The sequence below is a fragment of the Ailuropoda melanoleuca genome, chromosome 1 (assembly GCF_002007445.2).
Source record: "Ailuropoda melanoleuca isolate Jingjing chromosome 1, ASM200744v2, whole genome shotgun sequence".
Lineage (NCBI taxonomy): Eukaryota > Metazoa > Chordata > Mammalia > Carnivora > Ursidae > Ailuropoda > Ailuropoda melanoleuca.
In genome coordinates, this window is record NC_048218.1 from 194,180,861 (window position 1) to 194,318,942 (window position 138,082).

A 138,082-nucleotide genomic window follows, 5' to 3' on the forward strand; every position below is an offset into this window, starting at 1 on the left:
GGCTTTTCCATCATGAAGACTTAACAAAGAAGGTTTCCACATGGACTAACCCTTATTATCTCTGTGACTGTTACAACTGTTGTTACCTCAGTGCTCCTCGGATTGCTCTGTTGCCTGGAATTCTTTGGGTTTGGACTCGCTCATTTGTTGTATCCCCTGAGTCTCTGTCTCTCTCTCAAGGCAGGTGTTGGGTTGTAGAGCTTTAGACTTTCTGACATGATTAAATACTTTGACTTGCCTACAAGTTTTTTCTTAATCTTACTGGCCTGGGATTGCCACACAATCTGGTGGGAGTTTGGGTTCGGTTCCCATACCAGCACGCAACACAGGATCAGAGGCCTGATTTCCCACAGATGTTTCCACCCTCAGTCCAGGCGAGACTCCATGTCCAGGCACAGTTCTTCGGTCTGTGAGCTGAGATTTCCAGACCCACCCCCCCCTTTGCGGCTTCTCACCTTATCAAAGAGCCCAGGGCTTCTGCAACAAGAACACAGGGACTGGCCCCTCTCAGTCCAGAAACCTCAGCCCCCAGAAACGCTCGGACTTCTTGGCATCGATTCCCACTCTTCTGACTTGGAACCTTCACTCCCAGCACCTGGAAATTTTTCTTTCTTCGTTTCTCAGCTTTATGTATGCAAAACAAATTTCTATTATATATTATCTAATGTTTTCTTGTCTTTGGGTGAGGAGAGCTTCCCATCTCTGCTTGATCAGCCATATTGACTGGTGGGACATGTGGAAATCATTTATTTTGGCATTTTTAAATTTTTTATTTTAGCAGTTTTAAAGCAATATTCCTGAAAGCACTGATGGTTGTATACATCCAAAAGCACTTACTTACACCAGGGCTCTCTATGGATGAGCAGTAATAGAAATTTAGATTCTTTAATTCTAGGTCTCTGGACATTCTAATGTTTTAAAGGAAACTTTCAGCATTATTTATGAATAAATTCTGTCAAACAGTGACCTCATCATCCATTCCATTATTTTTTTAAGTTTCTTCTCAGCATTGCACGTTTTATTTTCTTTCTAGCCTTTTAGGAGAATTTTCTCAACCGGAAAGTAATTATCAGTGTGACTTTTAAGAACCTGGAAGGTATTGTATGTGCCAAGATTTACTTTAGTTCTCTTCATAAGCCTGTGTTCATGAGCACCAGGTATATTCCCGGGACGCATCTCCTAGGTGCTGTGGCCTGATTTTATTATGATCAATAATAATTATTACCTTGTTTTCTAAGACATATTTTCATTTTATTTTTTAAAAGAGTTTATTTATTAGAGCACAAGTAGGCAGAATGTCAGGCAGAGTGGCAGGCAGAGGGAGAAGCAGGCTCCCGCCTGAGCAGGGAGCCCAATGCAGGGCTCGATCCCAGGACCCTGAGATCATGACCCGAGCCGAAGGCAGACACTTAACCAACTGAGCCACCCAGGCGCCCCTAAAACATATTTTTAATTATCTTACTCTCAAGTTGAAATGCACAGACTTTAAGGATTTCATTTGCTGTGTTTGGGACAGTCCAGGTACAAAGCATGTCCCTCACTTCAGAAAGTTCCCTTATCCTATTTCATGCCTGTTTTTTAGTAAACTTTGGTTTTTCCTCTACTAGGTATTAAGACCCTTCCACTGAAATCCGAAGAGCCTTCTAACAAGCTCTCCAATTTGAATTCGTGTGATTTCCTGGATTCTACAGACCGAAACTACTTTGTGAAATTATGGGCCAAACTTTCAGCCAAAAAAACCCCAGTGGTAAGGAGGGGGGAGGGGCGGAGCTGCAGCTGAGCCTCACAAGGCTCAGACCAAAAGGGGATTTGGTATTTTGGGACTTAAGTTTTGCCAGAACTCTTCTCTGACTGGTATAAGCTGATGACAAATTTTTAGCCTCTTTCTACGCCTGTAGGAATAGACGCAGGTTCTCCAAAGAATATTCAGTGTAACTTTTGTGAGTAACTTTCCCAGTTACCCTTAGTCAAAACTCAGACACTCGGCTCTTCAGCAAGACTGCAAAAGGACTTAACGGAACTAAGGTGGTAAAATAGGTATTTCAAGAGAAAACTGGCTTTTTTGTTGGCGTAAAACGTTGAGTGTCCTTGTGCTGAGACTTCAAAGCGAGTCCTCCCAGAGGTTCTGTTTTACAACTTTGCAGCACTCAAGCCAGTCCTATAACTTGGTCCCCATTCAGTTCTTGGACCACCCAGAAAAATCAGTCTGCGCGAGAATATTGAGCGCAGAGTTGGCCCTGCATACAGGTTAGCTTGTGCTCGTTTTCCCTTCGTAATGGTTTCGTAGGATGATCTGGGAATACAAAGAGGCCTAACTCACGGCCACGGCCGTTGCCACAGATTCGACAGGGCTTGCCTTTTGGTTGTCAGCTCCCAGTCTGTGTTTCCTTAAGGCGAGGCTGTTGTCAGCACATAATCACGTCATGCTTTAAAGTCAGAACCATAGGCAGTGATCGAAAGAACCAGACTGGTGACTTCAGATGAAAAGCCTTGGGCTGCAGTATATCCAGGCACAGCTCTGCAGTCTACTCGGATCAAGTCCTAGGATGCCAGGATTCAAGGTGCAAGAAACAGATGCCCGTTCAAGTGAGCTTAAGGAAGAGGTGGCTCCATAGAAGAAATGTAACGAGTAGATTCACAGTGCATCACGCACAGGGATGAAGTAGAGAGAGACCCACAGGAACTGCCAGGCACTGCAATGAACGAGTGAGGTGCTAGAGCTTCTCTGCCTTCCAGAGGCATCAAGGTCCTCTCATCTCTGCTCCTAATTCTCGAATGTTCTGTTGTCCTCTCTCCTGGCCAGCCTCCTCCACTCACACAGCCTTCCCTCCCGTATAATTTGAGCTCGTTCTCATGCACGCCAGCCCTGACTCTCCATGGCCTCTTGGCTCTGTGCTCACAATTCCTGGCCACTTCTCTCTGTTTCTGTCACTCATATGGTGGGAGGCAAGAGAATCTAATTGGCCCAGCTGGACTTTTCAAGCCATTGCACAGAGATCATGCGAGACTGCTTGTCCAGGCACCTGTGGAAGGGCAAAAGGCATGGGTACAGATCAGGGCTCAGGAGGAACAGAGGGTGAGTGCTCTGTAAACATTTATAAATAATATGAATTTGTACCATGACACTTAAGCGCAGGAAACATCATATTGATCTATCCAAAATAAATCAATTCTGGAATTGTTGCCATCCACCAGGATCTGTGGGAAGTCAAATATCAGTCATGAGGAGTTGGGCTCACTCCCATTCTTTGGATCAAGTTCAAGAAGATTGGGGGAGAGCCCCTGGCCTCCAGACCACCATGGTTACCATGGAGATGCCCCTAGTCTAAGAGCCTGAGTTCCACTCTGAGCCAGTGGTGCTGGTATTCTTCATATCCTTTGCTACCAGTACCCTTGCCTAGTACCGACCCCTGCGGGGCTCCCTCTCCACGAGGAGCCTCTCAGCCTCTGTCTTTCCATCCTGAGAAACCTCAGTTCTTTACGGGTCAGTCTACCTCTTTCTCTCTATACTTGTTATCCTGTCCTTGGGTAGTATGGCTTTATGCTTGTTTGGGCTTAGACTTGCAAATATAGGTGCTTCTTTACGTCCTCAGGACATGGCATATCCATAGTGTAAACTCCAGAACAAATCCTCAGCCACATTTATTCCTTCATGATGAAGTCTGTGTCCTGACACCCAGAACCCCTCACATCCCACTTGTGCCATCCTGCCGCACAACCTCACACACACATCCCTTTGCCCGTTAGTGGGTATTCATGATTTACTTAAACAAGACCAATCTGAATTTTACCGGTTAGAGAACCTCCAGGCTTAATTAAGGACAGCTTTTGTCTGGTCAAGGGCACTCAGGTATTTATTTATTTATTTATTTATTTATTTATTTATTTATTTAAAGATTTTATTTATTTATTTGAGAGAGATAGAGACAGCCAGCGAGAGAGGGAACACAAGCAGGGGGAGTGGGAGAGGAAGAAGCAGGCTCATAGCCGAGGAGCCTGATGTGGGGCTCGATCCCATAACACCAGGATCACGAAGGGCACTCTGGTATTTAGGAGTGAGAACAAAGGATAAGAGGAACAGAGATGAGGGGGATAAAACCCAGACACACACAATGTGTTCTTCGCTATAATTCATAACCAACATTTCAGTATAAGATTAATGAAAAGTTTGGAGAAACTGGCGAGGGAAGGGTATGATAAAAATGCAGTGCGATAGTATCAGGGGCCACCGTGGTGGTGGTAGACGTGGAAGGGGCGTGGGTATTGCAGACCACTTGTGGTCAAAAAGTAGTCTCATGAATTTTCCCCAGGTCTCTCCTTCCCTGCAGTCACCTCCCTGAGACACTGTTCAGCCCCATGATCCAGGGCATCCATAGCCTTGTTTAGAACGTCTCTTGGGTCCCCTGTTAGAGCATTAGCAGTGACTGATCCCTGGTGGTAACAATGCTCAAACTCCTTGCAGCCTTGAGGTTCTGGTGTCTTCGCGGGTCAGCGCTGGTAGAGCCACAATGTAACAACAGTTGCACAGAGAAGCAGATCAAATCCCCAACAACCAACAGATGCGTTCTTGAGAAACGGGACAAAACACTAAGCTGTGGCTGTCATGTATTGGGGTGGGGTGTGCCTGAGGTTATTTTTAGTGCCTCATTTCCTCTTAAAGATGATGGATTCAGTACTATTTTTAAATTTTAAGTACCTTTTGGATTTTAGGTTATTAATCTTTTGCGTAGCTGTTAACAATGCAAAAATGAGCAACATGAGAGCAGAAGCTTTAGAGAGACGTTATCATGTTATGTTAGAGAACATAAATAGCCTTTACACAGCATTTGTAATTTGGAAAGGGCTTCCATGTAAATTATCTCGTGGACCTTTCGCCGCAGCCCTTTGGAGAAGATGTTATTTTGCTCATTTCACTTTTCCTAACATAAATTTCCATGTATTTTTGAAACCTTTTAGCAGATTGAAGAAAGGAATTGCAACTTCCTCTGTCGAAAGCCTGTATCTTAAATTATTCCCCCCCAAAAAAGTAGAAATTTTTGTGCTTTTTTTGGTGTCTTCACTGTAGACTTAATGTATTTGTGTTTTACCTTTAGAAACTATCAAGAGATCCATTTGACAGTAATGGATAGGTGGAAATTTCCATCGTCTAGGCTTTTTGGGTTGTTTCTCTGGGGCGCCTTCCCACTTAGTTGAAGATGGCATTCTTCCTCTCTGCTCAAATCTACCCCAAACTCCCTGTGCACGTGTGGTCTTTCTGTCTCATCCCTGTAGTCAAATATCCCACCCTTTCCTTGTGCATAGTTTCTAACTACGTATGTCAGGATGTGATTACAAAATTTAAGGTGGATTATCTATACAAATGTGAAAGACAATGCAAGAATCCTTCTAGAAGATAATGTAAAGGAAGACTTTTATGACTTTGAGGCAGGTATAGATTCCTTAAATGTAACACAAAAAGCACTAACTACACAGGAAAAGTTTAAAACATTGAGGAACATTAAAATTAGTAACTTGTGTCAGTTTGAAAAAAAACAGTATTAAAGAAGAAAAAAGATAAGCCACACAGAGGGGGGTTGATATTTGCAATAAATATAAATAACAAAATGCTTTTATTTAGAATATCTAAAGAACTTTTATAAATTATGAAGAAAAAAATAACTCACAGAAAAACCTCTTTACAAAGGATAATATCCAGATGGCCAATAATCACGTGAAGAGATAGTCAACCTCATTATCAGGAAATGCAAATTATAGCCCCAGTGAGATACTGCTGTGCATACACTAGAAGCACTAAAATTCTGAGCTGACCGTTAAGATGTGGAACGGTGGAAATTCTTATAAGACAACTGGTGGGAGGTTCAATTTGTACACTTAGGAAATAGGTGGACGTTATCCATTAAAGTTGAGCATACACATAACTACGCCTCAGCAGGGGGATTCCAATGGAATTGTGTGGCCATGTGCACCAAAAGGAATGTGCAAGAATGTTCGTAGTAGCCTTGTGTATGGTGGTCCTAAACTGGAAACTCAAGTGTCCACTAGCAGCAGACTGGCCAAGTAAAATTTTGAATACTCAACGTAGTGAAATATGTACAGTAATGAAAATGAATAAACTTTGCTCCATGGACGTCTCTCTCAAACATTCTGTTGAACCAAAGAATTCCTGACTCTAAAGAATACACACTATATGATTCTATTAAATATAATTTAAAAATTGGCAATATTAAACCATAGTACTTGGGGATGTGTATTTAGGTGATAAAAGTATAACAAAGAAGTGGTTACCGTATCAGGAGAGTGCTTATCTCGGGAGAGGGAAGGAGGTGGTAAAGGTTGAAAAGGACGCCAGGGTTGCTGGCACTTGGGGGTTTAGGAGGGCCCCTGGTGTAGAGGAATGAGTGCTATTTGTCTCTTCGTTAGCTGGACAAGCCTCCATGAGCTACTTAACCTCTCGGGTTGGGTAGAATTTCCTGCAGCTTGAAAAATCAAGGGCAGTCTCTAGGGTTTTAGTCCAAGGGTGATGCTGAAACCAAAACCAGACAAAGGTGCAATTTCATGATCAATCTGAAGGATTTGAAGAGAGCAAGGAATCCAGACCATAGCAGTATACCACATTAGGGTGAGAGCTTGCTGGGGGCTGAGACTTAGCTTCCTGTCCCCCTGGATATAAATCTGGGAAAAGGGAAATAATGAGCTACGGGAGGTGTGGCCGTGTGGGAAAGTAGTGTCCATAGTCTGTGTGATGGTTTGTTAGAGGATGCGTTCATTCTGTCATTGCTAGTTTAGCAATCCTGGGAAGAGTCTTTGCTGTCATAGCCGTCCTGTCCATTCCCATATGCAGAAGGCTCCCCTTCCCTCCCCTTTCCTTCCCTAACTCTTTCCCTTCTTTTCTTCTCACTCATTCATCTTCCCTTCTTCTCACACATCTTGAATTTGTTGGAATTCCTACCATGTATAAGGATTAGATTTGCTTTTCAGTAGATACCAGGTATTTGCTTACTGGACCCTGTTCTGGACACGAGAACGAAGTGGAGCTGATCTCTGCCCTTATTGAATGGAATAGTCTGGTAGAGACATCTCTGGTCTCCTCTCATCAGTGGGTGAGGTCAGTATATCTCCAGCCCTTCTACCGCCGCCTTCTTTCTTTGAGTAGATAATAGGCTAAAGGAGCATAGCGATGTCCTCAGGGTTACCGACGCCTGATATACCGACAGCTGTGTTTTGTTTCTCATCTCTGGGGTCACCGGAAACCACAAGGCTTGTCTCTGTTAGGAAGAAATGTCCAAGGGTATTATTCATTGTTCTTCAAATCTGGAAAAACATCTGTTAACATCACTTTTCTTGCTTGTGACTCTAACAGTTTATTAATATCAAATGCTTTCCATGAATATGACCATAATTTAATATGAGTTTAAATAGTAATAAAATATTCAGTGTATTTCCTCATTCCTTGCTTATACAATCCTTGTTGTTTGACTTCTTCTGTCTTCTTAGCTTAAATGGTACTTACTTTTCTGAACGACTCCCGGAGCTTATTAATTTGAACATCTCTGAAAGATTCCTGGAGAACTGTAAATATAATTTTGATCAGCCTTACCTGTTTGTCAGATATCACTATATTTTATTTTCCCTCACTGATAGCAACCCCCTTTTGCATGGTTGGCTCCCTGGGAGGCATGCATGAAGGCTATGATGGCTTAGTGAAGATTTTCTGCTCTGGAACTATGACTAGATCCTTGCTTTCCAGCAGAAGCTTGATTTTCAACCTTCACTTGAACTTCAGTTGTATCTCTTTCTTCAGCCAGGTCTTCTGGCTTCCTCAGGGGACACCCTCAGTCCTGGGGCTGACAGCTTACTGAAAACCCATCTCCAGAAAAATTGCTGAATGGCCGATTCATTCAAAGCCACTTTAGCGTGTGTGTGTGTGTGTGTGTGTGTGTGTGTGTGTGTGTGTGTGTGTGAGAGAGAGAGAGAGAGAGAGAGAGAGGGAGAGAGAGATTAGGCCAGTCCATTCCCATGAAATACGTGAATGTGTGAAGGCCAGTGAGAAGGTGGATCTGTGGTGACAAAATATTGGGCACCTACATCTTCTAAGCACCACTTCCTTTCAATCCTGTGAGGACGCTCAGCTCAGGGAGCTTGTCCAAGATCGCACAGCTTAGTGATGTCAATTTTGACTCTTAAAGAAAAGTATTTTCTTCTACTTAGATGTATTTTTCAGGGCACAGCCTTCACCGGATTTATTAGCTGGTGTAATACTCTAAAGAGATGCTCTTCTCATCTACCGCCTGGCTACCAAGTGGCACAGATCATATAGAGTCTGCTGTCTAAGTGCTTTTTTCAAGATAATGGTTTCCTATTATTCTCTGACAGTGACCAATGAATTTTTAAATATCATTTATGATCATTATGTTCTTGATTTGTATGTATTGAATGGTATCTACCCACTGCATTTTTGTAACCTTATTGAAACTCAATTGTCCTGCCTTCAGCCAGTGAGAGCCTCTTCAGGGTGGCTCCTGTGTCCTTTAATATGACCCATGTCAACTTGAGTAGCCATCTTGCTCTCTGTCTTTCACACTGAACATCCTGATTCTGCAAGACATGGGAGATGATAGAAGTACAGTGTCACTAAACTCACGTGTTTTATTCAGATCGCGTACAGAAGAGTCTCTGAATAACAGTAACAATACCAGTACGACTAGTGCCCAGTAGAAACACAGAACAATTAAAAATTTTGTTTGTACATGTTTTCCACCCACCCCCAGCCCAGATTATTTGTGGTTGTGTTACTGCCACACTCTCAACCCATAGTCATATGCTCGCTCCCTTTTAACTCTCATTTTGTCTTAGTTCTCAAATATGTACATACTTGATACTCATCATTAGGTCTCAGGCCAACGTCTAGTAGTTTTATTGTCTAGACATATTCTCTACCAGATCCAAGGAGGGCTACAGGGGCAGCATTTCCTGAGTTCTTGCCTGCTGATGACAGTCTGTCATACTTGAGACTCAAATTGCAGTTTTTGTGACCTATCCTGTTTGCTTGTTTTGGTTTCTTAATCAAGGGCTCTGTTGTTTGCCTGTTGGATCTTCTTTGTCCATCTAAAATATCTGTCATTGTCTCTCGAATTTTGTTACCTCTTTATTTCTTTTTGAGTTTAAAAAATTTCCTCCATTCACTTTCTGTTCCCCTGAAGGCATTATTTATTGATTTTATTCACTCTTCTCTTCCTTCTGGCTTAGTTTTCATTTCTGAAGTGACTTTTTCCCCCCTTATATTTCTAATTCTTTCCTGAGTTCTGTCACCTCACATAGGAGTTTTAAAAATTGTAATTTATTGGGGCGCCTGAGTGGTTCAGTTGGTTAAGCATCCAACTCTTGATTTCAGCTCAGGTCATGATTTCAGGGTTATAAGATCAAGCCCCCTGTGGGGCTCTGCACTAGGTGTGGAGCCTGCTTGAGATTCTCTCCATCCCTCTCTGCTCTTCCCCCAACTCACGTGCTCTCTCCCTCTGGAAAAAAAATTTTTTTTAATTTATTTGTTCCTTAATGTTTTGTGCTATTTCCTTGATGTCTTTAGTTAATTTTGAAATAGTAGATGACAGATTTTATCTGTTTTATGAGCACAGTTTTATTGTGTGTAAAGGAGTTGTTCTCCTTTTTTTCTTCTTAAAAAATAATAGCTTTGGGATTTTACTAGGAAATTTCTCATTTTTATGTGAAATTAGTCTTTTCAAACTTTTATAAGGAAGCATGGTTCTTTTGAATTGTATTGAAATATACAGCAGTTTTCTTTTGGGGGTTTCCGGGCTGTTCCCCTCCACCGCTTTGGTCTAGACTTTCTCTTTGTCTCTGTTGACTCTGTCCTAATTAATTTTGATTCCACTTCCAACAGCTTTTCTTTAGTGTGGGGCCCTGTCTTAGAGGAGAGCCACAGTGGGTAAGTTTCATAACTTACTGTGGACCCCTTATTCTTACCCACTATTGGGGTAGGAACAAGTCCCCCTGGATTCCTGTTGGGTGCTTGTGGTGCCCAGTTATGCTGCTTTTCTTCCCAATGAGTACTTTTTAACTATGCTGAGGTTCTCCTGTTCTCAGGTCTGTTAGTCCCCCTGTTGCTTCCTTTGCCTTCCTCTCACATACACACTGGTGCCGTGTGGTGGTGTCACTATTATCACCTGTATTTTGGGATTTGAAGGGATATCTGTTCCTAGTTTTCTTGGTGATGTTTTGATATGTTTTTTATTTTGCTATTTGCTTGCTCGAACTATTTTTGTGTGGGAATTCTGAAAGACCCAGACTGCACTTTCACGATTACTGCCATCTTCCCAGTCATGATATAATTGAAATCAAGGACCAATAGAGAAAAAAATAAAGATGCTTGGTATCATCAGCTTCCTAATTTCGGTCTGTCTGATGGGTGAAAGGGGTTATCTCATCATCAGCTTAAGTTGTCTGTTCCCTGATGAGTAATGCATGTGAGCATCTTCTCATATGTTTCTCGGACATTTGGGTTATTTCTTCTGCAAACTGCTTGTGAACATCCTTTATCCATTTATCAGTTGTCTTTTTTCAACTGACTTATAGCTGCGTGTTATATATTATGTTTACTGATCCTTTGCACCTGTCTTCTCCCAGTATGTCACCTGCGCTTTGTGTGGGGAATATGGCACCCTCATACCTCCTGCAAGTACAGGTACTCTGGAGAGCAATTTGGTCATGTAAGAAACCGAATACACATTAACTCGTTTATTAGCCAGCAGTTCCGTCTCTGGGCTTATAGTCTAAAGAAGCCCCAGCATGTGTGCAATCGGGGATTTGGGCAGCAAACTCAATACAGTTATGTGTAAAAGCAAAGACCTGTAAACAATCGACGTGTCCATCCACAGAGACGAAAATAAATTGATATATTCATGAAGAATTTTTAAATGATGAATTAGACATGCATAAAACCATATAAATGTTTCTCAAATGCTGAATGACAAAACGCAGAGGCAAATGATTAAAAAGAGAAAAGGTGGTATATAGTAAAATCACAATAGAAAATAGATGTACTGCTATCTAGTAATTGAGGAAAAATAACAACACATTACCCTGAGAGTGGATAGGACAGCAGAGTACATCAGTATATAGTAGTTTTGTAGTAATATGAAATAATTTAGGTGTATTTATAGAGTTATTTAAACAGTTTTAAATGATGAGATTTAAATAGAGTTTCTTTCTTCCTTTCTTGTCCCATTACAGACCCCATCCCTCCAGCCTGACATATTTTCTCCTTGTCCTGCTTAGGCAGAATCACAGAGCTAATGGGCAGGAACACGGCTAAATGGTCTTGGCGACCAAATAGACACCCGAGAGCCTGTGTTCAGTGAGTTTACATGTTAGCTTTCATGTGTCATGGTGTCTACAGCACAACTTTGAAAGCTTGACCCAGAATCTCTCAAGCTAGCAACCGTTGACAGCACATTCTATTCCAGGTCATATGTTATTCACGCTTTATATTATCTCCCCAGATTTACACTGTTGTACATTAAAGATTGAGCTCCCTCTCATGGTCAGGTGTGTGTGCTGTGTACAGGGGCACACAGGAGTGACCCAAGGGGCTTCTGGTCTCCAGGATTCCGCTTGTTTCCCAGGGGTGTTCACTGTGCCAACCTTGGTATCACCACAGAGCAGAGCCACTCCTGCGAATTGGTTCTGTAACGCAAAAATGTCTTTAGAATCACATCAACTTAACCTCTAAAAATTGATTCTTGAAAAATTCCCCCGAAACACATGCAACCACTTGAAACTATGCTAGCTCCCAAGGCTAAGACAAGTGGTTGGCTGGGGTTGTGGGCTCACAGCCGTAGCTTCGTGTGTGTTCTTCCCCTGGCATACTTGTTTGTCGTCATTTCTTATGTGGTTTTAACTGAATATCAACTCGTAGACGAGCCTGGTAGTGACATTAAAATCAAAAGAGGTTTATTTCAGATTCAGTTACTGCAAGCAAAGATTGCTGTTTTAATAAATGTTATTATAAATCCCTTTATAAATGAGTCTTTTAGGTAAAAAAAAAAAAAGCACTTGCTGATTTATCTTTTCTGTAAACTGAGAATTTTATCTGTCAGCTTTGCTTAAAGGGAGGAAATGCAGCACTTGGACAGTTGCTAAACAGATGACACTCCGTTACATAACCAGTGTATAGACACACATTGTACTCTTTATAAAGCAGCATGTGCTATCTTGGTTTTTTCTCTGTCTTTTTAAATCCCCTTTTGCCACCAGATTATAAACCTTTCGAAGGCAGTGACTGTGTCTTTTATGTCTTTGTATCCCCATGAAATGTTTACTAAGTATGTAGTGATGGTGACATGCTGGTGAAAAGTGGGAGATATTTCAGGGTTGTACTGAAACGTTGGATATAATCAATCAGTTGACTACTCTGTGTGCAAAGATCTGGGAAGACAAAAAGACAATAATATATATCCTTGAGAGAGAATCTCACTGGAAGGATAAATATATATATAAACATTAATAAGGAATTGCCACATTATTTAGATGTCAAATAAAGTTGACATATTAAATTGTGGTCTTCATAAAAATATTTCATTTATCAAGTTTTTTTTTCTTTCCACTAAATCAATACCAGTAGTTTTTTTAGGCCTTTCCCCCATTTTTCTTTCCACATAGTTAGCAATCTCTAATAAGAAGGTAATGATTATAGCTGCTTTCACCATCTGGCATATTTTTAACATCAATATAATTTTCTGATCACATTTCTTGCCTAGGAAAGAGATTCTATAGAGAGACAATATGAGACAGCCCGGCAGGCCTTGATGGGAAAGATACCTCCTCATCACACACTCCTGTTTCAAAGGTAGTGATAAATCACATTTATTTAAACCCGGGCATCTTTAGATTGATTCTCTAGTATCCAAATGTACCAAATGAATCCTAAATCATCGACGTAAACAGGGGCCTCTGTACTAAAGTGGACCCAGTGACTCAATAGTAAACCTAGTTCTAGAAGTTGTATTTTCCTTTCATTTATGTATATTTTTGAAAGATATAATGTGTTCATAGCATTAGAAACTGGTGGCTTTTTTTTTTTTGCATTCTTTGAAGACTATGAAGAATGATATTTCTGGTGGAATTTGAATATATATATCAGCCTTCACCAAAACTGTTCGTGACTGAAGGTTAACAATATCCTATGGAATATCTTGCTCTTGTCTGTCATGACTCTCAAAACAATAGTAATTAATTATGTGCAAAGTCATTTTTTTAATGCCTCTTTTCCTATTAAACTGTAAATTCCATGAGGGTGGGAATCGTATCATTATTAATCTATGAATTCTCTATTCTTAATATGAAAGGTTTTATTCCTTTTGCATAGTAAAGGTTTCATGATGTTAGTGGCTATAATAATTACTGTACTATTAATTATTACTTATCAAGAGGCACATTTAGGCTTTAATATTTACTCAAGATGAACAAGTAGGTCATACGATAGCTATAGAATGTTTGCATTTTATTTTCTCATTAATGTTACAGGCTTTGATATTCTGAATTCTCTTTCCTATGTCACATTTTAGAAAATTTGAGCAATAAAGTGAAGTCCCTGTTTTCAGAAAGTAAGAACATGACAAGACCTTAATTATAGCATTTTAAAAAGCTTTTTAGAATGCAGTGATTCAAGGAAGCAGAATAAAGAACCCATTTAAATTTTTTTTTCAATTTCAGTTCTTTTTATTGTCTGTAATTTTAAGCTATCTGTTGAAAATCTTCAACCAATTTAAATGAAACCAAGTTTTGTCTGTTACCTATCCAAAAAGTGTGATGAATTTTGTCCATATCGATAGGCTATCTTTGGATAGTCTGATTCAGAAGATAGGCTGTGGTATCCACAGAATTCTACTGAAGGGCCAGGAAGGTGATGGCCAGGAGGTAGGCAGTGTCTTCCACAGCAGCAAACCTGCGGTCTGTGTGACCTCCGACCAGCAGCAGAGCCATGCTTGTTAAAACGCTGGGGACAGAGAAACGAAGCAGTTTTAAATATGAGCTCCAAATGGGTCATACCAGGACAGATAGAGGCTTCGAATTTGCATGCATTTATATGCGATTGGGTGACTTTGCACACAGCAACTCTATTCAGCAAGTCTGGGGTGAATAGCAACAGGATTTTTTTCACTAAAAACGGTTAACGATTCTTCCAAGTCACTCTGGGGAAACAGGCTAGTAGAAATGAAAAAAGAATATTTTACACCGGAGTTCAGTTGAGAGTATAATATTAGAATTTTTAGAATTATTTAATTCTGGTATCATTTCAAAGCATTGGATTAGAAACAAAATTCAAAAATATTTCAATTTTTATAGCGGTGAATATTTTGCTGGACTCACATAACAAATGGACTAGGGTTTATAACAGAACACATAGAATACATACTAATCAGCAGGAAGATAATTTGCCTGTATTAGAGACTTAATGAATAAGGAAGATTCAAAACAATACAAATTTGCCTAATCTACAACTTAAAATGTAATAATGCTAGTGTTTTAAGACAAGCTCTGGAGTAAATGTTTGAGGGGATATATTACATTATTCCAAATAAACTTTATTGGCATTTACATTTATGTGGGTATATTGTTCAGTATTTAGGTATTACCTGTGTATATGCTTGGTATCATTACAAAGCTCTTTGTTTTTTGTTTTTCTGATTTCAGGGGTCCAGTGCCAGCACCTATTATCAGTGGTCTACATAATTTTGCAGCTTTAGAACTACAGAAAAGTTTTGAGCTTTGTGAAGATTATTTTAAAGCTCCCATTGGACTGTACTCTGAGAAGAGGTGAGTTGAGTTTTGTTGACTAAAATCAGTTATTTTCTGCTGATTAGTTAAGATCACGGCACTCCTCCCTAAGCTTCAGAGAAATCCTAAAACTGGGGAACGGGGTCACACCTTCCACCATGGAATTTGAAGGGAGTAGATCTTGGCCCTCTAGGGAGGACACAGGCGTATAGCCTGGGTTCATACAATTGAAGTCTTCTCTCTGGGATTTTGAATCTTGAGGGGGTGACACAAGGACGCAAGGGCAGTTAGAGATTGATCAAGAAACCGGTAGTGGAAGATCAAGAATCCATTGTGGAGTGTAAACAGTGATGATCTCCCAGTCTCTTCCCATATTGAGACTTGGCTGTGTTCTTGGCACCTAGCTTACCTTGGTTCCTGCCCAGTTTTTAGGTCTGATTCTTCAGTTTTCCATTAGTCTATAAACTACACAATAGTTTTTCAGTAACTCCCTTTCAGGTATTAAAATGAGCCAGAGCCGGTGTTTGTAATCTGCAGTTAACATCTCTGATTAGTATAGCGCTGTGTTTCTAAATGTTTACCGTCTGGTGTCTAATATACAAAAGGGCATTTCAGGGTTCCAGTGCTTAATATGTCAAAGTGTGGTTCAAAAGCTGAGTATGTGTTAAGCTGAAGACCACATGTAGCCCACAGCTGGCACTCCACCACTGAATTTAGCGCTTGGCCCTTGCAGGCATTCTACTACATTCCGTTTCTGCTTGCGCTGTGTTTACTTCTACAGTTGACCATCCCTCCATACATAGGTCTTGAATCCAAACTTCCCAAGCAAAGATCTGCCTGGTCGGGTCAGTCACCATCTACTAGGGGTGCCACTCTTGAATAGAGATCTGTAGCCAGAGCCCTCATAGGAAACAGGAAGGTCTATGGACTGGTTGCACCTATATCAAGCACCCATCCTTTATCCAATTATCTGTGGCCAGACCAATGACAGAGAACCAAGTAGAGAATTCTTCAGAAGAGGTTGTGTGGGTTTGGCAGAGTCTCTGCAGTGTCTGAATACATGGCAACGTAATAGACAAGAACTGGGACTGGAATGAAGTACCCTAGAATATTAATAGGGGAGATTTCTCTAGAAATATCAGTTATTTTAATTTTCTCCTTTCTCCTTTTTTTATAACTTCTAAAGTGTCTTCACAGGATAAATATTTTATTTTTATATCCTAAAAAAACCCATTAAGAATCTTTGATGGTTTGATGAAATATTTAATAAATGGAAAAAATTGGCTCATTAGATACAATTAAGCTTCTCACATCACTCTACATGTTAAAGTTATAAGGAGTTAAATACAAACCAATGCCTATAATACAATAATGTGTGGAAATTGCGATACATATGTATATCCAACGTAATTAGGTTTAAAAATACTCATGTGTATGTATTTCTAGAAAAAAATACTGAAAGTACACCAAAATAGTATCAGTTATTCTCTTGTAGTGATGAGATTATGACCAATTTTTATTTCTTTGTTCTTCTCCCATATTTTCAAGGTGAACATTTAATAATTTTTGAAGGGTTAATGTAACTTTAAAAAGTTATTTTTTAAAAGTCTGTCACAGCAAAGGGATATTTTTTGAGGGCATGTGTCATGATAAGAATGAGAGTTTAAAAAATGAGTGATGTTTTCCTTTATTTCTGAGTTTTATTGCTGTAACACTTGGATTTCCTCCATAAACTTGATGATGTAAAATAGCCATCCCTTCCAGGTGGTTCCTTCAAGCCTACACATTTCACTAGCTACTAGAGACCCTAGTACTCTAGCTAATATTCTAATTAGTATTAATATTCAATATTAATTGAAGGAAGAAGAGTAGACACATTCAGACCATAACAGAGAGAGAAAAAGAATGCTTAACCGGCCATACTGTCATCTGTCCCCACGGTGAAAAGGGTGGGTCAGACAGACCCTCAAGTCTTACCATTCGCTGGTGGTAACATAGGAGTGTCTTTCAACTCCACCACTTTTTTATATCTGTTTTTCAAAGCATTTTCATTTAATACTTTCTTTGATAGAAAGGAAGAGCAATTGTTGAAAGCCCTTGCTCTGTAACGCCCCCCCCCCGATTTTTTTGGTGTGTGTTTTAAATGAAGACCTATTTTTTCTTTATGTTATTTTATTTTATTTCATTTTATTTCATATCATTTCATTTCATTTCATTTCATTTCATTTCATTTTGTTTGACAGACAGCACAAGCAGGGGGAGTGGCAGGCAGAGGGAGAAGCAGGTTTCCCGCTGAGCCGGGAGCCTGATGCGGAACTCAGTCTCAGGACCCTGGGATCATGACCTGAGCCAAAGGCAGAGCCTAACAGACTGAGCCACCCAGGCATCCCTAGACCTACTCTTTTTCAAAAATAAGAGAGCAAAACATGTGTTATGGGTTGAGTTGTGTCTGCCTCCCTACTCCACCCCCTGCCAATATCACATGCTGGAGTCCTGTCCCTTCAGAATGTGACCTTATTTGGAAATAAGGTTGTTGCAGATGTTAATTAGTTAAGATAGGTCGTACTGGAGTAAGGTTGTAAGGTAGACCCCTAAACCAACACGATTGGTGTCCACATAAAAAGGGGAAATTTGGACACAGACTCACGCACTGGAAGAGGGCTTGGGGTGACATAGAAGCCAAAGAGGACCAGACTGCCAGCAACCCCAGAAGCTAGAGGAGAGGCCTACAATAGCCTCTCTGTCACAGCCTTCCGAAGGAACCAGCCCTGCTGGCACCTTGATCTCAGACTTGTGGACTCCAGGACTGTGAGACATTAAATTTCAGCCACTCAGTTCACTTTGTTACACCAACCCTAACAAACTATTAAGATATGTATTGAAAACCCAGTGACCTTTTTCTTGCTATTTTCTTTCTGTGCTCCCTTCAACGTACTGTATTGGTATTAATTTAGACATTTGGTCACAGGAGCTATGGATTAGTGTGTTGTTGTTGTTGTTGTTGTTGATGTTGTTTTACTTAAGGAAGAAAACTTTATATATCTATAGTTTGGAATAGAAGATCTGGCCCATTGGGGCGCCTGGGTGGCACAGCGGTTAAAGCGTCTGCCTTCGGCTCAGGGCGTGATCCCGGCGTTGTGGGATCGAGCCCCACAATCAGGCTCCTCTGCTGTGAGCCTGCTTCTTCCTCTCCCACTCCCCCTGCTTGTGTTCCCTCTCTCGCTGGCTGTCTCTATCTCTGTCAAATAAATCATAAAAAATCTTTAAAAAAAAAAAAAAAAAAGAAGATCTGGCCCATAAAACATAAATGCATCTTACGTTGTATTTAGCAGAACAAGAGTCAGTCTAGTATACTTCTGGAGAGAAGCTCCTAAGCGGGGCTGCTAGGGGCACTTGCCCACTGCAAGAGGAAAGAGCTGTTCAGTCACTGAGAAATCCAGAAGTTGGCCGTATTGGTCTCAGTTCTTTAGGAAGTGCTTCTTAGACAAGTTCAGTTACCTTATGTGGGAGTAAGAGTCTTCTAGGATCAAGGTAGTCTCCCTGAAGGGAGGCTAATATTCTGAGAAGGGATTCCAAAAATTGTTGTCTAACAAAAAAAGACAAACCCAAGAACTCAGTCCAACCTGGTAAGAGGGATCCCCCCCTTCCAACGAGCAATTCAGTTTTTCTATCTGTTGATGGTAAGTACTCAAAACTTTTTTAAAAAGATTTTATTTATTTATTTATTTATTTATTTATTTATTTATTTATTTGAGAGAGAGAGAGAGAGAGAGAAAGAGAGCACAAGGCGGGGGAGGGAGCAGCAGACTCCCCGCTGAGCAGGAAGCCTGACACAGGGCTCGATCCCAGGACCCTGGGATCATGACCTTAGCTGAAGGTAGACACTTAACTGACTGAGCCACCCAGGTGCCCCCTACAAGTACTCACATCTTCTAAGCAGAACCCTAGCTCCAGGGAGATTGTTGCATCCTGGACTGTCTCTGCCTGGGAACGTTGGTGCCATCTAGCCCCAGCTGTAGTTGATAGGTTGAGCAGAAGGTAGGTGTCCATGCCCAGTGTGGGAGCTTTCCAGGAGAGCTGATTTTCGATTCCAGCCACAGACTACCAACCAAGTACTGCCGCCTCTGCTTGCCATTCAGACATAACACAGCATGAATGTCCTCACACTGGACGTGTCCCCTCAGTATGCCTACATCACCCACTACATTTCCTCCTGGGTCAAGGACAAGCCCAGATAGCTAATTGGACTGTGTTTCCCAGTAATGGGGCCTTGAACTCCTGGGGACACCTCATTAAAACTTGCTTCTACCCTTTTCATCTCTGCTACAGTCATAATATCATCCTGGTAGACAGAGACACCCTCATTAAATGACAAGCTTAGTCCTGAATAGCCCCAATTTGCATCAGCCTTTGCTACTGCCAAGATATGATCTTAAGGTAAATGTGGAGTGTGAACAAGTGGAGGTCAACCTGAATTTGACATGTGATCCCAGAAATGTACTTCTGTGCTGAGACAGTAGTCATCGTATCGGAACTACAGAGAAGAAAGTATAGTCACGGCCGACCACCAGGCTCTGCGGTAAACAATTACCTCTTAATTTTCAACATTTGAGATTAATCTTTGGCTAAATCATGAAAAGACAACACTCTGATGACAAAACTCACTGTAATTAACACTGGCAGTGAAAAGTAGAGCTCTAATGACACAGTTGACATCATCTGTTGTTGACGGAACAAGAAATACAGGATCGAAATACTATATGTGAAGACATAGATCTGACAGGTGGAGGAACTGGAAACAGTGCTAGAGCTCTTTGAGGGAGAAAACCCAGGGGGAGTGTTACTAAGTGAGCTGAATCCTTTCTGATTATAGCAGACATCCATATCTACCAAACTGAGAAGTCAATAAAAGACAGTACGTATTATTTACAAATACGATTATTGTCAGAATATCTAAAAACAGACGTGGTTAAGGATGGTTGCCTCTCAGGAGAGTGAAAGTGGTTTTGGGAGAGGTAGGGCTTGGTTTGCTGCTTTTTATTATAAGCTCTTCTGTATAATAGAACTTAGTTTTAATTATATGTGTAGACAGTTGACCCTTGAACAACACAGGTTGGAACGGCATGGGTCCATTTATTTATGGGTTATTCGCAGTACAATGTACTACTGTACCATCAATGTATTTTCTCTTCCTTATGATTTTCTTAATAGCCTGTACTCTACGTTCCTTTATTGCAAGAGTAAGAATACAGAATCTAATACATGTAACATACAAGATGTGTGTCAGTCAAGTGTTTACGTTCTCGGTAAGGCTCCCAGTCATCAATAAGCTGGGAGTAGTTAAGTTTTCGTGGAGTCAAAAGTTACATGTGGATTTTTGGCTGCAGGGAGGGTCAGCACGCCTAACCCTCCCTCACATGGTCCAAGGGTCAACCCTAATAAGTTGCTTAAAATGTTAATGAAATATTTTTGGAGAACTAAGAAAAATCACAGAGGGGAAGGTGAGTACATTTTGACTATATAAACATCCTAAGTTTCTCTAGGTCCAAAACAAATGTAAAAGAAAAAACAGCAGGCTATTTAAAATACAGCAAAAGAGTCAACATTCAATATATAAATAGTTCACACAGATTGATAGGGCAAACAGGAAGAGAGACCCTCCAAAGGTAAATGAGGAAAAGACAGTTTACGAATGACAGGAGAAAAGTTAATTAATAAATAAAAAACTTAAAAATTAAGAAGTAATGTTTAATCTTGCTGTGAACAAAGCAACAAAGCTCACTTCCTCCACAGCGCTCTGCAGAATGAGCCTCTCCGCTCCACTCTGTGGAGCTGCCTCCCCTGGGAGGAAGCCGAGAAGCAGGTGAATCCCAAAGGAGAGTAACCTGGTGGCAGGAAGCACACTGGGCCAACCAGAGGGACGTCGGGCACCCTAATCACACCCCAGCCTTATCCTAAAAGGGGAACAAAATCACAGTCCCCAAAACTCTCTCTGGGTATGCCCACTGTGTGGTCCTAACACGCTTTCATATCGTCTGTCTAGAAATAGCAGGAACTGCCATATGTAAATTGCACTCGATTCTCAAGTCCTAGGAATTCGTATCTGTGCCTCACTCATCTCGCGTGCGCTCCAGTATCCATCACGATGCTTTGCTCGTCGTAGGCGTTCAGCTGTGTTTTGTCAGTTGGAGGAGAGGCTTGTGCTCGTAGGTACAGCTTGTACTGTGCCCGGTGCTATGTCACTCCTGCTGCAGAAACCACTGAACTCTTGGGCTCAACAGCGACGTGCCCAAGCCGCTGACCTGACTCTGGAAAGGTGATCCAGTGGAGTCCCAGGCGTAGATTGTATGGCGCTTGGTAGCGTTTCATCTCAACGGTCTCATTCACTTTTCATTTTTCAGTGACAAGGATTCCCACCTTACCAGGAACTATTCTACAGTATTTCATTCTTACCCGTGGTCAAAAGAAATATCCTTTCAGCCTCCAGAGGGCAGCATTTATTCCCGCCCGGGATCAGGAGTCAGTGATGGCGAGGCAGATCGGGCCCTAACAGGTATGTGTCATTTTACATACAGTTCTCTCGTATAAATGTCAATCTTATTATATCTATTTCCCATTGTTTCCTCATTTTGTTTAATTAAATGAACGTTGTAAGTTAGAATCCCTCCTCTGAGGTAGGGTGGGTTTTTTTCGTCTTCCATTGTTTAGAGATGAGAAACAAAGTTCAGAAAGGTCGAGAATGTGCCCCAAGGTCACTTACGTGGGCCCCTTAGAATGGGCTTAGAATAGGCTGCTGTTTTGCCCACTGAGCCACTCTGCCTGCAGGGGTCTTCTGGGGTCCGGCAGGTGCTCTCTGCAGGGGGTCCCTGATGACTTGGGCTCCATTCAGTGAGGGTGAAGGGAAGTGTGCAAGGTTTCAGATTTCTGGCCCATCTTCTGTTCTGGGAGTCTGGCAGAATCCCATTGGTTTTAGATTTAAAGGATCTGGCCCAGCCTCGGCACGTCACCCCCTTTGTGCCCCTTGCTCCTCAACATACAAGTGGATGTGTATCTCCAGGCCCCAACAAGAGGGGCGCTGCATTTTTGTTTCTGGGCATAGTAGCAGTGTTCACAAATGACAGCAAGTAAAGTCCCTGAATGGTGTTGGGGAGACTGAAGGGCTAGAGGTGAAGTGAGAAAGGGAGAAAGTAACCCCGTGTTGGAATAGATGGTGAGGTTCTGTGAGCAATGAATAGAACAATGAGTAACCTGGAGGATTCTGTAGGACCTGCAGGCTAGCAGGGAGCCACCATTTGTAGCCTGCGTAGGTGGCGAAATTCTGCCTGAGCCCAGAGGGGACATGAGGACCCCCTGCATGCTCAGGTGACCGGGGGAACCAGAAAGAGAATCAAGACTTGTTAGTTTGCCAGGGACAAGAGGACACAGTGGTTGGCATGTCCAGAAGGCAGGGTTCCTAAACAGGCAGCTTCTAACCAACTCAAGCGTGGAGGACTCTCTCTTCAGCTGTACTGACGTTCGGGACAGCAGGCCGAGATAAGGTATTTCAAGGATTTTACTTGTGAGGGTGGACACAGACAGTAAGGATTAGAGTCCCAAGACCAAAGTTCCAGGAAGTCATCCCAGATTCTGAAGTAGACACTTTCTTGTCATCTCACAGGTTGTGTTCTAGGAACCCCTTAAAGACTGTGACCTGCCGCTCCGGGACCTGAGGACAAAACTCCAGGAGCCCTGGACCAAATGTCACCAAGGCCCATCATGTTTCTGGTGTCCCATAGGACAGTGTTTCCAGACCTTTCCCATCTTATTCTCTGTCCTTTTGTACCCTTCCTTCAACGGGATACTTAGAGGCAAAAACTGCATTCCAAACAGTCTGATCAGAGAGAAAGTGGGGCTATTACCCATGAAACGAACATTGGATTCGAAATCAGAAGACCCGGTTCTGGCTCTATTTCTACTGTTGTCTGATTGCATAGTGTCGGGCAAATCAGATAATGTCCGAGCCTTGAGAACGACATCTGTCCTATAATAATATAGCAACATCCTAAACCACCATATTATATATTATAATATATATGTATAATACAATATATACGTATATTGTAATGTAATATATGGTACAACAATCTAGAACCAACAGGATGGGCTGTGGTGTAAGAAGAAGTCAGGTGCTAGATGCCTACTAGGTATTACGATTATACATTTGCATACACATAAGCAGAAGATTGTGGTAGTTTTCTGCAGGGATGGTTTCTGGAGATTGATTTTGTTCCTTTGAATGGGCCACGTTTTCCTGTTTTTTTACGTACCACGTGATGTTTTGTTGAAAACGGAGCATTTGAAAAAGCAGCCACGTCTCCAAGTGCGCAGGCCGCCCCAGGTGCCGGGCTTGTCCTGAGCCCTGGATCAGTCCAGTGTGAAGGCTTAAGGTCTTTCCAGTCCTTCTCTGGGCATGTACTTCTCCTGGACCTGTGCGTCCGCTTTTTCCCAATTCCCCAGCATACACAGCTGCTTTTTAAAGTCTTCACTAACATAACAGTCTTACCCCAGCTTCTTCCTGGGGCCTTATGAAGACGTTCATTTGTCCTCTCCAGTTAGTAATGACTTGGCTCTGGGTCCTCGCTAGCCATGCCCACTGCTTCCTGCAGCTTCGGCCGTGTGGGGTCCCTGCTGTGCCACTTGTGGCCCTCTGAAACCCGAGTTAGGGGACACAGACACCTATCCGGCAGCCCCCAGGCAGGTTAGCACATTGCTCTACTCTCTCTAGATGGCAGAGGTGAGGGGAAAAAGCCTTGACATTTCCTACTGTTTTTAATGTGCCTTTTTCTTGATTGGGCATTCGCGTGGTCGCTAGGCTCTTCCGCTGGCTTCCAGAGCTCCTACCAGGTTATTTGAGTTAGTCTCACTGTTCAGTGTTTGCACAGGGGAGCAAGGGCCCGGAGCTTCCTAGGCTGCTGTCTTGCCGGTGTCTCTCAGGGGCGGTTTTCTTAGAAAAGTTCACACGACTGGCTCCGGGTCGGTTAAGCAGACCTGTCTTTTGCACACGAACTGCCAAACCAGGTTCCCGTCATCTAACACATAGGCCCTTGATTTTCTTCTTACATGAAGACAACTTTTATTTTCTTCTTTTTATTATTTTGGTTTCAGCCCCACATTCTAGTTTAATCTGATCATCCTGGGTATTGATTCATCCTCCATATTTACAGTTTTATAAGTTTCTGTAAAACCAGCAAGCATGCTACCTAGGCCTTTGTCATAGTCCCTGCCGAGGATAGGATCCAGGACTTGGCCAAGAGTCGTGTCCTGTGACAAGTCTTTGGAGACTCAGTTCCAGGGAGCGTCTACTTGCCATGTGATTCTTCCTCACATCTCTGTAGTGTCTTTATGTGAGAAACTTTGATGCGTGCCTTGCAGGAATCGAGACAAGACTACAGCGGTAGTGTTTTCTCAGAGGTCGGCAAGTTTTCCGTAAAGGGTTAGACCCTTCTGCAATGACTCAACCCTCCCATTGTGGTGTGAGAGCAGCCACAGACAATATGTAAATTAATGGTCATGGCCTGGGTTCCAATAACTTTATTTACTGAAACATACTGCAGACCATATCTGGCCTATGGGCTATAAATTTGTTGACCCCTGCCCAGGTAAAAGGGAAATGAAGGTAATTTGAAATAACTAATTTGACATAATTTGCGAACCCCTTTCAACACTTATCACTCACTATGATGTTTTATAAATGCATAAACCATTTCTTTCACAAACTTGAATTTGCTAAGTTTGAGGTTAAGTGCACTGGTTTGTAAATCTTTGTTCCCATGTTAAAAACTGCAGTATTATTTGTTTCCGGTACTTTTCTCACCGACAATGGACTCTCCAAGACCAAACTCTGAGAGCACTCCTGTAGTTACTCCGGCACCCCGGCACCCCAGGATACAGCTTGCCTGAGTGTGGAAACTTGAACTGATTTAGAAAGGAGGTCTGCTCTTCCGCTGTCTCCTTTCTTCTTCAGAGCCTTACTTCTCTTAAGATGTTTTCGTTACTCTTTCCAGTTGAAAAAGCATCTCAGTGGTATGGGGGGAAGAAAAGAAGCAACAGCAGCAAACANCCGGTACTTTTCTCACCGACAATGGACTCTCCAAGACCAAACTCTGAGAACACTCCTGTAGTTACTCCGGCACCCCGGCACCCCAGGATACAGCTTGCCTGAGTGTGGAAACTTGAACTGATTTAGAAAGGAGGTCTGCTCTTCCGCTGTCTCCTTTCTTCTTCAGAGCCTTACTTCTCTTAAGATGTTTTCGTTACTCTTTCCAGTTGAAAAAGCATCTCAGTGGTATGGGGGGAAGAAAAGAAGCAACAGCAGCAAACAAGGAGGACCTTTTCCCCTTCGGTCTCTGTCTTGTCTCTCTATCCTCTCTCTCTCTCATTTTTTTTTTTTTTGGTCCTCTGTTAACATATCATCATCTCAGGGGCTGTCCCTCTTGCTCTGAATATACCCTAAAAAGGCCCGTTTTCCCTTCAGTGATTCGGATTGCTTCTGTCTGCCCGATAGATGGCGCCTTCCTGATCTTAGGTATAGGTCACTCTGTTTTTCTCGTTCTCCGTAGACTCCTCTGGCTCGCTTTCTCAATCCCTGCTACACTGCTTCTCCCCAGTGAGAATTCGGCTTCCTCTGTGGCCACCACGCTCTCCCTTCAGTTCCTATCTTTCAAACTCTTCTTGCCTCCCGCAGTCCCCAGTGGAACCTAGCTCCATCGTCCATTCTCGGTGTCTTCATCCTTGGTGAACAGACCGACCTTAGAGCACAGTGGGTGAGGCTTTTCTAGGAAGGACTTTAGGATATATATGGGTGCACGTCTGTGTGTATGTCTGTGCTAAGTCCGCTTAGGTATGGTCCCAGGCATTGTTACAGAGGGTATGAGCAGGGCAGAAAAGTAACATGGGAGTTACTTGGGGTTGCAACCCTCTGGTCATGGGGCAAGTCTAAACAGCCTAAGGCTTATCCAAACCTGCACATGATGTATTTTGAAACTCATCCCCTATTTTTCTTGTTGGGGTGTCTTTTGTTCCATTTAGTTTGTTATGAATTAATTCTAAATGATATTCTGGGGCTTACAGTATTGCAATGTTTATTTTCTTTGTAAACAAAGAAATCTCTTGTGTACCAAGAGGTTAACTCTACGTGCTGTCTTTTTTTTTTCTTAATCTTTTACAGAGCTATGTGAACCGTCACTTCCATGTGACAGAGGGTCTGTCCAACACAGAAGACACGCGGTCTCGGTCATCAGCCACCCAGGTTTCAACACCAAACTCATCCTCCCTCCAATCCCTCAGGGCCGCAAGTAGACCAGTAGTTGACATTTGGTCTTAACACACAAAACTTGTTCTGATCATGTCCCATCCCTTTGTCTTACCTGTTTATGGATCCTGTCTCCCACTCAACCAACTACAAAAGAATGTTCTACATGCCTTAATTCTCTCAATCAATTTCTTTTGTGATTCTCGAATAGTGTCTTTTTTGAATGTAAATTATTCTTAGCTTTTAGAAATGCAATTTCAGTTTTTCTTGTATCTCTTAATGATTTTTCCAGCTGCTTCCTGCTTTGAAATATCAGATGGCAAACTCTCCCAAGATCTCTGCATTGCTGTGTGCATAGTGATTTTTGGATATATCCAACTGGGATTCTGCTTTTGAAATTTCAGTGCATCCATTTATAACATTAGTGTGTACCCTAGGGGATTGAAATATTTTGTTCTTCTGCTTATGAAAAGATTGTAGAGTTCCATTTAACTCGTGACCAGCAGGATCTCAACTGCATCTCTCAAAGGGAATTAATTAATGTATTTTTTCATGGTTTTTGAGTTGCTTTAGCAATATGAAAGAATAGGAATTATCAAATATTTCTTTTAGTTCACCCTTTCCTGACTCTGATTATGTACTGCTTATCATTAGAAATATTTCTAAACAACTTTCTTCATCTTTATAGCTTCACTATCTACTGTTGGCAGAAAAAAACATTGAGTAGTTATAGATAAGGCTGGCATTCAGCTGGTATGTGCCAGTACGACTATCCTGGTTCTTGAAATATTGAGACACATCTCTTTGGATTGGTAGATGGTCTCTTCTCTGAATCCTTTGTGCATGATGATTCATGCGAGCAAGAGCCTTCATGTAGTACTGTACTAATTGTTAAATATTTAAAAAATCAAAACCCTGTAATGACTTCCCTTTTAAAAATATTAAAACCCCCTTTAATAACCCTTTTTCTCGTGATCAAATTTGGATGTTACATGATTTGCTACTGGCTTCTGTCTGCCACCTAGCCCTGTTCTCAACAGAAGCTGCTTAAAGTTCTTTTTCTTGGGGCTGGTGGGAGGGGATGGAAGTGGGGGACCTGAAGAAAAGGACAAGGCTGAGCAGGAAAAGAGAGTCGGTCCTCTCTAGACCAGTGAGGAGGCTGAGAGTGGGATACTTTACCATTCACCAGCATCATCTAATCTTTTAAAAAGTTATTATGAAATATTTTAGAAACACCGGAAGATATAAAAATAAGAGTTCCAATTTCAGACAACATGGAGCAGATGCACTCCTCCCTATTTCTTCCACTAAGTACAGTCAAATCCTAGAAATTGTATCTAAAACAAACATAAGATTGAGAAGTGGAAGGAAGAAGGCAAGCCAGCTGGGGACCTCGGGACCTGAGTAACAACACCGAGGTGAGTTCCCTGAGTTTCTTTTTTAGCTCAAATATCCTAAACTGGGTGCTTGAGAAGCTATAACCCCAAAACATTAACAGTAAAAACCACAGATCTCCAGCAGAAAGCTTGCTCTTTCTAGCTAAAGGACTAGGAAAGGGGCAGCCTCGCAAGACAGAAAACTTTTAGACAATAACTGCCTTACTTTAGTCAAGCACCACAGGTGAAACTGTGGCTCTACCTTTTTTCCCTACACTGTCAGCAAAGACTTTTCTGGCTATGATGAGGTTTCCTTCCTCCTCCCTGCAGGGATAGTGTCAGAGAAGTTCTTGTGGAGTGCCAGGATCTGCAATGCTCCCCGATATTAATGAGAACCCCCTCCCACAGTGTCATTCAAGGCTACATGGGGACCTGGACTTCCATTCCCTACCCGATAGTAATGAGGCACTTCTTTCCCTTCCCATCAGGGTGGTGACAGGGAAGGTCTTGTGGAGATCCAGGACTTTCACCACTGACCTGCCTTCTTGCAGTGTCAGTGGAGGCCATGTGGGGAACAGAAAACTTAAATAAGATCCATATTCTCATAACATACTACCCCAAATGTCCAAGATATAGGTGAAAGAAAGAAAGAGAGAAAGAGAGAAAGAAAAAGAAAGAAAGAAAAAGAGAGAAAGAAAGAGAGAAAGAATGAATTCATCAAGAATCAGGAAAACTTCAATTTGAATAAGAAAAGAAAATCAACATCTGAGCCAAGATGATGTCGGTGAAGGCCTAGTGGGGACCCTAAACTTCTACCCCACCCAGTATCAGTAAGGCATCATTCCACCTTTTCCTACCCTAAGTGTCGAGAGAGGCCAAGTGGAGAGTTTAGATTTCCACCTCTACCTAGCAAGAATGAGTCAGTGCCCCCTTCCCCACTAGCATGGTGTCAGAGAAGGTACGCTAAGAAGATTTAAATAAGACCCAGACTTTCACAATATACTCTCCCAAATGTCCAAGATACAGTTAAAAAAAAAGAAAAACAAAACTCATCAAGAATCAGGAAAACTTCAACTTGAATGAGAAAAGATAATCAACATATGCCAACGCCAAGGTGAAACAGGTGCTGGAGTGATCTGATGGATTTTAAAGCAGCTATCATAAAACTGCTTCAAGAAGCAATTATAAACACAATTGAAAAAAATGAAAAAGGCAGACAATCTCAGCCAAAAAAAAAAGAAAAAGAAAACTTAGCAAATAAATAGAAGATGTAAAGAAGAACCAAATGGAAATTTTATACCTGAGCAAACAGTAACTCACTGGATGGACTCAATAGTAAAATGGATAGGACAGGGGGAAAAGCCAATAAACTTGAAGACAGAGCAACTGAAATTACCCATTCTGAACAACAGAAAGAAAATAGACTGAAAGACAAAATGATCTCTAGGGACATGTAGGACTATATGAAATGTTTATGTCATTAATGATCCAGAAAGCAAAAAAGAGTATGCAACTGAAAAAGTATTCAAACAAATAATGACTGAAAATTCCCCAAATTTGGCAAAAACCAAAAATCTATAAATTCAAGAAGATGATGAAACCCAGACGGGGATAAACACAAAGTTTCAACAAGGCAGATCATAATCAAACTTTTGAAAACTAAGGCCAAAGAAAAATACCCTAAAGCAATGAAAGAGAAAATGCCGTAATTATGGGAAATAACAACTCAACTGGTAGTAGATTTCTTACCAGAAATCATGGTACCACCAGAAACCATGGAACTAGAGCAACATTTTCAAATGCTAAAAAACAAAAACAAAAACAAAAAAACACCTGTCAATCTAGAATTCTGTATTCATTGAAAGTGTCCTTTAGGCAGGAAGGGAAAATCAAGACATTCTCAGGTGGAAGGAAAACAAAGAGACTATGTTGCCAGCAGAACTATATCCTAAAAGAGTGGCTAAGGAACATTTTTGAAACAGAATGAAAATGATAAAAGAAGGAAATTTGGAACAACAGGAAGGAAAAGGAACAATAAAGTAAAAATATGGATTAATATAAAAGAAGTTCCTTTTCATCTTGAGTTTCTTAAATTAGATTTGATGATTGAGGAAAAATGATATCATCTACTGTGATTCTTAATATGTGTAGAAATTACATATAGTTTAAGGCAATTATAAGCAGGAATGAAAGGACTTAAAGGGAGGTAAGCTTTCTACATTTCTCTCGAACTGTTAAAATGTTAACACTGGTAGACTGTGTGATAAATCATATAAGTAATGTAATACCCATATGAGTAATGTAATACTAACAAGGCTACTTTGTGAGATACAGACAAGAAATACTATAGATAAATAAAAATAGAGTTTTAAAAACATTTCAGTGACACATGAGAAGGCAGGAAAAAGAAAACAAAGAACTGAAAAATAAAAAACCAAAATCAGCCTTAAGCCCTTATGTAATAGCAATTAACATTAGAGTAAATGGTCTAAATACACCAATTAAGGCAGATGTTGGCAGAGTAGATTTTAAAACATGACCCAATTATATGCTACCTACAAGAAACTCACTTGAAATTTAACAAGGTAGGCTGGTCAAAAGTAAAAGGGACAGGGACATGTTTGCATGTATCATGCAAATGTTAGTCAAAAGGAAGCAGGAGTGGTGATTAGCATCAGATAAAGTAGGCTTCAGTGCAAAAATTTTTACCAGAGACGGAGAGGTGTATTACATATGATGAGAGACACTTTAACAAATTTAAAAAGATGAAATCATACAATGTATGTTCTCTGACCACAATAGAATCAAACTAGAATAACGAGAAGATAACAGAAAAATCTCTAAACACTTGGAAACAAGCGGCATACTCCTATATAACCCATGGGTCTATGAGAAACTCTCAAGGAAATTTAAAAATACATCAAACTAAATGAAAGTGAAATACACCACATCAATTTGTGAGATGCAGCCAAGTCAGTGTTGAAAGGGAAATGTATAGCACTAACTGCATACGTTAGAAAAGCAGAGGATTTTTAAATCAAGAAGCTCCTACCTCAAGAATCTAGAAAAAGAGCAAAATAAACCCAAAGTAAGCAGGAGGAAATAATGAAGATAAGAACAGAAATCATTGAAAATGAAAACAGAAAAACAATAGAGAAAAATTAAAAAGGTGGTCCTTCAAAAAGATCAGTAAAATTGCCAACCCCTCTCTTGTAAAACTGAAAAAAAAGAGAAGACACAAATTACCAATATTGGAAGTGAAATGGGATGAGACTACAGACATCAAAGGGCAGTAAGAAAATACTACAAACAACTCTACAGACAAAAATTTGACAAATGGACCAATACCACAAAATAAAACACAGCTCACACACTATGGGATAGGTTATCTGAATGACCCCATAAATACATTAAAGAAACTGAAGAATTAAGCTGAATTGAATTGATAATTGAATTTTGAAAAAGAAACCTCCAGGCCCGGATGCTTTCATTGGAGAATTCCACCAAAGGTTTACAGAAGAATTCATACCAATGCTATACAGTCTCTTCCAGAAAAGAGAAAAGGAAGGAAGGTTTCCAGCTTACTTTATGAGGCTAATATTATCCTGATACCAAATCAGACTGGCCATACAAAGAAAGAAAACTGCAAACTAATATCACTTATGAATAGCTGCAAAAATCCTTAACAAAATATTAACAAAATTCAATACATAAAAAGAATTACACACTAGGACCAAGTGGGGTTTATCCCAGGAATGCAAGCTTGGTTCAGTAGTTGAAAGCAGCCAATGTAATCCACTCTAATAACGGGCTAAATAAGAAAAATCAACGATCACATCAGCTGATGCAGAAAAAGTATTTGACAAAGTCCAGCACTCTCATGATAAAAATCTGGGAACAGGGGCGCCTGGGTGGCTCAGTCGTTAAGCGTCTGCCTTCAGATTGGGGCATGATCCTGGAGTTCTGAGATCGAGCCCCACATCAGGCTCTTCCGCTGGGAGCCTGCTTCTTCCTCTCCCACTCACCCTGCTTGTGTTCCCTCTCTTGCTGGCTGTTTCTCTCTCTGTCAAATGAATAAATAAAATCTTTAAAAAAAAAATCTGGGAACAGAAGAGGATTTCCTCAACTTGAGAAAGACTTCTGTACATACGTATTTATCCTGAACAGTATATACTTTTGTTCATGATTTAAACTTCATATTATACTGTATATATGCAGCAATTAGCTTTGTTCTCCACATTATGTGTGTGGAATTAATCCATGTAGATAGTGTTGTTTTAGTTTTAATTTTTTCACTATCATGTAATATCTCACAGTAAGACTATCCACAGTTTAACGATTTCCCTATTGATGAATGCTGAATTTGCTTCCTTTTTTTCTATTACAAAGTATGCAGCTAAAAACATTCTTGTCTAAAAAAAACAAAAAACATTCATGTCTAGGCGTTGAATTGCTGTGTTATAGCATGCAAATCGTTAACTTTACCAGATAGTCCCACGTTGGTTACTCTAATATGCCTTCACCAACATCTAAGAAAGTCCCCATTTTCCTGCATCTTGGGGTTGGAATTGACAATCTTTTTAATTGCTAATCTAATGGCTGCTAATATAAATTCATTTTTGTATTTAATTTGAATTTCTCCAATTATTAGTAAAGTTGAACATTTTTTCTAAGTTTATTGGCCACATATGGCTCTTCTGTGAATTGCCTCTTTATATGTTTTGCCTAGTTTTATGTTGGATTACTGTATTTTTCTTATCAATTTGTGGGATTTATTTCAGAATTCTGGTAGTTAATTCATTGTTAACTATGTGTATTACAGATGTATTTTCCAAGGCTTTGTCTTGTCTTTACACTTTTTATTAAAATAGTATCTTTGAATGAATGAAAGTTTTTAATATGGCTAAATTTGTCAGTTTTTTTTTTTTATGACTGGTACCTTTTATTTTTATGTCTTATGAATTCCCTCCCTATCCCCTAGTCATAAATAAAATCTCCTAGATATTCTTCCAAATTCAAACAAATTTTGTTTTTTAATTTTGCTTTTTTGGATTTTTGTATGTGACACGAGGTAGGAATGAATTTTTTTCCAGTTGTCCCATCCCTTTTTCTCTGTAATCCATAATTCCATTTCTTTCATAAATTGTTTTCATAAATGCTTGGGTCTCTTTCTGGGCTCTTTCCTCTAGCTCACTCTTTTATTTACTATATATTTGTTTTGTTTTTGAGAGAAAAATAATTTTTATTGCTTAACAAATGATCAGCACTGTCAGGATTTGAATCCCGGTCTCTCCATTCCTAATCCAGAGTCTGCTCTCCATTCCATCTGCTCCTTAAAGCGAGGTACGTGTACTTGCCTCGTAACAAGAGCTACCTTGACCATGTGCCCTTTACTTATATTATTGCCAATATTTTTTAAATTTTAATTCAATTAGCCAACATCATTAGTTTTTGATGTGGTGTCCAGTGATTCATTAGTTGCATTTAACATATTTGTAATAAGACAACATAGTAGGACAAGTTGTGTACTTCCATATTCTTTAAAATTATCTTGGCTGTTCTTTGCTTTTTGCTTTTCCAAGTAATTTTAGAATTTGTTTTTCAAACCCTACAAATGCCCTTGCTTGCAGTTGATTAAAATTGCACTGAATTCATAAATTTGAGGAGGCTTGTCTTCTTTATGATATTGGATATCTGTCTATAAACATGCTCCATTTGTGTAGGTTTTCTTTATTTAAGTTGTATAATTTTCTCATAAAGAGCATACGTATCGTTAGCAAGATTGAGATTTATTCTTAGGTACTTTTTTTTTGGTTCTTATAAATGGAATATTCTTTGATTATATTTTCTGTGACTAGAATATAGAAATCATGGTACTTATTCTAATAATATACTTGTAGATTATTTCAGGATTTCCATCCAGGTAATATCAAAAATGCCATTTTTTCCCTTTCTATTCCTGTTATTATTCTCTTTTTTCTTTCTCGTTTTTTTTCTTTCAAAAAACTGCCCTGGAGAGAACCTCCAATATAATGTTGAATAGAAGAAATTGATAGTGGACATTCTAATCTCCTTTCTGATTTTAAAAAAATATGTATAATCCTTTACTCATAGATGTGAGATTTGCTATAGATTTTTGGCATATAAACTTCTTTAGAAAAAAGTGTTTCACTTAATTCCCAGTTTACTATGAATTTTACCATGAGTGAGTACAGCAAAGAAGGGGTTTTCTCTGTAGGGTACAAAAAATTGAGGTATGTATTAATTTAATCATATTAATTATAATATTCAAACAATTTATTTTCTTTTCAGTTTTTTTTTCTACTCACTTATACTGAGATGTTAAAAAAAAAAAAGCCCTCACAGTGATTGAGTTTCTGTTGCTTCCCTTTCTTCCCTCCCTCCTTCCCTTCCTGGATTACCTGCTGATTGTTAAGAAAAAAAAAATTAGTGGAACATAAAAGAAACGCTTACAGAAGGATCAAAAGTAACATCACACAAATAAAAAACACAAGTTGAATATATAATATGATAATCAAAGTAAGAAGTCAGGACAAAAATCATTAAATGATACATAAAACACCCTTTACGTTAAACCAGGTGCATCTCATTACTAAGATATAACAGTCATAAGCCCTTATGAATTGAGTCCTATAACATCAAAGTATGTAAAGCAAAAAGTGTTATAAATGTAAATTATTTTCAATTGAATCAAAGCATTAACATCTGTAAAAGCAGGATGACAACAGGAGCGCCTGTCTGGGATTCTTGCGGTGAGTACATAGGTCATGAATGTGTAGCGAGTAAGAATACCTCAGACCTTAAACTCTTAATTTTAAGCTCAAATCCAAAGTGCAAGAAACTTCATCTTATTCTCAGTCAATTCAGGACAGTCCTAATCAATCCCATCTTTCCTCACTTGCTTTTTCACCTGGGACTGCATCCAACTTCCAGAGGGTTGCAGAGTTTCAAGACATGGGGTTGGGGGTGGAGGGGGGACGCATCTGTTTTCTGCATTAACATGAAGGCCTTCCTTCTTGTGTCTACTGTCCAGGCTCCATGATACAGCTGCTGCTGCGTCCCCAGCATTCTGGCCGCTCCAGGTATGCCGACCCTCTTGTTTATGTAACTTTGGTTCTCTTCATTAAATAAATAATGAGCTAACTTCTCCCCTGTGTCATTCTGGGGCCAGGGGACTATCTGAGCCCCTCTCTGCTTTGACCTCCACACAGTCTTCTTTCCCTGATGAGTTCCCTCCACGTGGGCACATGGGGAACTCCGTGGACTGGCTACCTGGTACAGCTCTGTATGGGAGGCCAAACAGTTGGCCTCAGTGCCCCTGCTCTTAAAAGCCCCACACTCACGTGAGGTTTCTATTGTGCCCCAGACCCTGAAGTTCCATCTCTGTAACTCTAGACTAATGGCTCTCAACATGGTCTGTGCATCAGACCCTCCATAAGCTTGAAAAGTACCCCTGCCCAGGCTCCATCCCAGGTCGGCTAAATAAGGACCTGTGGGTATGGAGGCTCAGACGTTGTGTTTCTTAAAGGCCCCCGAGTGAGTCCAGTGTATATCCAGGTGTCAGAACCACTGCTCCTGGACTGGGGGTTTCTAGAATGATTTTGTCAGAAGTTTTTATTATTTACCTTCATCAGTTTATGAGTGACTCATCACACTCTAATCAGTATAAAGTATAATTTTTTATCACTGCTAATTTGAGAGTTGCAAAGCAATGTTATTATGTTTATTATTGTTCATAGGCTTATTTTTGGTTAACATTTTCTTCTTATGAATTATTAGTTCATGTCTTTGTTACATTTTTATCCTGGAATGTTAGTGTTTTCTCTTACGTTCTTGTGAGAGCTATATCTACTGAGTATTAACTATTTGGTCCCCATTTATTATCATAAATTCTATTTTCCAAAAGTCACATTGTTCATTGGCGCTTTCTATGATGATGGAAATGCATAGAAATATCTACGTTGTCCAGTATGGCGGCCACAAGCTCCCTGTGGCTGTGGTGTGACTAAGATGTGGTTAAAGACTAAAATGTGGCTAGTGTGATTAAGGAACTGAATTTTGAATTTCACTGTTAATTAATTTAGAATAAATAATCACATGTATCTAGTGGTTCTTGTACGGAGCAGTGCAATTCTAAAGGGTTTATCGTCACAGTTTGGAGTTTTATTGGCCTGACAGTTATTTTGAGAGTTTTTTTTTTTTCTTCTAAGTTCTAGTTTCAATGAATTATAATGAAGAAATGAAAATATGTTTTATGTCATTATATTTTGTAAACTTTATTCCTGTTCTTTATGCCCTGGCATGTGCTCAATTTTAAAAAATCATCCATGGAATTGAAAAGGAAGCCTATGGTATGAAATTTTGCTACATTTACTCATTCGATTTTACTAATTACATTATTTAAGCCACCTAGATATAACCTCTTTGTCAACTTGCTCTGTCATAGATGATACTGGCATTTTAGTATGTCACCGTAGTTGGATATCTCTTTCTTCTTATATACTAATTAGTTATTTGCTACGTAAATTTTGAGGTTATGTAAATCAACTCATAGATACTCAGAACTATTTATAATTATGGATTTTGGCTTATTTCAATGTGCAAGGATCCTTTCTGTTTCACTGAATCCTTTTTGTTTTGAACTTTCCTTTGATAATATCCGTGCCACCTCTTGCTTTTATTTGCCTGATTCATTTTATTCTCTTATTTTTTTTTCTGTGTAATTTGATTTTGGCTTCACTGTTGTAAGAAACATAGTTGGATGTTCTTTAACTCAATCAGAGTCTCTGCCGTTTACTTCAATTATGAAGCAAAGTAATTTTCTTTTCAATACCGATGAGTTCGGTCCTACTTATGTCACTTTATTTTATGTTTTATGATGAGTTTGAGACTTTTTTTTTTTCTGTTTCTCTTATTGGCTTTTGTCTTTGGCTACATATTTTGCTCTTTTCATTTTTAGTGATTTGGAAGGTATATTTTTCTCTACTCTGTTATGTAATCCTAGAGTTTAAAATGTTTTTATTCCCCTCCCCCATCCTTTCCCATCTCTGTAATTATAAATTTAATTAGGACTCAGTTTGTCGGAACTTCCCCCTCTTTTTGCCGAATAAATCTTCAAGAGCTGCTTTGGCCTTATAGTAAGTATTTAGGTTCTTTTATTTCTTTCTGGATTTTTCAGGAGTTTCAGTATTTACTACCAATTGTTGTGTGTGATGATTTTCTCATTGTCACGTTCTTAATCTAAAGGCACAAAGGGAAAGTGAGGGAAGGAGAATATTTCAGTTCTGCATAGTAATGGAAGAAATCTGCCTGATTTCTGTATTCCAGTAGAAGAAATGAGAGGTGACAGGTGACTGAACTTGTTAACATTTTTCTAACATTTATTCTATTCCCAGGGTATATTCTCTGTTCTTTTCTTTCTGCTCTCCTAGGATGCTGCGTTCAGTGGATAAGAACAGGACTTGGGCATATGGACTGACATTTAGATTTTATTCCTAGGGCCAATTAACTTTAGTTATTGTTGTTTTGTTTGGATTTTATAAGGGGGGGCGTTGCTCATATGCCATCATATTAACCTACATTTCAATTTCTAGAAGGCATTAAATTTTCAAGAGCTCATGAAGATGTATGTCTGTATCATATACCACTGAGTTCCAAAAAGGTTTGAGGACGTGAAGTTTTGGTACATGCAATTCAATTGCACAGAACATGAAAAAGTAAGGATATTAGGGCAAAAAGAAAAAAGACTGGTTAATATATCAAGGGCAAGCCCTAATTCTAAGAGGTGGCCACAAAAGTAGGCTTCCTGGTTGGTCACAGTAAAGAAGGAAGCATGATCAGTTCCACAATTTCAAGATTCACAATGACCTTAAGATGAAGTCAAATGGTTACCCAGGAACAGTACAGCTTTTCTGTAGAGTGAGACTTCAGAGACTTTTCGTTCCTAGTTCTCCCAAAAGGGGGGGGGCACCATGTAAACGTGGACCACATGCTCTTTACCTTACAGGCATGAAATTGTCTTGAGTTTGACACAGCCATTTCTTGTAACGGCCTCCAGTGTCGACTCTGTAATAGCCAATCACAATGCCTGCACGCCACCCTCCCCCCACAAACAAAAGCAATTTTTTTAGAGGCTCTAAGTAATAGGAAGGCACTATAGCATAGCAATGTGAGACTACGGTCAGAATGCCTGAGTTCAAATTCCGATTCAGCCATTTGCTCGGAGTCTGACCTTAGTCTATATTTTTACTGAATTATAATTAACATACAGTGTTATATTAGTTTCAGGTGTACAATATAATTATTCACCAATTCTGTACATTTCTCAGTGCTCATCATGATAGGTGCACTTTTAATCTCCTTTATTTATTTCACCATCCCCTCACCCAGCTCCGCTCCGGCAACCACCAGTTTGTTCTCTGTATTTGAGTCTGTTTTTTTGTTTGTCTCTTTTTTTCTTTGTTCCTTTGTTTCTTAAATTCCACACGAGGGAAATCATATGGTATTTATCCTTCTCTGACTTATTTCACTTAGCATTATACCCTCTAGATCCATCCATGTTATTGGAGAATTGCATAATCTCATTCTTTTTATAATATTCCATTGGGTATATACACCATATTTTCTTTATCCCTTCATCTACCAACGGACACTTGGGCTGCTTCCGTATCTTGGCTATTGTAAATAATGCTGTAGTAAACACGTTGCATGTATCTTTTTGACTTAGTGTTTTCATTTTCTTTGAGTAAATACCCAGTAGCGGAATTACTAAATCATATGGTGATTCTATTTTTAACTTTTTGAGGAACCTCCATATTGTTTTCCACAGTGGCTGCACCAATTTGCATTCCCACGAACAGTGCATAAGGGTTCCTTTTTCTCCACATCCTCACCAATAATTGTATTTCTTGTTTTTTTGATTCTAGCCTTCCTGGCAGGTGTAAAGCAATATCTCGTTGCAATTTTGATTTGTATTTCCCTGATGATGAGTGATGTTGAGCATCTTTCCATGTGTCTGTTGGCCATCCCTATGTGTTCTTTGGAAAAGTGTCTATTCAGGTCCTCTGCCCATTTTTAAGCAGATTGTCTTTTTGGTGTTGAGTTGTATAAATTCTTTATATATTTTGAATATTTACCCCTTGTCCGATGCATCATTTGAAAATATCTTCTCCCATTCACTAGGTTGCCTTTTTATATTGTTAATTGTTTCCTTCACTGTGCAAAAGCTTTTTATTTTGGTGGAGTCTTAATAGTTTAATTGTGCTTTTGTTTCCCCTGCCTAAGGAGACATTTGTAGAAAAATGTTTCTCTGGCTAATGTCAAAGAGATCACTGCCTATATTTTCTTCTAGGAGTTTAATGGTTTCAGGTCTCATGCTTAGATTGATAATCCATTTTTTAAAAGATTTTATTTATTATTTATTTGAGAGAAAGCATGTGCACAAGCAGGGAGGGGCAGAGGGAGAGGGAGAAGCAGACTCCCTGCTGAGCAGGGAGCCCGATGTGGGACTCAATCCCAGGACCCTGGGATCATGACCTGAGCCAAAGGCATACGCTCAACAGGCTGAGCCACCCAGGCACCCTCTGGAATCATCTTGAGTTTATTTTTGTGTATGGTGTAAGCAAGTGGTCCAGTTTCATTCTTTTGCATGTAGCTGTCCACTTTTCCCAACACCATTTGTTAAAGAGACTGTCTTTTCCCCATTGCATATTCTTGCCTCCGTGGTCGTAGATGAATTGACCATAAAAGCATGGGTTTATTTGTAGACTTTCTGTTCCATTGATCTATGTGTCTGTTTTTGTGCCAGTACCGTACTGTTTTTGATTACTCCAGATTTGTAGGATATCTTGAAATTGGGGATTATGATACCTCCAGCTTTGTTCTCCTTTCTCAAGATTGCTTTGGCTAATTGGTGTCTTTTGTGTTTCCATACAAATTTTACTATTATTTGTTCTAGGTCTGTGAAAAATGTTATTGGTATTTTGGTAGAGATTGCATTAAATCTGTATGTTGCTTTGGGTAGTATGGACATTTTAACAATATTCTTAAAAATCATTAATGTGGAATATCCAATTGTCTGTGTCATTTTCAATTTCTTTCATCAATGTTTTCTAGTTTTGGGAGTATAGGTCTTCCACCTCCTTGTTTATTCTTAGGTATTTTATTATTTTTGGTTCAATTGTAATTGGGATTGTTTTCTTAATTTTTGCTATTTCATTATTACTATATAGAAATGCAGTAGATTTATGTATATTAATTTTGTATCCTACTTCACTGAATTCATTTATTCTAGTAGTTTTTTGGTAAAGTTCTTAGGGTTTTCTACGTATAGTATCATGTCATCTGCAAGTAGTGAAAGGTTCACTTCTTCCTTACCAATCTAGATGACTTCTCTTTTTGTTGTCTGATTGCTGTGGTTAGGACTTCCAGTACTATGCTGAATAAAAGTGGTGAGAGTGCACGTCCTTGTCTTGTTCCTGACCTTAGGGAAAAGCTCTCAGTTTTCACCATGTAATGATGTTAGCTGTGGGTTTGTCATATGTGGCCTTTATTATGTTGAGATATGTTTCCTCTAAGCTACTTTGTTGAGAGTTTCTATCATGAATGGATGTTGTAACTTGTCAACTGTTTTCTCTGCATCTATTGAGATGATCATATGGTTTTTATCCTTTTTCTTGTTAACATGATGTAGCATGCTGATTGATTTGTGAATATTGAACCACCATTGCAACCCTGGAATAAATCCCACTTGATTATGGTGAATTATTTTTTTTAACGTATTGTTGGATTGAGTTCGCTAATATTTTTTTGAGGATTTTTTTATCTATGTTTATCAGAGATATCAGCCTGTAGTTTTCTTTTTTTTGTGGAGTCTTCGTCTGGTTTTGGTATCAGGGTAATACTGGCCTCATAGAATGAATTTGGAAGCTTTCCTACCTTTTCTATTTTTTTTGGAATAATTTGAGAAGAAAAGGTATTAACTCTTCTTTAAACGTTTGGTAGAATTCACCTGTGAAGCCATCCTGACCTTAGGCAGTTTACTCAACTCTCTGTTTCTTCAACTGCCAGGCTCAGTCATGGAGGGACTGGTGGAGATCTCACTTCACAGAACTGGGAGTGGTGTGGGGGCAGGGTGAAGGGATGTAATGAATCAGGCTGTACAATAGCCTGCAGGTCTCCAGCCTCAAGTCCCCAATCCCCTGTGGTGGGTCTTCGAAGAAAATTAGTAATCAGGTGATGGAAAATTGAAGGAAAAAAATATTGATTCCAGGAGGCACATTCTTTGCATTTTAATATCTTTAAATCAAGGCACATTTTAAAATTGATGGCTTGCCATAGTTGAATTGGCAGCATTATTTTTCTTTCTTGGTGGAATATAAAATGATGCTGTATATTACAATTTATAATATCTTAGATTCAATAAAATATGGTAGTGATAATTATTTTAAGAGACCAGCTTTTCCTCAAGAGGCAGGCAAGGTCTGTTTGGGGAGATAGAATGGATCCCTCTACACTTATGGCAATCTAAGAGGGCCCCAACTGTCCAGTTAGGATTCTATCAGAGATAGGGCTCTCCCATTTTATGAAGAAGCCCTGCTAGGGCTAACTCTTGCATTATCCATCTTTTCCAGGTTCCTCATAATGAAGGAATTGCATGTACCAGAAAACTCCTTTTTTCAATAGGAGAAAAGAGTTAAACCACAAATAAACATAAGAATATATGATTAGAGGGGCGCCTGGGTGGCACAGCGGTTAAGCGTCTGCCTTCGGCTCAGGGCGTGATCCCGGCGTTGTGGGATTGAGCCCCACATCAGGCTCCTCTGCTATGAGCCTGCTTCTTCCTCTCCCACTCCTCCTGCTTGTGTTCCCTCTCTCGCTGGCTGTCTCTATCGCTGTCAAATAAATAAAAAATCTTTATAAAAAAAAAAGAATACATGATTAGAGGAAGGTAGAGAGCAAGAGGACAGCATGCCCAGGTCCCCTCTAACGTCATTTCCCTATGGTTATGTTTGGGTTTTTTGTTTTTTGGGGTTTTTTGTGGTTGTTTTGTTTTGTTTTGTTTTGTTTTGTTTTTTGGCCAAACCAGCTAGGGCTATTGAGGAATCCTTGCCAGTAGACCCTCCCTCTGACCTTGCCCTCTGGTGTGGTGGCGCACGATGTGGTAGCATGTAGTTGGCAAGGACATCCGGGCCTACCGTGTTTGCGCACAAAAACCCACCCTGCATGGGAAGGGCAGACTGAATAGCTATACCATCTTGGTTTGGAAAGAGGCTGAGTCTTCCCTCAGGGGAAGTTTGCACTCTGTTCCCTCCGAATTGTCTACATAAAGTATCTGTCAAATGATAAATGTTCTATAAACGTAGCTATTTTCACTTTTATTAGTATTTTTAGCAAAACCATTTTGGAAGATATGAAGGATCTCTTATGGAAAACCAGAAATACTACTCTGTTTCATGGTGCCATGGGATTGCTAGGGTAAGGGAACACCTAAAAATTGGTCCTGTGGGTTAAGTGATCTAGTGTCCCAGTTAGCGTGGGGCTGTCCCACTCTTTGCCTGTTGTCCCAGCAAAATTATAAATGGGCACACTTTCCTTTTCAAAAGCATCCTAGTGTAGATACTAATTTATATAATCACTCTACCTGTGGGTCATGTGGGGTCAATTTTTCCATTTCTATTCACACAATGTACTAAAATAACTTAAATATAGAAGGATATAAAATTGAATTAGTGAGATAATTAAAAGTTTAAGAACAAGAATTTCAAAACCAGGAAATCAAGATTAAATAAAAACTCAAATGGAAAAGAAGAGTAAATTAGAAATACCATAGTGTGGGGCGCCTGGGTGGCACAGCGGTTAAGCGTCTGCCTTCGGCTCAGGGCGTGATCCCGGCGTTATGGGATCAAGCCCCACATCAGGCTCCTCTGCTATGAGCCTGCTTCTTCCTCTCCCACTCTCCCTGCTTGTGTTCCCTCTCTCGCTGGCTGTCTCTATCTCTGTCAAATAAATAAATAAAATATTTAAAAAAAAAATACCATAGTGGACAAATTTCCATATTGGACTTGTTAAATGAAAAGCATTTGAGATATTGAATAATTTTTAAAGTTTTTTTTAAAGAGTATATTTATTCATTTGTCAGAGAGAGAGAGTGAGCAAGAGAGCACAAGCAGGGGGAGCAGCAGGCTCCCTGCTGAGCAAGGAGCCCAATGCAGGACTCGATCCCAGAACCCTGGAACCATGACATGAGCCGAAGGCAGATGCTCAATGACTGAGCTACCCAGGCGTCCCTAAAGATTTTATTTCTTTATTTTAGAGAAAGCGTGCACACATGTGCCAGTGGGAGGAGGGACAGAAGGGGAAGGAGAGGGAGAGGGAAAGAATCTCAAATAGACTCTGCACTTAGTGCAGAGCCTGATGCAGGGCTCAGTCTCACAACCCTGAGATCGTGACCTGAACTGAAGCCAAGAGTTAGATGCTTACATGACTGAGCTACCCAGGCACCCCTAAAAGAATAATTTTTAAATAAAATTTCAAAATAAGTGTTTTTAAAGTGTTACATTAAAGCATGCAGTAATAAATCTTAAAAGGCAAAATATCCAAAGATTAAATAAGTTGTTAAACAGGATAAGAATATAAATAGAAAATAAAATAATAAAAATAGATCTGGAAAAACCCACTAAAACAGGACATATCTCTGTATATAATATATATATTTGTATTTATAATATATTTATACATACACATCATATTTATCTCCTTACTAAAACAACCTGAAGACTAAAAGAGAATGGGGGGAAAAGCGAAAACCAGGGCATGACGGGAAGCCAGTGAATAGCAACAGTTCTGGGTCAGGGCCCTTTCTCACAGTGGAGGGGTAAAGCAGAATCCCTGGTGGGGGAGAAGGCATGTGAGGGTACCTAGGGAGTAATCTGGCTCCTGTAGGGGCCAAGAAAAGGCTACCCCAAGATAGACCACTTTGGCATGAAGAGTATTTTTTAATTAAAAGCAATTAAGCCCCAGCTGATTCAGGAAGAGCTCTTTAGTTCTCCCTCAGCTGCCTAAAAATCATTTAGATAAAGGATCTGCTTCAGAAAGAGAGCTTCAGATAGAGAAGGACATTGTCATATGAACTAGGTGTGGCAGACAGGGAGGGACATAACAAGGCCGGTGTGGTCGAAGTCCTCTATGTCCCATTGTTTCTGAGTGGCCCAGCAAACCTGTGTTTACCAAACATTCTTTATCATCTTCCTGTGTATGTATTGCATTCCTTGCCTTTAAAGTCCCAGATCCCAACCCCTTCTCCTTAGTTCAGGATGCCCTATATACCTCATTCTGCCTGACTGCCTTTGGAATCACATGTCTGTGTGGATTGGCCATACTTAAGAAATTAAATTTGATTTTCACCTATTAATCTGTCTCATGTCAATCTGATTCTTAGTCCAGCTGGAAGGACCTTGAAGGGCAGAGGAAATTCTTCCTCCTCGACAGTTGGCATAGTCAGGATAAAATTCCCTGGCTTGACATGAATCAAACTGTCTACATCCTCTTCTCCCAAACCCCATTAAACACCTTAAAGATTTCTCATAACAGTGTTGGAGAGACACTGCATAGTTGAATATATGCTGCTTTGATCTCCAAATGCATAGGCATTCTATGGTCTTGTTTTCAGACTTTTCTGAAAAGTGGTCATGCATAAAAACCTAAAGTATCTGATTAATGAAAGCACTCTGATCCCAAACTGTTGATAATGAAGTTGTTTACAAAGAAGATGAAATTGACATATACAGAACAACTCCTTAGTATAATAATCAGCCTAGCACCAGACAGAATCTACGGTATCACTGCCTTTTCAAAAAGCATATGCAGCAAGTTTTGTTGAACAGGAACTGTGAAAAATGAGAGCAATTTGATCCACTAATTAGAATGCCTCCATCAAATCACAATGGCTCAGCTAAGGTCACGTACCACTTGCTTCCATTTAAGGAGGAAGAGAAAGGTTTGTGGTTTTATATTTTCTCTTATTTATTAACATGTGAAAAGCTCCCAGTTTTTTATGAACCCAAGCAGTTGTTGGCATGAGAGATTAGTGCAGCAATTTGTTGAGGTGAATTCCACAGCATGTTAAATTAGAATCCTAGACACTAAAGCCCCAAATCTAATTTCACCCTAGTTTGTAAGGTTCTCTTGAAAATTCTATTACCCTAATGCACCTCAAATTCTCTAACTCCTATAGGAAATAGTAGTTCCTACCAAATGCAAAGTCAAAATATCCTCTGTTGCCGCTGTGGAATATTTAAGTTCTTTATTTACTGGATCTTTAAGATTAGGTGTAGAGGTCCAATCTAGCATTTCCTGAGGGGCACCTGGGTGGCTCAGTCAGTTGAGCAACCGACTCTTAGTTTCTACTCGGGTCATGATCTCAGGATCATGAGATTGAGCCCCACATTGGGGTCCAAGCTCAGCATGGAGTCTACTTGTCCCTCTCCCCCTGCTCCTTCTCTCTCTCTGTCAAATAAATAAATAAAATCTCTAATATTCCCTGAAATTGCAGTACTTGTAAATTGTGGCAATTTTTTTCTTTTTTTTTTTTTTTAGATTTTATTTATTTGACAGAAAGAGCACAAGCAGGGGGAGCAGCAGAGGGAGAGTGAGAAGCAGGCTCCCCACTGAGCAGGGAGCCCAATGCAGGGCTCGATCCCAGGACCCTGGGATCATGACCTGAGCCAAAAGCAGATGCTTAACTGACTGAGCCACTCAGGCATCCAATTGTGAGCAAAATTCTTGATCTAACCATAAGTTCTGCTAAATAAAGATTTTGCTTGGGCCACTAATTTTATCTAAATAATAACTCCACTTGCTTGTAATTGGGGCAAGTGCTTAAAATCCCAATCAGTATGTGATTGAGAAAGCCAGATAAAGAAAAAGAACAGCAAAGGCAAGGAAAGGCATTCTGTTTCTCTATAGGTATAGCCAGGAGTGATTTCTGGTCCTAGTATAGACACCTTTTCAGCTTTAAAAGGTCATGCCAAATTATCTTCCAAGTCGGCTACACCAATTTGCAGTTCCTGTTGATAATACCCCTTGTCCACACTTGCTATTTTCTGACTTTCCAGCGTCAGTCAGTAACATGATCTATCAGTCTACTTTTAGGATGTATTACCCTAATTAGGAATGAGATTGGCCATCCTTTCATGTCTAGGGGCCATTGGGTATTTTTAATTCTGTGAAATACAATTCATATCATCTGTTCTTCTTTTCAGTTGTTTGTCTTTTCCGTACTGATTTTAAGAGTTCTTTATAAATGCTGGATATTAATCCATTATCAGTTATATATATTACAAATATGTTCTCCTCATTTGTACCCTACTTCTTCTCCTTTCCTTTTTCCTCCCTCCTTCCCTTCCTTGTTACTTCCCCCCTCAAATATCTTGTTTGGAACAAGAGGCGGGTCTATCCATGTCAGCTCAACCCATCACGTTATACAGAAATTCCCGGTAGACTCTGCCTCTTAAAGTTTCCCATTCCTAGCATTTTGGCAGTTTTTCCTAGATAACTTTTTGGAAAAATAGACAACTCACTTGACACGTGAGTTATTCATTTTCATTTTTAAGTTGTGGAAATAAAATTATTATTTTTTGTTTTTCCCACTGAGTACCATTTGGGATTAAACCAATTTCTAATATTCCTCTATAACCTTAACTGACTGAACACATAATTTATGGGTAATTGCATCATTTATGGGCAACTTGACAGCTGTTATAATGCTTAGAAAATTTTAACATTTGTTAGAATTATTTGCCTAAATTATTTGCAAAAAATTGCCTTTTGCTCTTGGTTTTTCCTTCCCCAGAGCTCTTAATTCTGCATGAAATATAACATTAAATCTACAAAGATTCTTGTTTTCACTTCTCAGGTTATATCTAAACTCTCTTTCAGTGGGTTATGAATTCCCTAAGGAGCGAGACACTGTTGATTTTGCTCACCAGTGTGTTCCTTGTCCTGGGCCACCATGCCTGACACATTGTAGCTTGTTTATAAGATATCTGCTTAATGAATTATGTGAAGTATAGATCCACAAAAATTTGGCCATATATCTTTAAGAATCTAAAACTGTCCACAGGCTGTGGACCCATAAATCTGCTTCGAGGCATGCATTCTAAGAAAGAATTCTGATCTGTGCAGGCGGGTTTATATACAAGGATGTTCATGCAGTCAGTATGGATAAGTAACTTTGGAAACATAAATGCAGAGTGTTTCACAATAATGAATTTGTTCAAATAGTTATGGGACATCCACAGAAGAATGTCATGATGTCATTAAAACTCATGTTTCCAAAGAATATGAAAAACACACACAAAACAGTGTTAAGTAAATAACACAGAACACAGAACTGAATATGCAGTGTGATGCTAATTTTGGTATATGATATGCAGGCATAGAGAACACTGGAAAGAAATATCCCAGTATTTTTCAGTAGCTGTCTTTGGGTGGTGGGAATCACCGGTACGTATGACGACTGCATGAGACTGCAAACACCTTAAAATTAGTACCCAGTTTTTTCTTAGCTTTGTATTGCTGTAGTTTAGCACTGCCCTTGTGAATTGTGGCACTCAACAATTAATTAGAAAATGCACTTAAAAAACAGTAAAAATTCTTAATCCTTGATAGCCCATTATCAACCACTTGTCATTGATCGTGTATTCGAAAATTTCATTTATCCTCCTCTCTTTCTGCTTGCAGACAGGCGGTTGGTGGGCCAGGCCAGCCACATCCGCCGCAGGCATTCTGCGTCCGGGAAATGGCAGAGGCTCTTGGCCAGCCTTTGAACGCCCGCGGGCTGCCACGACAAAGGGTTTTTGCGGAATTTATGCCTTCGTTGTGCGAAATGAACTCTGCATGCAGGGTGTGTGCATCTTTGATTTGAAATAGATGTATTTCCATTCCCTTCCGGTGGGAGGTTGTCAAACACGAGGCACTAAGCATGCCGAGCTCCGCAACGGCTTCCATAAATTATCTACGGTGCTTGTGTTTTGGCTACTTAAGGATGATTTGGAGATTGGGGACATATGTTTTCATTAAGAAATATTCTGATCTTGTCGTATTACGCAGTTGACTGCTGTTGAACATGGAACGCAGCAAGACCAGAAGGCAAACCAAAGAAAGGCTTTTATCTGGGGCCTGAGATTTGCAGCCTGGGAGACACAGAGGAGCAGGAATCAGAAATCTGTTCCAAAAGCAGGGAGAGACGAGGCGGGCTTACAGAGGCAAAGAGGAGACTTCCAGTAAAGCCACGTAAATTGTTTTCAAGAATTGTGATTGGTGTTGACAAGCCGAAGCTATTCTTATCGGCACACGGTTGGTTGCTTAGGGCTATCGCTCAGCAAAAAGTCGGTTTCTAAGTGGAAGAAAAAAGTTCATTTCTTGATGCGGCAGCCTCGCCGCTGGTGCTCCGGGATGCTTGTGGTTTGGCAGCGATCTTTATTTTAAAGTTTATCTTTCAGGTGGGGATGTGCATAAGCTCTGCTTCCTTAATGGCTCCATTTCAAATCGCTCTCTTAGCAATACCGACTCCATTTTGAGGTTTCTTTCGCCCTGCTCCTTCTGATCCTGTGTGGCAGGAGTGTGACTCTCAGTGGCGGCTAGTCGTGGGGTCTGCTTCTTCGTGCCTTCCCGGGCTTTTCAGTTAGAGGTCACAGGTCCCCCTGGCAGAAATGAGGACTTTGGGAAAGTAGGAAAGGTACTCCAGTTTCCTCAACAGAGGGGGATCTGAACGAAGTGTGATGGCTCTCAGAAAGATCTGAAATTCCTATAGCTCCCAGGAAGGAGAAAGCCTCCTTCAGGGGTCAGAGTCAAGTATGGATGTAGCAGCAGAAGCCGAAGGGCCCCCAGACCACGCTGGGCAGCAGCTGCACCCTGCTCTGACCGAAGTGGGGGTCAGGGTGAGTCCTCTTGGGAGTTAGGAGAATACCAGGCACACAGAAGTCTCTGAACCAAGCCCCCACTCCTCCTCCATCCAACGTAGGAGGGGCAAGATCTGCACTCCCACAGCATTGGTCTGCCTCTGCCTTCCCATTCTTTTCCTGCGCTAAAGCCTTTGCGTGGTTTCAGTTACCTGCCCAGGCCCTGTGCGTCCCCACTCGAGGTAAGCCGGGCATTTGGACCAGGGAAATACCGATAGCGACACAGCCAAGGGGAAACCAAGACAGTGTCACCAGGGCACGCTCTGGAGCTGCAGGGTCACCAGGCTTCAGGAACCCCAACACCCAAGGACGAACAGAAATGAGAACCCCCATTCATTCTCTAAACATCACATATGCGTCCTGGGTCTTTGTTCAACTCCAGGGAGATGGGGTAACCATAGCCAACATGGAGAATGAGACCCCCACCAGCCCGACAGGGTGGGGGCTGGGAATCAGTTCCTTAAGTCAGCTTCTTTCTATCACTTCTACATGACATTGCTTTCACAAACCAGTTTGTGGTTTAGAATTCATACCCGTTACACTCACAACTGCTAGAGTTGTAGGGAGTGTGGTTTTTCAGCCCTGATAACCAAATCAGGCCTTCCAAGGATGTCAGGGAGAAAACCCAAATCATATCAACAAATACTTGATCCCAACAAGGCAAGAAGCCTTTTGTCTTCCAGCACATGCCAGCAAAGTGCTGATCTTATCACCGGCAAAATACCTTCTGTCACTGTCAGCTGCCTCTGTTTTCTCTTGCCCCTAAATGCCATCCCTGGTTACATATTCTAGCAAGTCTGCCCCGCTTTACATAATTAACAGCCTTCGGCAGTGGTTAATGGTTGAGGGAAAAGCTAAGGAGTCGATCTTAATTTATCCCACGTCTCCTACAGGAAGACACGTGCTTCTGTGCCAAAAGTAGACATGACATGATGGGGAATTTACACGTGGCCTTTATGGGGTAATTTACTGGCAAACTTGGGTGTATATTATCGTAAACTGCCGCATCCCATCCCGTGTGATTACAAGATTAAGAAAGGAGTGAATTGCTAATCTTGTCAGTCCAACTGTTTTCTTCCTTGATAACATTTGTGTTATTACACTGGGTGATGAAAGATTGTAATTGGCTGTTGACACTGATTGAAGGAAGGAGACGTTTTTTGTTTTGTTTTAAAAGGGGAATTAATTAGCCTGGTGCGGGAGGTAACGCAATTCAGATCTGCGGCTCTCCTCGCAGCTGCAAAACAGAAGTGAACTGTCAAAGAGTGTTTTTTCATCTCTTTCTTCCCCACCTGTTTTTCTCCCTTTGATGACATCTTTTCCTAGATTAACACATTTAAAATGCGCCCTCCAAAGAGAGAGAGTGGGGGGCGGGGGACAGGGAGCTTTCAAGAGAAACAGAGAAAATGTAGCTTTCGGGATTCACACCAGAAACCCTGCAAATGTGTGTGTTCATTTGCATGTGTCTAAGCAGTGTTTGACGAAGATGCCGGAGACAGACGGACGGAGCCAGGCCAACGCTGTCACTCAAGTTGGCCTAGAGCCGTAACCAACACCTGAGACGGGCCTCTTGTGTGGCAACCAGAAGAGAAGCTTCTAGGTAAGCGGACACATCCTGGTTCAGTCTCGACGCGCTGGAGAAGCAACTAAAACTTGAGGGCCTGCAAGATGCCATCTCTGCTGGAACAATGACCTATATACACATGGTCCCTTTTTACATCCAGGGAGAAAACACAGGACCAAGAATTGGGAGAGATGTGAAATAGATTCACACCCTTACCCCTCGCAAAACCCACTTGCAAAACGTTTGTTTGTTGCGTCCCACAACTTTTAAGGGCTGCTGGTCTAAAAGTCTGAGACTCCAAGGGATGCCACAGAGGTTTGGGTGGGGAAGAAGTTGAGACTGTCCGCTGGTCATTTGTGGCTTATGTCACTGGAGCAATAGGCAAAGAAAAGGATTGCTGCCATTGTTCGGGGGAATTTGGATCCTGATTATGAAGGGGAAACAAGGGTCTGGCCATACCAGAAGGAGAAGAAATGTTTGCAAGTCAGGGCATTCCCTCCGAACCTTTCCTGGTGTTAAACGTCCAGAGGTTCAAGTTAATGGAAGACAACCCCACCGGTACAGCAAGAACAGGCTCCCTGCACTTCAGGACTGAAGGTCTGGGTCATTCCACAAGCTAAAGACCTTTGAGAAGCCGGGGAGCAGGCAGAGGGCAGAGGGAACATAGCACGGCAAGCAGAACAAGAAAGCTGGAGACGCCAACTATGTGCTCAGGAACAGCTGCGAAAATGAAGACCGTCACAAGCCTGCCTGTTTCTCTCCTTGCATTGTTAGGAATATATTAGTGCATTAACATTAGCAAATTAATTTTATGATCAGTGACCAACCCCTCCCCCTTTTCATTTTACACAAGACATGTGATGGTTGGCTTAAACTTTAGTTTCAGGTTGCAGGATCTCAAAGGGAATTGCAGTTGACCTGGGTGGTGCATTTGGATGAGACGGCATCATGGTAGGCACAAGCACGTGCTTCACTCCGTTGTTCAGACCTTAAATATTATTCTTTAATAGTCCAGCCACGGGGCTGACTGTGCTGGATTGCCCCTCTAATTCTAATCTCCCCCCTGGAGCAGAGGGTTGGGAAGTCTTGGAATCTATATCCAGAATATTCGCCAGCAGTGTTGGGGGATAGATTCCCCAACGACATGTACTTGGTGTGATGCAGGAGGCAGAAATGAGAGGCTTGTAACCGACTCTCTGGCCACAGTGGGCAGACAGGCACGCTTTTGCAGGTGCACCATTGTACGGCAGGTTCCTTGCTTTCATTGAGGACTTCGAGGGACCGAACTAGCCCCAATGTGCCTAAATAAGCCTTTAGGTTAAGTTTACTGTGGTTTGGGTCTCTATTACACACAGTTAATCCTGATAATATTTGTACAAAAAGGATGATAGTCGGATTTTCATTTTCTGATAAAATTACATGTGCAAACATTTCTGCAGAGACCAATGTTTTCTAGACTCAAAATTTGAGCAATACTATAACATTGATTTCTTGTGTGAAAGGGGGATATTAGACAATCCAGCGGATAATGGATAGCATATTAAACTGCATTTGTGCCAAAGACAGTGAATCATTGAAAATGAAAACACTTGTAATGATCCTTGTATAATGGTTGAAGGTTTATTATCAAAGTATAATTCAGGGATGGCATGTATCCAGGTAGATGAGATAACATAAATGCTTTCTGAGACAGGACTTGGAGAAACTAGAAGAATGGTTAATGCGTACATTAAACATTCTGTAAATTATAGCTACTAAAGCAAATTGTTGATAAAGGCTTTGTGATTTAATTACCTAAGTTTCCATAGTGCACATTTGATATTATTGATTAACCTGAAAGCCATGTGATTCACATACCAGGAATACTGGGTATATTCTGATGTGAACATTTAAGAACCAGAACCATTTCAGAGGCTGTTTTGCTACTAACTGTCTGGTTTTTTTCTTTTTTTTTTTTTTAAAGATTCTATTTATTTATTTGACAGAGAGACAGCCAGCGAGAGAGGGAACACAAGCAGGATGAGTGGGAGAGGAAGAAGCAGGCTCATAGCGGAGAAGCCTGATGTGGGGCTTGATCCCATAACGCCGGGATCACGCCCTGAGCCGAAGACAGACACTTAACGACTGCGCTACCCAGGCGCCCCAGGTTTTTATTTTCTTGCTTGCATTACAGATCATAAGCTCTCAGAGGAAAGGTAGAGAATAAGCTCTGAATTCAAAGACACATGTTCCGACATCATAGCGAGAAAACCAATTCAAGACTAATTGCTGACTTTCAGCATAGAGAGATCTCTTAGTAAGATTTTAGGGTAGGCATAGTGCTGTGATTAAGAGCATCAATTCTGGAATCAGTCTTCATGGGTTCAAATCCCAGCTCCAACACGATTAACTGAGGTATTAGCTCCTCTGTGCCTCAGTTTCCTTATCTGTGAAACTAGGGTAATTTTCTAACTTCAATGATTTGTCATGAGGGTGGGGCGGAGCGAAGTGCCTGACACATGGTAAATATATGTATCCTCAGTACCGTGTCCCTCCATGAAATGCTGGCATGAAGTCCATTCTTGCAACCATGTTAGAGACTCTGGGAAATTGACACAGATGTGTGGCCTTCATGAAAGGGATATGTTCATGCAGTAAACTTCATTTGAAGCTATTACAGGAAATAATAAAACTCCAATAATTATCATCAGAAGCTCCCATAGCTTCAAAACACATCTGTGAGCCAGAGTCGCGTGCAATAATGAAGCCAGATGTGAAATTCTTGACGTGCTGATTAAGAAACAATCAGACATGAACATAACTTAATTTTAATGAAGGGATGATTTTATTAAGTTAATTTGCAGATAAAGAACATCACTGAAAAGCTTTGACTATTCAGAGATACTTGCCTGGCCAGATGGCCTTTCTGTTTTAAGAAGTTTTGACATTAATACACACTCAATTCATTGATCTGTGCTATTTTTGATGGTTGCTCGAACGCCCCACAGAAGACAGGGACAAAGACATTGGATCTTTCCTGACATCCACCTATGTGCTTGAGCCCTTAGGAATGAGAGAAATCTCAGGCCGAGACATGGCTGTGCTCTCTGCCATCGCACTTCGCTGCTGGCCCCGGGATCACACGCTCTGCTGTAGAAGACGGCTCCACGGGTAAGATACACAATTTGCTAAGGCGTTCAACTAAACTAAACCATGATTCTGTCTCCCAGCAGGTTCGTTACTTTCGGTAGGCTTGCAGTTCCTCCCGTTTTAGAATTCCCCATCCTCTATGCCCATATGGCTTGAGCATGAAGGGGCTTCAGAAGCAGCCCAGGCCGGGCCAGCATTGCATCCTAGGCTCGGCCAGTTGGGAACATCAAGCCCCGTCCTTCTGATAACAGTTGTGCTGTGATTTTTAAAGAGACGAATTTTAATCATGCTATATTCAATGCAAAATCTCCCGTTTGTTTTTTCTTTCCGCGTTCTGGAGTGAGGGGCTCCTGAATAACGTTAAAAAATAGATTAGGTATGGCCAGCTGCTTGGAAAGTGGCTTTCAGGTTAAGATTTATTTAAAAGCAACAGATTGCAGCCTTACAAAAATCAATATGTTCCTATTAAAGAGGGTTTGAGAGAGTGGCTGTGGCAACTTACTGCCATGAGCCTCTAGAACCTCCTAAAGTAGACCGATCTTCCTGAAATTTCTAAAGTAGAAACGGACCTGACCTGCGAAGTGGTTTATGACTGATCCAGCTGCTAGGCATTAGGAAGACAGGTTGCTTACGATCGTTTGTAGTCAAATGTACCACTACCACTAGACACGGCAAAAATTGGAGAGCTTATGAAACAGCACACAAGCACTTGAAAGGTAATGGTGATGGGAAACACCTGCAGGAAATTTATCACTTTTATTAAGAAGCAACGTACAAATTCAAGATAAAAAACAAATTCAAGATAAAAAAAAGATAAGTTGTTTCGGAAGGTAGAAAATGACTCTTTATAAGAAATCATGGTAAAAAAGACCCATTCAGTTTGGCAAAACATTTTATTCTACAAAATTTCCCTTTCCTCCCTCTCTGCTCAGATCACTCAGAAGGCTGGAAGCCGGCGTTTGATATTGACAAGCTCAAAACCGGACTATGAACTAATGTCTCTTAGCTGTTTCCCTGCTCCCTGCGGCTGCGCAGCCTCTCCTGCCCCAGCTTCGTTCTTAAGAGCATGAGACTGACTGAGGGGCTGAGAGGCCGGGTAAACCAAATCCCCGCAGTCCCTTCCCACCCCTCCTCTGCGGAAGCGGTTCAGAAATCCCACTTGAAACACCATCCCACGTCTGGGAGGATGGGGCCATTCCCTGGATGGCAGTACCGGCATGGAAGTGGCCCGGGATGGCCAGTGGTGCGTGGACATGTTCCTTGTGCTGTGGAACCATCCTGCTGCTCTCCCTGGTTCAGCAGCACCTTCTCCCATCTCAAAAGACAGAAATAATTCAGTAGGCCGACAAATTAGTACCACCTTTTTTTCTTAAAAGGTATGGATCTTATTTCTTTTAAATGTAGACCAAGCCTGCCCCTCCCCCCAATGTCTGCTACCCTGCAGGCGGCCGTCATTTGTTCAAATTGAGGATATTTGGTAGAATGGTTAGCCGTTTAAGTAGGTAAAGCCCAGGGGAGGTGTCTCCAAATGGTACTGAGAATAGACAAAGAGACAAGGAACTCCAGGCATCAGCCAGTACCAGCTTGGAAGATGTACACTTCACCCCGGGCAGCCTGCTTCAAAAGCTGGAGAATCTTTAATGCTACCCTGAGAGGCCTCTCCTTGCATTGATCGCCAAATGACACAATCCAGAATGCTCTCCCCCCACCCCCCCAGCGCCACCCGCGATCGGAGAGCAATCCCTTGTGCGTGTCCTCCATTCCTCCTTAGAGATGTTAGAAATCTTAAAATGAGTCTCAGAAAGGTTTCCTCTTGGTTGTTTTCTTGCCAACCAGCTAATGAAGAACGGGAACAGGTATCAGGAATCAATAAAAGGTTTCTCGGAAACTTGATGGAATGAGAAACCTTGGCAAGCGTTCACTTATTCCTTTAACACGAGTCAGACAGTGGGCTGGGGCTACAGAAACAACGAAGATGCAATCCCTGGTCCTTCCCTCTCTGCAGTGTCTATTGGCAAGAAGCTGCTGGAAAGAGAGCACACCACAAAGTCTCCACCCTAGCTTGGTATGTACGGAACATACCCCGACGCTTATGACTACTTTTTACTCACAAATATTGTTTATACTTACTTTGAAAAATCACTCAGTAATAATATAGTAACGGATTTTATCTACATTGACAGTTGTTTCAACGCAAGAATGCACGGTCACAGGCAAGATCTCCTGTTTTTCAGAGTAAAGCTATTGAGACCAAAACACTTTGTCTAAGGGCAGAGTTACTCCTAATTCTGTTGACTCCAAGCAGAAGAGAAACAAACGACACCAAATGCAAGGTCTTGATTTCTGATCTCTGTGGTAGGGATCTTCTCACTGGGCATTTGTACTTCTGCCCAGGTCTTTGCCGTGTTCCCCTGCAGGGGCCAAGGGCAGGCCCCGTGATGTACAATGGCATACTCATGCTTTTGAATTGAAGCTACTTGGGGGACCGCAGATACAAGGCCACTCACACCCTCCTCTGTCCTCCTGAAAGCAGAAAATCAATCCCCAAATGAAAGGTACTCTCCCTGCACTAAGAACTAAAAAGACATCCGTATTACCGGAGACAGGGACTTGGAAGCCAAGAAATCTGTAGAAACAAACCTTGTTACTTTTTTACTAACCCACTACCTCAGCCCAAATTCCACTAAGAATTCCCTACTAAAGCTCCCAAGTATCTATTTTCTTTATCCTGTCAATTTCTCACAGATTTATTGTCTCTCTGTTTGAATTGTATAAAAACTGCCTGCCTCGCTCATTTATTTCTCAGTTTCATTATTGGGTCTCTGTGTGCACAAAATAAAATGGTTGTTTTCTCCTGTTAATGTCTCCTATAAATTTCTTAGTCCAGCTAGAAGAATCTTCGACAGAAGAAAATATCTTCCTCCTCTTGAATTGGCATCGTTGGCAGGATAAACTTCCACTGGGCATCTGCCATAAAGATTCTGCAGCATTGAGATCTTAGGACGTCGGACAGCTGGCGAAAGGTAAGATTTCTCACATCAGCCTCCCAGAACCTCGGTCTACAGAGTTCGATGGGATGAAAGTTCTTTCTAAATTTAGCTTAGCAGAAGAAAATATTGACAAACTAGTTTCCTTGGGCTTAGCTACTCTTCATAAAAAATCGGTGGGTACTCTTGGTTTTACTGATCCATTTCCTCTAAGGGATTGTCACTGTTTTCCACAATGGCTGCAACAATTTACATTACCACCAACAGTGCATGAGAGTTCCCTTTTCTCCACATCTTCACTAACACTCTTTATTTCTTTTTTTTTTTTTTAAGATTTTATTTATTTATTTGACAGAGATAGAGACAGCCAGGGAAAGATGGAACACAAGCAGGGGGAGTGGGAGAGGAAGAAGGCAGGCTCATAGCAGAGGAGCCTGATGTGGGGCTCGATCCCATAACGCCGGGATCACGCCCTGAGCCGAAGGCAGACGCTTAACTGCTGTGCCACCCAGGCGCCCCAACACTCTTTATTTCTTGTCTTTTTGATTTTAGCCATTCTGGCAAGTGTAAGGTGATATCTCATTGCAGTTTTGATTTGCAGTTTCCTGATGATTAGTGGTGTCGAGCCTCTTTTCATAGGTCTGTTGGCCATCTGAATGTCTTCTTTGGAAAAATGTCTGTTCAGGTCCTCTGCCTGTTCCTATATCAGATTATTTGGGGAGGGTGTAGTGTTATATAATAAGCTCTTTATATATTTTGGATATTAATCCCTTATCAGGTGTATCATTTGTAAATATCTTCTCCCATTCCAATAGGCTGATTTTGTTTTGTCGATGGTTTCCTTCACTGTACAAAAGCTTTGTATTTTGGTGTAGTCCAATAGTTTAATTTTGCTTTTGTTTCCTTTGCCTGAGGAGAGATATCTAGAAAAATGTTGCTAAATTCAACATCTAAGAGATTACTGCCTATGTTTTAAGTAGTTTTACTGCTTTGGGTCTCATAATTAAGGCTCCAAACCATTTTGAGTTTATTTTTGTGTGTGGTATAAGAAAGTGCTCTGGTTTAATTCTTTTGTATGTACCTGTCCCGTTTTCCCAACACCATTTATTGTAGAGACTGTCATTTCCCCATCGTATAGCCTTGCCTCCTCTGTTCTAATTGACCACATAAGCGTGGGTTTATTTCTGGCCTCTCTATTCTGGTCCAGTGATCTAGGGTTTGCTTTTGTGTCAGCAGCATACTGCGTTGATTACTACAGCTTTGTCGTGTATCTTGGAATCTGGGATTGTGATACCGCCAGCTGTGTTGTTTTTTCTCAAGATTGCCGTGGCTATTCGGGGTTTTGTGTGGTTCCATACAGTTTTTTACTATTTTTTGTTCTAGTTCTGTGAAAAATGCTACTGGTATTTTGATGAGGATTGCATTAAATCAGTATATTGCTTGAGTTAATATGGACATTTTAACAATAGTGGCTCTTCCATTCTATAAGCATGGGATATCTTTCCATTTGTTATATCATCTTTAATTTTTTTCATCAGAGTACCAATCTTTCACCTCCTCAGTTTGGTGTAATCCTAGGTATTTTAGTCCTTTTGGTACAATTATAAATAGGATTGTTTTCTTAATTTCTCTTTCTGCTATTTTTATTAGTGTACAGAAATGAAAGATTTCTGTGTACTGATTTTATATCCTGAGACATTACTGAATTCATTTATCAGTTCTAATAGTTTTTTGGTGGAGTCTTTAGGGTTTTCTGTATATAGTATTATGTCTTCCGCAAATAGCGAAGTTTTACTTCTTCCTTACCAATTTGGATGCCTTTTATGTCTCTTTCTTATCTGATTGCTGTGGCTGACTTCCAGTACTATGCTGAGTAAAAGTGGCTACAGTAGATTGATATCCTTGTCTTGTTTCAGATCGTACAGGAAAAGCTGGTAACTGAAAGTTTTCCTCATTGAGTATGTTAGCTATGTGTTTGTCATGACGGCCTTTGTTATGCTGAGATAGGTTTCCTCTAAACCCACTTTGTTAAATCTTGTCAAATGCTTTTTCTGCATCTCTGGAGATGGTCATATATGGTTTTTATCCATCTTTTTTTAATTTGAGAGAGAGAATGCAAGCAGTGGGAGGGGCAGAGGAAGAGAGAGAGAATCCCCACACAGACTCACTGCTGAGCATGAAGCCCTACACAGTGCTTGATCGCAGGACCCTGATCATGACCTGAGGCAAAGTCAAGAGTTGGGACACTAACCTGACTGAGCCATCCAGGTGCCCCTATCCTTCATTTTGTTGACGTAATGTATCACGTTGGTCGATTTGCAAATACTGAACCATACTTGCATCCCTGGAATAAATCACACATGATAATGAATGCTGCTTTTAAAGAATTGTTGGATTCGGTCTGTTAATATCTTCTTGAGGATTTTTGAATCTGTGTTTATCAGGGACATTAGCCTGTAATTTTCTTACACTGTCTTTGTCTAATTTGGGTATGAGGGTAATGCTGGCCTTGTAAAATGAATTTGGAAGCTTTCCTTCCACTTCTATTTTTTGGAATAGTTTGAGGAAAACAGGAATTAACTCTTCTTTATTTACTTATTTTTTTAGGAGTTATTTATTTGAGAGAGAGAAAGGGAGAGGGAGAGAAGCAGACTCCCCACTGTGGGGTTCGAGGGAAGCCCAATGCAGGGCTTGACCTCACTATCCCAGAGCATGACCTGAGCTGAAACCAAGATCCAAGCCATCCAGGTGTCCCTTAACTCTTCTTTAAATGTTTGGCAGAACTCATCTGAGAAGCATCCCTTCCTAGACTTCTGAGAATTTTTTGATTACCCATTCCATTTCATTACTAGTAACTGCTCTGTTCAGATTTTCAATTTCTTCCTGATCCACCTTTGGAAGACTGTATACTTCTAGGAATTTATCCATTTGTTGGCATATATTTTTTGTAGTCTCTTAAAATGCTTTGTAATTTTGTGATGTCAGTTTATTACTTCTTTGATTTTAATTTGTCTTTTTCTTGATTTATGAATTATGTTTATCTTTTTAAAGAACCAGCTCTTGGTTTCCTTGATCTTTTGTATTTTTTTACTCTCAGTTTTGCTTATTTCCACTCTCTTATTATTTCCTTCATTCTACTAACTTTGGGCTTTGTTAACGTTCTTTTTCTAGTTCCTTTACATATTTTCTCTTTTCTTGAGGTAGGCCTCTAGTGCCATAGACTTCCCTCTTAGAAATGTTTTCATTGTGTCCCAAAGATTTTGGACTATTATGTCTCCATTTTTTTTCATTTTTCATTTTTTCATTGACCCACTGGTTAGTTAGTAACATGTTTAGGCTTCATGTGCTTATGTGGTTTTTTTTTCCATTCTTGTAATTTCTAGTTTTGTACTATTGTGGTCAGAAAAGATGCTTGATAGGATTTCAATCTTAAATTTGTTGAGACTACTTTGGTGGCCTCATGTGGGACCCATTCTGGAGAATGTTTAGGTGTACTTAAAAACAATGTGTCTTCTGTTGTTTTTGGATGGAATGTTCTATATGTACCTGTAAAATCCATCAACGCCTGTTATTTTCTGTCTGGACAATCTATCGATATAAGTGGGATGTTAAAGTCCCTACTATTAATTTCTCCATTAATATCTGCTTTATGGATTTAGGTACTCCAATGGTGGATGAATGGATATTTATAGTTGTTATATCCTCTTATTAGACTGATCCCGTTATCATTATATAATGCCTTTCTTTTAAAGTCTGTTTTATGTCCATATTGCTACCCCAGTTTTTTTTCCCTTTCATTTACATGAAATGTCTTTTTCCATCCCTTCACTTCACTTTCACTCTGTAAGTGGTCTGAAGTCAGTCTCTTGTAGGCAGTGTATAGATGGGTCTGGTGGTTTTATACTGTTACCCCATGTCCTTTAAGATTTTATTTATTTGAGAGAGTGCAAGGGGGAAGGAGAGGGACAAACAGACTCTGCAGACCCTGAGACCATGACCTGAGCTGAAGGCAGATGCTTGAGTGACTGAGCCCCCCAGGTGCCCTCTCTTATTTTTAATTTTTTTTAAAGATTTTCTTTATGAGAGAGGGAGAGGGAACCCTGTGTCTTTTGATTGGAGCATTTACATTTAGGGTAATTACTAATAAGCATGTATTTAGGGCCATTTTGTTCATTCATTTCTGGTTATAGTTTTCTTTCCTTGTAATTGATGATTTTCTTTAGCGTTGTGTGTGGCTTTTTATTTTTGTGTATCTGTTTATAGATTTCTGGTTTGTGCTTACCACGAGGCTCATATATAACATCCTAAGTATGTAAGTCTGTATTGATTGTTGCTTAAGTTCAAACACACTCTAAGAGAACTTCAGTTTTACACCCTCTCCATATTTTATATTTTACATCTTTATTTTTTGAGTCCCTATTTAGCTATAACTATTAGATATCATTGATTTTACTACTTTTGTCTTTGAATCTTATTAGCTTTGAAGTGATTGATATACTTTTACTGTATATTTGCCTTTACTTGTGAATTTTTTTCCTTTTCCACGTAAAGAATTCCTTGTAACATTTCTTGTAAGACCAGTTTAGTGGCGATAAACTCCTTTACCTTTGGTTTGGGAAATTCCTTCTCTCTCCAATTCTGAATGACCGTCTTGCTCAGTAAAGTGCTCTCGGTTGTATGTTTGTTTTCTTTTCAGCACTTTGTGTCATGCCTCTCCTTTCCGGCCTGCAGACTTTCGGCTGAAAAATACTATAGCCTTACAGGGGTTTCCTTGTACATGCCTAACTAGTTGCTTCTCGCTGGCTCCTTTTAAGATTCTCTTGACATTTTAATTATGTGTCTTGTTGTGGACCGCCTTTGGTTCATCTTGTTTGGGGCTCTCTGTACCCCCCAGACCTGGAAGTCTGTTTCCTTCCCCAGTTTAGATAAGTTTTTGCCCCTTTCTCTCTCCTTTCTGGGAGCCCTAAAATGGGAATGTCAGTATGCTTGATGTTGTCCCAGAGAACTCTTAACCCTCGTCGTTAAAAATGTCTTTTGCTCTTCAGGTTCTGTGCTTTCCATCAGCTGGTCTTCCAGGTCACTGATCCACTCCTTCCACTCTGATTGGCTCTTTGTTGAAGTTCTGAGTGAGTTCATCTAGCCTTGTGTCTGTCAGCTAGATTGTTGGTCTCCATCTCATTTGGTTCTTTTCCTGAAGTTTTGGGCTTTTGTTTAGAGCACGTTCTTCATTTTGTTTGTGCTTATTTCTGTGAAGAACAGCTACCTCCTTTCTAGGTCTGAAGACATTGTCTCGTGTAAGGATGGCTGGTGTAGACTGCGGAGCTGGAGCAGGTGTGTGGACTGGGGATCCTAGGGCTCTGCAGAGAGCACTCCAGCAGGACAGCTGGGGGCTCCTGGGGCTTTTTCTGCAAGGGACATAGTGGTGAGACCGCTGGAGCCACAGGAGGCCTGGGCTGAAAGTCCCCCAGCGATACGTACAGGGGCCACCCAGCCAAGTCATCTGGAGTGTCCCGGGAGGCTTTGCCCTGTGTCACTGTGGTGATACAGCTGGAGCTGTGTGCGGGGGGCCCGGGCTCATAGGAGTGGCAGGCCGGCCAGGGAGCCTGGATCCTACCCCTATCTGCATCATCAAGGTGGAGGAGGGTAAACAGGGGCACACTGCCGCCTCTCCGGAGCGGGTTCCAGCAGGCCCCCTACTGCGTGGTAGAGAGCCAGATCCTTAAAAAGCCTTTGTTTAAAAGGGCAATTAGCATTTTATCTGCACCCCAGGGCAGATAGAAATGTTCAGTCCCTCAATTCCAGCCCTCCCACTGCCCTTTACAGTGCTGGGCTGGGGGCTCCCAGTTGTTACCAGGTCTCTTTCGCTGTTCTCTCTGGGGTACCTCCATCCTCTGTGGTGCAGAAGCTGTCCAGTCAGCCCTCAGCTCTTCAGGGGCTGCTTGCTGTCAATGTAGACAGACAGACAGACATTCACTGTGTCCACACAGAAAGGGAGATCAGGGTTTTCCTACTTCACAAACTTACTTAAGAATTCAAATTAAATGGGTCAAAGCTACCCCAACTACAGGAAACAACTCTGTATACAAGGAAAACGCTTTCAGTAAGAGAAAGGTTTGAGGAATGGAAAGACATTTTTGTTGAGGGAAAACGTAGAACAAAACCTGAATGTAAAAAAGTTTTAGGTTTATAGAAAAAAAATTTTCTATATGGTCATTAATGGCTAAGATTAAATTTGTTTTAACATTAGTTTTGTTTATGAAAAGCAAGCCACTAATCTAAGATTCTATGCTTTCATCAGATCTTTGATCATTCAGGAAAACTGAGTCTTCAATATTAAAAGAGCCAAGTTTTGCTCACAATTACATAACCCTCAGTATTTGCCTTTAAAATCTTTGTCACTTTGGTTAAATATTTCCAAATGATCAGTGATCCTATTTAATAAAATGTTCAAACATTTTGAAGTTTATTGACGAACTTTCCAAAATCAAATTCTAAAAAGTCTTTTCATCATAATCTAATATTCCAGAGGGCCCATGGCATAGTTCAAAATATGTCTCCTGATAAAAAGATTACATTAATTAGGCTTGTTAACAAGGGACGCTGTGTCAACTGAGTGATACTGAACCCTCTCAGATTATATTTATGTAGAAATGTCATTAAAAACTGTATGAAACTCTCAGAAATCAGGTATGTCCTAGTAGGTTACCTTGAAGTGGTGTGTGTCTCAGAAATAACCAAATTTCCTTGTCAACTGCACTGTCGTGAACTCTAATCAGATCTTTAACCATGGCCACTTTTAAGTCTTTTGTTGTTTCCCGACAGTTATACTCCGATGCTTTTACAAACCCTCCTGCAAAGGTATTTCGTCTGCACTGAGACTCATGGAAAGAAATCTGAGTACAGGTTTCTGATAATAAGATTATACAACTGAACTCGGTAAGAATTTCCAGAACTAATGCAAGAATTAGATTTAAGCAAAACAAAATGGGACTGAATGAATTGAGGATGATTATAATTTTTATGACTTTCTTTTGTTGAAACATTGTTTTTCCAGATTTAAAGAAATTAAGATAACTGTAACTTACAACAATTTGATAAAATATACCTCTGTGAATAAAACATTTCTACCTGATCCCTTCAGAATTCAAAAAAACTCAGTATTCTTAGATTTTCATAATATATTTACTTGGATAAATTCAACAAGAGTAACAGGACACAACTGGAAACACTGGGTGTGGTACCAAGGCTTTGACTGGAATGTCATATTTGAGGGAGGCCTGCATAAACTCAATTACCAGAGAGCTTAATGAACTAAAGTGGACTATAGGGAACCAATAAAGCCCCTTGGAAAAATAGTCTAATANATAGCCTAATATCTTGTTGACAGCATTCCCAGCAGACTTACCATGTGAAGAGAGAAGGTCACTTCCTGGCAGGTCTANGTCTAATATCTTGTTGACAGCATTCCCAGCAGACTTACCATGTGAAGAGAGAAGGTCACTTCCTGGCAGGTCTAAGAACCTCAGGATACTTTTGGGACCTTGAGAAGGAATTAATCCAAATCTACAGGTGTTACAGGTAAAGTCTGTGGCAAGTATTTGGCCTGGCTTCCAACCTTGAAAGCCCTTATAAAAAGAGTCTGTAAGATCAATCACTATTCTTGCTGCACTTATATAAGGATTCAGATCAAGTTCTAAAAAGCTAGACTTATTTTGCAAACCAATCAGTCTCAATTGGGTTATCTTTGGTAAAAATGAGGGTGATTCTAGAGAGAAAAACTGTTTGAATACTATATTCTAATACATCTCATTATAAACTAGACAAGATCCTGATTTCTTCTGGTTTTCTCCAATGCCTGGCTACAACTCCCCTTACTAGCATTTTTGGTTTTTTCCCCCCATCCTTTTCACTTGGCTCGATAACTAAAAACTGCCCTCTTTCCTGAAGCCCTGCAAACTGCATATAAACAACTTCAGAGAAATCACAACAGCTCATATGTGGACAGTCTCTATGCCCGCTGCTCTACGGGCTACTCCAGAAGACCACCGCAGAAACTCGAATTACAAACCAAGAAAACACATCAGATTGCTACGGCTTGACGTCCAGAAATCCACTTGACTGGCTACCCTCAGAAACTGGTTTATAATTTGATCCGATCATTAACCATTCCTTTTGTTTCCACAGAAATGGCTTATTCATTCCTGATTTGAACCATTGGACTAACTCTGAGAACACATCACCACCTTCTGAAAGGAGTTTAACTCAACTGACCTATCGTCAGAACCCAGACTGGTTCACTGCAATGGAATAATCTGTCATTTTTAATGGGCGGCCCTTCCAGGGAAGTTTCAGAGGAGGGAACTGCAGGGGCCAAGAGCAGGCCATCCAGAATGTACCACAACGGCATACGCATTCTTTTAAATCGAAACTATGTGGGGAACAGCAGGTACAAAGACACTAGGACCCTTCTCCGTCCTCCTGAAAGAAGAAAATTAATCTCCCATGTGAAAGGTACCCTCCCTGCACTAAGAAAACTAGAAAAAAATATTTAAAGCCAAGAAAGCTGTAGAAACAAAGCTTGTTAAATTTTTACTAATCTACCACCACAGCCTGAATTCCTCACTAAAGCTCCCAACAGCTGTTTCCTTTATCCTGTCCATTCCTGACAGGTTTACTGTCTAAAAATGCCTGCTTTGGTCTTTTGTTTAGGTTTCAGTTTCATTACTGGGACTCTGGGTGCACAAAATAAAACTTTGATTTTTTTTTTTCTGTTAATCTGGCTCATGTAAATTTAATTCCTAGTCCAGTTGGTCCACCAGCCCAGAGCTAAATCACTGGCTTTGAATAAAGCAAGCTCAAGGTGGGGTGACAAGAGCAAACAAGAACATTATTTTCCAATTATACAAGGACAGGGTGGTTAAGATTCTCAGCCCCAGTTTCAGGTAACGAAATATATAAACATTTTTACGTTAACCCTCATGTTCATACTTACTTATCTATATGTATATTCACAAATGGGCCAGATCTTCTCACACTCAAGTATTGATGCTTATAACAATGTCTAACAAAATACGTGCTACACAGATATAATACCTTGTAAAAATCCACAAAAACATCTGAGAGGCCCCAGGGAATAGAGGCATAAACAGACAAGATTACAGGTGTGGGAAACTCTACAAATTTTCAGTGGAAAAGTACACAAGTGAACAGAGACTGCAGTGAGGACACAGGAGGTGGGGCTCAGGAGGGAAAAAAAATAGGGCAGAAGGAAGAAAAGGTGCTCGAGAAATGACCCCAAGTTATTAGAATCCTTTAAAAATGTCATGTAATCTTCCCAGAAGAATAAGGTACTATAGCATTTCATAATTGGATCACTGGGCAGGAAGAAGGGGGAAAAACTAGATTGTGCCTAAATACTTTAAAACTTGAGAGACACTTACCAAGTACGTTAACGATTGTTTTAGATGAAAATAAAAAGGATCAAGAAAAAAAATGAAAAAGAGCCTGTATAATGTGACAACAGAATGGTGGTAAAGGCTATGTAAGTATTACATTAATAATTCAAATAGCCACCATTTTCTCCTGTCACTTTATCTAGGACATCAGTCAAGCTGTTAAGTGGGTACACAGGTATGTACACACACAGTACACTTTCTGGCAAGTGTCCTCTGCTATTTGATCTTTGCTCTAAGGGCAGAGTTTTGGCGGTCTTAAATGCCAATCTCTTGTAAACAAAGTCTGTCTCTGGGGTACACAGTTACCTAGTCTTGTCCCAGAGAAACAGAAGCAGCATTTTAATAGACCTTTTCCTTCCGTTGCATGGTTTCGGTCCTCTACAAAACAGTTGATTTATCTCTTTAATAAAAGTTGAAATTTAGTTTCAACCTGGATTGAAAAATCATTTATCCTATGGAACTAAATGGTCCAAAAAAAAAGTTAATGAAAGTACTAGCGTCCATTAGACATATTTTCTTACATCTGGCCACTAGAGAGAAAATCAACTCACAGGGCATTTCAGACATTCTGGTCTCACATAGGTTCGTTTTTTGTTTAAGTGCCATAATCTGTCCATATTTCACCTCGTTAATAAATCCAGCAAAGGTGTCCAGACTGAGAGGAACATGGACTTTCTAAAACCTCACAGACCCAGTTAAATGCTGTGTGTATAACCGACACATTGAAATTACTAAAAACCTCCATCAACATCCAAAGGATGACACTACATTATGTAAGCCTGTTAAGACTCCGGATACACAGCAATCCGACAGCCCCTAGGGACAGGTTCTTCCATTAAGTGATTTAATAAAAAAGTAGCTTTTAAGAGGATATTTAACACACGCTATTTATAGCACCATCAGTCTGAGGAACTCTAGTATGTGAAAGAAAATGCCTTTTGATTCCATGAACGGGTTCACACCAAATTCGGCATCTTTTACGGTAGACCGATTACCGGCTCTGGAAAGCTGTCCATGTCCAGAACAGATGAGTCTGGAAACCCTGCGACGGACGTGGAGAAACAATGAGGCAGCTTAAGTTGCTTCCCCAGAGCGACCCAATGGTTCCCGGACACGTCTGGCAGGCCCCGTGAGAGGACAGCTGCAGGAAGCACGCCACAGAGCGAGCCACGCACAGCTGGAGAACCGCCCACAAGGGGCCCGCAACTGAAGAACACGATCTGTGCCCAAAGAAAAAAGGCAGGCCTCTGTGTGCAGAAGAGGGAAAAGCATGTACTTGTGTGAGGTTAATGAAGGCCCGAGGCTGAGTGAAGCACGAGGAAATAAAACAAACTTTCATGCTCTTTTCGCCTCCAGTATTACCACAGAAACTACACGAATGCGCGTGCACACACCCCTACACGCGCTGGACTGACACTGTTCCTCCTCCTCAAAATTATCCCGGGGAGGCAAAGCCACCCTCCGAAATGATCGGCCAAAGGGGCATCGTGTTTCTACAGAGACACACACACTACCTCCCACCACCTGTAACTACCCACCTAGAACCCCAAGAACGAGAACCACCTTCATTTCCGTTGGGACTGGACCCGATTTGTACACCACACCCACCGCGGACTAGCCTCCACCGCGGCCCAACCGACCAGGACTCTCGGACAGACAGGCAGCTGCATCTCTCCGGCGAAGACACCTTCCAGACACCTCACGCACCCACTAGGAGCCAGCCCCGCGCGCCCGCTGGGCCCAGGGGGATCCCGGCGCTCTGGGCGCCGCCGAGGGCCAGCCGCTCCCGGCCATCCCGCAGCACCATCTCCGCTCCCGGCTAAAGGGCTTCACGTAGAAGACGGAGGGAAAACGTCTCTCCCGATTCATACACCATCTTTCTTATGAACTCTGTGCTACGGAGATGCGCTGAAGGGCTGTTCTAAGCACAGACAGCAGAAGACTTCTGCACAGGAAAACAAAACCAAAGCAAGATGCAGGAAAGGATTCCCACCCGTCATGCTCCAATGAGACAAGGGCTCAGCTCACAGGGACAACCGCAGCTTTTCCAGTCCCAATGTCACCGGGGTCTCAGTTCACAGGGCCACTCAGTTGTTTCCTGATGATGGTGCCTGGAACACCTCACTGGCTGACCATGCTGCTGGGGCGGGGGGGGGGGCGGGNAAAAAAGGGGCGAGACCACAGGATGATAATGACCGTGTGGAAGAGAATCATCAGAAGGGCAAGAAGAGATCAACTTGTCTGAGACCACGGATATAAAACTAGTAGCTGTGGGGACTCAGAATTCAATAAGCAAGTAACAGTACTAAATATTTTGGTAAACAAAACAAGTAACAAACGAATGGGCTGTTCGACAGCAGAGAACAGTTCTTGTTCCTATTTCATGGTTGAGGGGTTTCCATTTAGAGTCCACAAACGTGGGTCTTTATAGCCTTAAGGAATCTGAGACGTCCCCCCTTCTGAGGATTCTCGGGTACGTGGTTGGTTCAATACTTGAGCACTAACGAACGTGAAATGGCGGCCAGACCGTCACCAGACCCTGGCACATTAGGACACTGCTCTCGCTGCTCCAGGCAGACCTCAGTTTTTCTTGTCCTTCTGAAGCTGGCTTTTTGTGCTCCCTAGATTGTTCCATACTTCTGTGTACATCAGGGTCCCAATGAAGACAAACAAGGTACCCAGCCAGTGCCACAGAGTGAAAGGGTTCTGGAAGTACAAGATGGAAAAGATGAGGCTGACAAACTTGCGGAGAGTCACGACGAGGGTGACGGTGAGGGAGGCGCATTCTGTGGTGAGAATGAAGACGCCCCGGATGCACACGTACCTGGAGTGGTGGGGTTAAGGTGGTTTTCGGCAGACTACAGAGAGAACACCAGGGAGAACATTCTGGCAACGCTCTTGGTTTAAATGTTCATATTCTAAGAACCAGAAAACATGGGGGTGGGTTATGGCTGCTCTGAGGCTCTTCCTTAGTAGAAGACCCTGCAGAATGAACGTCCTGCCATTCATTTGTGGACCCTAACTTGAAACCGCCGGCAGGCCTCCCATCACCCTTGTTCTGAATTCTTCACACGGTTTCCGGTGAGGGTTCCCTCCCAAGTAGTGACAGAAGGTAGGTAACACTTGCAAGAAAGGTCAGCAAACCTACTTTACAGGACCCAGGGCTCACCTCCTCGTCTAAAAAGGAACTCTGCGGGCAAGTCTATTAGGTGATACCAGAGGAATGAGACCAATCTCGATCTGTTTCATGGTTTCAAAGCCTTCGGATTTTTATAACGTACTTAAGGTCGTTCGAAAGAAACATTAAAAAAATTAGGTTTTAGTTACTTTGAAATGTCTTGCAGAATTTGGTGGCAGCTTGTGACATAGCCTAGGCTACTGAAAAACTCCAGCAGAAATCACAGAGCATTCGTGTCACATACTTAGTCACCCATTGATTTCTACACCTCCACCCAGAGCAACTCATGCTGCCCAGTGACTTACTGGCCTCCGGCAGCACTAACATCTCTCTGGCCCCCCACGAAGGCACTAACGGGGTGGGCAGCTCTGGCTCCGGAAGCACAGAAGAGATGAAGGCAGAAACAAAACTCGGGGCACCGCACCATTAGGAATGAACGTTCCTATGTCAAAATATCACGCAGCGGACCCCACGGCAGAGGAGTGCAAAGGATACTGAGTGATGACGTTCATGAGGAGGTAGAACCACATGATGGGCACGGCCACACCAACGACTGGGACTTGATATAATGCTGCAAAGATGAAGAGGGGAGACAGTCATGTTTCTGACAGCTTAATGGAGACTGAACATAATTAGAGACCGCAACGTTACTTCCCTTGCAAGTAGATCTGGACCGTACGTACAGCGCTTTACTTGCCTTGATTCCAGGCTGCATCGGTCTCAAGAGTCATTATATTGATCTCTTAAATTATTTATTTAAGCTGTAAACTCTTCACCATCCACCTGAATAGGACCCCACTTTACAAAGAAACACTGAGACACAGACAGAAGTTAAAAATGACATGGTCTTACCTGACAATCGACACAAGAGTAAAGACAACTAAATGCCATTTGGAAATATATTCAATCCCAGTTGAAGAATTCAAAGCTAAACAAGGCTCTACTATTTTATACTCTATGAAAACAGCAATTAAAAACTTAAAAAAATCCTAATCTGGAAACGTGGTAGTGGAATTGGCAGCCACTGGGTTGGTAGTAGTACCAACTGGTGTGTTGTTTTGTTTTTTTAAATCAATTTCATAATGCTTATATTAAGGGGCAATACAAGTATTTCTATTCATTCTAAGGAATTAATCCTCATTAATTCAAAAGAAGAAAAATATTCTCCATTGATGGGAGTACTATTTATAATGAGGAAAAATCGAATCAATCTCAATGGCTAATCTTAGAGCAATGGCTGTGTAAGCAAAGGAATGTTCACTAAATGAGGCAGGACACATTTGATTTAAAACGAATCATGAAGATTATACAGACTCACTTAAAAAAGGCGGCAAGTGAAAAAGTATAAAATTATACAAGGATGACAACTATGTAAGAATATATGTAAACAGTATCTGGAAAGAAACTGGTAAAATGAAATTAGCTGATGTCTAAGGCAATGGAACTGTAACTTTCCTTCCTTTATATACATTCTTATGTTAGTTTTATAAAATGAGGCTTGTATGGTAAATATTAGGGAGGAAATAAAATATTCAAGATCAAAGAGAGTAAGGACACAGAAATCCTCAAAGATCCGTTTTTAAGAATTCCTAAGGTTGTTTGGGGGGTTGAATTATACAGTATAACTTAGGAAATTCTAACAGGACAGTGAGATCTGGTTAGTAAATGAATGTTACTTTTGCAAAAAATAAAAAGCCATATATATAAAGGTAATATAACTGTCTGGACTAGTGGGAAATCCCCATAACCTGGTACTCTATTGTCTACTGTAGTCAGCATGTACAGAAATGAAAAGAAAGTTAACAAGTATTATTACTGTCGAATAACCTCAGATCCATTGTATCAATTTGCTGGGTAAGAGTCAATTAGTAAGACTCAAAATATTCAGGTGGATATTCAATTCTCTTAACAAACTCAAGGAGAACAGGTTCATCTGAGATAACCTCGAGGCAAGCAAGACAAAAAAAAAAAAAAAAAGCATACACTTCACTCAGGGATGATTCTGAAGACGTTGAAGGCAGATTCTAAAAAAGATTTTATATAAATACCCATCTCCGTGACTTTTAGAAGCAGCGTTCTAGTAACTAAATCAAAAATCAGTCCCAAGGGATCTGTTTATGTCAGTAGCCCTTCTCTACGTGGGGGCTCTCAAGAGACCTTAAAAATCTTTGTGTCAAAAATGTGTCAATTGTACCTTCCAAAAAAAAAAAAAAGTCAGAAATGACTGAATAATTCAGAGCCTTAAAAACCTTCCGACACACACGACCTTCACTATACATTTTTGGTGGGTAAATGGGACAGTCCACACTGCAGACTCCAACAGAAAGCATTCACCACTTCCCAGCGTAGGTTCTGACGGCCAGCAGGCTTAGAGGCCGCATACTGCCGTTCCACAAAATACACTCGCCCTTTTAGATATGAGCGACTTAAAGCCTTAATTTTACACGTCTCCTGTTCCTGTGTGTTCGCTGGTCTGTGTAACCACTATGTCTTTTAGTTGATAATTGCATCAGATAAGAAATTCCCTTCAAGTTAATTGGCAATTTTTAGCTAGTTGACTAAACAGCCCCTTTAACAAGTAATTGCTAACTTACCCTGTAAACATCTGAACTATTTTGCTTATTCCTGCTGCCTACCTACCCTGGACACCTTGGAAAAAAGCCCCCTCATGGCTTTTATTTCCCCCTCGCTCCAAGCGAGCTAGGATGGGGCGTGCGAGCGGGGCTGCCTCTCGCACCAGCAGAGGACAAGCCCGAGCAGACAGAGCTGCATGGCTGCCCAGTTTCTCACGGCCCCACCTCTGCAGCGTGGTATTGCTTTTTGCATTCTCCAAACATCCAAATGCTCCACAGGCAAACACAAACACACCAATTCCAAAGCGAAAGAGAAAATTTGAAAGATACTCTCTTACATCGTTTGCAGATAACTGAGAAGCACCTATAAAAGCTTTTGCCGCTGCAAGGGCTGACGGATGGTACTAGATCCCCGGGGTGCGGAACGGGGATTGCTTCTGATAGGACGGTGATTTGGATAAGATCATGAAAAAAGCAGCGGTCAAGTCAACAGCAAAACTGAGAGCTGGCCTCAGAACCTGTCAGGCAATTCCACCGGATAACCCAGACTCACCAGACTTATTGAACAGAACGGCGTGGTCATAGATATCGGAAGCCAGGAAGATGAAGCCAGGAAGTGGAAGGGCATGCTACGGGAAGAAAGATTCCGCGTAAATTTACAGACAGACACATTACAGGATACGTAGAGCAGCTTTACAATGACTTCCAGTTTTACAAGTTGTTCGACAAGCAGGATCAAGAAAAGCAATTCAGACTTGTTAGGTTAAACGTATGCAGGGCTTCGGACCACGTGACACTGTCCAGCGTGCTACCGACCCCACACGGCAGCTCTTGCCCTTACGGAGTGGAGTCCGATGATCACCACACACTGAACAGAAACAATGGAGCCAGCATCCTTCCCTCAACAAAGGGGAAGTTTAAACTCACAGTCATTCGGCCCATGGGATTTGCTACATTTTGCCACTTTTGAAAATGGCTTAGCGAATGTAAAGGACTTAAAAATTACCAAGAAGGCAAAGGCGGATTTCAGGGAGTTTAGGAATTCATGGGAAAAAGAGATCTGAGGACAATACGAGGTCAAGGGTAATGAAACGAAGCCAAGAATGAAAAGAGGATGAAGAGGAAAGGACGGTAAGTGCCGGTGAACGCGCCTGACCACAACCCCCCCCCGCACCACGGGATGGAATCGCAGCTACCGTTACGAGCCAGCTACTCTGGGCCAGCTACTGCTCTAAAAGAAAGGTGTGAACCAGATAAACCGTTCCTTATTTTTTAAAATTCCCAGCCACATACTCCAGCTCTGGTTAAATATCTCAACCCGACCCGATTGTCTGCAACTTCGGTACAAAAAGCCAGCCCTGAAGGCATCTCTGAACACTGAAGCTGAAGGCATCTCTAGCACCTGGAACCTTGAGGGGCTGTGCTTCGGATGTTCTCCCCACGGGAGAAAGGCTGGAGGGAGAGCAGTTAGAGGAGGGGGCTCTGGTCGGCAGTTTCCAAAAAAGCAGAAACACACAGAATTAGCTAATGAAGCTCTCTGTTGGGTATAGAGAGCTCCCCAGAGGGACTGCTCTCACCCCTCATCCCCCCCCCCCCCAAAANCCCCCCCCCCCCGAAAATGCCTGCCTGCCTGCCTGCCGTCCCCCTCGGCATGTTGTTTCTGAAACTTATTTTCCTGTTCCAAGTTTCCATAATGGTTTTAACTTGATTTCATCTATGGGAACAAGGAGGGCGAAGGTCCTCATCCCCAGACGTTGCTCCTGGTTAGCAGACACGCTAGGTTCACACTGACTGTTCGAGAACACCTCATGTAGAGAACTGTGGCTCAGAATACACAGTAGTAGCGTATTAAAAATACTTGGTCCTTCAACTACATCAGAAAACAATGCATATTTCATTTGAAATAACAGATTACAACTTAGTACTTTGTATCTTCCTCAGGTTCAAGAAACTGCTTACATTATAAAACAAAGCCTCCTTGGAGTGTTTCCCAAATTGTTTGTATAGGGTTTCCTGGAAAATACCCATCCTCGCTGACATCAGAAGTGCAAACGTCAGTGCCCCAATACCTAAAAAAAAAAAAAAAAATCAGGTTACAAGATACTAGATTTGCTCATTTCCAGATGTTTTCCTAAAGAACACTGACTGCTCTACATTTAGCACAAGCCAGTTGTAGAACGTGTACAAAATTTTTAAAAGAAATAAAAATCAACCACAGTATCACTACCTACTCCTTGACAGTTTGCTCTCTATATATTTATGTATATATTTTATGCTAAAACAGGATCGTAATGAATATACAATTGTACATCTTGCTTTTTTCATAATCTTTTGCTTGGATTTTCCTTCAAGTCATTCATTAAAATTTCTTCATTCATTAAAATTCATGGCTCCGTGACTCTATCACGTGGCGGGACCATATTAAATATCTTACAACATGAGAATGATTAGATTACTTCCAATTATTTCACCACTAAAATCAATGTACATCCTTGTACATAAATCTTTAAACAAAATGTTGATGATTTCCCTTAGGATTATCCTTAGGATAACTTTCCTAAATGAAATTACGGAGTCAAAAGTTGTAGACATTTTAAAAACTCACTACATAAATTTTTCCAGAAAGGCTGTGTTAATTTCTACCATAAACAGTCTATACAAAAATGGTTGTCTTATGGCACCCTCAGCAGCAATGAGCATAATTGTTTACTATCTTGCCATTTTAAGACTCCAAAAATAAAAAGGTACTGCATTTTGGTTTCAATTTGTATCTCTCTGATTCCAAAAGTACTGAGGCTAAACATACAATAATCAGACACGAATTTTTCTCCATGAATTGTATGTTCATATCCTCTGCAAATTTTTCTTATTGGATAAAGGATTTTCTAACAGCTCATAAAGATTTTTCTATGTGAAGGAGAACCACCTGAAGGGATAAAGTTTCAAAGCCAAGCAGCAGGGAGAACCGAGTTCTTTCATTGCTGTTTCTCTTCCGCTTAGTCTCAATCTGTTACTGCTGCCGCTGACCGCACTTGGAAAGAGTTTCACCTCCATATCCTCCAACGTGAGGCCAAAGCTCTAGAGGAGTTGTCTAATTAATTCCACAAAGAGATACTCATTTTTAAAAATTCCCTAGGAGACTCCGATCATCAGTCAGGTTTGGGAACACTCATTATGGAAGAGCTAACTTACGAAGAAAATGAATCTAAGATTTCAAAATGAGTCCCCTGGAAATTTACTGCTTCTACGCAGGAGACAGATCATGAAGAAATGGAGGACACTCTAAGCACTCGCTCCCAGGGAGAGTGACAGGCAACCGGACGTGCTCGTTTCTACACCAGCAGCAGGCCAAGGAGATCGTGGATCCCTGTTGTAGAAACACCACCCTGAGCAGGGACACTTTCATGTTTTCATGTTCTGAACCCCAAAGTTCAGAGACAGGGGATCCCAGGTGCGTCTCTCCTCTGTGGCATGATCTCTTTACCCAGAGCTTCTTGCCAAGAAACCTGTCCCTCAGGACAAAACTCTGCAAACGGAACTGCAGAGGCAACGAGCTTTCTTGTAATTACTGTACTTGCCTAGTAGCCACCTTAAAAATGCCTGGAATCCGTCATTCTCACCCGAGCTGGACTGGGAAGTCTAGGGAAGAAAGAAAAAGACCAGGTAGAGAGACCAGAACCACAAGCAAGGTGCCTGGGCACAAAGGAACGGTCTGTGTTATCCATTCCCCTGTGCTCTTCTCTTGCAGAGATCCGATCCTTCTATTGCACAAGCCTGTAAACGTACTGCATCAATAAAAAAACCCCAGGCCCCCCATGGCAAGTAGTGAATAGAAATGATTGTGGAAGCGATTCTTACCACCTGCTTTGCTGACATGAAAGTGCAAATAAATATCCCCACGGACACCAGGGCGATGGAGGTGTATTTGAACACGCTGTACCTGCAAAAACAAGCACAAGAGCACCTCAGGAAGGGAAAAGCACAGAAACGAACTTCCACATGCTGTGCGCGGCCGGGTGTTGCGTCAGAGCACAAACCACCAAAATACAGCTGAGGGGGTCACACACGTGGACGTCTGGGCATGAAAAAGCAGCAGGATGCTGCCTGATGACTAAACACACTTTGTGTTGCTTAAAATAGTTTCAGTTAGTTGGTGGACCGAGAGATTGTTTCACCGGAAAGCAAAAACAATAAAAGACATAGACCAGACATGACACTCCATTATGCTCCAGTCCCAGTGAAAGCCAGACACATCTTAACGGCCGCCTGGGGCTCTTCCGGTCTTTAAGGGCCCAAACCTGAGTGTCAGAGACACCCCACACAAGAGGAAGAATGGAGTATCGGGACAAGTAGCAGGATTCAGTGCACACACACACACACACAAAATCATTCAATTGTCCATTGTCAGGAGAGGACTTTTTTTTTTTTTTTTAACACCTCTGAATGACTTAAATGTTTTTAAATGTCGGCACAGTTGGCTATAACAGGACTACTGGCAGTAAGAACAGTGGCGTTTCATATTAACTAAAACAACATCATTAACATCCGTCTCGGGTTCTCACTGATAAAGTGGAAGGCCTCAGGCAAGAGTGAAAAGGAATTAAAATTACAGGATGAACCATCCAAGGTTTTCTAGTCAAATACTTTCTATAGTTCTGGTCACATGACCTCATAAAAGGCCAACAGGACTGGCTAAGCAGCAGATCAGGGGCCAAGAGCATCCTGCCGGCAGAGAGAGGCAGGGTGAGTAACAGGCCCCGCGGAGGCAGATAGAAAAAGTAAGGGAACTCTTCAGTCTGGAAATATCAAGACAGGGAGAGTTTGTAATTCAGGCCTAAAAATTAACAAAGGGCAGGTTAAAGTAAGCATAGACTTGGTCTTCAAATTCCAGAACGAGGAACACACTATGAACCTAAGGGGCTCTACTCAAGATAACACAAAAGGAGATAATAACTTACTAATTCCTGATCTTAGATGGTCACCTTAGGGAAATTTCTGCTCTATGGGTGGTACACACCAAGGAGAGTCAAAAAGGCTTCCTTGGATAGATTCAAGATGACAGACCCAAAACAAGTTCTCCAGGGAAACACAGGTTTTTAAGAAAGGCCCCTGACATTTTGGAGCACTATCAGGAGAATACAGTCCTTTTAAAATACGTTCTTTTGTAGTCCTGTTATGAGCAAAATCAAAGGTTAGAAGGCCTGCAGGTCTGTCCCAACATCAAGTCTACACTACCGAGAAGTGCGGCAGCCACTTCAATATAACAAACCCACCCGTTACATATGAACGTTTACATGGAGAGACCTGGAAAAGAAATCAACTACAGCTGTACTCATCTGGGGAATCCATAAGCCTCCAAAGATAAAGGTTCATGATAAGGAGCCTAGCAGGACAGGACAACTGTCCTTCGGGCACAGCCCTTACTACTTAAAAACTCTAGGTTCACACACTTTTCATTGACAGCACTTTCTAAGCTGGTGTACAGTTCTAACACTGGGGTAGATACTGAATACAGAGAAAAGCTGGCGTGAGCTTGTACGACTGTGATCTTAACGGTGAGGGCACACTTCCCGTGAGAAATGTTCCAGACTGAATGTGCGGACTCTCCCCAGTGCCCTTCCTCCCTGGGGCAAGGAGGGTAAGGCTCGGAAGGAAGGTGGGAGACAAATACTTTGAGAAAGTATCCCAGATATTTCCGGTATTTCCCAACCGTATCCCAGACAGAGGCACTGGTGACAGCCACAGAGAACAGTGCTGAAAGTTTTCATTTCATCTCTTGGCCATTTGGGTCTTTGTTAGGAATTTTCTTTCTAACTATGGGTATCGTTAGTCCATCACGTTGTACCAATAAACACCTTCTATGACAGCGCTGTCCAAGAACCTCCGTGAAGTTGAAAATGTTCCATATCTGGGTTCTCCAACATGGTCGCCACTAGCCACGTGTGGCTACTAAGCACTTAAAATGTGAGAAACTAAATATCTATTTTAAGTAACTGAAATGTAAAGAGTCCCACGTAGCTAGTGGAGACCACATGGGACAGCAAAGTTCTAGACCAACGGGCTTTGGGGGTTACTATGGCAGTAAAGAGCCAATGATGACAAGGGCTACTTTGTTCTACGCAGAGAAAATGCTGCTCCAAAGCCACGGAGGGGGCTGGAGGTGGGGCCCTTACCTGGTCCACTGCCTCGGGATACACACACCGTCACAGACAGAACCCAGAAACCAGCCAGATGATCAAGAACAAACATCACCGCTAGACAAAAGGAGCCCAGCGTGTGGATGGGGCTCAGGAGATCCTTCCTACACATAAAATATCAAAGTGTATCGTTTACCTTTTCTTCAAAATGATAATTCCTAGGATCATGTTGGCAATTAGAGACCCCTGTAAGAGGAGACAACCGAGTTTTAGTGCACAAGCAAATAATCCAAGATAAATAAGAACACGGACAAACAGGAAAAAGAGCCAGAAAGGAGGACGTTACGATGAATAATTAGTAAGTTTCACTTGTTCTTATAACGGCAGAAAGTACAAACTATACAAATCTGTTAAGTAAATTAATAAAACCTTCTGAAGACAACAATGAGAATGAAAATGATCAATTCTCTAAATATTGGTCAGAGCTAAAACTAAAGCTAGCAGAAATTATATTGTAGACTTAATTTTGTTAAATTTTCCATCTAATTTATGAGAGCTTTTGCTAACAAGCAAATTAATTAATGAAAGAAGGCGTGCAGGGATCTTTCTCTTCTCTGGAAAGCTGCTGCTCAATCAGCAAGAGTTTATTGAAAGTCTATTATGTGCTCACTACTTTGAAAGTCATCTTTGTAATTATAATTAGCTCTGAAAAGTCCCTTTGAGGATAGCACTTTAATTTCCCAGAAATCTCAAACTACGCAGAAATGTTATCATTCCAATGGTCTCCAATTCTGCATTCTTCTGCAATACTAACTACATTCCCCTTGAAGTCTTTCCTGCTCTTCAGGGAGCACTCCATTCTTATTTATTTATATACAAACTACATGCAGATCTCCCAGCAAACGTGAGAGGAAGAAAAAAAAACCTCTGCTGCTCTGGGAGAAACCCCACCTTCATCAAGAATTTCCCTTCATTGGGGCGCCTGGGTGGCTCAGTCAGTGAAGTGTCTGCCTTCGACTCAGGTCATGATCTCAGGGTCCTGGGATCGAGTCCCATGTCGGGCTCCCTGCTCCGCAGAGTCTGCTTCTCTCTCTGCTTCTGCCCCCACCCCCCAGCTCATGCTCTCTCTCTTAGATAGAGATAGATAAATGATAAATAATAAATAGATAGATAGATAGATAGATAGATAGATAGATAGATAGATAGATAGATAGATATCTTTAAGAATTTCCCTTTAGAGCGCCTGAGTGGCTCAGTTGGTTAAGCGTCCCACTCTTGGTTTCGGCCCAGGTCATGATCTCAGGATCCTGGGATCGAGTCCCATGTCAGGCTCCCTGCTCCACAGAGTCTGCTTCTCCCTCTGCTTCTGCCCTCACCCCCCAGCTCATGCTCTCTCTCTTAGATAGACAGATAAATGATAAATAATAAATAAATAAATAAATAAATAAATAACTTTAAGAATTTCCCTTTAGAGCGCCTGGGTGGCTCAGTTGGTTAAGCGTCCCACTCTTGGTTTCGGCCCAGGTCATGATCTCAGGGTCATGAGATCAAGCCCTGCATCAGGCTTCACACTCAGCAGGGAGTCTCCTTGAGATTCTCTCCCTCTGCCCCTCACTGAACCTGTGCGTGTGCGTGCTCTAAAATAAATATTTTTAAAAATAAGAATTTTCCTTTACTTAATGGTCTCAAAAGTTTCTTGCTTAAAAAAAAAATCAGAAAGGGAAGTATCAATTTTATGTACTAGCAGTAAATGTAATTTTATGAAAGAAACCAAAAGTGATGAGAAATTAAGTTAAATAACACTCATAGCTAGTCTGAATATAAAATCAACCAGATGAGGGAAATTAAACATAAGATCTGTTTCCCAAGGAAATTTTAGCTCCTTCTATATTGATCAACCATAAGACCTCAGAGGGATGAAAGTCAACCGTCCACACTCTGCCTTACTGCACAGATGAAAGCCAGCCTTTGCTCACGCATCCCGGAGACCTATTCTTCCACACTAGACTTTACTTGTTATAAGACCTTTCTACTGTTGGCAAGTGTTCCATCGACCCACTTAGATTTCCCAGAGGAACATATACACATAAGCCGGCAGCACTTACAGATCTAAATATCATATGCAGGGGCATGGCGATGTTGAGATTCAGGGCATAGTTGTTCACCACGCTGACAGTGAAGAACATGGTGACCATCACAGCGTAGTACCTGAAATGAGAGATGACAGCACATGACACAAAATCCACTATTTCAAGAACATCAAGTACAGGAGGAAATATTTTTGCTTAGAAAAGTATTTTGTTTTAGTTCCTCTAGATTAAAAGAGTATATCACTACTATAACAGAAAGTCAATACTAAGCACATAGAAAAATACATCCAAAGCCAGACTAACGTGGAAAACGTCTGAATTATAGAATATATTTTAAGAAACACTATTTTTTATCTTTTTCCAGTATACTCTTAGTATTTTTCAAGCAATTTAAAAGTAGGCCTCAAAAAACATTATCTGAGGGGGCGCCTGGGTGGCTCAGTCGGTTAAGCGTCTGCCTTCGGCTCAGGCATGAGATCCTGGCGTCTTGGGGTTGAGCCCCATGTCGGACTCCTTGCCAGCAGGGAATCTGCTTCTACCTCTCCCTCTGCTGCTCCCCCTGCTTGTGCACTCGTGCCCATGCTCTCTCTCAAATAAATAAAATCTTTAAAAAAACAATAACAAAAACACAGGAGAGGAAAAGATGGCGGAGGGGTAGGGGACCCCTTTATCAGCTGGTCCCGAGTCAAGCTGGATCTCTACCAGACCATCCTGAACATCCACGGAATCAGCCTGAGACACAGGAAGACACATCTGGATCTCTATAAACGAACATCTCCAGGGCTGGGTATTGAGGTACAAAGCCGGGAGCCGTGAATCTGCGCACAGATATTGGAAGAGAAACGGAAGGGGGAGGGAGCTGCGTGCTTGGGCACCGGAAGCAGTAGCCACCTGCACAGTGGAGTGGGCCGGACTCGGGGTCCACCCTCTAGAGAGCTGACTGAGCCTGGGAGTGCACGCAACCAGACTGAAAACCAGAGCTCTAGAGCACTCACTGGAACCGGGCTGAGACTGGGAGCTCGGGAGCACACACGGGACCAGAAAGAAAACCAGTGCTCTGGAGCGCCCGCGAACCACAGTGAAACAGGGAGCTCGGGGGCGGCTGGTGGTGTTAGAAGCACAAAGGGCAGAGACATGCCAGCCCTGGAAGTGAGGGCTGGGAGACCGGCTGGGGGGAGCACAGCCCGGGATGCTGCAGGGTTTTTGGCAGCACCGACAGAAACAGAGTTAAGGTGATCAAGAGAGCTCGGTGGAGAGCAGACTGCGATCTCAATGTTCTGAGACAGAGGCTAGGATACAGCCACTGCTGCTCTGACTCTCAGAAGAGTCAGAAAACCACCAGGGAAACCCACCAGAGAACAAAAGCCCAGAAATACCAGTTCACATTGTGCCCATCCTCATCCCCCCTCACAGGGAATGGGGTGACTCTACCCAAAACAGGGTTGTCTGAGTTTCAGCGCGGCAGGNTTCAGCGTGGCAGGCCACTCCCCCAGAAGGCAGGCTGAAAAATCAAGAAGCCCACATCCCTATAGTCCCTATAAAACAAGTGCACACTGCCTGGGTCCTGGTCAATAATTCAGGCTCTGGGCAATCCCGCAACCTCTCTTCATCAGAATGAGGAGAAGGAGAAATCTCCCCCAGCAAAGAAAAGATAATGAGTCAGTGGCCTCTGCCACAAAACTGATGGATATGGATATAACCAAATTGTCAGAAGTGGAGTTCAGAGTAACAATGGTCAAGATGATGTGTAGACTTGAAAAAAACATTACTGAAAAAATTANCATTAATGAAAAAATTAACAAGAATATAGAATCTCTAAGGGCAGAAATGAGAGCGAATCTGGCAGAAATTAAAAATGCTATGAATCAAATGCAGTCAAAACTGGATGCTCTGACGGCCAGGGTGAACGAGGCAGAAGAACGAATTACAGAATTGGAGGATGGGATGGTAGAGAGAAATTGAAAACAGAAACTTGGCTCAAAAAAATCCAATCTCAAGAATGTAGAATATGGGAGATTACTGACTCAATAAAATGTTCCAATGTCAGAATCATCGGCATCCCCAAGGGGGTAGAGAAAGAGAGAGGTCTAGAAGAGATATTTNCGAGGCAGAAGAACGAATTAGTGAATTAGAGGATGGGATGGTAGAGAGATTACTGACTCAATAAAACGTTCCAATGTCAGAATCATCGGCATCCCCAAGGGGGTAGAGAAAGAGAGAGGTCTAGAAGAAATATTTGAACAAAATGTAGCTGAGAACTTCCCTAATCTGCCAAAGGAAACAAGCAGTCGTGTCCAAGAGGCAAAGAGGACCCCTCCCAAGGTCAATGAGAACAGACCTACAGCACGTCACGTCATAGTGCAATCTGCAAATATTAGATCCAAGGATACAGTATTGAAAGCAGCCAGTGGGAAGAAAATCCTTACGTACAGTGGGGAAAATATCAGAATAACGTTAGACCTGTCTACAGAGACCTGGCAGGCCGGGAAGGGTTGGCAGAGTATTTTCAAAGCTCTATCCAAGAAGAACATGAAGCCAAGGATCCTTTATCCAGCAAGGCTGTCATTCAGAATGGATGGAGAGATAAGGACCTTCCAGGATCGGCAGAAACTGAAGGAATTCGTAACCACCAAACCAGCCCTACATGAGATATTAAGGGTGGGTTCTATAAAAGTAAAAAGGCCCCAAGAGTGATACAGAACAGAAATTTACAATCTATAGAAACAAAGACTTCACAGGCAACATGACATCATTAAAATCATCTCTCTCAATAATCACTCTCAATGTGAATGGCCTAAATGCTCCCATAAAACGCCACAGGGTTGCAGATTGCATAAAAAGACATGACCCATCCATTTGCTGTCTACAAGAGACTCATTTTGAACCTAAAGATATATCCAGACTGAAAATGAAGGGATGGAAAACCATTTTTCATGCCAATGGACCTCAAAAGAAAGCTGGGGTAGCAAATCTCATATCAGACAGATTAGATTTTAAACTAAAGACCGTTGTTAGAGATACAGAAGGACACTATATTATTCTTAAAGGATGTATCCAACAAGTGGATATGACAATTATAAATATCAATGCCCCCAACAGGGGAGCAGCTAGATACACAAGCCAACTCTGAACCAGAATAAAGAGACATATAGATAATAATACGTTAATAGTAGGGGACCTCAACACTCCGCTCTCAGCAATAGACAGATCACCTAAGCAGAAAATCAACAAAGAAACAAGGGCTTTGAATGACATACTGGACCAGATGGACCTCATAGATATATATATAACACTACATCCCAGAACAACAGAATACTCATTCTTTTTGAATGCACATGGAACTTCCTCCAGAATAGACCATATACTGGGTCACAAAAGAGGTCTCAACTGATACCAAAAGACTGAGATTATTCCCTGCATATTCTCAGACCACAATGCTTTGAAACTGGAACTCAATCACAAGGAAAAATTTGGAAGAAACTCAAATACTTGGAAACTAAGAACCACCCGGCTCAAGAATGATTGGGCAAACCAGGAAATTAAAAATCAATTTAAACAATTTATGGAGACCAACGAGAATGGAAACACATCGGTCCAAAACCTATGGGACACTGCAAAGGAGGTCCTAAGGGAAAATACATGGCCATCCAAGCCTCACTCAAAAGAATAGAAAAATCTAAAATGCAGTTTTTATATTCACACCTCAAGAAGCTGAAGCTGGAACAGAAGAACAAGCCTAACCACGCACGAGAAGGCAGGTGATCAAGATTAGAGCAGAGATCAATGAATTAGAAATCAGGAGCGCAGTAGAGCAGATCAAGAGAACTAGAAGCTGGTTCTTTAAAAGAATAAATAAGATCGATAAGCCACTGGCCAGACTTATTCAAAAGATTAGAGAAAGGACCCAAATTAATAAAATTATGAATGAAAAGGGAGAGATCATGACCAACACCAATGAAATAGGAAGGATTATTAGAAACTTTTATCAACAACTATGCCAATAAATTAAACAAACTGGAAGAAATGGATGCCTTCCTGGAAACCTATAAACTACCAAGACTGAAACAGGAAGAAATTATTTGACAGTTACAGATTTGTATTTAAAATCAGGGCCCCTGTTTTCAACAGTTTATAGGTCTTTAAAATAATAATAAAAGCAAAAACTAAAAAATAAAATTCAGTAATCCTAATAACTTAGAGGAAAGGATAAATATAAATGAACAACTATGAATAAACGAATTAAATAATTTTGCACTTGTATGTCCCATTTTTATCTAGAAAATATTTTAAATGCCTTTCATATATATTAGGTTAATCCTTATAAAACTGCCATTTTTTTGGTAGGTCAAAAGAGTTGAAAAGCAGCAATTTCACATGATTCAACCTAATACATTCAAAAAGAGAAAAATATCTGAAATAAATAGCTAAAGAATGCAGGGCAAAGGAAAATAAGTGGTTCTACAACCTTCAGGAAACGTTGAAAGTCTTTGGGCACAGATCACCACATTTTCACCTTGGCACATCTGAAGAATGACAGCACTGAGATTCCAGTTACCTTTCTTGACAAGAACCCACCTGATATTGCTGGTTGGATATGGACCAATATGCCCTAACCAGCAGCCACGCCGGGGCTAAATTAACACAGTCAGTCAAGTCTGAGGAGCTTCAAACAGGACACAGTATTTCAGACATGCAAAATTGCTATTCCAAAGAAACCCACAGATCCACAACGGTGCCGCTGAGGTTACGGACCCAAGTCAGCAAACCAAGACGTAATTCCTCACCCATGTGCAATTTCAACCAACCTGCCCCCCACCCAGGAATGTCATCTTTAACCAGTCAATATAGAATTTCCTGGTCAATACTAGGGAATTTACTGATGGAATGGGATGTCTGTTTTAAATGGCAAGCAGAAGCCTCCAAAAGGTTCGAAATTCCAGAAGAGTCTCACTAAAAGACTCACGGTAAACAGCTAATGAAAGTGAGAAAAGGTACCTAAAACAAGACTGTAGAACCAGCTTACTGCTGCTGTTCCCCTCGGTCCTTTGCATACACATCCTAGTCAGCCTTTTATGAACGGCCTTTCACTCTCGAGAGATAATTAAACAGTTATTTTTAGAATAAGACCAGTTGAGGCTTCATTCCTTGGTCAAACGCCAAACTGAAGTCCAAAGCTGAATAATTTCTTAAGCCTGGAGAGGATCCTCAGGAGTTTTTGTAAATATGTTACTTCCTGAGCCCAGATGAGAGAGGAAAATAAAACTTCACATTGTCCCCTCCTTTACAAATAATGAAGGCTAGTCGGAAGAAAGGCAGGCAGGGACAAGGCCCCAAGCCCCCTCACTCCCACCCCTGCCCTAAGAGGAAACTACCCTTAAAAGGATTATACGCCACCCTGGAAGGAGCCCTCCACCCTTTCCTAAGGGAACTACCCAATAGGTAGGTGAGCGTGTGGACAAAAACCTGATTGGGTGACAGGCACATGGAGGGTTAATCAGATTAAAGCAACCCGCCAACATTTTCATAAAAACCCCTAGCCTTAGAAACTCTGGCAGCAACCCTCTTGGGTCCACCTCCCTCTTCGGGAGCTTTGTATATCACTTAATAAACAGCTTTGCTGTCCACCACTCTTCGGCTGGTCTACTTCTTCATTCTTTGAAGCAGCAAAACCAAGAGCCATGGGCACTAAAGGAAAAGAAATCCTGCATCACAAATCCAGTCCACATATCCTAAGACTTGGCTTGGCTTTCTGCCTGTCTGGGGTATGCAGGTTGTTGGTTCTTTCTTTGGCGATCATTGGGAGTGACTCTAAATCCTCTGAAGAGCGTATCTTTTACACCCTCTTTGAGGGCACCTCTTGGATCCATTATTTAATACTGCCAGAATTATTTACTGTTTGCCCTGACAAAATATTTGAAAGGATTTTTTATTTGAAAGAATTTAATAATTTTATCATCAGGAATTTTGGTCAAATTGGAAACTGGTATTCAGAGCCTGATAGGAATTTTTTTTAAGGCCTTCTCCCTTAAACTATATGAACCCAGAGAGAAAGAAGACTTTTTTTAAAGTAATCGCTACACCTCACATGGGACTCAAACTCACAACCCCGAGATCAAGAGCTGTATACTCTACCTACCGACTGAGCCAGCCAGGTGCTCTGAAGGAAGACATTCTTAAAGAAATTAAAAATAGCTATCCCTGTCTCACAAATCTAGTCTCTACAGGATCAGAGCTGTAATTCCAAAAACAATTCAAAGACTACCAATCCTTTTTACCAATCCCCCCAACCTCCCCTATCTCAAAAGACTTGTAAGTATAAAAATTCTGACTTTAAGGGCACAAGAGTCCTTCTAGGAGAAGCTTGCATTCTTTCCCTGTGTCTTCAAGACGTAAATGTTCAACATTCCACTGGTCTTTAGAAAGTCCTTTCTAGTCCATCTCTTTAAAATAGAAATTTCAGAGTGGCAATTCTTATCAAGAAAAAACACAAGGGGGAGAGGGCATGGGACCTTGACTTGCCAAGGAAAAATTCAAATCTTAAGTATCTTCACAAATACTAAAAAAGCTTTAACCATCTAGACTGGTAACCTTATTCCATCTACCAGAAAAACAACTGAGATTTAACTTTTATAACTATAACTGGTAAATTCTGTACCTACTTCATGGCAGTAATTTAAAACCTGAAGCTATAAGGGCTCTCTGTCCATATGTTCATGTGGGTCTATATTTATGTGTTGTAGTTCTGTGGTATTTTCTACTTCTGGGTGGTATTGCTACAATTAATTTGTAAAAGAGCTCTAGTTGGTTTGAAGGCAAGCACTTGTAAGGATTAGGCATTCTAAAACTCTCAAAAAGAAACTAACCAAATATTTTTCAAGGTCACATGGTTTGAAAAAAATATTTGATATAAAAGCTAGTTTAAGGTTGACAGCTTAATTAAAACAGACATGTCTTTAGAGTTACCAACACTAAATATAAAACTTCTATTCTACTTTAGTTTACTAGCCCCCAAATAAGTTCATGTTGTCCTTTACAAGATCTGTCAACAAAAATTAATAGCTTAGGATAATGGCTGACTTTGTCTAATGTTTAATACAGTTTTTATAGGTCATCTAAGCACAGTTATTAAGGACAAGTAAATTAGATATAAATAAGATAAAAGTTTATAAATGAACTTTTCAACAATATTTATGTCTACTTAAATAGTTTTCCCAATTTTTTTTTTTAGTAACCTAAAACCTTAAAGTTTTGCTGAGTTAGGTTAAATAATGAATTAAGTTAAATTCATTAAATATCTAGATCATTTCTAGTAGTAGGAGGACCCTAGGCTCACCTCATACTAGATAACTATCAAATCATCCTAAATACCCCAGAAACTGACCTGAGGACTAGCAGAACAAACTCTACAACTAAAGGGAGAGAAGAGGCCACATCGAAGAAGGTAGGAAGTGTGGATGTGTGGTTTGGGAAAGGACTCCAGGAGCTGCTGTTGCAGAGAAGGGTGAGAGACAGACTAATACACGTTGGACCCACAAAGAAAACAAATCCCCATAGCAATTGGCTTGGAAAGTGAGAGGGGCTGAATTTTGTGAGTTCTTGCAATCAGTGGGGCTTAAAGTCTGGAGTTCTGAAGGTCAGTGGGTTTTGTTCAGATAGAGCCCCGAGGCACTGGGGCTGCTCTTGGAGAGAAGGCAGGGCAGACAGTCTGACAACAGACAGCACAGAAACAGTGATTTGAGGAGTGCTTGGGGCACACAGTGAAGAGGTTAGCTGCTCATCTCAGACCTGTACCAGACAGACAGCTCACAGAGAGACCCCTCCAGGAAAAACAAAGGAACTGGCAGAGCCACTTCCCTCCCCTGCTCCTTAGCATAAACACAGAACCACCTCCAGGAACTAGCCCAGCACTGACACCTGCCACCTAAACTGCTTACACTGCTGGAACTGCCCCTCCCAATCATGCTTGCCTCAGACCCAACAAGGCAGGTCCCCTCCCCCAGAAGATCAGCCCAAACCCCTGCCCACAGCACACCTCCCGAACTGGGAGTTTTGCAGGGCCTTGGTTCCAGCGGCAGTGGTGAAAGGTCTCACTTCACAGGCAGACCAGAGCACAGCTTGTTAAAATGGACCACATTTAGGCCAGACACCAAACACTGCCCACACAAGGCAAAGAAAGCCTCTGTAGATGACCGGCCTTAAGGATAAAGTAGCCAGGACACGACAACAGACCACATGCCACATACATCAGATACTCCCTGAAGTGGCAGGGCCTGTGTAACAGGGGACACTACAGGGCACCACAGGACCTCTTCTTCATAAGGCCATTACCCTCAAGAACAGGAGATGTAGCTGACTTTCCTAACACACAGAAACAGGCACAGAGACTTAGATAAAATGAGAAGACAGAGGAATCTGACCCAAATGACAGAACAGAAAAAGGCCATGGACAGAGATCTACGTGAAACAGATAAAAGTAACATGCCTGATAGAGAATTTAAAGTAATGATCATAAAGATACCCACTGGATTTGAGGAAAAGATTGGAGGACATAAGTGAGACCCTTGAAGAGATAACAACACAGCAGAGATAAAGGGCTCAATAAATCAAATGTGAAACATGCTTGATGTAATGAACAGCAGGCTGGAAGAAGCAGAGGAATGAATTAATGATCTAGAGGATAGAGTAATGGAAAGTAATCAAGCTGAATAAAACAAAAAAGAATTATGCAAAATGAGAACAGACTTAGGGAACTCAGTGACTCCATCAAATATAATAACATTTGCATTATAAGAGTTCCACAAAGAGACAGAAAAGGGGGCAGAAAATTTATTTGCAGAGATAATAACTGAAAAGTTCTCTAATCTGAAGAAGGAAACAGATATCCAGATCCAGGAGGCACAGAAATTCCCCAACAACATCAACAAAAGGAGATCCACACCAACACATACTGTAATTAAAATGGCAAAACAATGATAAAGAAAAAATTTTAAAGCAGTAAGACAAGAGAGGACAGTTACATACAAGGGAAACCCCATAAGGCTATCAGAGGACTTTTCAGCAGAAACTTGCAAGCCAGAAAGAAGCAGCATGGTATATTCAAAGTACTGAATGGGAAAAATCTGCAGCCAAGAATACTCTATCCAGTAAGACTATCACTCAGAATAGAAGGAGAGAGAAAGAGTTTCTCAGATGAACAAAAACTAAAGGAGTTTGTGACCACTAAACCAGCACTGCAAAAAAATATTAATGGGTACTCTGAGTGGAAAGGAGAGACCAAAAGTGACTATATGAAGGTAGGAAACACAAAGGCAGTAAAAACTAATATTTTTGTAAAACATCAGTCAAGAAACACAAAATAAAAGGATATGAAATATGACACCATGTACCTAAAATGTGGGGAGGAGAGGACTAAAGAATAACTTCAAATTTAAACAACCATCAACTTAATTAATATGGACTGCTATATGCGGAAAATGTTATATATACAAACCTAATGATAACCACAAATCAAAATCCACTAATAAATACACAAAGAATAAAGAGAAAGAAATCCAAATTATCACTAAAGAAAACCAGCAAACCATGAAATAAAGACAAGGATCAGAGAAAATCTTCAGAAACAACCAGAAAACAAGTAATAAAATAGCAATAAATACATTACTCTGAATTTAAATGGACTAAACACTCCACTCAAAAGACAGGTTGACAAAATGGATAAAAAAACAGACCCATCATTTATGCTACCTACAAGAGGCTCATTTTAGACCTAAAGACATCCACAGATTGAAGTGACGGGATGGAGAAACATTTATGCAAATGGATGTCAAAAGAAAGCTGGAGTAATAACACTTAAATCGCACAAACTAGACTTTAAAACAAAGACTGTAAAAAATAAATAAATAAAAGACTATAACAAAAGACAAAGAAAGACACTAAATAATAATAAATAATAATAGAGACAATCCAACAAGAAGACATAACAACTGTAAATATTTATGCACCCAACATGGGAGAACCCAAATACATAAAACAGTTGATAGCAAACATAAAGGAACTAATTGATAATACAGTAATAGTAGGGGACTTTAACACCCCAGTTACATCAATAGACAAATCATCTAAACAGAAAATCAACAAGGAAACAATGTCTTTCAATGACACACTGGAACAGATGGATTTAACAGATGTATCCAGAACATTCCATCCTAAAACAGCAGGATACATATTCTTTTTAAGTGCCCATGGAACATTCTCCAGAATGGATCACATATTAGGCCACAAAACAAGCCTTAAATTAAAAAAGATTGAAGTCATATCATGCATCTTTTCTTACCATAATGCTATGATACTATAAGTCAACAACAAGGAAAAATCTGTAAAGATCACAAATACATGGCTGTTCAATACCATGCTACTAAACAATGAATGAGTCAATTAGGAAATTAAAGGGTGTCTGGGTGGCTCAATTGGTTAAGCGTCTGCCTTCAGCTCAGGTCATGATCTCAGAGTCCTGGGATTGAGTCCCATGTTAGGCTCCCTGCTCAGCTGGAAGTCTGCTTCTCCTTCTCCCTGCTCATGCTCTCTCTGTTGCATGCCCTCTCTCTCAAATAAATAAAATCTTAAAAAAAAAAAAAAAAGAGAGAGAGAGAGAGAGAGAGAAGGAAACTAAAAAGTACACAAAAACAAATGAAAATGAAAACACAATGGTTTAAAACATTTGGTATGCAACAAAAGCAGTTTCAAGAGGGAAGCTTATAGCAATACAGGCCTGCTTCAAGAAGCAAAAAAAAATCTCAAATGAACAAGCTTCCCTTGCACCTAAAGGAGCTGAAAAAAAAAGAACAAATGAAGTCTAAAGCCAGCAGAAGGAGGGAAACAATAAAGATTAGAGCAGAAACAAATGCTATAGAAACTAAAAAGATGAAAGAACAAATCGATGAAGCCAGAAGCTGGTTCTTTGAAGCAATAAAATTGATAAATCTCTAGCCAGACTTATCAAAAAGAGAAAGAAACCAAATAAATGAAATCACAAATAAGAGGAGAAATAACAATCACCACCACAGAAATACAACTATAAGAGAATATTATGAAAAACTATACACCAACAAATTGGACAACCTAGAAGAAATGGATAAATTTCTAGAAACCTATAAATTACGAAAACTGAAACAGGAATAGAAAAACTTGAACAGACCAGTGTCAGCAAAGAAATTAAATCAGTAATCAAAAAACTCCCAACAAACAAAAAAGTCCAGAACCAGATGGCTTCACGAATTCCACCAAACATTTAAAGAAGAGTTAACACCTATTCTTCCCAAACTATCCAAAAAAACAGAAAAGGAAGGAAAAGTTACAAATGCATTCTATGAGGACAGTATTACCCTGATACCAAAACCAGATAAAGATACCACAAAAAAAAAAAAAAATCACACTCCAAGATCTCTAATGAACACAGATGCAGAAATCCTCAACAAAAACTAGCAGACCAAATCCAACAATAAATTTAAAAAATCATTCACCAGGATCAAGTAGGATTTATTCCTGGGTTGCAAGGGTAGTTCAATATTTGTAAATCAATCGTGACACATCACATCAATAAGAGAAAGGATGAGAACCATATGATCATTTCAATGGATAGAAAAAGCATTTGACAAAGTACAACATGCATTCATAATTAAAAAACCCTCAACAAAGTAGGTTTAGAGGAAACATAGCTCAACATAATAAAGACCATCTATAAAAAACCCACAGCTAACATGATCCTTAACTGGGAAAAACAGAGCTTTTCCCCTAAGGTCAGGAACAAAATAAGAATGTCTACTCTCAGGGCGCCTGGGTGGTGCAGTCGTTAAGCGTCTGCCTTCGGCTCAGGGCGTGATCCTGGCGTTCTGGGATCGAGCCCCACATCAGGCTCCTCTGTTAGGAGCCTGCTTCTTCCTCTCCCACTCCCCCCTGCTTGTGTTCCCTCTCTTGCTGGCTGTCTCTCTCTGTCAAATAAATAAATAAATAAAATCTTTAAAAAAAAAAAAAAAGAATGTCTACTCTCAACACTTTTATTCAACATAGTATTATAAGTCCTAGCCATAGCAATCAGACAACAAAAAGAAATAAAAGGCATCCTAATTGGAAGGAGGAAGTAAAACTTTCATTACTTGCAGGTGACATGATACTATGTATAGAAAACCCTAAAGACTACCACACCCTAAAGACTATCAAAAACCTGCTAGAACTGACATACGAATTCAGTAAAGTCGCAGGATACAAAATCGACGTACAGAAATCTGTTGCATTTCTATACACCAATAATGAAGCAGCAGAAAGAGAAATTAAGAAAACAATTCCATTTAAAATTGCAATAAAAGTAATAAGATACCTAGGAATAAACCTAATTGAAGCAGTGAAAGACCTGTACTGTGAAAACTAGAAAACACTAATGAAAGAAATTTGAAGACGATACAAAGAAATTGAAAGATAGTCCATGCTCGTGGATTGGAAAAACATATATTATTAAAATGTCTGTACTACCCAAAGCAATCTACACCTTCAATGCAATACTTATTAAAATAACATGAACATTTTCAAAAGCTACAACAAACAATCCTGAAATTTTTATGGAACCACAGAAGACCCCAAATAGTCAAGACAAACTTGGGGGTGGGGGTAAAGCTGGAGGCATCACAATTCCAGACTTCAAATTATATTACAAAGCTGTAGTAATCAAAACAGCATTGTACTGGCACAAAAGAGACACACAGATCAATGGAACAGAATAGAAAATCCAGAAATAAACCCACAATTAATATGGCCAATTAATACCTGACAAAGCAGGAAAGACATACAACAGGAAAGACAGTCTCTTCAACAAATGGTGTTGGGAAAACTGGACAGCAACATGCAAAAGAATGAAACTAGACCAATTTCTTAAACCATATGCATAAATAAATTCAAAAAGGATTAAGGACCAAAATGTGCCATATGAAACCTAAAAATCCTAAAAGAGAGCACAGGCAGTAACTTCTCTGACATTGGCTGTAGCAACTTTTTCTAGACAGGTTCCCTGAGGTAAGGGAAACAAAAGCAAAAATAAACTATTGGGACTACATCAAAATAAAAAGCTTCTGCACAGCAAAGGAAACAATCAACAAAACTAAAAGGCAGCCTATGGAATGAGAGAAGATATTAGCAACTGAGATATCTGATAAAGGGTTAGTATTCCAATACATAAAGAACTCATAAAACTCGACACCCAAAAAACAAATAATCCAATTTAAAAATGGGCAGAGGACATGAACATTTTTCCAAAGAAGACATACAGATGGCCAAGAGACAATGAAAAGATGCTCATCATCACTGATCATAGGGAAATGCAAATCAAAACTACAATGAGGTACCACCTCCCACCTGTCAGAATGGCTAAAATCAACAACACAAGAAACAACAGGGGTTGGTGAGCATGTAGAGAAAAAGGAACCCTCTTGCACGGCTGGGGAATGCAAACTGGTGCAGCCACTGTGAAAAACAGTCTGGAGGTTCCTCAAAAAGTTAAAAATAGAATTACCCTATGATCCAGTAATCACATTACTGGGTATTAACCCAAAGAATACAAAAAAACACTAATTCAAACAGTTACATGCACCCTGATGTTTATAGCAGCATTATTTACAATAGCCAAGATATGGAAGCAGCCCAAGTGTCCACTGACTGATGAATGGATAAAGATGTGGTGTATACATATATATACACAACAGAATATTATTCAGCCATAAAGAATGACATCTTGCCATTTGCAATGACATGGATGGAGCTAGAGAGTATAATGCAAAGTGAAGTAAGTCAGAGAAAGAAATACCATATGATTTCACTCATATGTGGAATTTAAGAAACAAAATAAATGAGCAAGGGGAAAAAGAAAAAGAGACAAACCAAGAAACAGACTCTTCACTACAGAGAACAAACTAATGGTTACCAGAGGGGTGGGGGTGGGAGGATGAGTGACCTCAGTGATAGGGCATAAGGAGTACACTTGTCATGATGAGCACAGGATGACGTATCCAAGTGCTGAATCACTATATCACACATGTAAAACTAAAATAACACGGTATGTTAACTAACTGGAAGTAAAATAAAAACTTTAAAAAATCTAGATCATTTCCAAAAAAGACAAGATACTAAAACATTAACTACTAAACCTAAGTTCATCTACTTTTGGCCTCTTATTCCAGAGAAACTAAAAGATACTTGGATATGTTAATACTCATTGACAGGGGCACCTGGGTGGCTCAGTTGTTAAGCATCTGCCTTCGGCTCAGGGCATGATCCTGGCATTCTGGGATCGAGCCCCACATCAGGCTCTTCCACTGGGAGCCTGCTTCTTCCTCTCCCACTCCCCCTGCTTGTGTTCCCTCTCTAGCTGGCTGTCTCTCTGTCAAATAAATAAATAAAATCTTAAAAAAAGAAAATACTCATTGACAAATTTAAAAAGGCATATGCTTTTAAAGTTTTTGAAATTTCCTAAAATTCAAATTCAAAAAAATCCTGGTAAAACCAACAGCTCACAATTGCTTACTTCTTAGTTTTTACTAGAAATTAAGGTTTCTCAGGGTTAAGAACTCAAGTATATCTAATTAAAGCCACTAAAAATAATAAGGAAAAGATCTCCATATGGCAGGAAAGTAGGATGTGTTTTCAGGAGAAAAAGGTGTGAGAAATGGAGATGGTGTAGCCAGGGCACAGGGGCGCAAGAACACCTGGCTCGGGGTGGGGGGTCCCCAAACTGACCACATCTGGCCACTGGCCGCTCACAAAGTCCAACATTAGAGAAAGGAGTGGTGGAGAAACAAGGAATTTATTTCAGTGAGGCCAACACCCAGAAGACAGAGGACTAGCATCTGGGAGACCCAGAAAATACTTCCAGGTTTATATACAAGAACATGTGGAGCAAAGGTGGGCAGATATGTACGGGTGGGCAGTGAAAGTCAAATTAACCACTGTCTTGAAGTCAATCATGGGTGGGACCTCGCTGGCTCAGGGCAGTCCCTATTGCTTAAGGCATAGTTTCGGTTCCCATCGTGGGATGCTTTGCCCACAGGGTCTTCAGCCCGAGCCAAGAGACAAGCTGGAAAGAAGAAACCAACTAGAAAGTCTGAGGTCAAAATGGAGGTAGCCACAGTCCTCTTTCAATACATTTTTTGTGAAGGGAAGAAAAAGTAATTTTGTCCTAAAATGAGTCTGGTTGTTTAAAGGGAAAAAACATAGGACAAAATTGGAAAGTAAGGGAAAAAACTTGTAGGTTTGTGGAAAAATAATCTTTAAACAGGAACTTTCAAGTCAAGCTGGTTAAGATTCAATTTATTTTTAAAAAAGGGTTTTAATATCAAAAGCTTGTGAAAAATTAGAATTTGGTTTTCTCTCTGCTAAAGGACAAAGTTTTCTTGGGCTTTTGGTGTCATTTGGGTAAGACTGTAAAAATCTCTTTTACTTTTAAAATAATTAGATTTTGTAGTAATCTGTGATCCTATTTAGGCAAATCCTTTAAAACCTCTTAAAAATTTTTTTTAAAGATTTTATTTATTTATTTGACAGAGAGGACACAAGCAGGGGGAGCAGCAGAGGGAGAGAGAGAACCAGACTCCCTGTTGAGCAGGGGGCCCTATGTGGGACTCGATCCCAGAACCCTGGGATCATGACATGAGCTGAAGGCAGATGCTTAACTGACTAAGCCACCCAGGCACCCTAAAAATATTTTTGACTGGGGCGCTTGGGTGGTTCAGTCAGTTAAGTGGCTACCTTCGGCTCAAGCCCTGATCCCTGGGTCCTGGGACTGAGCCCTGCATCAGGCCCCCTGCTCAGTGGGGAGTCTGCTTCTCCCTCTCCCTCTGCCCTTCCTTCTGCTCCTGCAGGAAGAAATAACATCTTTTAAAAAAATATTTTTGACTAACTTCCTAAAACCAAATTCTAAGTGAAGTCTTTTTGACCTAACATATTCCGAAGGACTTGTTAAATGAATTAGGCTTATGTGATATGTAAATTACACGGAAAACATTGTCAAAAAAAGTGACACTAAGCCTTTATATTGTACTTGTAAGACTGTGGCACACGCAGATAAAGTCCATTCTGCTTCTGCAAAAATAGCCCCTCACTGCCAGACTTCTGTCATCCTAATGTCCTTGTAACATGGCAACCTCTGAAATTGAAACAACTTTTTACTTCAGGATAGAAAACCGCCTAACTGTGCCCCTAACTTTTCACAGACAGAAATAAGACATCTCATTGGTCAACTCCCCTAAATTTACGTTGTTGAGTTAAAAAGGGCCTACCAGGGGCACCTGGGTGGCTCAGTCAGTTAAGCAAAGTTGAACTCTTAATTCTGGCTCAGGATCGGAGATCGAGTCCCACATTAGGCTCCACACTCAATGGGGAGTCGGCCTCAGATTCTTTCTATCCTTCTCCCTCTGCACGCCATCCTACAATAATTTTTTTTTTCTTAAGGGCCTATTGGAAGACATTCATGATTCAGAATTCACTCCTTTTCACAGGTGCCTATTTCCCTGATTAGGAATAAATGTATATGAGGCTAGGATCAAGAACTGCTCCTTAATTCTTAAAATTACTGCAAAAACCTGTTAAAGCAATAGCAGCCCAACAAATATCCTTGAACTCTCTAGCCAAAATTGTCCTTGATAACAGAATAGCTCTTAACCATCTATTAGCTGAGGAAGGAGATGTCTGCTGTGACCAACACCCCCTGCTGAGCCCATTCCTGACACTTGTCGGGATGCTGAAACCCACTAAGATCACAGAACAAGTCGCTTGGCTTAAAAGGGTGACTCCTTCCACCGGGTCTTTGACTTATTTGATTTTGATTGGTTTGGGTCTTGGGGACCATGGGTCTAAACCGCACTCCAAATACTGGGTTTATCCTACTTATGTAATGATGATAATCTCCCTGGTACGTTGTACTCTTCGAAAGCTTGAAATACATGTAACAATACATCAAGCAAATGATCTCCCTAGGGCTGGAACATCTAAGGAACAAAGAAAATAACCCACCTAAGGAGTGTGACTCTGAGGCTGCGACCTATGAATATCACACAGGTTAAGCAAAAGGTCATGACCTATGGATACCACACAAAGGAACAACAAAAACTTCAAGAACTTCAGAGCAGTAACCAGAGGGATGCTAAGGCCTTCAATGTTCATCACATCTCCCAGTTAAGCTGAGAGTCTGATCAAAAGGGGGTAATTGTTCAAAAGAAAATCTCATACCCAAAATGGTGCCACTTAGGTTAAGGACCCAAGTCAGCAAACCAAGACTTAATTCCTCACCCAAGTGCAATTTCAACCAATCCCCTCTCCCCAGAATGTCACCTTTAACCACTCAACCTAGAATCTGCTGGTCAATACTAGGGAATTTTCTGATACACGCCCCCCTACCCCACCCTTCTCCTCTCCTTTCGAGGCAACCTTGCCTAAACAGTGCATATCTTGCTAATAAATTCCTTTCTTCTTTTTTTAATGCCCTCTGCCTTGAAAAGCCTTTCCCTTCCTTAGCTCAGTGGAGCTCCCCTCTTCTTGCTAGATGGGATACTGCCTGATTCATGAATCGTTTAATAAAACCAATTAGATCTTCAAATTTACTCAGCTGATTTATTTTAACACCGAGAACAGCTATTTCACGGTTTCTAAAATACTGCTGGTGACTTCGCAAGGTTTCTTGCCAAATTTTCTTATATCTTAAAACAATGCCATTTGGAGATAGAGCTCATCAAGGCCTTTCAGGACAATGAATTCCAACTATTCCACATTGCTGTCTACACACCTAGGCCTAGAAATTGCTCCTGGGGATAAACGACATCCCTATGATGTCACGATTTAGACTCAGCTTCACAGATAGAAAATAAGACAGCCAGCTCTATAGGACACACATGGAGGTATGACTCCTAGGGCAAGATCCCGGGGAGGCTCAAAGGGCAGGTTAGGGAGCTGGGCTTCCCTCTGAACCTACTGGTGACCCCTGAGAGCCTGTGAGGGGGGGTGTCACAATACAATGGTAGGAAGTTGAAATACAGGGACGGAGGGGTAGGAGGCAAAGACGCCAGCCAGCTAGGACACCATTATAAAAGTTCATGGTGAGAGTGAATGCATTGCTGAACTGTGCTAGTGGCAGCCTGAATGGAAACAGATAATTGGAGGGGAGAGGGTCAGAGGAATCAAAAATGTGGGGGATCCTTGTTCTCATCATACTGTCTTGATGACCACAGTTTTGTAATATAGCCTGAAATCTGGAATTGTGATGCCTCCAGTTTCTCTTTTTCAGGATTCCTTGGGCTATTCGGGACACATAGGTCAATGGAACGGAGAACCCAGAAATGGGTTGACTATATGGTCAACTAATCTTTGACAAAGCAGGAAAGAACATCCAATGGAAAAAAAGACAGTCTCTTCCACAAATGATGCTGGGAAAACTGGACAGCAATATGCAAAAGCATGAAACTGGACTACTTTCTTACACCATACACAAAAATAAATTCCAAGTGGATGAAAGACCTAAATGTGAGACAGGAATCCATCAAAATCTAGAGGAGAACATAGGCAGCAACCTCTCTGACCTCAGCCACAGCAACTTCTTACTAGACACATCGCTGGACGCAAGGGAAACAAAAGCAAAAATGAACTATTGGACTTAATCAAGATAAAACGCTTCTGCACAGCAAAGGAAACATTCAACAAAACTAAAAGGCAACCCACAGAATGGGAGAAGATATTTGCAAGTGACATCTGATAAAGACTTAGTATTCCAAATCTATAAAGAACTTATCAAACTCAATGCACAAAAAACCCCCAAATAATCCAGTTAAGAAATGGGCAGAAGACATGAATAGACACTTTTCTAAAGAAGACATCCAAATGGCCAACAGACACATGAGGAGATGTTCACCATCACTCAATCAGGGAAATACCAATCGAAACCACGATGAGATACCATCTCACACCTGTCAGAATGGCTAAAATTAACAATGCAAGACACAACAGGTGTTGGAGAGGATGTGGAGAAAGGGAAGCCTCTTGCACTGTTGGTGGAAATGCAAACTGGTGCAGCCACTCTGGAGAACAGTATGGAGGTTCCTCAAAAACTTTAAAAGAGAACTACCCTACTGTCCAGCAATTGCACTAAAGGTATTTACCCAAAGGATAAACAAACACACATTTGAAGCAGTACACGCACCCAATGTTTACAGCAGCATGATCAACAACAGCCAAACCACGAGAGAGCCCAAATATCCACCAACTTATAAAGAAGATGTGGTACGTACACACACACACAATGGAATATTACTCAGCCATCAAAAAAGAATGAAATCTTACCATTTGCAACCACGTGGATGGAGCTGGCGTATTATACTGAGTGAATTAAGTCAGTCAAAGAAATACAAATACCATATGATCTCACTCATACATGGAATTTAATAAAACAAAACAGATGAACATATGGGAAAGGGGGGGGAAAAAGGAAAGAGGGAAACAAACCAGAGGAGATTCAACAATACAGAACATGGGGCGCCTGGGTGGCACAGCGGTTAAGCGTCTGCTTTCCGGCTCAGGGCGTGATCCCGGCGTTACGGGATCGAGCCCCACGTCAGGCTCCTCTGCTGGGAGCCTGCTTCTTCCTCTCCCCCTCCCCCTGCTTGTGTTCCCTCTCTTGCTGGCTGTCTCTATCTCTGTCAAATAAATAAATAAAATCTTTAAAAAAAAAAAATAGAGAACAAACTGAGGGGTGACGGAGGAAGGTGGGTGGGGGATGTGTGGATGGGTGATGGGTATTAAGGAGGGCACTTGTGATGACACCGAGTGTTTCATATAAGTGATGAATCACTGACTCTACTCCTGAAACCAATATTGCACTGTACGTTGACTAAAATTTAAATGAAAATAAGAGAAAATAAAACAATAGAGTGATCTAAAAAAAAAAAAAAATGTGGGGGCTCCTACCATGATGTAAATGCTGGTCTAGGGAACGGAAAGTTTTATGTAGATACTGAAGCCAATGAAAAACCACCTACACAGAATACTTAGCATCACGTAGGGAAATTTAAATGCACGATATTAACAAAATTCAACCACATTTTCTACAGCGGGCTACTCGGGAACGTTGCAAAAGAACACCATCCACCATGAGCCTTAACCAGTCCTTGGATACGTTCACACCAGGAAAATTCCTATCAATGGGATTACATGACGTACCTTACTACACACTCGCAACTGGATTCGTTACACTTTTATTTCCAGTCCCCCCCAGCAAGAATGATGAATTTTCAATACGCTATTAGAAGAACTGCCTTGTTTTCTATTTGGTCCCCTGAGTACAGTTATGCAAATCTGGACTAGTGGGTCCAGGTCTGGAATCAACAATTTTGCCTTAGCTTGCCACTCACTTCTTTTTAATTGAGAGGAAGTGCGTGTAACATAAAATCAGCCATTTTAAAGTGAACAATTCAGTGGCATTTAGTGTATCAGGAAGCTGCATAAGCACCACTTCTGTTTATTCCCCAAACCCATTCATGTTTAAAAAGGAACAATACCACTCTCAGTGTATTTGATAACTTTACCAACATGAGGCTAGCATACATAACTATTAAAAAACATTGTGGTCACACTAAGCCTTTAACCAACCATACATTACACACATATACACGTTGTTGTCTCCATCATAACTATTTTGTGTTGCGGTGGGAATTTTATTCTAAAAATAGGCTCCCTGGAGTTTCACGATATATTAAAATCAGAAAATGAAATACATTATTCTACTTGTATCTTTGAAACGGATCTTATAAAAGGATGTGTCATACTCTTCCTTCTATCTAGGGACCAGAAAACTCCTGAACTTAAAAAAAAGGGGGGGGGGCTTAGAGATTTCAATGTGCCATACCTTATTGGGATAGTTGGCCGCTTCCTTCCCAAATCGGCTTCAAAGAGGAAGCCTTCCACAGCAATAAATAAAAATTGTGCAAATGTCACAATGTTCCCGCATCCTGGATGCTTCCTGTATAGTAAAAAACAAAAAGGCAAATAAGGTACAAAAAACTGAAATAAAAGGCACCAAGACTTGTTACATTGATAGTTCGAAATAACTGGGAGGACCGATTTCTATTACTCACTGTCCTTCATCTCAGATTTCATATCCCATGGGTCACACACGACGATCAACAGAGCTGGCAGAGAATGTCAAGCTTGCTGATTTCACTGTTCCCTAGGTGTAGCAGGCCATGAGTAAGAATTCTGATAACACTCATTCTCAGACCTACGATACAACTTTTCTAGTAAACTGTGGGAAGTGGGTCGTAGATACTTGGGATACTCACTTCATCAAAAGGGCTTTAGTCAGAATCCTAGTCAGCTTCAGCAGCAAACCCCCAGCACAGAAACATGCTCGGCTCTCCTGGAATGCTTACCTAGCCTCCTGACAACCAAGACTATTGTCAATAGGAGACAAGCACCCATTGTTGGTGACGGGGACATCACCTTAGAGAAGGTCCCCTACGGAGGCAATGATTGGTTCATGGGGTGGGGAGATTTATACTCTTTTTCTAAGTTATCAAACACAGATAGACATGCAGCACATGAACCAGTGTATAATGTATCTGGGGAGGGGTGATTAGGAAAAAAATGTCTACAAAGGATCTTTGGCAGGGGTAAGGAGAGATAAGGAGCAATAAGGAGAAAAGGCTGAAGAACACTGCCCACAGCGCTGAACACGAGCGTATTAGGTACCCCACAAAGGGTGAATTGAATCGAATCTCTTCCACGATCCACGTAAGGGTTGAGGAATCTTCCACAGTGACGGTTAGGAACATAACCGTAAGGCAGAAAAAGTCCTTCTAACCTCCCTCTTGAAACACTCTGCGAAAACTGGTTACTTAAAATGTCTGTGGTTCTGAGTTTGTCCTCCATCGGGTTCTGCTCAGCCACTGGAAGAAGTACAAAGTGATAGTTGTCTTTGTTTCCCTGAAGCTTCCGGATTTCTCAGCCTTCATATTCTGTCTTCTCATCTTGATCAAGGATATTTATTTACCAGAGGCTAATGATTAGAGGGATTATTACTGTATTATAAATGTACTATTACATTTAATATAATGCTATTTATTAAAAACAACCCCGTTCTCTACTGGTGGTATTATTATTAAATAGCAATGTCAAGTATACAAGTTCTTAAATACACCCAGGAGGCGTAAAATAGATAACTCTAAACATAAGCCATTCTTGTGCAGAGCTCTGCTTACCATCTGCAACACAACTCTGGCTCCTCTTCAGGCTCTCCTGCCTACCAAGGTGTTCTCGAAAACTGCCGCTTCATATTCAAATTTCTTTTAGCATTTATGTTCCGGGGATACAGGGATAAACATTGCAAGAAGCCATAAACAATCACGTAAGGCACTGACCTCAAAGAGCTAATTAAAACCATTAGCCTAATTATGAGGGACAGAAGAAGGTACTTTCGCCCTAACCAGTTCCTGGCACGGTGCTTCTCAACTCTGATTGGGCCGCTCTTTAGAAACCCACGTGCCTGAAGAGCCTCCCCCTCCCGGCTCTGCTCGGACTGCTGTGGGGTAGGGCCCTGGAACCTGTACTTGAAAAGCCAGAGCTGAGAACCGCTACTGTAGGTCTGGGGAAAGTGCTGGAAGATGTGTGTGGGAGTGTGTGTAAGCACCTACGTCAGATGTGCAGGTGATTTCCACATGCTGTCACAGGGCTGAGAGGCATCCAAGGTGGTTACGATTACACACGGACAGGCAGGATGCAGTTCCCTGGCGTGGAGGTTCATTACCCTAAGTCTTGTTTCCTTATCTTTAAAACGGGAACGGTATTAGTGCCTGTCTCACCGGTTTATTGCAGAGTAAATAGGCCAGTCCCTGAAAAGCGCTTAATAGTGTGCCACAGAGAGGAAAAAGGCAAAGACTGAACGTTAGGATCTCACACACTGGAAGGTCTTCAATTAAAGGACAATCATCCTTTTAAAGACATTTACCTTGACCAATTTCTCACCTATAAAAGTGCAAGTGATAAATTTTTAATTTTGTAGTAAGGATTCAATGAGAAAATGTAAAGTGCCAAGCACAAGACTTAGCCCAACTGGGGTTCATCAAACTTCCCTGCTTCCCACCCATTTTCTCTTTACCAAAGGATGATGCCAATGCAATTAAAGAACAACTGCAGAGAACCCATTACATGTAAAGCCCGGTGCTGGGGAGCTCCTGATGGGAAGGAGTTCTGATCCCTGAGCCCTTAAGGAGATGACCATGTAATGAGGGAGGCAACCATGGGAGTAGGAAGCAGTAAGAACCCAGCGCCACACAGGGAAGGTCAGAGGACCAACCGTGTCCAATTCATCTTCGTGCCCCGCTGTCTGGGCACAGTCTCAGGCCCGCGCTCAAACGGCTGAATGGATGTGAGGGTGCCTCATTTGAAGTAAATATGACCTAAAACAGTGTATGAAAGATAAAAAGAAACCATTTCTAAAAATGATTCCCTTGACAAGTGTATTCCTCACAGGATTTTGAAAAAGGCATAACAATGTTTATCTTTATTTTACAGAGGTAGTTATTATCATGCCCATTTCATTGCTGAAGATACTGAGAGCCGCATGGCAGTAACTCCAGGAAGCCTCCCAGAGCCACAGGGCAAATAAGTGATGTCTGCAGGCTCCCTTATGGTACTGTTTACAATCCAGTGGTTTTTACTATAGAGTTGTGTAGCTATTACCATTTCTTTTCCCAAAGAAATCTCATACCCATTAGGGTCCCTCTCCACTGCCCCCTCCCCCATGCCTTGAGAACCCTATTCTATTTTGTCTCCATTTCCATAGGATTTTAAAATCTCCCTAATGCACTCAATAATTAAATTCTAAAAAAATCAACTTCACTTTTTGGGGAACACACTGTTGTATGGCTACCAATGGAACTATTTGTTTTAACTTGAATAATTCATTTTAAAACTTCAGTGTAAAAACTTGGATCCTTTTCCCTAAATCCTTTGTTTTCTTGGACTTTACTCCTTAGAAATTATAATCACCAAACTGCAGTATCTCTTACTTCGAATGCTCTTTGGCAAGCATTCAAATTCTTACTTCGAAGACAAGCAACTCTGAAGAGAAAGAAGTTTATGCCTTTCGCATTTCTTCTTCCAGATTTAGGAACTTCCTTACTTGGGTCAACATGATGCACTTGATTGTAAAATAAAACAGGAAAAAGAACATGTTTCAGGTTGTTTTCCTGACGTAAGACACGCACTACCTTGGCTAGTTAGCTCATGCGGGTGCACCCTGTTTGCAAGCTCTTTCAGGACAGAGATCAAGGCATCCATTCATGACTTCACGTCTGTTCTGCACGCTGCGTGGTGCTTTTTATTTTATTCTAGGTCCCAATGATAGATATAAAAATCAAAAAGAAGAAACCTATATTTGTTTTCCAATTTGGGGAAAATGGATAAAAATGTTTCCTTCTCCCTCCAAGTCACTCTAGCATTTCCATTTATACCCAGTGTTCTACTTGGCACTTACGAGGGCACATAATGGTTCCAAGGAAGCCATATAAGAGCACAGTTCCTGCTCTATAAAAATTTATGAGCTTTCCACTGTGATGTCCCAAGATAAAGTCAAAAATTATGAGGAGGCCGAATCTACAAAGAACCTTAAAGACCATCTAGTCCAACCTGCTCTTATTTTATTGATCTTTAACAGGGTCAGTTGTGAGCTGCCCAAGCAAATCAGGAAAAAGCTGCTATTCGGTCTGGCATACACCGCTCACGAAATTAATAAATGTACCCCTCACCGATTTATGAAAACCCATTGCTGTAAACAAAAAAACAGATTTACAAAAAAGATAAATAAGGAGGATTTATGTATAAATTCTTGGAAGCGTTCTAAATAGAAGCTTCTACAATTCACAGAAACATTCCGTGATGTTAGATTTACCCACCACTGTTCAGGAGTGGCTCATAAAACAAGGTTTACCCGTACTGAAACCGAAGTTGTTAGAGAGAAGTCAGTGTACTTCACGTGCTTTGCATGTGCATTTCATGAACCCTTCAAAACCCTGTAAGGCCGGTAGAGCCACCACCAGCCTTTTACAATTCAAAGAACAGACTCAGGGGGCGCCTGGGTGGCACAGCGGTTAAGAGTCTGCCTTCAGCTCAGGGCGTGATCCCGGCGTTATGGGATCGAGCCCCACATCAGGCTCCTCTCCTATGAGCCTGCTTCTTCCTCTCCCACTCCCGCTGCTTGTGTTCCCTCTCTCGCTGGCTGTCTATCTCTGTCGAATAAATAAATAAAATCTTTAAAAAAAAAAAAAAAAGAACAGACTCAGGAGATAAATTTAGCCAAGAGCTCACACTTAGTAATGAGGGCCTTCAGGTGCCAGCATATTATGATGTCATACGGCCTTTGGCAGGATTTAATTTACCGGCATCTTTGACACAAGTATTTATTATATTTATACATATATTTATAATATAGTATATAATTCTCTAACCTGCATTTCCATAGCTGACCTGATGGTCTCACTTTTTAAACATTTTTAAATCAATTTCCAAAGTGACCTTCCTTTGAAGTATACCAGAATGACAACTGGATACATTTTTTAAATTTTTAAACCTCTCTCCACCTACTCCCAAAATAAGTGACAGATCTTCATCAACACTTTCTGCGTAAGATTTCAAGCTCTGTAATAGCAAAAATCAACCCACACCTTAAGTAAACTGGTTGCTTCAGAATGACTAATCGACGGGATCATGAAAACAAAATAATAGGCTCCAGGTGAGGCACGGACTAAAATTCTGTGGGCTGCATAAGTTCAAAAGTAACAGGGAGGTTGCAAAAGGTACTGGACTAGGGTACAGGTATCTCGGATTCTAGTTTTGACTCTGCCACCTACAAGTAGTAAAAGACCATCTAATTTGGGACCTGTTTCACTTTCAGTAAAATAGATGATAACTCCTGACCTATTTGGTACACAAGATTGCCCTGATGGTCAGTGGAGATGGGTGATTCAGATATACTGCACTACAGGACGCCACACATAGTTCATTTTTCAGCCAGAAAAGGGAGAGGCCCAGGGCAGCTCAATGAAAAGGAGGACCGAATCAAGACTTGAGATTTTTAGCCCTGAGACTTTTCTGGTCTACCTGTTGTCTTTTCTCTAACCACAGCTTCTATCCACTTAACTTTGCACATTACTCAACATTATTTGAGTGCCACCTCAAATAACGCTAACCTAGTTTCCCTTTGGGAAAGCGTCCTAATCATTCTTAATTTATAAAGTTACGCCTCGAAATGCCTGCTTCTCAATCTAAAAACTGTTTAACATCTTAAAAGCTGGAATTCCTCTCTCTGGTCAAGTGGACCGGCCTTCTGAGTAAGAATCCATTCGACTACATCAACGGGAGGTCTGTTTGGGTCAAGTACTCACTACCATCTCTAAGGCCGATAAAACAAACGCTTTGGAGGCCACCTTAATGAAACTTTCTTTGCTGCGAGTACAAAATCAGACTGCATTAGGAGTCAGGGAGCTTTACGCGAGTCCAATGTGTGGTATTAACAGGATCGCGAAAGGAGCTGGAGGGGCCCTGGGTTCTGCCACGAACTCCCTGCCGACCTTGGACCCGTCACCGAGAAAAACTCTGCAGGCTTCAATCCCCCAGTGTGTGGAAAAGGGGTGAGGACAGCAGCACCCCCAGCGCTCTCCTCAGAGGGATGCAGACAAACTGGTGGGCGGGAGAGCGGGCAGCGCGCAAGACCAAGGAGCAAGCGTCGCCGCCAGGTCCCAGGCTGTCCTACCCCGGCCCCCGCGCGCTGCGGGCGGAGGTGCGGCCCGCGAAGGTCACTCACCGGGCCAGGAGCTCTAGGAAGATCACATTACTACAGCAGCCTGCGAACACCAGGCCCACCGCGAAAGCCGGGCGCATGGCCGGAGCGGGGAAAGGAGAGCGAGCGTGTAGAGGACGCGCCCGCTTATACGGCCACCCCAAGAAGCCGGGCTGCTGCGTCCGCCGCGGCACAGCACATGCCCACCGTTCCGCAGCGGGGCTCTCCTTCGGCGCCGCCGTCGGCTCCCCTTCCCCCGCGGCCGCCACCAACGCAGCCGGCCGAGGAGCTGTAGTTCGCAATCAGCCTGGGCCCCATTCATCCGAGGGGGCGTCCCGGTCGGAGCCAGACTACACATCCCAGGATGCTGCGCGCCCTCACGTCAGGCTGTGTGGAGTCCCGCCTCAAGGTTCTTCCGCCAGAGAGGAGAGCGGGCCGAGGTGCCCGTCATGCCTCGCGCGGAAAGGGGCCGCTGGGCTTGCTGGGAAGTGAAGTTCCAACACTGTCAACGTGGTTTCTTGCGAGGCCGCCGAGGGCTTAGAAAGGGATTCGTCCATCGCTGTAAAAATAATCTCACAGCTGACGGCACTAGAACTACAGAACTGTGATTGATTGTCGGAGGTGTTACCATCTGAAACAGTTCTCCTGAATTGAGTGAAAGTAGAAATCCATGTAAACTTGCTTGTCTGCCTCCCTAAAAGAACATTAAACTCTGGGACAGAATCTTGGCTCAGTCCCTAATCAGCTCTGCTATGTCAGGCAACTTCTTCGAGCCTGAGTCTCATCCTAGGTAAAGATGAAAACAGTAATGCCTATCTTACCTAGTTCTGTGGATCTTGTTTAAATGCAGGTTATGATTTACGACAACCGTGGTGTGTCCCGTGATTCTGCCTTTCTAGAATGTTCTCAGGTGACGTTGGGGCTACTGGTCTGCAGACCACAGTTTGAAGAAAAGACGCCTATGAAACAGATAACTCTGGAGACTTCTCTATCCCACCCCTCCTATTGGTTCATGGACTTTGTGCCAGCCAACCTGCCCTTAGTCTCTTCCTCCCTCATAGCCTATGATCCTGCTCAAACAAATTTATCTTTGTTTTTCATTTGGCCACCAGGTATCTTTAAAGAGCAACCTAAATTCATAGTCTTTGCTTTTTACTCTGATCAAAGCCAGATTATTGAAAGTAGTCTCATTCAGACTCCTAATGACCTCTTAATTGTCAAAACCATATACCACATTCTCACCTTACTTGATCTTGCAGTGGCTTTTGACAGTGAAAGCTCCATCCTCTTGACATTCTCTTGTCCATCTGCTTATAAGATACGAGTCTCCTGTTTCTCTTTCTACTTCTCAGACTTATTTTTTCTGTATTGTTTTGTTTTGTTTATGGGCTTTTCCACCTCTGCCCCAAGTCTACTGAAGTTCCATTATTTGTCCCATCTCTTACTGCCCTAAACCCTTTCTATTGTTGATCTCATCTCTGTAACTTCAACCATCATTATATGTGACTGTGAGCCATGTGTGTATATATGTACATGTACAGCCCCAATTTCCTGTGTGTCTTAAGTAAAACTTTACAACTGCTTATTTGATTTCTTCAGCAATATATCCTTGCAAACCCTTCAGCTTAACCACATACTCAGCTCATCTACCCTTCCATATAGGCCCTTATTTCTTTTTTTTAATTATTATTTTATTTATTTATTTATTTATTTGAGAGAGAGAGAGAGAGAGAGCATGAGCAGGGATAGGGGCAGTGGGAGAGGGAGAAGCAGACTCACTGCTGGACAGGGAGCCCGATGCAGGGCTCAATCCCAGGACCCTGGGATCATGACTTGAGCCAAAGGCAGACGCTTAACCGACTGAGTCACCCAGGCGCCCCGATAGGCCCTTATTTCTCTTAAGGACGTATCCACCACCTATTCTCTTTGGGCAGAAACCTGAAAGATTTTCACAGTCTTCCTCTTCTTCCTACCACACAGTTATTTGATCTCTACATCCTGTCAAGTATGCCTCACAAGTATCTCTAAATTCCAGCCTCTCTATCCACTTGCCCTCCTGTAAAAGCCTCTGAACATGTCTTGGTAACTTCAACCTCTGCCTTCTTCAAACCATCCTCCATGCTGTCTCCGGATTGTGTTTCTAAAAACTCAAACTCTCTATGTCACACTGCTATTCCAAATTGTCTGTTCCAGTTGTCTAGTACTGTGTAATAGACCACCCTGAAGTGTAATGATTCAAAATACAGTGTAGATCCAAAAAAATTCTTTCTTAGAGTTCTCTATGTTCTACATGTTCAACACACAGCTAGTCCATTCTCCAATGGGGTTTCTGATGCAGTTGTGGTCAGATGTCAGTGGAGGTTGGAGTCACCTGAAAACTTGATTGGGTTGAGAAAGCCCTCTTCATACTGTGGACTCAGGCTAGCTCGATTTCTTATATGATGACTGACACCCCTAGAACAATTTTTTCAAGAAATCACAGCAGAAGCCACAGTGGCCTCAGAAGTCACACAGTGTCACTTATACCAAATTCTATTGGTTTCATTGGCCAACCCAGGTTCACTGCGGGAGAGGAGTAACAAAGGCATCACTTGGGTGTGGGCCAGGAGGGCATCTCTGAAGACTAGCTATGCAGCACTTCTTGGCTTCTTGTGTAAAATGCACACTTGTAGAAGGTGTACAAGCATGTCACAATCAAGCCTCAGTTTACCTCTGTAGTTTCATCTCCTGCCATTCTTCCCAGTGCTACCCAGACTCTTGCCACATTAAACGCTCTCTGTTTTCTAAGTTTACAGTGACTTTCAAAATTCGCATCTCTACACAGGCTGTTCTGGCCGCTCAGAATACCACCCTTCTCTTTGGTCACCTCCTACTCATCCTCTTATGGCTGTGGAGGACGGTGGAGCGAGTAGATACAACTGCACTGTGTGGAGGGAAGGTTCCTTCTCAGACACCACCTTTCTGTGTGTAGCTTTTCAATGCACCATTCCTGGCTCCCTCTTCTATCTGTAGCACTCCATCCATACCACCTGAACGAATCCATGAAGCGTGTTGTATTGTAGTTGTCATTTTCATGTGTCTCCTCTGTAGACCATGCCCCTTTGTGGACAGAACCAAGAATAACGAATTCATCTCTTGATCCTTACCATCATATACACTGACTGATAAATACTATGTACATATACTTTTTGTTGAATGAATGAGCTTTGCTTTATTATTTGAGTCAAATAATTTATACCTCATAAATTCAATGAATATGTATATTTTTATTAAATATTTTTATTAAATATTACATATTTTCAGCATGACTAATTTTTAAGCATCAAAAATGTCAACATCAAGAGTGCACCACACAGTAATTCGCATAAAGGAAGATCTATATAGCAAAGACTCCGGCCAAGAAACAGAATATTACCAGCATCCCAGAAGCTCTTTGCTCCCCCCTCCCAATCACTAATCTCCTCTAGGAATAACCATGTTTCTCACTTACTAGCACCAGAATTTGTTTTGCCTGTTTTGGGACTTCACATAAATGGAACCATACAGCATATTTTCTTTTGTTTCTGCTTCTTTCACTCAACATTCTGTTTCTGTTTGTTTTGTTGTTGCATGTATCTGTAGTTCATTTATTCTCCTCATTCTCCAGCATTCCTTTCCGTGAATATGCCACAAATTATTTCTCTCTTCTGCTGGTAATGGGCATTTTGGCTATTACGAATAGTGCTACTATGGAATTGGTTGTACATAGCTTCTAGTGAACTCTTACACACACATTTCTGTTGGGTATGTGTATATTCATCAAGGTCTAGTCAGGAAACGGAAATCACGCAGTAATGAATGGGGAAAGTTTAATATAAAGCATCACAAACAGTCACAGAGAATTCATTACTATAAAGAGTTAAGAAAACTCCCAAAATTATACAAATAGCAGATACAAGGAGCAGCTATTACCTAGGACCAAGGCAGAAAACCCAAGGAAGGAACAAATTTGGAAGAGGACCTTCCTGAGAGCCAAACTGAGATTCAGCCCTTACAGAAAAGGGTGTGGTTATGGGCCTCTGGGTAGCAGAGAGGTTCCGAGAGCTGCTGATCAAACTCCCTGTGAGCCACCTTCTGGGGTCCACCTGGGTCACTGGCCAACTCATCAGGAAACTGCTTGGGGGTATTGTACTTGGGAAGCTGGCTGGGGCTCTGGCAGAACCCTCTAGTAACTATCTGTAAGAATACTGCTGACTTCACTGAAATGAGGGCCATGAGGTATCCCTTGGGGCTGCGGGAACAAGAAGAGAGGGGACAACTCCAGAACCAGAAAGACAAACCATGCCCTCCCACTCTGTTCCCATAGCACCCCTGTGACAAAGCTCCACGTCGGGTCACCTGGCAGAGGATAGACGTCCACAGGATCCAGCTCCAGCCCCATGTACAAAGCCATGAAGAGTGAATTTGGAGCTTAGAGGCCAAATCAACAACTGGGACACCCCGGGAGGTTTTTAGTGGTCATTTCAACAACAGTATTTTCATTGTTTCATCATAAAACCAAAGTTATGCGGTATAGGCAAAGCTTCATCTCCCAGACTTTGTCTACTTTTCCCCCTGGGTTCAAAATTCTAGCATCCTTGAATGAATAGAATTTCTTAGACAGCAGCCGGGCTCAATGTGTTCAACCTTCATACAACCCTCTTCCCTGGTGAAGGAGGACCTATCACTTTGGGAACGTTCCTCATCTATGCCCCCTTGTTTGTCAGCAGGAAACGCTGTCGAGGTTGTTTTAAAAACCATTTTTGCTTCTAGTTGCAGCCACTCAGACATATTTTGAATCATTTATAAAATCCACTTAACCAAGTCGTTGACAAAAAAATTAAGTAAGAGGACTCCTGTGGGATACTGCTTGACAAGTGTCTTCAAGCTGATAATCCTACAGAGATTTGTCACTTGATTTTTTTAAAAAACCTATTTTCCATATGTACCACACAAGGATGATTTTCTTCTCTCTATATCACATAAATCTCGAGGTGCTTGGAGCTGTGTCCTGGAAAGACACACTATAAATATACTTAAGTTATTATTTATAAAGTCAAGATATTTCTGTTGCTTGTTTCAGAGGTCAGATTCAAGCAATGCCCCAGCGTACTGCTAGCTATATGCGCGCTAGCTTCTTCAAGGACATTGCTCAAAGACAGATTTTCTTTTTCAGAGCGCTACATGAAGACACATAGAGTTTTGGAGTTTGGGCTAGGAGGCAATCTTCCCTTCCAGAATGTTAGTGGCAAAGGTCGAGGACATTGTCTTACCTTCTACAACTAGATACGTCTGGCTTGGAGCAGATGTTCAGTTAATGGTTGGATGGCAGGAAAGAAGGAAGATAGGAGGAAGGAAAAAAGGGAATGGAGGGAGGGAGGGACAGCTCCTTTTTAGGGAACTTTTTTTTTTTTAGGATTTTTTTTTTTTTAATTTATTTGTCAGAGAGAGAGAGAGCACAAGCCGGGGGGGGGGGGTGGCAGGCAGAGGGAGAAGCAGGCTCCCCACTGAAGAGGGACTCCATGAGGGACTCCACGAGGGACTTGATCTCAGGACCCTTGGATCAGGGCCTGCATGGAAGGCAGATGCTTATCTGACTAAGACACCCAGGCGTCCCTTTAGGGAACTCTTACACACAAACAGGAAAGGGGTTGAAAGTGTTACCTGTCATGGGAGAAACTACTAAGAATCATCACCTGAAGGGCCTAAGTGCCACTAAGCGCCAGTCCTTAGTGCCTGGGGCTGTGGGCCGGCTCTCGAATGGCAGGAATCTTGTGTCCTTGACGACCTATGTGGCTTGCAGTTGCCTCCTTCATTTCTGTTTAAATTGATATTTGTGTACAGTATGGTGACTAACATAACATAATAAAAAAAAATTTTTTAAATAAAAATAAATAAAAAACATGTAAAAAAATAAATTGATATTTGTTAAAATTGTATTATTGAATTGAGGCTGAAAATCTATGAGGAAAAGACACTGTTATACCACTTCTGGTAAAAATGATAGCAGGGAACCAAGTTTTCTACATGATGTGATATGTCTCAAAGTTACATCCCGTGCTTCCCCCTCTCCCCGCCCAACCCGGAATGACTGAGAAGATTTTAAGGGAAAAAACAAACCCATGGGATCATTTAATTTCAATTTCCCTACGCTGGTTCTGTCACCTTTTGCCCAACTCAGGTATTAAGCGCGTGTGAAGCCGTCACTAACCCATGTACTGAGACATGCTTTGATCTGTTCCAGGGCGGGGTGGGGGGGGGCGACAATACATCACAGTGTCTGACAATTTCAGCTTCCGAACGCTTCCGCACGTAACTCGTCTACCCCTTCGTCAGTGACGTAAGGTAGATAGGGATTATTATGCCTGCGAGAAAATTTGAGGGTTAAGAAGGTTAAAAATATTTTCTAGGGCTCACAAATTTCAATGCATGTGGGACCAGGCAGGTAAGCTCCATGCGCCAAACTGATTTTTCAGGTAAATGTGTGAAACGGGCTGCAAAACATAAGAATTTTGTTGAGGAATTAGAAAGTCTGTCTGGATACATTCAAATTCACATTAAAAAAATTTTTTAGGGGCTCCTGGGTGGCTCAGTTGGTTAAGCGGCTGCCTTCAGCTCAGGTTATGATCTCAGGGTCCTGGGATGGAGCCCCATGTTGGGCTCCCTGCTCAGGGGGAGCCTACTTGTCCCTCTGCCTGCCCCTCCCCGTGCTCGTGCTCTCTCGCTCACTCGCTCTCAATCTCCCGAATATATAAATAAAATCTTTTAAAAAAAATTTTTTAAGGTTTTTTTATTTATTTATTCGACAGAGAAAGAGCCAGCCAGCGAGAGAGGGAACACAAGCAGGGGGAGTGGGAGAGGAAGAAGCAGGCTCATAGCAGAGGAGCCTGATGTGGGGCTCGATCCCATAACGCCGGGATCACACCCTGAGCCGAAGGCAGACGCTTAACCGTTGTGCCACCCAGGCGCCCCTAAAAAAATTTTTAATTGAAGTACATATAACATAAAATTCACCGTTTTAATCCTTTCTAAGTGTACAGTCCAGTGGTATTAAATACATTTACATGGTTGTACAACCATCACCATCTCCACCCCCAGAGCTCTTTTCATCTGCAAAACTGAAACTCAGTATCCATTGAACAATAACTCCCTATTTTTCTCTACCCCCAGCCCTTAGCAACCATCCTATTTTTTTGGCTCTATAAATTTGACTAGTTAGGTACTTCATTTAGGTAGAATCATATAGTACTTTTCTTTTTGTGACTGGCTTATTTCACTGAGCATAATATCCTCCAGGTTCATCCCTGTTGTAGTATATGTCAGAATTTCCTTCCTCTTGAAGGCTGGATAATATTCCATTGTATGTATCTACCATATTTTGTTTATCCAATTATCCACTGATGGACATTTGGGTTGCTCTCACCTTCTGGCTATTGGGAATCATGCTGTGAACCTGGGTGCACAAATATCTCTTTGAGACTCTATTTTTAATACTTTTGGGTCCCTACCCAGAAGTGGAATTGCTAGATCATTCCACTGGATCATGGTCATTCTCTATTTAGTTTTTTGAGGAATATCATACTGTTTCCACAGCAACCACACCATTTTTATTTCCAGCAACAGTGCACAACAGTTCCTTTTCTCCATTTATCTCCCCAACTCTTGTGATTTTCTGGGGTTTTGTTTGTTTGATGTAGCAATCGTAAAGGATGTGAGGCAGTGTCTCATTATGGTTTTGATTTGCATCTCCCTAATGATTAGTGATCTTGAACATCTTTTCATGTGCTTATTGGCCACTTGTATGTCTTCTTTGGAGAAACATGTACTCGAAGACTTTGAATCCACATTTTCAAAGCATGGAACACACCCATTTTTGAGACAGATTCTCTCCGCAGACAGCTGGCTTATGACCACTGATCACGCCCCAAGTGACAGTGCCAGGACAAGGAGGGGGCAGCCTTCACTTGAACCCTGCTCAGTTTGTACCACCATCTTGCCCCAACATGTGCCCTTTGGGATTGGTGATACTTTTCTTTTTTTTTACTTTTTCTTCATTTAAAATTTTGTTTGCAGATTTGTTTTTGAGTTTGTAATACATAAAAATTTGCCAGTGTAAAATAATTTGCTTTCCTTTCCTAAACGCCAGTCACCCAGCATCCCTACTTTGAGACTAATATTGTCACTAATGTTTTGTGCATCCTCGCATTTATTACAAAATAGGTTTAAAAAAAAAAGAAAGTTTAGATGCTACTTTTTTCCTTAACAATATATCTTGGAGAATGTTCCATATTAGCATGATCTTGTTCTTTTTTTAGCGACCGCATAATAGTCCATTTATGGATCTGCCATCTTTAATTTAAACAGTCCTCTGTTGTTGGTCCTTTAGATTGTTCTCAAACTTTTGCTCCAACAAACAGCATTACATTGAATATCGAAGGCATGTATTTCTGAGTAAACCAAACAAGTGGACAACTGGCCATTACTTAGTTATGAATCATAGTCAAGTTAACTGATTCAAAATTGTACCAAGTACCAAGCTTGGTAGTACCAAGCTTTCATAGGACTTCTATAGTTAAGAATGCTTCCTCCTGAATTTTCCCTATAACCAGATAGTTAAAAAAAAAAAAAGACCAAAGTAGATATTTAATTTAATACTTATGAACAATACAAAATATCATATAGTATACCTCATACATTGACAACTACAGCCTAACAATAATTCCTCAGAGAACTACTATCACCGGGGAAATAAATGTTACTGCCACACGGGCGAGATTTCAACCTGTTAATTAAGCCAAAATTTCCAGGTAATGTGAACTTTAGAACTGAAAGCGAACTGAAAATTGTACTGAAATAATTTTGAACAGATGTCTTCCTGTAATTCCCCACCTTATCGAATGTAACACAGTGAACATTGGTTACCCTTATCTCGTGCACGCAGCATCATGGTTTCCAGCATCCATTATTGCAGTGTGAGGATTCGTACCGAGTCACTGAATGAACCAGGGCCTGAGAGCCCTGATACTAAATGGCCCCCCATTTCCTCCAGGAAGTGGTCTCTGATGGCCCAAGACTGATCGGTGCTCCTCTAGCGCCCTCTGCTGTCTGGTACTCACCCTAGCCTAGCATTAAGCCCCGTGAGGGCAAGGGTAATGTTCCCGGTACATTTGTGTACCCAGCTCCCAACAACAGTGCCTCACTTACAATAGTCAGTCCTAAATCTTTGTTAAGTAAGTGAATGAATTATTGAATAAATAAAGGAGTGAGTGAATAGCTTGAATTCTTTCCGCTTTTTAGTTTTAATTTTGTCTTAGGTAATTTGCTCTCTGTACATTCAGCGTGTTGGCCTCTGGCCACCGTCCCTTCCAACCCTCTGTAACCTGAGACACCTGACTGACTGAGCATGTGATTGGGTTTAAAAGCATGTAAGGAATGAAGAGCTCTCCGTGATTCAAGTGTACAGCTTTAGTGCCTAATCCTTCTGACAGGTGTTTTGGGAATTCCAAGACATATTTTATTTTCTTTCTGGTTCTTGGGTTCTGCATAGAGTTATCAGTCAGCTGATTGCTAGGTTAGAAAGTTATTGCTGTCTTGTAAGGCTATAAAAATTAATTAAGAGTCAAGTTATGTGCTCAACACACACGTGGGAGGTATGGGATTATAGATCACAAAGCTTGCAAAGGTAAGAGCTTAATATGTATCTGTTGATTGATAAAGGAAAAGTGAAGGGAATGGTTCTGCTGCCCTCAATAATAATAGCTAACATATGGAGCACTTAATGCCGGGCACTTTACTAAAATTATCTCATTTAATCTTCATAAAAATCCAGTGGGACAGGCACTATTACTATCTCCATTTTACAGAGGAGGAAATTGGGGCTTAGAGAGATTAAGAGACCTTTTCAAAGTGATATAAAGTTGGAAGCTTGGCTAACACCCAGATCCATCTGATACTAGAGACCAGAGTCATAACTGCTCTGCTGCACAGACCCAAGAGATTTTCAGTTTCAGCAGAGAGACACAATAAACACACACGAAACTACCAGCACTTCTCAAAACACTCCAGCTTATGACCCAGCCCTTGGTACTTCTCTTCCACTCACCCACCGCTCTTCCCTGTGAACCTGCTCTCCAGCCACACTGAGTTCTTTGCTGTTCCTGCAGTACGCTGAGCACATTCCTGCCCCAGGGCCTTTGCACTTGCTGTTCTTTCTGCCTGGAAGACTCTTCCCCCCAGCTTTATCTATGGCAATCTCGCTCATTTCATTAACTTCTGTGCTTAAATTACTTCCTCAGAGAGACCTTTCCTGACCACCATCTCTGAAATAACATCCTCTGACATTCCTTCTGGATGTATCCTGCTTTATTTTCTCGATTTTACCATTAGCTAACATGATATTAGCTATCTTTTTATAGATTTACTTTTAATTTCTGTGTCCTCCACTAGATAGTAGATTCCAGAAAACCAAGGGCTTGGTATGTTCCTCCAGCAACTAGAACAATGCCTGGCCCATAGCAGCACTCAATATATACCTGCCAAATGAATAAATTACCTTATTATATGGCAATTATCTTTAAGATAATTGATAAGTATTGAACAGCAGCTCTGTGCCAGGCATTTTGCCAGATGTTTTACATTACACCATGTCATAGGTGACTTTGTCACACCCCGATGAGAGTGGCAGATCATTTTCTTCTCATTTTACAGACACAGAAAGGAACTCTAAAGTTCAGAAAAATGGAACAAGGTGTTCGTGGGCTCCTTGGCTGAGCTGGGATCTGGATGTGCTCTTTCCCACTCTGGAGAGCTCATTGTCCCAGGGCTTAGTTTCCTTGCTAAGTGTGTATCTGCAAAGCCTGTAGCAGACGGTACTGTCTCCTTCGTCTTGCTCTGACGGTATTTCAACAAGTTCTAACAGACAGAGAAGTAGAGCCGATCAGGGGGCTTTCCAAGCTCTGGCCTCACACCCACAGCTCAACCTCACAAGGGTCAGATCACGGGGCAGCTGTTTATCCAGGACCAGGTTCCCTCCAGGATGCTTCAGATCCCCCAGCTTTTTTTTTTCCAGCCATGACAGATGGCTCAGAAAGAAAGAACTCGGCACACAGTAACAAAGGAGCGTGGTCCGAGCAGCTCCGCGGCAGGGAAGGTTTGGTGTCGCTGTCCATCTCTCTGACACAGGGAAAGCTCCTTCCTACGCAGAAGGCTTTCCAAAGTGTTCAGGGATGTGGCAACAGGTGTTTTTCATTTTTTGTTTTTTGTTTTTTCAAGTGTGGCTTTTGCAAGCAGCCTTACGAGCACGGCTCTGGTTGCTGGACATTGCATCACGCCCTCACGAAGTACAGCCACTTCCCTGGTCTCCAGCTAGAGAATAATCATTCTTCGAATGTGGACCTGGGAGATTCCACCTCTAACAAGCCTACCCCATTCACTCGAGCTTGGATTTGGGGGAAGGGGCGAGGGAAGGCAGTTTGTTGGTGCAAAATCGAAACAACTCAGAATTAACACCAACTTTGTTTCCCATGAGGCACCAAGGAGGCGGCCTGGGTTTTTGTTACCAAGAAAAGTTTTGGCATTTCTTTATTAACAGACCCTCTAACAATAAAGATGCTTTTTGTCGTTCCTCCAGAGTCAGCTTTGGTTTCCTCCTCCACGCCCCCACACCCATAATTTCGTGGAACAGTGTAGGGGTGTTATGGGGGGGAGTGGATTTGAAAAGGAGTTTCCAGATGGCTCAGCGTCAAGCCTGTGGCAGTGACAGCTGAGAAGGGGGAAGCCGCAACACACCCTGAGATATCACATGCTGATGGGGCAGCTGGGGGGCAGGCGGAGGCCGGGCAGCTCCTCTGCTGCGGGAAAGCTGCCCCCCTTCACGCAGACCCGTGCAGGGGGGGCCTCATTATCAGCACTTCGCAGCTCCCCAAACACGCAGTTGAAGTTCAGACAGGTTGGTAGTTAACTCAAGGTCACACCTAAGATCTGCCTCTTTGCTTAGAGCCTTCATTGATCACTATCTCTTCACAGGAAAAAGCCCAAACTTCCTTCCAGGGCCTTCCACACCCCATCTTCCCAGCCTCATCTGACGCCCACCGCCACTTGCAGCAGAACCTGGGTTAAGAGAACGGCCTGGGACTCCCTGAGCACAAGCATGACGACCTTTGTCGCTTCGCATCTGTCGAGGTCTCTGGAGCCTTTAGGGCGGCCTGGCAAATGTCTGTTCATGGCTTCAGGTCTGCCCAGGTGTGGCCTCCTCTGTGATGCTCCCCCCTCCCTCATCCTGAGCGGGGGCCCCATCTAGAGCTTCTGTGGCACCCTGTGTTTCATCCTCCACGTGCTGCAGTTTGCCACGAACACAACTGCGACCATGGGTCATTTCCAGACTAACACTCTTCAGTGGCTTCCCGTTGCCCATCGAACATAGTCCAATTGATGGCCCTCTTGCTGTGAACCACTACCTACCCCAACCTTTTCTTCTAGAACTGCATCGTCCATCCGACTTGGTAGCTACTAGGCCTATGTGGCTATTTAAGTTCAAAGTATTTAAAATTAAATAACATGAAATATTTAGTTCTTTAGTCAGATTAGCCACTCAAAAGAAACTTGTGACTGTGGCTGTCACTTTGGATAGATTTATAGAACATTTGCATCATCGTAGAAAGTTCTGTGGGACAGCACTGTTCTAGAACCATCTACCCCCTCTTTTTGCATCATTTTGCTTGTGCCGGCCCTTCTGCTTGGACTGCCCTTGCCATCCTTATTCTTCTGCATAAATTTCGTGTATCTCCCAATAGAAGTTCAAGCATTATATCCTCCAGGGGTTTTCCATTAATCCTGACTGGGGTAAGTGCCCCTTTTGGGTGCTCATAGCTTCCTCTGCCTACCAGGCTCATAGCACTTACTCTCTTGGGCCCTCAATGTATATGAATTGGGGTGATCCCAAGGGCAAGGACCCTGCGCCTTATTCATCTTTTTCAGGTGCTTCTATATAAGCAGGGCTGTGCTAATCTTTTTCAGCACTGGCAACCTAGTACTTAGTATTCTAATTGGTTCATAGTAGATGCTCAATAAATACTTATGAAATGAATGAATGAATGAATGAATGAATGAGTGACTCTGTGTAGGTAGCAGTAACACATCCTTGGGAGAGTCCAGAGTTGTAAACCTTGACAGTTTTCTGAACAATAAAGTGTGTGCTTAGACCAGATCTCCCTCTTCTTTCTTCTTCCTTCTTTATTTTTTGGGGTGTTTTTTTTTTCCTGTTTACCATAGAATAAAAGGAAAATATAGAAAAATATCAAGGAAAGAAACCCCCCGAGATCACAACCTTCCAGCATCTTCTTTTTTCATCATGTTCTTAACTCTCCCTTGGTATTCATTGATCCAGTATGTGTTGTTCGGTTTTTACCTGGTTTCACATTTGCACTCAGCAGATGGGACACAGGGCAACTGTACATGTAAGGGCCTTTTCCAACAAATTTGGAGAGGGAACTGCAAGGTTATTCTCCAAAAAGAGCTACGTTCTGTAGGACACTACTAGTTTGTCCAGAAAATATCCTTTCCCAGTTTCTTGACTCAAAAAGATATGGAGAAAGGGAAGTTTAGAAGAATACTGGTTGATTGATGAAAACTAGTTAGCACCTCAGTGGAAGAACAGCGCTTAACTTTATCATAGAAAACCGTGATGGTCATGCTCCATTATCCTTCCTGGTCCCTTTTCTACTCTTCTGTCCTGCTTTGAGCCCTGGGAACTGTGCTGCAACTGGAACACATCACCCAGGCTCCCTTGCTCACTGGTTTCCAGTTAAGTTTGGCAAATAGAAGGCCAGGAGATCAGAGAGCAGGAAGAGAGAGAGGCTGGGTCTTTATTCCCCTTGCCCCTCGTCCCTTAGGCCATGGTTCAAGCAAGGGCTCCATCTTTCTATCTAGAGCCACAATCCCTGACAGAGGGCTCCTTTCCCATGACTATAGCTCATGCCATGTTCCAGTAATAATGTTCTTCCCTCTGTCCCTTTAGGCCTAGGGTTGGTAACGTCTTCCCAGTGTTGCTGGTCCCTGGACATTTCACCATCCTTCATTGGTTCTCGTATCTCTGTGCACATCTCTGTGGGAAGTCCTTCCATAAAACTCTATTAAGTTAACTCTTTGAGTGTGTTATATGTTTCCTTCCGGGATCCTGAAAGAGATAGCTTCAAATTCTGCTTCATCTTCTCTGGGGTCTACCTGTCTCCCAACTTAATGTAGCCATTGGTTTTGTTGGCAAGACCAAGAGTTGGCGAATCCCAGATTGGGGGGGGGGCATGCAGATCCATTCACTGGCTGTTTTGTCAATAAAGTTTTATTGCACCTCGGCCCTGCTGCAGCAGCAAAGTTGAGTAGTTACGATAAAGCCTAAAATATGTTAACCATAGGGCCCTTTACAGAATGTTATACACCTCTACTAGACTTATCCCATACTGGAACTACTATTTGTATCCAGACTTACGTATAAAGGGCACACAGCCTTGGCACATGCCGACCCCATTACTGACTCCGGTGCTGTTCAGCAAACACCTCGCTGAGTACCTGAGTATATAGCTCCGACCACAGATGATTATGGCATCAGACAGACCTGGATTGAAGTCTCAGCTCTGACACTTACTGGGTGACCTTGAACAAGTTTTTGGAATTCTCTGACCGGACCTCAGTTTCTTCATCTATAAAAAGGTAATAATAATACTATCTTTTTCTCTCCTAGACTTGTAATGAGAAACAGGTAAGATGATACGATGTAAAATGCTTAACACGGGGCCTGGTGCACAATGAAGGCTTCAAAACTGTTAGCCACTTAGCACACGCTCTCTGCTAAGAAAGGTGGGGGAAATAAAGACATGAAAGAGCTACAGAGACAATGAGGGAGAGAGTCGGCTTCACTGCAGATTTTCTTTTTTTTTTTTTAAGATTTTTTATTTATTTATGTGACAGAGAGACAGCCAGGGAGAGAGGGAACACAGCAGGGGAGTGGGAGAGGAAGAAGCAGGCTCCCAGCAGAGGAGCCGAATGTGGGACTCGACCCCGGAACGCCGGGATCACACCCTGAGCCGAAGGCAGACGCATAACGACTGCGCTACCCAGGCGCCCCCACTGCAGATTTTCTCATGTTCAATATGAGACATGAGCACAGCCTGACAGCCTTCCTCCTTAGCCCCAGGTCCTTTTCAAACTCTCAAGTCTGCCTTTTCTAGTCCTAGCTGGGAAAACTGCAGAACCTTCCGCTTGGGAGACTAGAATGGTCTTCATTATTGCCACAGCCCTGTTTTCATCCCATCAGGTGGTAGAGGGGCCCTGCTCTATTAAAGGCCATTTATGCTCTATTTGGAAGTGATTACTTACTTCAAGGCCACCAACATCCATTTGTTTGACTGGAAAGACACAGTTACTGTGGAATGTTTCTTACTTTCTGTTGACCTGGGACCCCATGATTCATCTGTGACGGCACCTTCCAGACCACAATATCATCAAAAAAGATCTCGGCATACTTGGCATTCCATAGGAGTCTTAGCAACAATACGGAGCTGATGGAAGGTCTTACACATCATGAATATGAATATTATCATTCAGATTACTCTGGTGGATGTGGAAGATAAAAGGAAATGTTTTATATTGTGTTCATTAAGCACTAGAGGGTATGTTTCCCCTGGATGCCAACTCATTATATCTCTAACAGTTAATGGGAGTTAAATTCCAACATCACATCAAGGGGGAAAAAGGATCCCTCAAGTATTTGGAAACTCCTTCCTCTAAACTGCAGATCAAAGCTAGGTTATGAACTAGGTTGTCTTGCTAATGGATTGACTAACTGTATTCTTGGAATTTTTTCCCCTCCAAACACTAACTTCCACTAAGTCGAGATAATTACAGAAATTTTGTCAGCAGGAAATGTCTTGAGTTCTACCACAGCCAGCCCCCTATTATAGGGTTCCCTCCCAGGGAAGAAACACTAACATTGAATAAATGCCTGTTAAGTATCAGGAGTCTTCCTTATGCCCGTCTCCCTTCCATTTCACAAACCCCCAGTGAGATGCTCCTGTCTTACATATGAGGAAACCGAGGCCCGGGTTGATCAGGTTGTCTACCCTAAAGCACACAGCTGGCAGGAGAATGAGGCCACATGCCCAGTGTAGTCCGGTTTAAAAACACATTCTAGGGTGCCTGGGTGGCTCAGTTAGTTAAGCGTCAGACTCTTGATTTCGGTTCCGGTCATGAGCTCAGGGTCATGAGATAGAGCCCCACGTCGGGCTTTGTGGTCAGCAGGGGTTCTGCCTGAGATTCTCTCTCTCCCTCTCACTTTGCATCCCACCACTTGCACACACATGCATGCTCCCTCTCTCTAAAAAACCAACCAGCCACCACCACCACCAAAAACGTGTTCTAATCCACTGCTTGAGGCCATCTTCCCAGCCCCCGTCAGATCCCTACTCTACGACATGTGTTCTCCAGGGCGGGGGTGTGCTGACAAAATTGCCAGAGAGGTGTGACCCACTCATGTGAGCTCATGCAAGCTGTCTGCCCATGTGGTTTTCTCCCCTTCTCTAAACCTAAACTTGCCAATGAGAAAATGCATTTGTTCCAGGTCATGGTCCCTGAGCCGCTAGGAAACTGCCCTGTGACTGGGGAGAGGAAGGATCCTGAGGAGAAGGGACGGAGTGTGGAGAAGAGAGGAGGAGCATGCTGACTTGTGCCCTCAGCAGGCTCCCGGGACAGGACGCTCCTCCCTGTGACTCATTTCACTCAACAGGAACCTTCTAGTGACTTATGGAAGGAGAGAAACCCCAGAAAGCTCAGCCCCGTGCAGGTTTTAATAACATTTAAGACAAAATGTCTCCGGTGTGGAGTAAAACCTGCTCTCTTGTTACTGAAGATGAAGGAGGAAATGAATCCCTGCTCTCTTTATACCATCTTCCGGGAACTGCTTCTGGGCTCTAAATAGAACAAGGCCCAGCTTTGTAATCTTCCTCCCAGGACCCATTTTCTGGGTCGGGGTAATATTTGTGTTGTTCGCCTTTGTGCTCCCTTTGTATTATCCTGTCCAGGGTGAAATGTGGGGCCCAGGAGGAGAGAGAGATAGGTCTGCTAAGCAACGCTTGGCGTAACAGACAACACTGCCGAGACCCCACCTGGAAAGCCGTGCTCAACCCTGAGCCCCTAATTACCAGCCAGGTACAGACAGATGGGGTGAAAGTTGGGGGAAAAGCAACGGGAGTGATGGAGGAGGACAGCTGGATTTATGAAGAGAGATTAAAAGAGCCAAATAAGAAGAGCTCCAGAAATGATGTTCTGGGGGGAACTTGGGGCCCATCTACTTACATCGGGTGGTTGTAAACAGTCAGCAGAGTGAGAATTATCTTGGTGAGACCTAAGAAATATAACAAAGAGTAATGAAAAGAAATATATAATAATAATGGACTGTAATTTTATACCCATTCCCATCCCAGGAAACCTCAAAACATTTGATGGCTGAGAATAATATACGCACTACAGTGGGCTGTATTCAGGCTGCGAAGTGGCTTGTAATTTCGCTAAAGCCCTTGCAAAAATAATATTTAGTGAGAGGGTAATAGGCACTTGGTGGCTAAAAGAGCAGGAGCCTGGCTTGGCTCGCCTGGCCACCCCCTTCCAGCCGTGGTGGAGTTGGGGACCGGTCTTGCTTTGTGTAAGTCAGGCCGGTGACAAAGCTTCCCGCTGCCGTGCTCAGGGGCACACACAATTCAACCCCCATTAAAAAAATTAAAAAGTAGAAGGATCTTCACAGTCAGAGAAAGATGGGTCTCAGAAAACCGTGGAAGGCTGCTCCAGCTGACCTCTTCACACAGTCGCGGGTCGTTACTTACTTGCTGGAGTCCCAAGGACTGCGGCCAGCCCTCCCACGTCTTCACCTGCTCCTGTCTGGATGTGAGGGCTTCTGGAGTCGGCGGGGTCTCCGCCTCTCCCTGGAGCTCACCTGCTCAGCCTCTATGTGAAGAGGCAAACCTTTGTCTCTTTTCTGACCATGATATCGAGCAATGGGTGAGTTTTGCATTCCGCGCTCCCCCTGGCTTAGAGTGCTCCTTTCTCAAACGTCCGCGGTGCTCCCATTCATTCAGGTTTCTGCTTCAGTGCCAAATTGTGAGAGAGACTGTGTCTGGCCACCCTGTCTAAAATAGCACCCTCCCCACCGCATCCCCCTCCAGCCCCTTACTCTTTATTTTTAAAGCCTGTCTATCAGTACCTGACATTATTATATATTACGTTACATTACATTCTATTATAGTTCATTTGCTGTCTCCTCTGACGAGCACATAAGCTTCTTAAGGACCTGGACTTAGCTGTTCTATTCACGCCTGCATCACCCGCGGCACCCAGATCGCTTCCTGGCCTCCCACTGCCAGGCTCAGTAAATGTTACCTAAGTGAGTTTCCTTGATGGGCCTCGGTGGTCTCAGATTAAGGGAACCTTACAAATTGCATGTGTGCTTTATGTCTGTGGCATGTTTTTAATCTCTTAAAATTCTCATCCTTTATGGGGCACCTGGGTGGCACAGTGGTTAAGCGTCTGCCTTCAGCTCAGGGCGTGATCCTGGCGTTGTGGGATCGAGCCCCACATCAGGCTCCTCCTCTATGAGCCTGCTTCTTCCTCTCCCACTCCCCCTGCTTGTGTTCCCTCTCTTGCTGGCTGTCTCTATCTCTGTCAAATAAATAAAATCTTTTAAAAAATAAAATAAAATAAAATTCTCATCCTTTCAATAGTCCTATGGGATCCACTAGTGGTCTTCTCTCCGATTTACAGATGGGGAAACTGAGGCACAACATCGCAACCTGAGACACCTTCACACCGCAGGAGGCCAATCTAAATCCAGAGCTCCCGAGTTTTCAGACTGTTCTTGGGGGTCCTTGAGTATCTCCTGCCAGAGTCCAAGTTTTACATCCATAAGCTCCTTGCCTCCTGCATTGCATAAACTTTTAGGAAGTCGTGAAGAGATTACAAAGAAACTCTTCCCACGGAATTGGATCAGTGTAGAAAGTAATGATCTCATTATAGGGAAATCTATAAATCTGGGCCAACTCCCCTCTGCCGCTAATTACAGGTGCCTGAAGTCTCTGGCACGCAGCGTTTGCACAATATATAATTCCACCTGTTGTGTGCTTCGCCGCTCCAAGCAGCTGAGAGAGTGGGAGAGGGGCTTCGCTGCTGTGCTTTCTCTGCTCCCCATCTGGTTAGGATTCTCAATGGCCGCCTACATGGCTAGTAATGTGTTTTCCAACCCAAGTTTTCAAAGAGTGTCCTCAACCTACAATTTTATTTTTGTCATTAATACAAAGTCAACAACGCACCAGATAGCAATATGGGGGCCGGAAGGGGGGCAGCCCCAGTCCTTGGCAGAGCCTCACAAGCAGGTTTCACAGGAGCTTTAAGCTGAACAGCAAGTGACAACAGTCGTTGTCTTGGGGAATGAGGCCATCCTGTGCTATTCACTGTGTGGGAAGCCGCTGAAACCACTTTTTCCCAAGCAGGGATCTCAGGGGGGATCGCCTGGCCAAAGGGCAATCCAGGGTGGACCAGCCGCAGACACAAGACTTCCAGGGACGTACTGTGAGGCTGTGTGACAGAGAGAACACTTGGGCTTGGCTTTCCCCTTCCCATCTCCTTGAGTATTCAAAGTGTTCACGCCTTGCTTCATTTTTGCAGGTTTCTCTCTGCCCAGCTGCTTAGCAAGTCAGGTCAGACCTCTTGGTCCTACTTCTGAGAGGCAGAGAAATGATAAAAGAACAAAGATTCTGAAGCCCATTGACTTCCCTTAATTCTTCTCTTTGAGACACCACACCCCATCTCCTTAGAGACCCAGATGTCATTTGGGAAGGTCAAATTAGATATGTAAGAACAAAAAAGCCAGGTGCCAGTTCAGTGGTATTTTTTTTTTAAGAAAGTGTTAATAGAGCCCCCTCAGACACTCAGCAGACTTTCCAGACTAGGTGGGTAATGATTAAGGGACTCTTCTTCTTTTTTTTAATCAAAGATTTTTTTTTTCTTCCTTTTGGTCTTTCACCTGGCAGTGAGAGGGGAGTTCATTAACTGGGTGAACAAGGGGAGCCATTTGGGCAATGTGCTTTCGAATGGAAGGAATTAGGTTCATTTGCTGTTTGACTCTACATTTTCTGGAAAAAAAAATGACACAGGTTCATTTTTGGCTCCTGCAATGGTGAACGGTAGCACTGAAAGCCTAATTGTTCAGCGTGATTTGGGTATTCTGACTGTCCTGGTGAATGATCTTAACCGCTTGGAGTGGAACCTGTGTTGGGCTGAGACCCGGACCCTAACGTTCTCAAAAAGAGAATTTCCTCCTCCATTTACAGAGAAATCCTATTTGATCTGCATGCCAGATATCATGGTCATTTGTCCATTCTGAACACGCCCAGGAAATAAGTAAATCCAGGGATAAGGGCACAGTCCATTGTCTGTTTGGAGTCATGGGTGGATTGATGATTTTAATAGAGCTCGGCATGTGTGATTAGTTCCTGCGAAAATGATTCTTTTGAGGGCGTCTTCATCAAGCTCTAATTTGCGAACGTGTAAGTTGATCTGTACAACCGAACGGGCTTTCATTTTAATGTAAAACACTGAAGGAAGGGAACCCATGTGGAGTTACAGGAAAAGTAGCTATTTTGGAATCAGGTGTATCTGGTGTCAAATCCTGACTCTGCTTCTTAGTAGGGGTTGTGACCTCATGCAAGTTGGTCAAAACCCTGCAGCTTCAGTTTTTCATCTATAAAAGGGAAGAATAGCACCCACCTATTATAACAAGAATTCAGTAGAATCCCATACGTAAAGCTCCAGGCACATGGAATGTACTCGGTGAATTTCAGTCTCTCTTTACCATCCATCCGCCTTAACATGCATCTGATTAAATGCAGAGCCAAGGTGAATGAAGAAGGCTCTGTTAATGTGTGAAAGAGCTGTTGTGAAGTGTGTCTCCAGATACCCACTGTCACAGTGGCCGGATCACACCCCGAGCCACATGAGGCTTTGGGGCCCCTTGAGGGGCTTTGGGCAGCTGTTCAATGCATACCAACTTTGTTTTGAATTCAGATCTTTTAATGCCTTGCTCCTCTTTGGAGACAGGGTGTGACCTAGGGGAAGCCAGCTTGGCCTGGGAGAGTGGAGCTGGTTGACTGGTGGTCCCACCAAACACACGTGTCTTCTGGGCTTTTTTCCTAGGTGGGGAATGTGCACGTTCTCCTGGGCTCCCGGGGAGAGACGAGGGGTGTTCCACTGCATTCTCAGAGTTTCTGCAGAACGCCATGCTCTCGTAGTGATGGTGGGGAGTAACCAGAGGCTCTGTGGAGCCTGTGAAATGCATGCCACTCACATCTCAGCGTGGCTGGTGAGCCTGCTTTCCTCCCAGGATGGATGTATAGTTATTCCCTCCATGCTTTGGAAGGACAAGTGCCTGTTCCGTCTTGCAAAGCAGGGGGACACCTTTGCCTTCCTCTTTCTCCTTTCTCCTCCATCCTTTCAGATTCTCCTGGAGATTTTCTCTTTAAAATCCAGTTTTGTTTAACACAAGTGGGAAAAATCACTTCCCTTGAGCTAACGGCTTCCGCAGTCCTTAGAGATACCAATAAATGCTTGGCATGCCTTGAATCCAACTCAGGATGCTCCAGGAGGAGGTTTCCTGGTGGCAGGAAGGTGGAATGAGGGTGTAATCGGGGTGGTTTGGGAGTAAGAGGGAGCGCATGAGAGCCAGGAGACTGGGAGAGGGTAAGGAAGATTATGGAACGTAAAGAGGTGGGGTCGCAGATGAGGGGCGGGATTTGGGGGAGAGGTATAATGATCCTTGTTGGGGAGTCCAGCTGTCCCTCAATTGTGTAACACAATTCTCTCTCTGCCTCCTTGAGACACTTTCAGGGAAGGCATATATTACCTTTGAAAACCTTCTGTGGGAGAATTTGTATTTCTTTTGAATATAGCCCTGGGCTGAGACATGCCTTCAATCAAACAGCCCAGCTAATTTCAGGGGCTGGGAGTAGTCCTTACATGTTTGATGGGCTCTGCACACGGGTTACAATGGTTGAACACTTCACATTCATTTGCTCACCTAACCCTTGCTGTAATCTTATATTTAGTCCCATTTCACAGAGTGAGAAACCAAGACTTAGCAGGATTTTTAAAAAATTAAACAACAGGGGCGCCTGGGTGGCGCAGTTGTTAAGTGTCTGTCTTCGGCTCAGGGCATGATCCCAGCGTTCTGGGATTGAGCCCCACATCAGGCTCCTCCGCTATGAGCCTGCTTCTTCCTCTCCCACTCCCCCTGCTTGTGTTCCCTCTCTTGCTGGCTGTCTCTATCTCTATCAAATAAATAAATAAATCTTTTAAAAAATAAAAAAATTAAACAACAAACATTTATTTCTCATAGTTCTGGAGGCTGGCGAGTCTAAGATCAAGGTACCAGCAGATTTGGCAAAGTCACACAGCTGTGGAGTGGTGTCACTGGGGTTGGTTAGATGCTCGGGTGGGTCTGGCTCCAGAGTCCAGGCTCTCCTCCTCTTCCCTGCTCTCTCCGTGGTCCTCTGCTGCAGGATGTGCTGCATTTTTGGAAGGCAGCCAGGCTCACTGTGCTGCGTCTTTGGAAGTCTCCCTAGCACTGGGCGCAGCGCACAGTAGGTGCTCAGGCATGTGTGTAGAGCAAGTGAATTGTTGGGGTAAGAGCTACCCAGTGAGTCCAAACAAGGCACCTGGGCAGAGCAAGATGGCGAGAATCAATCCTCTTCGGCTTTTAAATTTAAAAGGCTTCACAGGAGTACACATCTGGGCTCACAGTTAACCTCTCGAGTGAAGAATTCCACATTTTAAGCTACTTCTCAGGAGACTTTCAGTGGCTCGGAGAAGGGCCCATTCACTCAAAACTCAGTGAGATGAACATGGGCAAAGAAAACCATCAGACTGGCAAATCTAAGACATGGCCAAGTGTGGGAATGGATGCCTAATAGTTACTTGGGGACAGAAAGGAAAGGACACCAGGTTTCTAGATTTCATATGTGCCCCCAGAGCACACTTCAGGTATGTTTTCTGATGGATTTCCAAGAAGTTCCCTCACTCCATCAATAAGACTGGGGCCACAGAAAACACAGGTGGGGAGGGCAGGCGCAGTCCATCCCAGTGTAACACTCAGCCTTCCGAAATCATAGGCAGAGTCTGGGAGAGACAAATGGAAACTCAGCACTGGAAAGAATTTTGAAGAGTCGTCCAGTCTGGGCCCCTAAGTCATCCGAAGCAGGTTCATTTTATTTTGAAAGACCCCCAGGGAAAGACACTCAAAAACCTCTTTTTTGGAGGAGCCATTACAGTGTTAACGGCTCTCACTCACGGGAAATTTAATCCCCCTAATTCATCACCCGCCACGGCAAACACAAGCTGATGGAGTCTTTCTATTTTTCTAAGGATTTACGCCCCTACCTGCTTCCCAAATGGGTGTGAGGCAACCGGCTGATGGAGTTGGCTCAGAGTTTAGGGAAAAGAGAATGTAAAGGAGCCGAATGCTATGTGATATGCTGTCCTAAGGAAAGACCCAGGAGGGCTTCCATGCAGGAAGATCCAGGCTGGACTTGGCCTCGTCGGAATGAGCCAAGTGGCAGTGAGTAGAGAGGCTGAGAGCCCCAGGGAGAGCCCCGTCTGCAAGTTGCCTTGAAGCAGTCTAGAGAGAGAAAGAAGAAAACTGCCAAAAAGCAAATGCTGACACCGTTGAAGATTTGAGGATAGGCTGGTAGTGCCTTAGGGTATCATCTGTGTCACAAAGGGTCCTTAAGGCATGGGTGACTCCACGTGAGGGAGCTTGGAAGAAAGCCACCACCCTTCTAGAGCTGACGGAGGCATGATAACAAGGCAAATTTGGGTGGTGGCAGGAAGATGAGACCCTCTAAAATGGGAACACGTGTGGTTCTAGTGGTGGTGGAAATTAGCGAGGGCACTGGCCACCGGGCAGGGATGCTGGCTGAACCAGGATGGGCCTCTGCTGGGGGGAGAGAATGAGGCAGCACAACAGGAAATAGTCTCTCAGCCCTTGTGAAGGTACAACGCTGGCCTTTACCATGTCATACATGAGGGTATTTCATGCTGACAGGCTGAAAATAAAAAGGAACTGTCAAAAGAAACTGAGTGAACGGAGGGAAAGTGGGCTCAAATGCATTAGAAGCAATCTAGACTGTATGAAAACACAGCGAGGGAAACACGGATGCTGACATATTCCTTGCCTTCATTAAAAGGAAGATTGTTCCAATCACAGTGTTACTATTAATGCTATTATTACTACTACTAACTCCATATAATTAAACTGAGATCTGAGGTGCTTTCCCAAGACCAACTACCAGAATGGATATCATTATATGTACGTGCAGCAAATTTTGCACAATTCCTTCAGAGCTTCCTTCAGAGCCCAAAAACAAAAACCGGTGGAGAAAGAAAAGGAACCATGAAAGCAAAGAGGACTGAGGGCTCCTCCTTGTGGATTCTTATGTGCCCTGCACCTTAGTGGGAAGTTGGATTTGGATGGATGGATGGATGGATGGATGGATGGATGGATGGATGGATGGATAGATGGATGGTTAGGTAAATGGATGGATGGATAGGTGGATGGGTGGATGGACGGATGAATGGATGAAAAGGGGAATAGAAGGCAGACTGGATGCTTATAATTTAGAGTAAAAAGGTTACTTAGAATAGTTATAAAACAGGAAGGGGCTGGAAGGAAAACAGGATAGAATCATCATTAGCTATGTATAATAGCTAATTAACACCTTCTGGGGCACTGGGTAGAAGAGAGAAGACAATCCCCTCTCCTTCCTTGCTCTGTGACAGCCAGCTTGCCCAGTTTTCCTCATTCCTTTCCAGCTATTTCCTTTCAGACTTCTAGTTGATTTTCCTCTCCCTAAGCTCCCAATGTTGGAGTTATCCAGACTCGGTCCTAGGCCCTATTCTCATTTCACTCTGCACTTTGTCCTTGGGTGACCTCACCCATTCCCATGATTTAAAAACCCTCTTGATCCTGATGGCTCTCACATCGACCATTCTTGGCCAGATCTTTCTCTTGATTCATAGGTACCATGATATACATATACACAATTACCCACTCTTCAACTGTCCTGTGATGTCTGGGAGGCAGCTGAAATACAACGTGTCCAAAACAGAACAGTTTCCCCTCCTGCCCCATCTGCTCCTGCTCCAGGGCCTCTGGTCTCAGTACCGACACCTGCATTCACCTAGGTGCTCAGACCAGAAGTCTGGGGGAGCGTTCTTAGTTCTACCCTTTATGTCAGCTGCCCCCCACCCCACACATATAAAATACACCCCCAACACCTGTCATTTCTATTTCCCAAATTTATCCCAAATCCTTCTCTTCTGTCTCTATTGGCATTACCTTGACCTAACAAGCCAGCATAGTTTCTCCTCTGGACCCTTCAAATGGGCTCCTAGCTGGCCTGCCTGCTTCCACTGCTACTTTCCAGTTACCAGTTCATGCTGTCACCAGAACAGTCTTTTAAAACAAACAGGAAAGTGAGGCCTCTGCTGAAAATTCTTTCATTGCTTCCCACTGTACTTCCTGTAAAATCTCATAACATGGCCGTGAGCCCCAGCATGGCGGAGCCTCTGAGATCTCGGTAGTTCATCCCAATTTACCTCTATCTCATTCATCTCTGGCCACACTGGCATTTAAGGTCCTCAGATAAGCTCAGCTCTTCCCTGTCCCTGGGGCTTTGTTCATGGGGTTCCCTGGCCTGGAATGTTCTTCGTCCCCTTCCCCTCGAATGGCTAATTCCTACTTCTTTTTCGGCTTAAATGTCACTCCCTCAGGATAGCACTTCCTGGCACCCCCAATCTACACAATCCCCCCTATCATAGTCCATTCTGGCTGCTATAACAAAACCATAGACTCGGTGGCTTATATGCAACAGAGATTCACTTCTCATGGCTCTAGAGGCTGGGAAGTCCGGGTTCGAGGTGCCGGCAGATCCCGTGTCTGGTGAGAGCTCACTTTCTGGTTCATAGATGCCCTCTTGCTGTATCCTCACATGGTGGAAGGGGGCAAGGAAGCTCTCTGGGGTCTCTTTTATATGAACACCAATCCCATTCCTGAGGATTTCACCCTCATAACCTAAGCACCTCCCGAAGGCCCCACCTCCAAATACCCTCACCTTGGGGATTGAGTTTCAACATGTGAATTCTGGGAAACACAAACATTCAGTGTCTAGCCTCCGCCAACCATTCTTCTCTACCCCAGCAGTCTGTACTTCTGCATATGACTTCCTCTCACTTAGTAACTTCGAATTTCCGTGCCTATTTTTGGTAGGGTCCTTTTCTATCAATTGCAGTTCCATAAAGACAAGGGGTATGTTCTTTGTGCTCACAAATTTCTATTTGCTAGGAGTCTGGAATTGAGAATCAGAACTGGTATCAGTCCTTGCTCATTGCCTGCACTGCAGACAAGCCCTCCGGGAGCTTGTGGGAAAGAACTTCCTACCAGAGAAGACGATGTGGAGAAAGCAAGAGGAAAAACGCTTGCAAGAGGAGAGACACAGACACAGTGATGGAGAGGTAGAGAGACATAGACCCACAGAGACCCAGAGAGAGGCAGAGATGCCCCTGCCCACACTGGGTTCGTTTTTGTTCTTCTGTATGAGATAGATCTCTGAGTCCTCCCATCAGTCCCCTCTGAGCTTTGGCCTAGGTTGAGTACATTTCCATAACCTGAAACCAACATGAGCTGGTTGGAGATGACGACAGAACAATTGGAAGAAAGTGCTCTTAGCCATTTAAGCAAAGCATATGCATCTTGAATCAATCATTGCAAGTGACCCAGTGACAAAATTCAGGAACTGGGGTGCGAGCTCTCCACATACCTGTTTATTTGCCTATTTCTTGTCTCTGGCTTTGGAAGGCGCTCCCCCGGTCTACAACCTCTGGACCTGTCTTCACACTGGAGTGTGTCTGTAGGCTAGGGCAAGGCCAAGGTTCTGACCGCCCCAGACACCTGTCACCTCTGAGTCAGATGGGAGCCCTGGGGCCCATTCTCTCTCTTTGCAGCGCGGCAGAAGATGTCCAGGGCCATGATGGATTTTTCCTTTCTTCCTCTGAAAGACAAGGCTGGGCGAATTCAACACATCCTTCCTGAAAATGATGCATTTCTAGGTCTCTGTGCTTAAGGGTATGTGATTTCTGAAGGGTAAACATGGCCTTAAAGGGGGAAAAACTGTTCTGCTTAACTATGCAGAGAATTCCCAGCAGCTCCTTTAATTTGGTTTTCTTGAATAGGGCACATTTGCATTCACTGACTTGGGGCTTTTTAGAATAGCAAATGCATCTCTCTCCTCCCTGTGTTTCGTTAAATGACTAGGCAGTCTCCAAGCTGCACGAACATTAGCCAGGCCCCCCGAGACTCATGTTGATCTAGCTAGCTTGTTTCTTTTCCTCTACCACCCACCCCCCTCAGCTTTTCTCATCTTACATCCTTCTTGTCACGTGAGGACTGGACCTCCGAAATGAGTGCATGGATGCATGTGTGTGTGTGTGTGCGTGTGTGTGGGTGGGTGTGCATGCAATACATACATACAGTAGGGTGGGGTAGGAGAGGAGCAAAGGAAAAGTATATGAAATCTTGATTAGGATAAAAAGATTGCCTTGATCTACAGTCGAAGTTAGTAAAGAGGGTGGATTTTTCTCACTGTTTTATAATTTAATTTTTATAGTAGCACATCACCGTGTGGCACTTAATATTTGGTGTTAGTGACACATGCTACCAAGGGGCTGCTTCCCCATTCACCAGTGAGGAGGTGCATTTCTGAGCCGAGGGTTTGTCACTCCCGTGGTCACACGGCCCCTGGACTCCTGCCCGAGGCTGGTGGGCCAAGGGGACACAGAGACCAGAAGGGCATGGGAACTTAGCTGCCAGAGTGTCACAGGCGACTGAACAGAAAAGAGGGAGAGGTTCTCCAAATTCCAGCAGAGAGGCCGATGTACTGAGGTTGATCTAATATGTCCTCTGTGGTTGGATTTTGTTTGTTCCACCATCTTGCAGCTACAAATGAGGCAGACCAGAAGCGCTGATTGAGAATGAATTATAAGAATAAAAGGATTGAACCCTCCCCCAAAGAACTTGGAAAACTGGACAGAATTCCCTAAACATGCAATAAAGGGTACAAAACAACCCTACAACCCACTGAAATGACTAACATGCAAGATAATAATTTTTAGTCAAATTGGGTTTGTGTCCACATTGTTCTTTTGATCCATTTAAGTATTTTTTGTAGGATCAGACGATCTAAAGCCATGGCAAAGTGGGGAGAGATAGCTCTGAAGTTGAAATCCTGGTTTTGAGACACAATTTTCCCATCCAGCTTGGGCAAGGTGCAACATTTCTAAACCATCCTTTTCTGAAATGAGTATCTACTTTACCTGGCTATTAGAAGGGATCTGATGAGATAATGTACGTGAAAGTGTTTTGTAAACTGTGAACCATGAAGATATTATTTCTTCTCTAGGCTACCAGCAACAATTTTCAGCAGTGGCTGATCAAAATAGAAAAAAAAAAATTTGGAGCATGCACAGAAACTGATAGGTACATGATAATTTACATGCTTGGGGCTATAGCTGTTCTGGATTCACTCTGAAATCAGAATCCACTGACTTGTGCTAGGGTGTGCTTGGACTAGAACCTTCTAGGGTTATCCTTACTCTGGGAGTAACTTATATTTCTGGAACTGCCAAGTGGAATTCAAATGATTTCATTTCTTCCACCATTACGAATCTCCTTTGATCTCCTTCAAAATTACTCTTAGATGGAGTTCAGGTGCATTGCATCAGTAGTATTTCTCATATATATCCAAACTCTAACATCACAAGAAATTCTCTTAGCAAGTCTGTCCCCGGGGGGGGAGTCTATAATGTGCTGATTTAAAACCCCTCCACATTTTAATGAATCATTTATTATGCACCTGCTTGGCATAAGGCACAGTGCTGGGTCCTATGGAATGTTGAATACACATAATTACCCTTTTCCAAGGTAACCAAGCCCAGATATACGTAAATATTCACGCAAAGTGAACTGAGGATCATTTATAAAAAGAATCTTGCCCTTTGCTGATGACATGCCCAGAGTGGTTTGGAAAGTGGCACAATGATGTTGCTAAACGTTAGGTGCCACGTTATCACAGAAACACAAAAGCAGTGTGGGGTCCAGAAAGACTCCTTTGGTGCACATTGCTTCTTGATTTGCCATAAAGCAGTTTGGCCTGAGCGTTTCTTTTCTTGACTGTGAGAAGCTTAAGACAAAAAGTAAGTCTGCTGCTGATGAATCCTTAGTTTTAACCACACTCTTAGGACAAGACAAGTTGTCAGGAGGGTACTGTGGCCACCTTGCTGTGAAGCTGTCTGCACAGGGAAGAAGGGTGAAGTGATGATTTTGGCCCTTGGCTTTTGTGGTGGTCCCCGAGCAGTTATTATCTTGATAAATTCTGCTTCGTAGAAGGGTGTTAGTTTTTGCCAGTTTTTCTTGTCATTGACTGCATGATATCTACTCTTTTTTTTTTTAAACATTTTTTTAAAGATTTTTTATTTATTTATTCGACAGAGATAGAGATAGCCAGCGAGAGAGGGAACACAAGCGGGGGGGTGGGGGAGGAAGAAGCAGGCTCGTAGCGGAGGAGCCTGATGTGGGGCTCGATCCCATAACCCTGGGATCACGCCCTGAGCCAAAGGCAGACGCTTAACCGCTGTGCCACCCAGGCGCCCCTACTCTTGAAAGTCATGTTACTGCATGGATCAGCTCTTCTCTACCCTTAAAAGGAGAGGAATCTGATCTAATCAGTAAAGTTGATAGAAACTTCCCCAAAGAACAGATTTGGTAGGCAGACCGAGGTCTTCTGATTCCAGCTTGACAAAGCCTGCTCTGTGGTGACACTTGCACACCATTTTCCATGGGCCGTTTAGACTGTACACAATCAATGGGTTCCAATTAAAAAAGCATCAGACATGGCAGGGAATAGACACAATTGTTTAAAAATGGATTCAACGGTAACTATGTCTCCCCACTGTCAAATGCATAGTGATACTTTCAGAGATTCACTAAAATATATTGTTTTGATTGCTGAAACTTTTTAAAAAGTTACTTTATTCACTGTTGCAAGGTTTCCTTGAGCTTCAGAGTTTCGAATACCTTTACTTGCCAAAGTGTTACACTTAAAAATAGATCTGGAAAGTTCTTTTGGCAGAAAGAATGCTAATTCGATATATACCCATACATTTTAGAAAGTGAGATATATTTTTAATCCATTCAGGTGCTAGGGTCACTCCAAAGTTTGTCACATTTGGGGTGGGGAGAGTGTCTGTAGGTAGGCACGTATCCTCATTAGTTTTTCTACCTTCATCCGAGGATGTCATTCCTATACCTCACTGGGCAGACTCTTAAGACACATGGTTTGACGCTTAGCCATAGCATAAAATACAGGCTCTCCAATGGTTTGGGGAGTGTAAATTGACTCAACAGCTCTCAAAAGCGCAGCTGAGAGAAATTCTATTTTTGGAAGTTTTCCACTAGGGCATAGGGCGTGCAGTGAAGATATCCTATTCAACACTCTCATTTACCCCTGATTTGAGGCAGATGAAAAGAGCCTCACTCTTTGGCCACATGACTTTGGACTATGCTCAGTGTGATGACTTTTCTGACCTGTGCTTAGCGTTATGCCGTTGGTCTATGAGACATTGTGGAACGTTAGATCAAACAACCACAGAAGACTTTGTTTCGTCCTGGAGATGCGCGTAGTGGAGCTCTCGCTTTACCCACACGGAGGTCTGGCCTTTGTCCAGGCTCCTGGGAGGTACCTGCTAAAATCCTTGGGGCTTCTTCAGTGATAGGCATGTCTTGTTATTTATGGTGGGCCCCTTGGGTCTCACTGGATAGTTTACACTAACCGGGTGAATCAGGGTGAGGCCAGCCCTGCAGGGAGACCAGCCATGTGAGTAGAGGTTTGGAGCTCAGGGCCACCACCAGCAACAGATTCAATCAGTCATGCCTGCAGGAGAGAAACCATGGCCACTGGAGCCTGGGTGAGCTTCTGGCAAGACTCCATATTGTCACACATTGATGACAGGAGGGTAACGTGTCCCTGAAGACACAAGAGCTTCACATTCAGGACTCTCCCAGACTTTGCCCTGTGTATCTTTCTCTGGTTGGCTCTGCTTTGTTTCTCTGTGCTATGAAAAAAAGACTGTAAGCATAAAAACAGCACTTGCTGAGTTCTGTGAGTCATTCTAGTGAATGATCAAAACTGAGGATGATTTTGGGAAAAGCCCAAGCTTCCAGTCGGTGCCAGAAATCTTGGGCAGACTTACTTGGCATCTTGGAGTCCTGTGCCCTTAACCTTGAGTGTAGTTTTAGAGGACATTGTTCTCTATGTCACATCACGGGGAGTGGGTATCAGAAAGGGACATCTGGACACACTTCTACGGAGGAGACACACCTCAGCTCAGCTGCTATGTGTGGGGTTGAGGAAGCCCATTTCAGGTGGATGGAGTTGATTGCTCCCTCGGCTCCCTAAGGAGAGGCCCTGGCTCATGTTTTCCTATGGGAGACAGTGAAAACATGGGACAACATTCTGAA

General features: G+C 42.1%; 2 protein-coding genes across 3 annotated transcripts in view; one reads left to right on the forward strand and one right to left on the reverse strand.

The window, feature by feature from the left end:
• Nucleotides 1–27,028, forward strand: part of LRGUK (leucine rich repeats and guanylate kinase domain containing) — a 108,318-nt gene extending 81,290 nt beyond the window's left edge. For both annotated transcript variants that reach the window (XM_034672340.1, XM_002922630.4), the window contains 5 exons: nucleotides 1,608–1,747; nucleotides 12,774–12,862; nucleotides 14,710–14,832; nucleotides 21,195–21,346; nucleotides 26,000–27,028. In XM_034672340.1, coding sequence (XP_034528231.1) covers nucleotides 1,608–1,747; nucleotides 12,774–12,862; nucleotides 14,710–14,832; nucleotides 21,195–21,346; nucleotides 26,000–26,130 — 635 coding nt within the window. In that variant the 3' untranslated portion in view covers nucleotides 26,131–27,028. The remainder of the gene's footprint in view (nucleotides 1–1,607; nucleotides 1,748–12,773; nucleotides 12,863–14,709; nucleotides 14,833–21,194; nucleotides 21,347–25,999) is intronic.
• A 36,542-nt stretch (nucleotides 27,029–63,570) lies between these two features.
• On the reverse strand, nucleotides 63,571–106,766 carry SLC35B4 (solute carrier family 35 member B4). The gene is made up of 10 exons (XM_034672366.1): nucleotides 106,432–106,766; nucleotides 100,480–100,593; nucleotides 79,569–79,671; nucleotides 77,660–77,709; nucleotides 75,185–75,266; nucleotides 74,905–74,965; nucleotides 73,286–73,395; nucleotides 71,880–71,955; nucleotides 69,249–69,324; nucleotides 63,571–68,399 (listed from the first exon to the last, which is right to left on the reverse strand). The coding sequence occupies exons 1-10, from the start codon at nucleotides 106,506–106,508 to the stop codon at nucleotides 68,156–68,158; spliced, it is 993 nt and encodes a 330-aa protein (XP_034528257.1). The 5' UTR covers nucleotides 106,509–106,766; the 3' UTR covers nucleotides 63,571–68,155.
• Between the last annotated feature and the right edge of the window lie 31,316 nt (nucleotides 106,767–138,082).

Bases quoted from the DNA above. Each gene is read 5' to 3' on its own strand.
- SLC35B4 (XM_034672366.1), bottom strand. From the start codon at position 106,508: ATGCGCCCGGCTTTCGCGGTGGGCCTGGTGTTCGCAGGCTGCTGTAGT. The intron at 75,267-77,659 runs GTAAACGATACA...TTGTTTTTGCAG, and splicing joins ATTATCATTTTGAAGAAAAG to GTACAGCGTGTTCAAATACA. The intron at 69,325-71,879 runs GTGAGTCTGGGT...TCATCTTTGCAG, and splicing joins CGTTCTGTTCAATAAGTCTG to CATTATATCAAGTCCCAGTC.